The sequence below is a fragment of the Nomascus leucogenys genome, chromosome 25 (genome assembly GCF_006542625.1).
Source record: "Nomascus leucogenys isolate Asia chromosome 25, Asia_NLE_v1, whole genome shotgun sequence".
NCBI classification, from domain to species: Eukaryota; Metazoa; Chordata; class Mammalia; order Primates; family Hylobatidae; genus Nomascus; species Nomascus leucogenys.
Window position 1 is genome coordinate 19,443,058 of NC_044405.1, and position 144,179 is coordinate 19,587,236.

Below are 144,179 nucleotides of genomic sequence, written 5' to 3' on the forward strand. Positions count from 1 at the left end.
AGTGGAACCAGTTATGGTTTGGGGGAGTCAATGGCAGCTGCAAGAGGACCTTGTCATTTTCACCTGCAATAGTGAAACAATGCCCAGGTTGGAAGCTGAAAAAATAAAATCCAAGACAGAATGAGGTGGGAGGAAGGGGCTGAGGCAGGCAGCTTGGAACCAAGAAGGGAGTGGATGCTGGAACTCCCTTTTTATATGGTTTCCTGGGCGAAGTGCAGGGTGGGGTGGCTTTCAGGAACCATTTGGATGAGGCAGTTTCCGCCTTTGAGTAACTTTCCATGCCACCTCCCAGGAGATTAGAGCTTCTTTTTTTTTTGAGACGGAGTCTCGCTCTGTTGCCCAGGCTGGAGGGCAGTGGTGTGATCTCGGCTCACTGCAACCTCCACCTCCCTGGTTCAAACAATTCCCCTGCCTCAGCCTCCCGAGTAGCTGAGATTACAGGTGCATACCACCACGTCCGGCTAGTTTTTTGTATTTTTAATAGAGACTGGGTTTCACCATGTTGGCCAGACTGGTCCTGAACTCCTGACCTCAGGCAATCCACCCACCCAGCCAGAGCTTCTTTTAAAAATATGTCCCTGGGGTCCTGGCCTTCACCTGTACTTTGCCTGCAATTTTCCACCTCTTGGTCTTTGCTGTATAGCACTTGAGCAATCAGCTGTTCAGGGTGGTACAGCTGGAGGCACCATATGCACGTGGGCAATTACATGTCTAGACTCATTACCCACTTTCTTTTGGCACTGATTCCACACGATTCAGGCATTTCCAATCATCCCTAGTTCCTCTTCCTAGATCTTCTGACCTCCTAGCCTAGCCCTGGAGAAATTTTATTGCAGTGTTTCAGGTACTGAGAACACAGGATCCTTGCTGTTCTGGCCTCAGTTTCCCATAGCTCTGATTTTTTTTTTTTTTTTTTTTGAGATGGAGTCTCGCTCTGTTGCCCAAGCTGGACTGCAGTGTGTGATCTCGGCTTACTGCAACCTCCGCCTCCCAGGTTTAAGCAATTCTCCTGACTCAGCCTCCTGAGTAGCTGGGACTACAGGTATGCACCACCATGTCTGGCTAGTTTTTTTGTATTTTTAGTAGAGATGGGGTTTCACCGTATTGGCCAGGCTGGTCTCGAACCCCTGATCTCAGGTGATCCTCCTGCCTAGGCCTCCCAAAGTGCTGGGATTACAGGCGTGAGCCATCGAGCCTGGCCCCCTAGCTCTGATTCTAACCCGAGGTCTGCTCAGCACTGCTGATGCCCTATTTGGAAAAAAAAAAAACATTTGGCAGTGGACCCAAGGAGCCATCAGTTTCGAGAAATTTCGCTTTGGAAGGCCAAGCAAAGGAAGCATTCCTAAATGCAGAAAAAGCCAGAGAACAAAGATGTTCATCTAGGGATTTGCTATACAAATGAAGAGTGAAAAAGTGTTGACTGAAACACTCAAGAGCAGGGGAAAGATTAAATGGACACTGGCATTTCCTGGAGTAGAATATAACACAGCAAGTCTAAATAACAGTTATGAATGCTAGTTAAAAACATGGACAAGCTCATGATTAGATATCAATGAAAAAATGGAATATAAAATTATATGTATGGTCTGATTAAATAACACATATCCGTAAAAGTTTAGAAAGAAACCTCTAAAGTGTCAACAGTGGCTCAGCTTGGATTGTGGGATTATGAGCATTTTTTTGTTTCCCGAATTTTCTGTAATGAGGTTATAGTAATCTTATAATAGCAAAATACAAATAACAATCTTTTAAAACCCTGAAGCCTAATTTGACAGGTACCTCCTCTTCTCGATTGTTCCTCAAGCATGGGCTATCCCTGTCCTGTCCCCAGCCTGGCCTACCCGCTCCCTATGACTCAATTCCTCCTCTTGGCTTATCTATCGATCTGGGGAGGTTTTACAGAGGCTAGCCAGAAGCTTGTGGGCACAGCCTCCTGGGCGGAACCAGACCCCCTCCCTGGGGTAGGGCAGCCAAGGCTCTCTGTTTTTGTTTGTGTGTGTGTGTGTGTGTCTGTGTGTGTGTGTGTGTTTTTGAGACAGAGTCTCACTTTGTGACTCAGGCTGGAGTGCAGTGGCAAGATCTCTGCAACCTCCGCCTCCTGGGTTCAAGCAATTCTCATGCCTCAGCCTCCTGAATAGCTGGGATGACAGATATGTGCCACCACACCTGCCTAATTTTTGTATTTGTAGTAGAGAAGGGGTTTTGCCATGTTGACCAGGCTGGTCTCTAACTCCTTGCCTCAAGTGATCTGTCTGCCTCAGCCTCCCAAAGTGCTGGGATTACAGGTGTGAGCCACTGCACCCCACCTCAGGGGTGTTGACTTTTAAAATGTGGGAAGAAGACAATTAAATGAGGGCTTTAAAGCTTTACATGCAGTGAGCAAGGAAGCTTCTGGAAAGCATTTGAGGCCCATTTCCCACAACTTGTCCCTGACAGTAGCTATGAAAATCCCGGGGTGGGGCTCATGGGAGTGAAGTATGCATCCTCTTGTGGGACGCTCCGGCTGAGCAGGGCAGGCCAAGAGACATCCAGGTCACAAGGAAATAACACCGTCAAGACCAGAGTGATGGCATCACGGGTACCCCTCAGGGAAATTAAGAAGCTGGCACAGAGGGGCACGCTGGCTGAGGTGGGGTAAGCTTCCTGGTATCCGGGAGGTCTGCCAACAAGAGGACAGGAAGGGAGACTGGGATTGGATGGCGTGGTAAGATAGGGACCTGGGCACAGGGATGGGACACCAGTGTGTGCTGTAGCTGTTCTAGGTAGGGTAAATATTTCCCACCTGAGGAGGGAGAAAAACACCAGTGGTGTTGCAACGTTACTGTTTTGCACAGCTGCGGACCCAGAAAAGGAGAAGGACCCCCTTTCCTGCCCTACTCTAGATTAGAAGATTCCTGCTGTCTTCTATTCCTCCCAGCTGTTTGTGTTTCAGGCCCTCTGAGGGGGATCATGCTGAAGGCACCTCCAGGGAGAGAGGATGTGGGGGGAGCAGCAATGGCAGAGACCTGTGTCCCAAATGGAGCCCATGGCTCCAAGGCTGAGGCTCCTCAAGCCTCCAGCTGGACCCCCTTTTCCTCGTCTCCCTCCCTGGGGACTCAACCTAGCCAAAGGCTTCAGGTACCACCCTCAGAGGGGCCGCAGAGGTTGACATCCCCAGCTAAGTGGGGACAGTCCACCATCTAGAGCAGGGGTGTCCAATCTTTTGGCTTCCCTGGGCCATACTGAAAGAAGAATTGTCTTGGGCCACACATAAAAGTATGCTAACACTAACAATAGCTGATGAGCGTTTCAAAAAATTGCAAAATAAACTCATAGATTTTAAGAAAGTTTATGAATTTGTGTTGGACTGCATTCAAAGCCATACTGAGGCATCCTGGGCCACATTCAAAGCTATCCTGGGCCGCATTAGACCCACGGGCCACGGGTTGGACAAGCTTGATCTAGAGGAAATTCCTACCTTATTCTTCCAGCAAATATCTATTCATCACCGTCTGTGTCAGGCATTGTATCAGGGGCCAGGACCTTACCATGATTAGACCAAGGCCCTGTTCTCTGGAGCTTACATTCTACTGAAGCCTCACGGCACTGCAAACCCATTATGTACTGCAGGGAACACTGAGGGAGCCGGGCACTGTGTTAGAGCCAAATTAGAGCTCCTTACATCCCTTCTGCTCATTACGATCTGCTTTTTCTCAGCTCCTGGAGTGCCACTGAGCCTTCAAGTGGAGTCAGGTTTCCCCAGCTGTGGAAAGAGGGGACATCTGGGGAATAAGTGTCAAGCAGAGCTTGGTGATCTGAATCAATTTTTCTTTTAAAGCATTGGGCCTTCATAGCAATAATGGCAAACCGCTGTTAAGCACTTCCCACACTGCAGGCTGCCCTGTACTTTCCGTGTATCGTGTGTGGTATCTTGGATATGACCCTATGCCTTAGGTCTGATTATGTTACAGATGAGGAAACTGAACCACAGAGAAGTTCAGTTACTTGTTCAAGGGCACACAGTCGTTGGACACAGGCAGTCTGGCTTTGGCTCCATTCTCTTGACCACCAAGATGTACTGCTGCCAACTAGCCACCTTTGGTGAGACCTGCTCTGCCTACAATTCTCTTGGATAGTTCTTCTCTGGGAAGCAAGCATTTGTATGCCATCACTGTACTCTCATGGATTCAGACGGATCTGAAGATGGATGTCAAGTGAGATTCCTCCTCCTGATCAGAGATGGTGGTATCTGCTGTCACTTGAACTTGGCATGTGTGTCCCCAGGACACCTGGGCTATGGGTTAGCCATCTTCCATGGTGGGCCTGTAGAGGCAGAGAGTGCTTGTCTCCAGAGAGACAAGATGGCATGGGGAGGGTGCGGTGATGTCAGATACTTCATGAGCAGAGCAGAGACAAGATACATGTAGTCCCAGAGAAACCAAGGATGTCTTGTCTAGTTCCCCAGGAGCCCTGGATGTACGTTCTGTTCCTGGATTCTAGGATGCACTCGAGTCCTTTGATAAATCCTTGTTTTTACTTTTTTAATGTAATAATTACAAAATGATGGCCAATGAGATAGGCAAAAATATAAAGAGTGTTGCAAATAGCACTCATTCAATGAATCCTAATCTTTCAGCAAAGAGATTAGCCTGGTGTGTGTATGTATGGGTGAGAGTGTGCATGTATTTGTAGGATCTGCCCACTCAAATCAGGTGATGAAAAGCTGACAGAGGTTTCAATTAAAATTGACATAAGGTGAAATTTGAAAGCCACCCAGAATATACTGTTATGAAACTAAATCCCAGGGCAAAGATGTGGGCACAGAGGGACTCTCTTGACACAGCAGACAAGTTCCAACTCTACTATTCCAACTCTAGTATTCATGGCTGCTCAGGCAAAATCATTCTGGAAGTACAAAGCACCTGTGTCCAGATCTGGTGTTTACTTCTTTACCAAGAACTTGAATTTGTAACTGAGTCAAGGTCCTGAATCTGCCACCAGTAGACTCAGTTAACTGGAGACAGCAACTCTCTTCCCCTTAGTTGAGTAAGTGACTTTGCAACCCTTGGAAAATGTAGAGACTAGGGTAGAATCAATGAGGAGCAGAATCAAAACCAGAATATTGTCATATTTTATTGATTCTAAGGTGCACAGTGTTTTACATTTTATCATCTTGGGAATGGGAATGCATTTTACAATCAATGGCATCAGGCCATGCACAGTGGCTCACTCCTGTAATCTCAGCAGTTTGGGAGGCTGAAGCAGGTGGATCGCCCGAGGTCAGGAGTTTGAGACCAGCCTGGTCAACATGGTAAAACTCTGTCTCTACTAAAAATACAAAAATTAGATGGGCATGGGGTGGGCGCCCTATAATCCCAGCTACTCAGGAGGCTGAGGCAGAAGAATAGCTTGAATCCGGGGGGTGGGGCATGGAGGTTGCAGTGAACTGAGGCTGTGCCACTTCACTCTGGCCTGGGCAAAAGAGTGAAACTAACTCTGTCTAAAAAAAAAAAAAAAAAAAGAAAAAAAGAAATCAATGGCACCATATGATTATAAATGGTGATCTAAAATAAAAGTTGAAAATTTCCAAAAAATTATAAATGTTTGTGTTTTTTCTACCTTAGTGATATCCTAAAAAAATGTTGAATCTTATATCTTAGATTCAACAAAATATAGCACTCTGCTTTAGTTAGTTTAACTGTCTCTCCCAAAAAACGTGTGTTGGAAACTTAATTCCCAATGCCACAGTGTTGTGAGGTGGGGCCTAATGAGAGGGTGATTCAATATGAGAATCAATAAAATTTGACAATACTCTGGTTTTGATTCTGCCCTCATGAATGGATTAATGCTATTATTGTGGGAGTGGGTTCCTTATAAAAGGATGAGTTTGGCCCTCTCTTGGCCTGTCTCTTGCCCTTCCACTTTTTGCCATGGGATAACACAGCAAGAAGGCCCTTGCCAGGTGCTATCTTCTTGATCTTGGACTTCCCAGTCTCCAGAACTGTGAGAAATAAATTTCTATTCATTATAAATTATCCAGTCTGGGTATTCTGTTACAGCAGCAAAAAATGGAGGAAGACACACTCTTTTTGTGGTAAGGTTAGGAATAAGTTTTTAATCATCACTGTAATCTTTTGGTTATTTAAAGAGATTGGAACATGGAAGAAAATCTAACATAGTAGACAGCCTGGCATATTACACTTGCAATTTTAATTTGAAACATTTAAGAGGATATAACTAACTGAATTTGTGGATAGTCTTTGGAAGTTGTATTATTGGGGTACAATCTAACTGCAAAATATAATGGCTCAAAGATGATGGAAGTTTATTTCATTTTTTGTTAATAGTCAATAGTGAAATGGTCCAGAGCTGGAGGCCAAGCAGCCTTGTGATTTGAGGTCTTCTAAGGAATTGGTTCCTTCTCTCCTTTGGTTCTCCCTTGGCCTAGGGTGTTATCTTCATAAGCACGGTTGATGGTGGCTCACTACTACATCAACGGGAAGTGGGAAAGAAGAAAGTCTGTGGCATGTGTCTTTAAGAAGATGCGCTCATTGTAGCACACATCATATCTGCTCATATTCCATTGGCCCAAACATAGTTACATGGTGACAGCCAGCTGCAAAGAAGCTTGGGAAATGTAGTCTGTGGTTGTGTGGTCATGCATCCAGCTAAAGCTTAAGGGTTTTAGCTAAAAGGAAAAGAGGGGAGAATTAACACTAGAAAACAGTTGATACTTATCCACCATGAAGCTTAAGAGAACCTCATTCCCTAGATTTATTAAATTTCAATAATTGCTTAAAGGCTTAGAAAGATCTTGTCAGGTTTATGAGTTTGCCGTATCAGGTGTTTGAAGTGTTTTAGAGAATCAGATATATTTTAACTTCGAATGCACTAAAAATGTCTTAGGAAGTTTAATAAAGAACAGAAATTTATTGTCTCATAGTTCTGGAGGCTGGGAAGTCCAAGATCAAGATGCTGGAAGGTTCAGTTGTCTGGTGAGGGTTTGGTCTCTGCATTCAAGATGGTGCTTTTGAGTGCTGCATCCTCTGGAAGGAGGAATGCTGTGTCTTCACACGGTGGAAGGCAGAAGGGCAAGCAAGGTGCATTCACTCCATCAAGCCCTTTTAAAAGGGCACCTAATCCCATTCTAGATGGAGGAGCCCTCATGGCCTAATCATCTCTTAAGGGCCCCACCTTTTATCACATTGGCAACACACGAATTTTTCAAAAGACACTTTCAAACCATAGCAGAACCTTTGGATGGGTTTCTATTACTTATGACCAAAAATCCCTGAGGAAGGCATGGTTTCTCCTCCAACCCCCTTATGTTTCTATGTGTCTCTGTGTCACAAAGCTCACAGTTACATTTCTAAAATTACGACAGCTCTCAACACACACATGAATGGAAGAGACACCCAATTGGGTTGCCTGTCTAGTCTCCCCTTTGCTGCAAACTTTCTCCTTACCTATAACCTCCCAAATTTGTAGGGTTCAGAGGTAGTTATTAGCAGCCACAGTGATATGATTTGATCTACTCTTTAGACCTGGCTGATTGGCCCAAGTGTGGACCAATGAACCAGTTTAGGCTAATCGAGTGTCAGTTGAAGGAGAGCCTCGGATTATCCCTTGGTGGTTAGAGGGATTATATGTGGAACAAGGAGCTGAGAACAGCTACCATCTATTGCGCAGATTGGAGAGCAGAGAAAAGGGGCCCTTTCAGAGAGAGAAGAAAGCTGACGGGCAGAGAAACAGAAACAAAATGGGGAGAGCATCTTGGTTCTAGTCAGTTCCTGAGACTGTCGGCTGCATATTGCCTCGAGTCCTGGGAGGCATCTGGTACACTTATAATAATTCATCTAGAGTCAGTTTCTACTATTTGTAACCCAAAGAATTCTACCTAATATGCCTGAAAATATATTAAACTAATTGTGTAAAGCAATCCTGTGAGTTTTGTTTTCAAAAGAGATAGCTACTTAGTTGTCTCAATTAGTGGAAAATTCCAGTGCAGATCTGACCTTTGGGTTTGAGAGTACAGGGACTGATCCAAGGCATGTGCCCTGGTAAGCCCATAAAACCAAACTTACCTAAAACTCAACTCTTTCAGTAACTCTAGCCTGATAATCACTGCAAAATACCCAGCAATGACTGAGTGTTAGAAAGTTATGGGCAGTTAACCATTTGTGACTTGTATAACATCTTATTATACTTAGAATAATTTACAGGGTGATATCCAAATTGCATTATATGGTCTATAGCATAGACTGCTAGTTTACCGTACTCTGCAACGTAAAGCTACATTTCCCAGCCTTTCTTGAAGGCAAGGCAGGTCCACAGGAAGGACTAAGTTCTGATCCATGGAATACGAGTGTAAGTGATGGGTTCAACTTCTGGGCCACTTCTTTAAAGGGAATCACTCAAGTCTTTCTTCTATTTTGCCATACTGCTCCTGGAATGTGGACGTGGTGCTGGGAGTGGAACAGCCATAATGAACCATGAGATTTAAGCTATGTCTTGTAAATAGATGGCAAGCTGGAAAAAGCCTGAGTCCCATGCCCTGGTTACATTCAGATCTTTCCATGAGAGACAAAGTCTCGTTTAAGTCACTGTTGCTTTGACTTTTGTTTCAGTAGCCGAACCAGTACCCAGGCTATAATATAGTCTTTGCATGGGAAAACAAAAAAGGAATGACTTTTATTGAGTCACAAAAGGTCTAAATGTGGGCAGTTGTGCACTCTTGGAAAAAGCACCCAGGCTGCGGAAACAACTTAGCCCATGTGAGATGAGGAGTACCCATCTCACAAGGAGGAGGAACAAGGGAACATTTAGCCCAGAGAAGGTAGGGCTCAGGATAGACCATAAAACTATCTTCAGACATAGGAGTTCATGTGACAGAGGGAGTAGATTTGTGCCATACGGCCCCAGGGATCTGAACTAAGACCAATAGGTTATGCAGGGAACTGAAGTGCCATGACCCAAAGAGTTCTGTCAGTCAGGATTCTTGGCTATAAGCTACAGAAACAGACTCTGTGTAAAGCAAAAATGAAATTTATTGAAATGATATCTGGGGGAATCACAGAACGGACTAGAGACCAGGGGACTGGCCAGGAACCAAAAGCACTCTGGAGGGCTGGTAACCAGGAAGATTGGAAACCACAGGCATGCAGCAGGAAGGGTCTGGCCAACATCATGAGTCACTCTAACTGTTCCTCATGTCACCATGTTGTTCACTCAGGATTCAAAAGCATGGGGGAGGAGTCTGATTGGCTGCAGTTGAATGTCTTCCCTTCCTTGACTAAATGCAGGGTAGGAAAGGGGAAAATTTGGCTCTGTTGACTCCGGCATGAGAGTCAGGCACCACCTCCAAGAGGAACCAAGATGCTATGAGACAAATATCCTGTGCTACCTGCAAAGATGATTTTGAAGCCCATGAATCTGTGACCAGTGGCTCAGAATTGGGAGGGACTTGTCTATTCAAGAGTTAGCTCCTTTCCTACTTCCCTCACATGCGTACACACTCTGCTGAATGATTCTGGTGATGAAAGGCTATCTCCCAACTTCTTCCTCATGTGAAGATGAAGTCAAGGCTGGGAGTCTAGACACTGCCTGGCGCTTAAGTCCCTCCCACTTTGGTCTCACTTTTGTAGAGTTGAGTCCCGTGATTCTCTTACTGAAACCTTTCCTCCTGTCAAACTTATTCACTCCATGTCACCACCCTCTGACCCCACCAAAACATCTTGTGCTCATTCTCTTCCCTCTTATTTGTAAAATGTTATCCATTCTTCACATTCCAGCTTAAGTCCCACATCATACATGAAACATTCCTGAACCATCCCAGTTCAAAGTAATCCCTCTCTGGAAATTTTTGCCCTTAATCTTGATTAGACAGTTAATCACACTCTTTTTTATATGTTTTCTATTTTTTAGAATAGATATTTCAATCTTGTTAAGACAATTTAACTGTAAACACATTTATATCTTCTCTTGCTACCTAGATTTCTTACACATCTTTGCATCTCCTGTAAACTATTTCTTATACTTCTTTGCATCTCCTGTAGAACTTAATGGGACTTTTTGTTTGTTTTGGCTTAATTGACTTGAATACCAGAAGTGGGTGTGATCTTGATCCTTTTATCCAGGAATTTGGGGAAGGGGAAACAGAGGAAGATGAAGACAGATGTACATCAGACAAACCAAAATTACTTTCCTCTGAGCATAATGATGTGAATGACTTATATTTTTACAGTTTTGAGGTATAATTGATGTATAATAAACCATACATATTTAATGTATACAACTTGACGTGTATATATAATCCATGAAACCATTGCCCTATTCGAGATAATAAATATATCCATCATGCCCTCAGTTTCCTTATGCCACTTCATAATCTCTCTGCTTCATTCTGACCCCAAGCAGCCATTGATTCGTTTTATGTCACTATAAGTTTGCATTTTCTAGAATTATATATAAATAGAACCATTTAGTATGTACTCTTTTCTGTCTGGCTTCTTTCACTAAGCATAATTATTTTGAGATTCATCCGTATTGTTGAATATATCAACAGTTCATTCCTTCTATTGCTGAGCAGAATTTCATTGTATAGGTATATCACAATTTGTTTTTCCATTCACCTGCTGATGGTTATTTGAGTTGTTTCAGTTATTGACTATTATAAACAAAGCTGCTGTGCACATTTGTGTACAAGTGTTTGTGCAGGCACATGCTTTCATTCACCTTAGGTAAATACCTAGGAGTACAATGGCTGGTCACAAGGTAGGTCTGTGTATAACATTGTAAGAAATTACTGAAATGATCACACAATGTACATTCCCATAAGCAGTGCGTGTTTCAGTTGCTCCATCTTCCCAACAGCACTTGTCTTTTGAGTCTTTCTAATTTCCGCCATTCTAATAGGTATGCAGTGGTATTTCATTCCAGTTTTAATTTGTATTTTTTTTTTTTTTTTGAGACGGAGTCCCGCTCAGTCGCCCAGGCTGGAGTGCAGTGGCGTGATTTCCGCTCACTGCAGGCTCCACCTCCCGGGTTCACGCCATTCTCCTGCCTCAGCCTCCCAAGTGGCTGGGACTACAGGCGCCCGCCACCACGCCCGGCTAATTTTTTGTATTTTTAGTAGAGACGGGGTTTCACCGTTAGCCAGGATGGTCTTGATCTCCTGACCTCGTGATCCGCCCACCTCAGCCTCCCAAAGTGCTGGGATTACAGGCGTGAGCCACCACGCCAGGCTTTAATTTGTATTTTCTTAATAACTAATGATGTTGAAGATCTTTTCATGTGCTTATTGGCCCATCTTCTTTGATGAAGTGTCTGTTCATTTAAAATGTTTAAAAAATGGGTTGTTTTCTGTTTTCTTTTACTGGGTCTCTGTTCAACCTTGGCTGATGATCACGAGGGCATTCTCCCATGTGGATCAACAGAACCACGTCCAGTCAGTCCCAGCAACAGGGGGTGGCATGAGCCTCACAGAGGGCTGGACTTTGAGATGACATCTGCATGCTGACTGTCTTACCAGGAAGTGTTGCCTGGCGGTGTCATGACACTTAGGTGGGGACCCAGTGAAGGTTTTGGGACTGACCCCCTCCTCTTGGTTAAAGCCCCGAATTAAGAGACTATTAGAGAAATAAGAGTTACTACCTCAGCTCCTCAGAAGATGATCATGTTGCTATGAAGACCGATGAAAATAAAACATCCAAGAAGAAATGCTAATGAATTGAAGTGTAACAGAAGCCTTACATTAGGAGCTGTGGAAATACCAAAGGTGCACGTGGCCAGAACAAAGGCTAGTTGGTCAAGAATGTTTCTGGAGAAGAAACCCAAGACCGCAGTTGACACTGGCCCCGCGAGCTGGCCCTCACACATCTCAACAGTCACCAAGCCCTCTGGTTCTGGTCTCCACCGTTCCTCTCTGCAGCCACCACAACGCCCTTCTCTGCATTCCAAAGCACACATGCTTGCCCCTTTTGAATCCTTTTGGGCCTCATCTCCTTCTGTCCTTTCATCTCCAGCCTTAAAAAACTCCATGCTGAGTGGGCCTGGCTCACCCAGCTCTCCCCGCCTGGCCCTGAGGACTGCCCCCCAGTTGATTTTGCGGGGTCCTCCCGAGGCCCTTTGTTTAGCGCCTGGCCGGGGAGGCCCAGCCCCTGGAGACCCCTGCCCACCGCAGCAGTCTCTGGTGCCTGGCCTTTGTTCCCTTTACTAAATCTAAAATGCTTCCACATGTGTTCTTCTGATTTTGCACTCGTGGAGAAAGAACATAAGGCTGTTTAATACGTCCAACTTTATTGACATTTAACATTAAGAACACTTGCGGGCCTGTTGGGGGACACTTTACAATCTTGTTATTAGAAAAAACTAACTCTTTCAGCAAGCAGTGATGCAAGCAGTATTTTGTCTTTTTAAAGTCATAAGAGTTAAAAAAAAAAAAGTTCTCTCTTTCCTAAAAAAGATATTGTAGTAAGGAGAATATCTCTCAAAAACATCCCATAACTTTTTTTTGGCAGGGTAGGGTGAGATGGGACTGGAAATAACAGAACATGAGATTTAGGCAATCTTTCCTTTACCTTTTTTCTTATAAGTAGAGCCCAAGTTGAACCACACCCCCCACTCAGTTGATGAAAGTTAGAAAAATAATCATGAAATCGGTGGATTAAAAGAAAGAAAATGTTTAAAGAGCTCTCCAAATGTCTGTCCTAAGAAGTTCCACACAGTATTCCATTGTGCAAGGAACACAACCAATAGCATGTACAAGCTGACAGAGTTAGAGAGGTACAAATTAGCCTATGTAGCACCTGGGAGCTTATGGAGAAGAAAAAGAAGAATCGAAGCAAATGGGCATGGCCAAGAAGGTCTGAAAGGGTGGGTGAGGGTGAGTGTAGGGGGATCAGGAAATACCAGCGGTTTCACTGATAAAACAGTTACAAACGAAATACATTTGAAATGTGACTTGCATTTGGGACATTGGCTGAGGAACACAGATACACACAGGGCAGCAAGGCAAATAAATGGGGGTTTTACAAGCCCAGGTCCTAGGAGTTAGTTAGGGAACAATCCCAGGACTTACTGATGCAAAACTGGGGAGTTGGAGTATACTTTACCATGAATGGAGGCTCACTTTTATCTAGGAGAAGATGACAGGCTGATGAGAGTGATGACTGACAGCTTAACAGATGATTTGGTGTTACCGTGGGATCACTGTCTCCATTAACTGGAAACAGTCACATTTTGCCACTTTCTGGGGGCAGTATTTAGAGACACAAGGTTACCTAAGCAGAATGATGATTTGTGTTTATCTTACCTCTTCCCAATGACTGTTAGAACTCACCTTTATGGCCAGGCGCAGTGGCTCATGCCTGTAATCTCAACACTTTGGGAGGCTGAGGCAGGTGGATCACTTGAGGTCAGGAGTTCAAGACCAGCCTGGCCAATATGGCGAAACCCCGTCTCCATTAAAAATAGAAAAATTAGCCAGGCATGGTGGCGGGCGCCTGTAATCCCAGCTACTAGGGAGACTCTGTCTCAAAAAAAAAAAAAAAAGAAAAAAGAAAAAGAACTCACCTTTTAGAATACAGGAGTATCACACTCACGGTGGATTCATCCATTAGCAATAGTAAAACTGGCATCATGGCACGCAGTGCATGCCCAAGAAGAATATGGTAAGCAAAAGTTTTTTCTTTGAATTGTGCCACCCCAGGGCTCTATGGCTTCGGATAAATAATGTACCTTGTTTTTGTATCAGATTCCTTATCTACAGACAAGGAGATCACTCATTTATACACTTTCCACTGCCCACCTGTACTGTTACAGTAAATCGGGATTCTGGCAGGAAAGATCAGTTTAAGGCTGTTCAGAGCCAAACTCCAATACACTTGGATCATGGGAACTCATGTTATGGGCAAGTCTTGCCTTAAATCCTTGCTGCTGAGACATCTCCTTGCTTTGCAGATCAGCCACATTCAGGGACAGGAGGGGATAAAGGAGCCAGACACAGGGACCAAGGAGGCAAAGGAAAACCCCAAAAGTACAGGATCATGGATGGCCAAGAAGAGACCCTCAGGACTGCAGAGAGGTCCCTGACGATGATGCCAGGGAAACTGCTACTTGGTGGGCAAATGGAAGGCCAGTGGTGACAGTGTGAGGGAACACAGAGTGCAAAGGCTGGAAGATGCAGTGGGTCTGGGGATATGTGGCTGTGAGAAGAAGAAAAAAATGACAACTTGAGAGGATAACAGGGTTATGACAAGGCTTTTTTTTCCCCTTAGCTAGAAGAGACCTATATATGCTTCATGGCAGAAGGAAGAAGTCTGTGCAAGGCGAGAATGTGGCCACTCAAGGGAGGGCGTTATATGGGTGCAAGGAGTGGGAGACTGCCATCACCCAGGTGAGAGGACAGAGTAGGACTACAATAAAATTTGGTTGATCAACAGATAGTTGCTCAGTTTGCACTGGCTAGTAAACATAATGCTGTATGGTATTGGGGTTAAGCGTGCAGGCTCTGAGTTCTGCATAATTTGGGGCAAGTTGCTGAAGATGTTTATGAAGTCTCCTTTTCCCTATATGTAAAATGGGGGCAGTTATAATATATATCTTTGTGGTAAGAACTGAGAGTTAATACGTGCAAATAATTTAACATAGGTTCTGGTTCATAGTTAATGTTAATGCTCAAAATGTTGGACTCAGTAATAAAAATAATGGCCATCTTTGAGGATTAACGATTGAAAGCTCAAGGTCAAGTCTCATTATACGGCAATATAAAATAAGAAGGTAAAGGTGATTAAACTGACCCAGGGCATATCTTGAGATTCCTTTATTACAAATAGGGCTGGATTTCAACTTCTGTTCTTATTCTTCTTTCCTATTCTCCCTCAAAAAAACTTACTTAAAAGTTAATCAAACCTCCGGTTAATCAAATCTTAAACATACACCATAATAAATGTTTTGGAGAATCTAAAAGTTAGAGTCATTTTTAAATTAATATATCAAATGCTGCAGTAATATGTTATACTTCTACTATGCTGACTATACATAGTATAAAGTTAAAAATTGTTTTGGTGAATTTAAGTTTGTAGTTATAGTAGGAAGACACTAAATTTGCAACAGCATTCCTCGTGATTTAAAAAAAAATCTTTTTTTTTAAATGAAGCCACAAGCATTCTGCTTCCGTGCTTTTTTATTTTTTATTTATTTTTTTGAGATGTAGTTTTGCTCGTTACCCAGGCTGCAGTGCAATGGCACGATCTTGGCTCACTGCAACCTCTGCCTCCCAGGTTCAAGCGATTCTCCTGTCTCAGCCTCCCGAGTAGCTGGGATTACAGGCATGTGCCATCATGCCCGGCTGATTTTGCATTTTTAGTAGGGACGCGGTTTCTCCATGTTAGTCAGGCTGGTCTCAAACTCCCGACCTCAGGTGATCCGCCCGCCTTGGCCTCCCGAAGTGCTGGGATCATAGGCGTGAGCCACCGCATCCGGCCGCTTCTGTGCTTTTTAAAAAAAGGTCGAAGGGGGAAAATCACAGTAGCTGCCCTCTCTCTACTTTTAAGAAGTGGAATGAGTCCGTGGGTGGCTACCAGACTGGGAGGGCTTGGGTATGCTGACTCTGTGGTGAGGTATTATGCAGTCAGGTTAATTTCCTTGTACCAGTTGTCAAGTTAGAAGGAGGGGTAGAGAAGATGCCAGGTCTTCACTCATCCCTGGGCATTAGGGGAAAACTAGGGAGCTTCCAAGAGGAAATGCTCTGAGTTGAACTCAGCTCATTGCGCCGCCTCAGTGTTTGACTTGGCATGTTACTACAGGGTCTATATTCTCTCATTACTAAACTGAGTCATGTAATTGACAAGACGGGGGACAGTCGACGTGGGACCATTATAGAAAATCTGTAACTGACTTTTTTTTTTTTTTTTTTAAACAGAGTCTCGCTCTGTCGCCCAGGCTGGAGTGCAGTGGCGCGATTTCGGATCACTGCAACCTCCGCCTAGTGGGTTCAAGCGATTCTTCTGCCTCAGCCTCCCGAGTAGACAGGACTACAGGCACGCGCCACCGCACCCAGCTGATTTTTGTATTTTTATTAGAGACGGGGTTTCACGATGTTGCCCAGGCTGGTCTCAAACTCCTGACCTCAGGTGATCCACCGCCTCAGCCTCCCAAAGTGTTGGGATTACAGGCATGGGTCACTGCACCCAGCCTGGAACTCACTTCTGAAGGTCCAGAAATTCCTTGTTTCCTTCTGTTATTTATAGTACGCTACTTGTTTAAACCAAACATGAAGTTAATTGACACTTAGCCAGGCAATTTGGATTACCTGTGTGGCTTCACACAGGTATGGGTTGTAGAATAGAAAATGTTAAAATCCAGCTATCTCAGAAAAACTTGGGTTCATCTCCTACCTCCCGTATGTCACAAATAGACGCATGGGATGTGAAATGGTAACCACTGGGTAAGGTAACAAAGGTACTCTAATCTTGGCTTACGTGGACTACATGGTTAATCCACTGAATAATAACCAGCATCTTCATCTGTGTGGTAGGAGAACCAGAGGTCAGAAGGGTAGAGGTGCGGCTAAAAGTACTTTGTTTCTATTGCTGTATGACCTTGGACTAGTTACAAAACTTTTTGTGCCTCTATTTCCTAATCCCTAAAATGGGGTTAATAGTGCTCGCCTCTGTTTAAAAAAAAATTACTCAATGATGCTTACTAAAGCATGGTAAGGAACACTTTATTCAGGACCAACGCGATGGGTACAGGGATCAGGGAAACCCCGGGGAGACAGAGTGGGCTCAACTCTGAATGCAGCGTGGGCAAGTAGAAATTCCCCCATGTAAAATCACTAAGAGTAACCATCAGGGGGAAGAGGGATTCTGGCTAAACCAATCTAAAGGATTCTTATAGAACTTAGGCCAGGGTGAAAAGACATGACTGGCGGATAGAGGAAGATGAGGAACGTGATCTGCTATAAGGGGATGGGGGTTGTGCTAGAACTGGATTTTACAAGGAAGAGCACAGATGGGCCTAGCATGAGATTCAGAAGCCTGACTAAAGTTTGGCCAAGCAAAGAATCTTTGTCACCTCAGGGCTGTTGTGAGAATTTTAGGAGACACATCCACCAGCCTTGGCATGGGACCTGATGCAAAATAAGTGTTCACTAAACTTTACCTATTAACATTAAAGCACTTTAAGTTGATAAACACTTCACGTACAGAGCTTTTAATTGGGCAAACAAGGGGCTAGGGGCCTCAGGTGCAGGGTACTCAACCTCTAAGGAAGGGCGCTGGAGAAAACTGCATTTGCAGAGCCCCTGGCTGGAGGGCGGAGAACCCTGTGTGTGTAAAGGGATGGGAAGTGCAGAATGCATGCCCCCGCCCACCGCGGACAGTTGTTAAAGGGTCTCCCAGGCACTCAGCCTAGCCTTTAAGTGAAAGCTGAGCAAACATTTAAACAAATGAGATAGAGTTAAGGTGTTCGCCCGCCCTCGGCTACAACACGTGGGGGCAGGTCAGGCGCACACCACAAATGCCCGTATCGCGCCTGTGTGTACCAGGCACCGTCCTCGGAGGTTTACGTGCATCAACTCACTCGGGTCCCCACTTTCGGCACAGGCAGCCGGCCCAAGGTCACGCAGTGCCAAGGGATTGAGTCAGACCCGAGCCCGCGCGCCGCGGCCCACGGCCTGTGCCAGCGCGCTCCTCGCCGGGTAGGGGGCCTGGTCAGCCGCGCCAGACCTGAGGGCTGTGGTTGGGGGCGAGAGCTGCACCCCTCCACCGACCCTGGGCGGGAATGTTCCAGAACCCCTGCGAGCAGCCGTTGGCCGCAGAGCCCCCTGGCCGGCCGCGACCCCGCCTTCCGCCGGGAAGGTCCTTAGCGCCGGGGAGTCGCGGGCGAGGGGCGCGCGCACGGACGAGACCGCACCGCAGCGCACGCGCACTGGCGGGCACTCACTCGCCCGCCGCCCGGGAGGAGAAGGAAGGCATGGAAAGTTCCAGCCGGTTCGAGAGCTAGGTGGCAGGCATGGCGGGAGGCGGGGTAGGGGGAGGCAGGGTCGCGAGGGGGCGTGCGGCCGCCGCGAGCCGCTCTGGGCCGAGTCTGCAGCACCGCCCCTAGCAGCGGCCAGCGGGCTGGGCTGGGGTCGGGGCGGGGGCGGTGCGGCGGGTGCGGGGCTGCGAAGGGGGCGTGGCGGCCGCCCGCGGGCGGAGAGGGGGCGGGGCGGCGGCAAGGCGCGCGGGCGGGGCGGGGCGCGCTGAGGGGGCGTGGCGCGGCGTCTGCGCAGCTGCCAGCGCCTTTAAGCCCGGGCTCGCGCGGCCGGAGCGTGCTTTCGCCGCCTGGGAGCCCTCCGGCGCAGCAGTTACTAGATTCCCCACTGTCCGCGCCGTCCCGCCCCTTCGCGTCCCGGGAACCGGCTGGCTTCCGAACCGCACTCGCCGATCCTCCAGGCATGCCCCGCTACGAGCTGGCTTTAATCCTGAAAGCCATGCAGCGGGTAAGTGACCTTCCCTCAGAGCCGGTCTTCCCGCGCGGGCGCCCCCGCTGCCGCTAGGCCGCCGTCCCCCTCGCGCCCTGGCCGCGGGACCCCGGGCCTTCCTGCACTCCTGGGAGGAGGCCGGGGCGGCGGGCGGGCGGCGGGCGTCCGCGGGGAGGGGGCGCGCGTGGGCCGGCCGGGCCCGGCCGCGTGCGCGCGGGAGGCGGGGGTGTGCCTGCGCGTGTGCGCGGTCCGGGAGGGTGTGCCTCGCAAGCGGCCGGCCGGGCGGGGGGGGCGGGGCGGTCCGAGCGGGCCCCGACCCCGATCCCGGCGCCGGCCCGCGGGAGTCCAGTGGAAGGTCCGCGGGAGGACACGCGCGAGCGCCCAGCCCGGCTCCGGCCCGTCCCCGCCAGTCGTGAAGCTGCCTCGTCGCCGGCCCCGCCGCCGCCGCCGCCTGCTCCGTCCCGCTCCGCCGGCCGCCGGCCGCCGCCGCCCGCCTCCGCTCTAGCGCCCGCCGGCCGCCCGGAACGTCCGCGCCCAATAAAGCGTTCCTTCAAAGCGTGTTTGTGCCGTTGTTTGTATCCCGGTCTCTTGCAATCGCTCTCATGTTAAAAAAATTCTTTGACTTTTCTTTTTCTGACTTCAGCGAAAATCCCGCTCCGGGTGCCCTTAGCCCAGTTTCATTCATCCAAGTTGTGGCCTTTCTTGCGCCTCCAGAAGACACTTTCTTCCCCCTGCTTTTGATTGATTTTGAGGTAGGGGATTTCAGGTTTGGAGGGATGCTAAGCGAACCAGCAGCCCCTTTCAGGTGACGGCGTGGCCAAGGACAGGGGCCCGCGGCCCGGAGGCAGCTCACTTCGTCCTCTGTCCTGGGTCATGTACTCCTCAAGTCGTCGCCGAAATCCCCATTCTCCCGTGAATTCGGAATTCGGTAACGTAGTTTGGTGTATGTTTTTTTTGTCCACCAGGTGTAATAAAACAAAATTCATTGTAGCATGTCCGAACTTTGTAAGCACAGCTTCCTACAGCGCTAGAGGAGTGGACGCATTTTTACGTTTGAAATCAGGCTCCGGGTCAATTGCGAGGAGTATTACCAAGTTTGGTTGAACTAAGCTCAATTGATAAACTAACAATCACGGAGCGTCGGGAGGTTGTTAGGAAGTGTGCTTTGCATACTGTTAACTGGGAAAGGACGCCAGTGCCTCTCTATGAGATCCAGACAGCCTGGCCAGGCATGCCATTGTGTCCCCCAGCTTGTTCTTCATGGATTTGGAAGAAGTTAAGATTGTATCATTCAGCCTCTTGAATATCCCTCTTGGCCCTCCTCCTTCCTTACCAGCATACGTAACTCGGAAAGGATAGGAGCAGTGAAAACAAAGCATTATTAAAAGGGAAGATTTTTAATTAGGTGGAAGTTGTTTAAGCCCTCTCTTTATGTGTTTTAGGAAGTGTAGAACCTGGGAAATCGTTACTGAAATTCCTTTTGTTTCCTTGTCTTGGGGAGGTAGCAGGTGACACTGAAAGAGGCAACCTGTAGGCAATAATATTTGCTCATTCTGTAAACCTTTGAAATGAAGATTTGCCCTCCCCTTTGTTTTTGCCATAGTTGCCAAGTATCTTGGTTAACATAGTTGCAAGTATTAAGTGTATTTCTTTTACCATATTTTTTTATGTCCTGTAATAACATAGCCTTTGGATGTGGAGCACCCATTTTTCACTCTAGTTCAGATCAACCGAGTGTAATTTGGTTAAAATAATAACCTTCCTTGAAATCTTCGCATGAGGAAAGGGGGCAAAAAAAAAAAGCCCTAGAAAGTAGATAATAAAGATGAACTGCCTCTTGGAGAAAGAGGCCCCATGGCAGTAGATAGAAGGTTGTAACAATGGTGACTTATGTACAATGGTGAAGTTATGTTGAGGAGATCCTTGACCTAAATAAAGTAATATTAAACAACAGCTTCTCACTTATTTGTTCAAAAACCTGTCTGTAGCTTGTAAATGTGTCACAAACACAAAGACTTCCAGGTTTTAGACCAGTTTGCTTGCTTTCAGTTTAGGAAAATAGGATTCTAAAATAGGATGAATATTTGGGGGGAAACGAATTTAAAAAGTTAACTCTAGGCTTATGAAATGAAAAATGAGACTGTGAGCTTGCACACCGGTAGCAGGCCCTGGAGAAACCACAGTTCTAACCTGAGGCACTTTGTGCTTCTGTTGCAAGAAGGGTATTATTGAAGCTCTTCAGTTCAAAGTTGCGTTATCTTTCACGTTTTTAGATTAAGTGTATACCTCTTTACCCCTTTAATATGATGTATTTTCCTTTCCTCCCCCAAATCATTTATGCATCTTGGAATTGAGGACAATTCTGTGTTAGGCAACTTTAACAGCGGATGTGGAAGTTAAGAAACTGTAGTTTTTCCAGCCTTTGGACTCCCAGCCTGCTCTCCTGTTTCTTCTCTGTAGTACTCAGCCTGGAGAGCATTCTTAGTCTGTTTGGAGAATATTAACTGCTCCCTGTCCTCATTACTTTGTTTTGACCCTAGCTTGACTCCTTTAAATTGAGCTTACAAAGTTTTAAAATTTAAAATGCAGGCCCTGTGTTGGCTGTCACAGTATCTGGATTGTAGCAAAGTCAGTTGCGGGAACCCCCATTGAAAGATTTCAAGAGTGTATTATGTAGAATAAGTCCTATTGGACTATACAATTGTACAATTAGTCACCCAGAAATTCCAATACTGTGTTTTTCTCAGTTTGCAAGTAGGAGTTGATTATGAGTATCTACTTTTGTACTTCCAAGTTTGGGCATTTATGAATATAGATACTAGTCTTTCTAAGAAGAAATTTATTTTCGGGTACCATTTAGCTTGATATTTTAAAAATGTGTGTATATAAAAAAAGTTATTTCTATTTTCTCCCTACTTTAGCGTGAAAAGTAGGTAAAAGTGTGGTTAAATTCTGAAATATGACAGTAAAGTAATGGATGCTGTGAAACTAGGCCTTTAAAGGTGACAAGCAATTTGAAAAACTAGTTGTTTAGACCAGTCTTAGACCATATTTATAGAAGAGTCTCTGGAATAAAAAGATTTTAAAAGTCCTGTTAACGCCCATATCAGATAGCATCAAGAGAATTTTATTCACTTCTGGAAAACACAGTATTCAAAGGCTGTAATGTGAAAGGACATAGCCACAAAGGAGAGACCAAGGCTGCAGTCCCAGGTAGCCTCATTTCAGTGTGAGGAAGACCTTGTCTGACAATGGAAAAAGAAATGGATTGCCTGTGAGATGGTGAGGTCTGTATCCACCTCCACCCTGCCCCCCTGCAGTGAGAACTTTGAGGTAGATGAGGAAAAAGGGGTCATGTGTTTGGTGAATGAGCTCTCTTGAGAGTGGGAAAATGGTTGAAGCCCTTTGGTTTCACTTGATAATTAGATTTTAAAGGTTGGTATTTCAGTTAGGTAAAAGACAAGTGCCAATACATGAATGGTAAAGCCACATACTGTGTAATGTAGAGGAGCTTAGGAAAAAGATGAAACTTTGTAGACACTTTTTATGCTTTGGGTATACAGGAAGAAGAAATCTGAGGAAAGAAATCTGTGCAATACATAAGTATTTTGTGGTTGGTTACTTTAGGAACGCTAATTACGTCTCATTCCCGTTGCCCAGAAGGTGTTCACAGTTGGCATAGATTATGAAAGCCCTGGGATAATACTTTTCCTGAAATCTTCTCATTGGCGTCCAGGAATTTTTACTTGAAGAATTAAAGGTTAATGGCTTAATAACTAGTTCACTTGCTAAATGATTGCATTGCATGTATAATAAGATAGCATTTATATATATATCTTCATATATTTTTCTAATAGGAATAAAGAAGATAGCTATTTTGGAAATCTTAAATTCTTATTAAACAGTAATTTTTATGTTTAATACTCAACGCAGATTATATTTTCCATTTAGATAACTCATCGAAATAGTACTTTGGTAGGGTAAGGAGTTTTGTGTAATCTGAGTTTAAGTTCTGACTTGGTTTAATTTGAATATAGAAAAGTATAATCAGTTACTAAAATGTAGAAAACAGTTGGTTTTCTGGTAGAGTGATGAAGAGTTTTTCTCTAAACGCAAGCCTTTTTTGATTAGAACATCTGGCAAAAGTTTTGTATTCGTTCTAGAGTTCTATTCAAGTTAGGATGTTCTGAAAGTAATGCCTATGAAGTGCCTGTATTTTAGATACCTTTTGGAGATGGAGGGTGCTAATAAACTCAAGTATGCGTCAGGTCAACCCTAGGTCCTTGTAGTTTGCTTGGCAACCATTTGATAACTAGGAAATAGTGAAGTTTCTGCTGTGTGTTGGTGGGAGACATCAGTTCAAACGGAAACATCTAGCTGTCAAGGGGTCAAGTCTTTTTTTTCTTCCCGTGGGCCCTCCCTAAACAGCTTAGCCTTGTGTCTTTAATAATCTCTCTTTGTGTTTTATCTGCTTGAAACCAGGCAACTTAAAATAGTACCTAGTAATGGAAGACTTGACCCTATGAACAATGTTATACTTTCATTTGGTATTAAATTTTCTTGGGTTACAGCTTATTGCCGCAGCAAGCTATTGAAGAAGGAAGGAGTCCTGTTCCTGCCCCTGAGCTACAGCTAAGGTACAAGGAATGGCTTGGGGGTAAGGAGTCCTTCCTCACCAGATATGGTTTGTATGTGTGAAGACTGCTTGTCAGAAGTTGACATTTTTCACTAATTTTTTTTCTTAATTCATGACTCACACATTCAATACTGATGTTTCTAGATTTAAAAAATCTAGGTTATATCTAGTGTTATATGCAGACTGCTATTGAATCTTCTAAACTTTTAGATTATAAAATCAATTTCAAAAAATTAAGAGTTCAAAAGCAATGACGGGGAAATTCTGAAGTAATATTTTTCATCTAGTGCCTTTGCTGTATTTGTACTACTACATGTTTAACTCATCTAAAAGAAACCTGGAATACCAGAATGGGATTTAACATGAAGGTGGAAGGAAGGGTAGAGAACAGATGGTAAAATACTGTGTGATTACTCATGTTATAAAAAGCTGTTGCAATTTAATTATCAAACTTTTCCTATTTAATGTTCTTAGCTTTGTGTTAGAATTTCCAATATATTCATGAGTTTATCTGTTTTTAGTGGAAGGCAATATTTTTAAGACACGTGTTATCAACACATGTAGTTACCTCTTAGGGGAATCCTTATTTAAGCAATTAGTCAAATGAATGGTAAGTTATCAATTTGTCTAAAGGAAGAACTACCCTTGGGTTTGGAAAGTGACAGTTAATTCAGCCTCTTATCCTTTTTGTTGCTCTGAAATTAGAGCAAGAGTTGGCAGCCTGTGGCTTCCGGGCCACATCTGACCTGTCACCTATATTTTTATGGCTTGTGAAGTAGGAAAAGATTTTACAGTTGAATAGGTGGGAAAAAAAACAGCAATACTTTATGACACTTGAATTTCATAAAACTTTCACGTTTCAGAGTCCGTAAGTAAAGTTACATTGGAACATGAACCTGTTCTTTTGTTTATATTTATTATCTAGTCCTTTACAGAAGAAATGTGCCAGCCCCTGATTTAGAGTATATAGACACAATTTTCTAGGTGCAACATTTTTCTTGGCTTCTTATGGTGCCGTTTTCTGATGTTACTCCCTTGATTTCTCCCTTCCTCTTCTTTCTTTTTTTTTGAGACGGAGTCTTGCTCTGTACCCCGGGCTGGAGTGCAGTGGTGCGAACTTGGCTCACTGCAACCTCTGCCTCCTGGGTTCAAGTGATTCTCATGTCTCAGCCTCCTGAATAGCTGGGATTACAGGCATGCGCCACCAGACCCAGCTAATTTTTTTTTTTTTTTTTTTTTTTTTTTTTTTTTTTTTTTTTTGTAGAGATGGCGTTTCACCATGTTGGCCAGGATGGTCTCAATCTGACCTCATGATCTGCCCGCTTTGGCCTCCCAAAGTGCTGGGATTACAGGCCCTCTTCTCTTTATGTACAATTCCTTTAACCTTCATGTGGATGATTTGCCGCCTTTTTTAACAAGCTGGCAACTCTGGCATTTCCTGTTGTCTTCTGTGCTGGTTATGGCCTCCTGGGTATCCCCTTGGCACTGCAAACTCAGTGTGGTTAAGAACTTAGTGTGTTGCCTATCCCCAAAGTTGCCTCTGTTATTGCTTATTTCTGTTTATCGCTTCTCTGTCTTCTGTCATCTGGGGCTGAACAAATCCAGTTCTTTCTTTTCCTGCAGTCTCAATCCCATATAGTCTTCTCTGCCCTAGTTGAACTGCTCATGTTGTTTATTTCTTCCTTGGACTCTTGCAGTTTCTTAGCTGGTCTCCTGACATACTACTGAGGGGAGGATAGCTAATACCTGTAAATACGCTTGTAGTGCAAATATATGTCCTTGAGATACTTTAAAACACCTAAATAGGTGGACTTATAACGAGGAAATAGTAGAAAGCATTGTTAAGTGATGGCTTTCTGATTCCCATACTAATTGATTGTATCAACACTGTTGCCGAATTACTGCATACTTCTCATTTTCAAATACGTGCAGCCTGAAGTCGCATCCAAGGCTGCCTCAGTATGACTCCCAACTTATTTTTTTAACCTCATCTTTTCAGTTTTTTTCCACTTTATTTTATATGCCCAGTAAACAAAGTTGTGCAGATTCTTAGAAATACCGTTACCTTTTATTTTCTTTGGTGCTGGTATCATGCTGTTTTTCTGTTTGGAACACCCTTCCTTTCCACAATACCCCACCACCTCCATGAAAAGCCAGTATCATGTTCTTCCAAGTTCATCTTAACTCATTTGGTACATTAAACAAATATCAAGGGCCTGCACCATTAGGAGTATAATAGACTAATCTTTCCTTTGGTTGCATGAATGTCATCACATGTCTCCCATCACATGGATCACTTTCTACTTTGTATTACAATTGGCGAATATGTTTTACCTCCTTTGCTAGATTACAAATTCTTGAGAGTTGAGTCTTTCATGTCTGCTCTGCTATGCTTTGCATATATGGTAGATACTTACTAAGCTGCCTTGAGGGGTTACTACTCTCATCTCTACAAAACAGTTATTTGCTATGATACAGCGTGTTGACCTCGTGCTAGTAGTTTGCTTACAAGTCAGTGCACTTCGCTCACACTGGGTGAGTTGTATGTTACCAGAAGTTGTGTTGATTTCCAAGACTATTTTATGACAGGTTATCTTGTTTCTATAAAATAATTTAAATATCATGTGAGCTGATGAAATGAGTGCAAACCTTTGTTTCCTGAAAACCAAGTTGGATTCTTTGAGAAGACTTGATAAAAGGTGAGTCATTAAAATAATGACTGTAGAATTAGATATGGCTGAAATAACTCAAAGTTTGGGAAGAAAAATAACAATAGGAGGATTCTGTATGTGGAGTGTTTTACAAGGATCTTTTAAACTTTCCACTTTAATGAAGCTGAAACTGGAAATTGTAGATAATGCCATTTGTAGATGTCGCTTAGATCAAGCAGAAGGAACTCAAATCATCAGGGAACTCCAGGTCACCGATTCCATTCTCCAAGTGCTTGTCATGACCCCCATATTGAGGTTGGCAAATAAATGTATGTTTATGCGTTGAATAAAATACTTAATAAAATACTTAAGGTACGTATATATGGTTTTATGACTGGATATGGCTTTGGGTATGAAGGTTTCTGCTTTGTAGAAAAGTGCTGATTTTTTTGTTTTCTATTATAAATGAGTAGAAAAACCTTGTAAGATCAGAAATGAAGATACTGAATGTGTTACCATAGAATAAACAAAGACTGGCATTGGGAGACTAGAAGGAGGTTTAGAGGCAGATGGGACTGGGTTTTGGATTCTAGCACCTACTTCCTAAGGACTTTAACCTTTTGGATCCACAGTTCCTTCTTTGTAAAATGGAAGTAATTCATTTGGGAGGGCATTTGAAGATAAAGTGGTTATGTGACCTTGGAGGTAGTTAAGTGTAGTTCTGTCATTAAAGTAGCTTTGTGATCTTAGGCAAGTCACTGTGAACTTCATTGCCTAGTTTTTCATTATTCCCAGTTTATTAATGAAGAAACTCTAAAAGATAAAACTTATTATATCTAAGTTTATTTCATCAGAATCCCAAACTAGATCAAACCTGAAATACAGTTCTTGCTCAGTAAATGTTTGAATTAGTAGTGTTGGTGCTTACCACTCTGCTCCCATCTATTATTGCCATGAGGGGTGTGGGCCTGGTTTTGCCAGCTTTTTTTTCCTGTCTTCCTCCTACCAGCCAGAAATCCAGATTTTATAGGAAATCTGGTTGGTTTTTTTTTTTCTTTTGATGTTGTCAACTAACTGAAGAATGCTTAGGTACCATGGATCAAATGTAATGTATCTGTGGGTTAGGTTGGCTCTCATTTTGTAATCTAGATATTCAGATAATTAGCTGTAGGTAGCCCGTAAATCTCTTAGCATTTATGTTGACAAAGCCCACCTTGTTAATTGGTCACTGGTTTGCAGTAGGACTGATTTCAGTGATGGCAGGCATATTCAATTCTTGAAAGTAGTATCTATAGTTTCGGATTGTTGGGTTGTATATGTGCATTTAGGCTAAAATATGCATGTAGGCTTCAGAGCTGCACTGTGTAAACTGTGAGGGAGTGACATTCACAGTCGGCTTTTTCTTTCAATGTCTGAGTGATTGCTTATTTTAGGCATGTATTAGTAGTATTTGGTTTGTACCCATTGTATTAACCTCTTAGGTATTTGAAATACTACTGGCATGCAAAGATTGCTTTGTCTAGAAAATATTTTTTTTTTTGCTCAGAGTGTATCTGTGGAATTAAAAATAGTTTACCCATGATCCCTGGAAAATAGTATTACCATGAAAAAAATTCAGGTGCTCTCTTAGTAAAGATCATAGAGCAGGGACGTGATGACATTTTTATTTTTGACCAGGCTTTTTGTTTCCATAAAATAGAAGCCAAGTTATTACCTTGACTAACCTTCCTTTTTTGTCTTTTTTTTTTTTCTTTTTTTCCACTCCCACTCCAGATAGATAACATCAAATTGCAAATAAAACGAACTCAGATCCCAGGTTGTTCTTACCTACCTTTTGGCCCGAGGTGTAATTGACTTGTTTTGCTTCCCCTTCCAATCATTTTTACTATGATTACAGTCCCAGGTAAGGTAATTTCTATCAACTTTGGGCATACCTCAGTAGAGGTTGGTGTAGATGAAAGCTTAAAAATGAAATTGCAAGAGAAAGCACAGACTTAGCAAAACTTTCTTTGTTGGAGCCCTCCAACCTCATAAACTGGCATTTTTCTGCTTCTGCCCCAGAATCGAGAATTCCTGGTTTTGTGTTTGTTTAGATTTGAGTTTTTAAAAGTTTCTCTGTAACACCTACCCTGGTGGTTAAGTGCTTTAATTTTGTCAGGTGAAGAAACCAAGTGCAGTTACGGTAGCCGGATTGCTGTGGATATAATCCAGTTTGAGAAAATTCTCATTGTGGTGATCAGCAGTGTAGTGTTGTGCTTGCATTTCAGCTGCTGGGAAGATGCTGCTGCAAATCCATGTGTCGTCTTTGCTTCCGTTAGAAAGGTGCAGAATAAGTTCCAGATATCTGCTCCCTTTTCATTTTGTGCTCAGATGCCCTGTGTATGAATTCTGAATATAAAACATCTGTTCAGTCTGGTTTTGATTCAGATTTAAGGTGAATTTCTGTTGCTCAGTTGAAAAGCTAAATTTGAGAGTAGGCTCTGTCAGGCATGTTGTAGGAAAGGTGTATGGTACTGAAGTGTGTGGTTTTGTTTTTTAACTGCTTGACACTGTTAAGCAAATGACCCAGTCATGGGTTGTTTTGATTGCCATTCTTCTGTTGGTGTACTGCTTGCCTTCTGTTTTGTTAATAGTCATATGAGAAAACAGTTGTATGAAGTATAGTATCTTGAAGCTTGAAGACACCAAGTTTCCATTAGGCAGTCTAAGTCTCGCAGACTTTGGTAGCACTATTGGTCTCATAGGAATGCCATTCTTATGTGTGGACTAAGTAAGGGCCAGGAGGTTTTGCAAATTTTGTGTGTGTAAGAAGATTGAAGAAAACATTTTTCCTAATGTCATTGTCTTGAGTATTTTATCTGATTCGGATGGACTCATTGGAAACTATTGATAATTTCAAGATTTCCTGTCATCTGGCATACAAAGAAAACAGTCGTGACCCTATTTCCCTGGATTTTTCTATCCCTCTACTTGTCATATGTTTGCAATGCAAGAGGAAAATCCAGCTGCCTTTATAATCTAGAATACCATGTTTCTGTTTTGATTTCTTAGGTTAAACATTCAGGGCATAATTTCTACCAGTCCCCCCAAATACTGTTAAAGTTACCCTTTTTGTTGTCTTACTTCTTACTTCTTGAGTGTTACATTCTCCAGATCTTGGAGAAAATTAGGTTTTAAAGTTTTCCAACTAAAAAGTATCTTTCAGAGGAAATACCCAAATTTCTGAATCTTCTATTTATAACTTGGCCTGGTGAATTATAATCTGGTCTACCAGGAAGATGCTTGTGCTTAGGTTTTCTGCCTTAGTCACATGGAAAGATGAGCAGAAACGATTTCCTTCTAGAAGCAGTTTTTTTCTAGATACATAAAATTGGAACCAAGTAGACTGAGAACAGAAAAAAACACAAAGTTGACCTGGTAGGATGTTTTACCTCTATAAACCTTATAGTTGCTAGCCTTTGAGGGAGGCTAGATGAGTTGCTAATAATGCCTAACCTTAGCAATGGATTGAAGTAGGGGTGCAGGGGTTATGTAGGTGTGTATATGTATTTAAGATATATATACACACCTGCATATTATACTCACATACATATATACAATTCTCTTGAATCCTCAGCCGTTTAAGGTTAGGTAGAGTGATTGCCATTTTACAAGTGGAAAACCTGAAGAATTAAAACACAGACTTGGTCATACATATGGTAAATACAGTAGTTTAATGAAATTTTGTATTGTACCACTTAGCTTCAACTGTTAATTTCCAGTCTCCTCACTTCTATTTTCTTTATCTTAAAATTTTTTTCATTAATTTCCCTTGGCTAACATGACTAAACAAATTTCAAACTTAAAGAGCAGTTCGTTTAACACTTGTATGATTTTTGCCTAGATCACTAATTGTTAGAATATGCCTTATTTTATCTTTTTTTAATCTGCATTATTTTGAGAGTTGCAGACATCTTGACATACCTTTCTTAGGGATAAGGGCTTTCTTCCTAACCACAACATAGCCATCACATTCAAAATGGACATTGATACGATACTACCACCAAATATTCAATTCATATAGAAATTTATGCTGTTCTTCCAGTAATAGTTTTTAGTGTTTTAATTCAGTATTCAATCAAGGATCATGTATTTACTTGTTTAGTCTCCTTTAACAGTTCCAAAGCCTTTGTCATTAATAACAGTGGCACTTTGAGGAGTTTTGGAGTCCAGGCCTACTGTTTTGCAGAAACCCTCACTTTGGAGTTGACTGTAGTTGCTTTTTCATGATTAGATTAGTCATTGTTGACAGGAATGAGTATTTCATAGGGATGTCAATGCATCACATCAGGAGGCATACCACTTTGTTAAGCAGTCATTTGATTAGGTGGCATTCACCAGAATGCGCCATTGTGAATGTACCCTATTTCCCTTTTGTATTAAGTGATCTATGGAATAACAAACTTGAGACTGAATATTTTGTTCTCCAACAATCCGCATTGGTTTTAGCATCTGATGGTGACTGAATCATCATTATTACAGGAGTACTTTAAAGCAAACGTAGTATCATTTCACCTGTAAGTAATTAGTATGTAAGAAATAAGGACTTTTTTTTTTTTTTTTTTTGAGACTGAGTCTTGCTCTTTCGCCCAGGCTGGAGTGCAGTGGCACGATCTTGGCTCACTGCAAGCTCTGCCTTCCGGGTTCACACCATTCTCCTGCCTCAGTCCCAGCTGGGACTGGGACTACAGGCGCCCGCCACCACGCCCAGCTGATTTTTTGTAGTTTTAGTAGAGACGGGGTTTCACCGTGTTAGCCAGGATGGTCTCGATCTCCTGACCTCGTGATCCACCCGCCTCGGCTTCCCAAAGTGCTGGGATTACAGGTGTGAGCCACCGCGCCCGGCCAGAAATGACTTTTAAACAACCATAGTGCCTTTATCACACCTAACTACAATTCCTTAACACCTCATGTTCATGTTCAAATTCCCTGAATTGTCAAAAGTCTCTCTCTACAGTTTTGGTTGACTCTGAATCTAAACAAGGTCCACAAGTTATGTTTGCTTAATGACCTTAAGTCTCTTACTCTGTAATAGCTTCTTCCTCCACTCTTTACCTTTCCGGATTTGACTGGTCACTTAATGCTGTTTATATATATTCTTCTATTCCAGGTAATTTCTCTAGACCCATAGGTAGAAATTTGATTAGATTCAGGTTTTGTTTTGTTTTGTAAGAGCACTTAAGTGGTCTTGGGAGGGATAGATCACATCAAGAGGGACACATGTCTGCATTTTAGAGAAAAGGTTAATTCTTGGTGTGGGTACAGATGTTATCAGCCACTTGCGTCCATTTTGAAGTACCCCAGCAGCCTTTCTCCTGAAAATCGTAGCATCCCTGTACTCGTAGCCTGGGTGCATTACTTCAGGGCTCACCGGTGGTGATTTTTCTCATTACATTAGTCCTTTTGCATCAGTTAACTGGATTTTATCTGACTTGTGTTTATTTCTAGTGTGTGTGTGTGTGTGTGTGTGTGTGTGTGTGTTTGTCTTCCTGAAAGGTGTTGTAAAAGGATGCATTCTTCATCTTTATTTCAGAAGGGATGTTCATGAACTCCCTTAGTGATCCTCTCAAATGTCCTCGGTTTTCTCATTTGTAAATTGGGAATCATTATCATGTCTGCCTCTTGGGATTTTTGTTAGGATTAGCTGAGCTCAAACATGTAGTGTAAAATTAGTAGTTGGCACATGGTGTTTGGTAAATGCTAGTTACTAAGGTAACTTCTTTAGTTTTGTGGGAACTCTGAACCCAAGTGTAATGGAGAGGTGGAAGAGGGAGTTCTTCATGAGCTGACATCAGGGTGCTTGGGTTTTTGTTGGGTGAACTGAAGGGAATTGTTGCTTGCTGGTACTGACCTGCTCTTTGAGCTGTGTGGGAACGGTTGCCAGCAGACAGGCACAGGGAAGGTCTGCACATATCACTGCACACTAAGAGGCGGATGTTGACAGTTGCAGCAGTAAAACTCGAAACACATTCCACAGTGGAGTTAGCACAGTGAAGGGAAGTGGGCCAGACTGGTGGTAGGTGGTAGGTTGAGGGAGATGGTGGCTCCAGATACAGGTTTTTACTATGTCATGGGCCACTGAGATTTTTATCTGAATGAACATATTTGTCTAGTCCAGTTTGCCTTGTCATTACACATACCCTCAACTGGAGCTATTTGAGATTGCAGATCACTGGTGGAGGAGGGAGGAGGCTCTTTCTCCCTTTAGGCCTCTTTAATCTGCATCTCTTGTTGCTTAAAAAACCCACTGTTGATGGTAATATAGGATATTGGAAGTTTAGCAGTCTTGATGGCTAAGAACTTAGTTGTTAATATTTGATTTTTTTATTTAACATTTGAGCACCTGTAATATGTAAGATGATGTTCTGGACACTAGGACACATCAAGGAACAACACAGAAAATTCTACCCTCATGGAGTTTACATACATGGTAGTGAGGAGACAGAAGAAATGTTTTAAGTTTTTTATAGCATGTTAGGTGTTGAGTACTATGGATAAATACAAAGTTGGAAGGGAGGCATTGAGGTGGTCAGGGAAGTTACTTTTGTGCAAAGACATAAAAGAAGAGGAGACGGGTCTTGTGGAAATCTGGGGTTACAAAGTGTTGCCTGCATAGGAAATAGCCAGTCCCAGAGGCTAGTTTGGTCCATTGTGATGAAAGGGTTGACTGCTTGCTGTGCTAGTGCCCTGTAGTGGGCCAAGGGCAGAAGCATGGAGACAAGAGGCCGGGACAGTGATCTGGATGAGATGGAATGGTGATTTGAACCAAGGTGCTAGTAGTTGTCTTTGATTCTGGATGTATTTTAAGTAGAGCCAACAGGCTTTGCTGATGGATTGATTGCATGTGGGTTGAGGGAGAAAGTGAGCAGTCAAGGATGACTAAAATTTTTGGACTGAGCAATAGTGAGGATGAAGTTGCTGTTCTGAGATGGGGAGGATTGAGAGTAGAACAGGTTTTTTGGGCAAGAGCAAATTACTCATACCCCTGAACAATAGGCAACTACAGCACTTCATCCATTAAGAGCAGTTGTCCATAAATTTTACTGTGAGAACCCTTGCATCTGTAGATTGTACAGCTAATTATTTTAATGTTTTAAAGTTGTGGGAGTTGATAGATAAAGATTGGCTTAGATAGAATCCTATAGCCTGTGATGACTGGGTCAAGTATAGAATACACCTTAAGACTTACTATTTTTCCCCCTCTGGTGGAATGACTAATTAACACTGATAAAAAGAATGAAGGCAGAAAGCCTTGAACTTGGATGGTGAGAACATAGATAAGTCTGGTCTTACAGCTGACTCGTCAGGGCTTTGCTGTATGTGAAGCCTATGCCTGGGACTTCTTTTTACTTTTAATCTCTTCATTTTCTCCATACACATCCATTCACATGATCACACAAAGATTTCAACTGGTTTTTATCTTATGTGCTGTTTGCAGTCTTACTTTGTTAGCAATTGTTACATATCCATCTTGGGTATTTTCAAGTACAACTTTTTAAACATGCATGATCTTTTATCAATATCGTTAATGTTTCTTCCTGTCAGTAATGTCCTTTTCATTGAAGGTAATATTGCATAGTGATTAAGGGCAAAAGCTATTTAGACATACAGATGTGAGTGCACATCCTGGCTTTAACACAGACAACTGTGGCCTGGGGTGAGTCATACTACCTCATGGCTTCAGTTTTCTCATCTGTAAAATGGTCATAATAATTGTACTTATCTCATGATTGTTATAAGGATTAAAGTAATGCACATAAAACTAGACACAGTACCTAGATGGTGTTAGGACTTAGGTTAGTGTAAGGTTTTTTTTAATTTCCATTATTTATAACTCACTTATCTTTGATAAACAGTCTTTTACAAGCAGATAGTGTTGAGCCTCTTGAATTCTTCTCATTGAGTTACACAAATGTTTGGTCAAGATTACATAGTAATAGGCATTGCTGCTCTGTTATTTCATATTTTCTTTTATTTTTGAGACAGTCTCACTCTGTTGCCCAGGCTGGAGTGCAGAGGCTTGATCTCGGCTCACTGCAACCTCCACCTCTCTGGGTTCAAGTGATCCTCTTGCCATAGCCTCCTGAGTAGCTGGGATTACAGGCGTGTGCTACCACATCTGGCTGATTTTTGTGTTTTTTTTTTTTTAGAGATGAGGTTTGGCCAGGCAGGTCTCGAACTCCTGGCCTCAAGTGATCCACCTGCCTTGGCCTCCCAAGTGCTGGGATTACAGGTGCGAGTCACCACGCCTGGCCTGTTATTTCATGTTTTCATTTATCTTTAACAAAGTGGGTTGTTGGGAGTTTGCTCCTATATGTGATCTAGTATCATTCACATAAAAGTTAAAACCAGTGGTAGTTTCATAGTTGTTCTTCCTCCCTGACTGCCATATCTACAAGGTCTTATTTCTCTGAGATTTCTATAAAAAAATTCATGATGAGCCAAACTCATTGGTAGAATCAGGTTAAAATGAATATATCTTGGGCGGAGTGTATATGGATGAAGTAAATCTGGTGATTTATGAACTTCTCTAGGTGAATAAGATTTGATTTGAGGAAATGATTTACTTTGGAAATTATCCATTCTTAACCCCTCCCCACTCCTGTCCCAGGAGAAACTGATAAAAGTAGAGCTGTTCTGGTGGTAGAGGGTTGGGATGAGGGCCGCAGTCCCTCCCGACTCTGCCTCAACTTCACCCATCAGAATACAGCTTTAGCACCATTTGAGTCCAATCAGGGTTTTGTATAATTAATAACTTTTAAAAACGTGAGGGTGCAAATTTAATAGAAATGTTTTGTCAAAAAGATTTAAGGGCAAATTCTTTATATTTTAGGGATGATTAAAACATTACGGTACAGGTTGAATATCCCTTATCTTAAATGCTTGGGACCAGAAGTGTTTTGTTGGATTGTGGGATATTGCAGATTACTTGGTGGCTGAGCATCCCAAATCTGAACATCCCAAACCCAAAATGCTCCAGTGAGCATTTCCTGTGAGCATCATGTCAGTGCTCAAAAAGTTTTGGATTTGGGAGGAGCATTTCAGATTTTGGATTTTTGCATTAGGGATACTTAATCTGTAGTGTTGTCTTTAGCTCCACTTACAATTTAAAACTGGCTGAAGTTCAGGCCACCTATATTAGGAAAACCTGTTTTGCTCTTCGTGTTACTGATGAACCGCTACAATATCCTTGCTCCACATTTTTAAAGTAAGCGAGGGTTGAGGACGGTCCTGTGTGAATACACATACAGTCTGCATCAAGCGTTGGTAGTCTATTCCACCACTGGAATTTGCTTTCCTAGACCTTGAGTCAAGGTGACAAAAGTGAAAGCATGTATGAAAAGTCTTAAGAATTTTATATACATTTTTTCTTCTTGTATTTTACTTGAAGTGATTTAAGTAGGAGCTAATAGTTGATGAGACAGTTGGGAGTCTAAAATGTTTGAGAGAGCTACGTCTTTAATGCATTATTTTATCTAGTTCTTCTATATATAAATAACTTGGGAAAATCCTAATATGCCTTGCACATAGTTGACAGTTTTATTTGAAAGGAACTAATATCACTTCTAGTATATTAAAGTTGTAGGGAGTAAACTGACATTTACTGAGCCCACCTCCCCATTGCACTGGGCAATACTAGCTTTTTCTGTTACTTATTCCTTATAAATCATAAGGAGCAAGTTGGTTTCATTTTAAAAGCCAGACAGTTGAGACTTGTTGAGGCTCATAGAGATGAAGTTGTTGCCTGAGATCCTACAGTTAGGAAGTGATGGAGCATGGAATCCAGCCCTTAAAACTGTGCTGTTTTCTTCTGTACCATGCCGCCTACATAGATGTAGTACCTACACCCACCTGCCTTCTTACAGAATCATGAAATCTATCTGTTGGGGTGGGGAGAAAACAAGCTTGGGTATGCCCATGTTTTTTGTTTTTGGAAGGTTACACAAAAGTGATTGTAATTCAGGTAATTAGGTTTTCAGAGGTGTCTGTGTGTTCTATAACCCTTAAATTATTAGCTGGCTAAGTGAATATTTTTCATTTGGATCAGAGGATGAGCAGGGCTCATCAAGCTTACCATTGAGAGTGCTGGACTAGGCGTCTCAGATTGTACCTTGAGTGTGTGGTTTGTAAATTGACTCCAAAGCTAAAGAGGTGGTGGTTTGGTCACGTTTAAGATTATTGCGTACTACTCTTTGCAGGCCTGCTTGTGTCACTGAACTTATTATGACTTGGAGCCCTGAGTATAGGAGATAATTTTTCTTGTTCCTTGTTTGGTTTTTATGGCAGGTGGTTTTTTATTTTATTATTTTTTTGATAGAGTGCCCATATATCCTACAGTTTACAGATAGTTCCAGAATAAGTTTTTGGTTTGGAAGATAAATTATATGGTCACCCAGATAGTACAAGAGAGATCTGGTCGTGATAAATAATTACATTTTGGTTAACATGGTTATATCACCTGAAAGAGTGCTGATTTAAATTTGGTCTTACTTTTTTTCTCTATTTGGTCAAATGCAGCAAATATTTATATTTACACTTCTCTATTTGGATTAATTCTTCAGTTGCAATTTAGTTTATCCAGATATGTGGAATAGAACCAAAACTGCATTCTAATTCTGTGCAAAACAATAAAATACTACTTTCTGAGAAGGATGCCTTCTCTTTTGGGAAGAAGGGGAATCTGCTCCGTTTCAAAGCACCTTTGTGTTCGAGGTTTGGCTAAATCTGCTCATCACCACTAGGGGACTGTTTCTTTTTGCATTCTACAAGTATTACTCCCATTACAGAAGCTTTTTAAGAAAAAAATGGACTACCAGGGAACTACATGCTTTTCATAACTATACCTATTTTATTGTCTTATAATTTTTACTTGAGAGGTTTGCCTGAATGGTGAACTGTGACAAAAAGCATATATAAATATAAAAATACAAGTTAAAAAGCCTCATGTTAGCTGAAGATTCTTCCATGTGTATTCTTGTAAAAATAAGGGAACCCTGGACAGTGCTCATTGTATTTTGTTGAAGAAATGTTTACTTCTTTAAAAGGAAGAAAAACATATATATATATATGTATATATATAAAACATACTGTATATTCAGAACCATTTTTAAGGAATGTAGTTTATCTCTTGAAAGACTGAAATTCAAGGCTGTGACTATGACTAGAGTGTAAAATATAGCTGTATTGCATTATGGTATTTTATATATTTCTACAAACTAAATTGACCTGTTTCTGGTTTTGTTTTTCCTTTTCCAGTCTTTACCAGGTGCTGGTCTCTGCATGTATTTTGTTTAAGTTGGAAAAATCTAGAAACCTACCCACAGACTGGTATGGTATCCAGTGAGAAGGGAACTGTCCGCAGTGGCTTTGAAGGATCTGAGGAAGCCTAGGTGGAGAGTTGAGAATTCAGCCTTGAGCCTAGTGTTAGGCTACTCTCTGCTACCTCTCCTGTGGGCAGAGCGACTTTACTAGAGAAGTTAGGAGTTAGGGCTAGCATGAGAACTTCATGCAGTTTGAGCATTCATCAGGCAGCAGAATATAGCTTCTATATCTACCTTGCATAAATCAGATTTGACAATGAAGAACAATGTTACTGATAGTAACAGTGCTTCCCAGTGATTGAGGAAGTGCTTGTTTTCTTTTTCAGCACTTTGTTCTCTGAACAAATAAGCTGCAGCAGCTACTGTGACATATAACCCACCCTATATCCCCCACCCCCCAGATGAAACCAGAAATACCCACTGTGTTTTTCTCTCCCTTCTTTGGAAAGCACGTGGTTGCTACTGCCATTGGGAAGAGCACGTGGTTGCTACTGCCATTGGGAAGAGTGATACCTGATTAGCCTGGTAGCCTTCTGAAAACTGAAACAAGTGGCTGAGGATGACTTGGATGGCTGTTAGGTAACAGAGAGCCCTGGAGGCAGGGTTTCATAACTGCGAACAGCAGTTTTCATTGTAATTGACATAGCAGTTTTCATTGTAATTGACAAGCTTCCCTTATGCAGAAACATTTAACGATACCCTTTTAAATAATGTTTACTAGTCATCTGATTAGATTTTATTAAAAATTTAGATGATTCTTCCTACATAATGTCAAAGAATTTGTTTAAAAACTTGAAAGCTTTTGGGGGCGGGGAAAGGTGGTCATAGAAATTTGATCATCTTCAGGATTTGGCAGGTATGAAGTGATACAAACCTCAACTTTTAAGATTTTTTTTTTTTTTTTTTGCTTTTCTCTGGCAATCTTATTTATGCCAGCCATTGACACTTAGAAAGGATTTAAATCACTTTTCATAGCATAATTATTGTAGTGCTTAATGCTTTAAAAAGGCATGCAGATGGGATTGAGACATTTCTATCCAGGCAGTTTTTTCTGCATTAGACCTAAGAACCTAATTTTGTAGGGCAGTAGTTTCTAGGCATTACGTTTAGCTCCTTTTGTCAGTGAGAAGCGTGTTGTAAAGTTTCTAATACTGTGGTCTGTTTTGAACAGTTTTGAGAAGAGGTAGCTTTAGTATAATTTATAGGACTTAAAAGGAAAATGCCTAGATTCATCAGAAAAAGAATGGAAAAACATTGTACTCTGAGGTTGCCTTATTGGAAAAGGAGAAATCATTTAGAAGTTAATGTGTGGAAGGCATTAGGTTGAATAAAAATGTTTTTCGTATTGATCTGTCAGCTACAATTACAATTAATTGAAAATTTAGTATTTGTCTCTTTTTCAGGAGAAAAGCCATCAAATTTTAATACATTTAATTTTAGGTAAATTTAAATGTCTGTTTTGCAGAGTGATTATCTTAATCCAGAACTGAAAAATTCCTGATGGTCCTACTGAAGATTTATCTAATGGTCAACAAATGTCTGTTTTGTTGAGGTTTGGCGGACATAATAATAAATCATTTTTTAGTCTTCAGAAAACTTTTCTCCTCCTCCCTCTTTTCTCTGCTTCCTATACCCTTCAACACAAAGCATTACAAGGAAAAAATAAAATCACACCTTTAGTCAGTGCCGTTATCCTCTCAGAGGTTCTTTTGGAAATACTGCCTGATGAAAAGGAAGAGAAGGAAATTACCTCTTTTAAAGTTTTCTTTTTATCTTCTTGCAGCATCTTCTAACTAGCAGAAATAATACAATTTTTGAGTTGTTTTGTAAGTTGGATATTTCTAGTTTTGTGTGGAATGTCTTGTTTCCCATTAGGGCAGGGGGCGTCTCACAAGTTCTAAGTTACTGTATGACAACTATATCAGTTTAAGAAGCTTTATAACAATGCATTTCCAGAGACTGAGCAGTACTTGGTTTTCTGTATTTAAATTTTCTGAGGGTAGGTGATAACATCTAGTAAACACTACCTGCCTGTTCCATCCAGGACCCTAACTGGCCATAAAGTTAGCCCCAAACTCTCTTGGGATTCATAGTATTTTAAGATTGCATTTTTGTGCCCTTATTATGAATATAATTAGTGTTTTCTCCCCTTTAGGCTGCTTTAAGATCTTAGTACCTGTTCCAATCTGAGACTACCACAGTGAGACAAGAAAGGGCAATGCTGTGGTAGGCAGTTAGCTGCTGAAGTTAGGCCACTTAGTTATGAGGTTGATGAATTTTTGTCCTTAGGTCAAAATGATAATATTCTCACTGACATAAGTATCAGCTGTGATCATATAGATTGCTCTTCCCTGTGGAACTGAAGTGTATTTAAAATTTTTTTTTTTCTTTTTATAAAGAATGTCTTGTTGCGCCGTGTTTGCTAGACTGAAAGTTTCCTCATCACGTGGTGAGACCCTCCTCTAATTCAATCTTTGTCTTTTGTCTTTGCTGCCTTGCAGGGTTGGTACAGTAGGCTTCACTAGACTTAGCTGCAACTCAGAATTTCTCCTCCAGCACCTGAGTAAATGCTGATGGTCTTGTGGAGAGTGGATTAAGAGTACGAGCTAAGTTCTCAATCCCAATTAAGAAGCGGAAAATTTAAACTGTCTTCTTCAAAGTTTATCACAACCACCACCATCAAGACAGCAAACCAAAGGACAAAGACTTTGACCTGCTGTGTTGCTCTGTGTAGTCCAGTTCACGTATGGTTTACAGACTTGGCTGGGGTTACTAAAAATAAATAAAAAGTTGGACACTTCTGTCATTGGACGCTATTATTCACAAGTTACCAGAATGAGAGCTGTACTGGACACAGCAGACATTGCCATAGTGGCTCTGTATTTTATCCTGGTCATGTGCATTGGTTTTTTTGCCATGTGGAAATCTAATAGAAGCACCGTGAGTGGATACTTCCTGGCGGGGCGCTCTATGACCTGGGTAGCAATTGGTGCCTCTCTGTTTGTGAGCAATATTGGGAGTGAGCACTTCATTGGGCTGGCAGGATCTGGAGCTGCAAGTGGATTTGCAGTGGGCGCATGGGAATTCAATGCCTTACTGCTTTTACAACTTCTGGGATGGGTTTTCATCCCAATTTACATCCGGTCAGGGGTATATACCATGCCTGAATACTTGTCCAAGCGATTTGGTGGCCATAGGATTCAGGTCTATTTTGCAGCCTTGTCTCTGATTCTCTATATTTTCACCAAGCTCTCGGTGGATCTGTATTCGGGTGCCCTCTTTATCCAGGAGTCTTTGGGTTGGAATCTTTATGTGTCTGTCATCCTGCTCATTGGCATGACTGCTTTGCTGACTGTCACTGGAGGCCTTGTTGCAGTGATCTACACAGACACTCTACAGGCTCTGCTCATGATCATTGGGGCACTTACACTTATGATTATTAGCATAATGGAGATTGGCGGGTTTGAGGAAGTTAAGAGAAGGTACATGTTGGCCTCACCCGATGTCACTTCCATCTTATTGACATACAACCTTTCCAACACAAATTCTTGTAATGTCTACCCTAAGAAAGAAGCCCTGAAAATGCTGCGGAATCCAACAGATGAAGATGTTCCTTGGCCTGGATTCATTCTTGGGCAGACCCCAGCTTCAGTATGGTACTGGTGTGCTGACCAAGTCATCGTGCAGAGGGTCCTTGCAGCCAAAAACATTGCTCATGCCAAAGGCTCTACTCTTATGGCTGGCTTCTTAAAGCTCCTGCCAATGTTTATCATAGTTGTCCCAGGAATGATTTCCAGGATACTGTTTACTGATGATATAGCTTGCATCAACCCAGAGCACTGCATGCTAGTGTGTGGAAGCAGAGCTGGTTGCTCCAATATTGCTTACCCACGCCTGGTGATGAAGCTGGTTCCTGTGGGCCTTCGGGGCTTAATGATGGCAGTGATGATTGCAGCTCTGATGAGTGACTTGGACTCTATCTTTAACAGTGCCAGTACCATATTCACCCTCGATGTGTACAAACTTATCCGCAAGAGCGCAAGCTCCCGGGAGTTAATGATTGTGGGGAGGATATTTGTGGCATTTATGGTGGTGATCAGCATAGCATGGGTGCCAATCATCGTGGAGATGCAAGGAGGCCAGATGTACCTTTACATTCAGGAGGTAGCAGATTACCTGACACCCCCAGTGGCAGCCTTGTTCCTGCTGGCAATTTTCTGGAAGCGCTGCAATGAACAAGGGGCTTTCTATGGTGGAATGGCTGGCTTTGTTCTTGGAGCAGTCCGTTTGGTACTGGCCTTTGCCTACCGTGCCCCAGAATGTGACCAACCTGATAATAGGCCAGGCTTCATCAAAGACATCCATTATATGTATGTGGCCACAGGATTGTTTTGGGTCACGGGACTCATTACTGTAATTGTGAGCCTTCTCACGCCACCTCCCACAAAGGAACAGATTCGTACCACCACCTTTTGGTCTAAGAAGAACCTGGTGATGAAGGAGAGCTGCTCCCCAAAAGAGGAACCATACAAAATGCAAGAAAAGAGCATTCTGAGATGCAGTGAGAATAATGAGACCATCAACCACATCATTCCCAACGGTAAATCTGAAGACAGCATTAAGGGCCTTCAGCCTGAAGATGTTAATCTGTTGGTAACCTGCAGAGAGGAGGGCAACCCAGTGGCATCCTTAGGTCATTCGGAGGCAGAAACACCAGTTGACGCTTACTCCAATGGGCAAGCAGCTCTCATGGGTGAGAAAGAAAGAAAGAAAGAAACGGAGGATGGAGGTCGGTACTGGAAGTTCATAGACTGGTTTTGTGGCTTTAAAAGTAAGAGCCTCAGCAAGAGGAGTCTCAGAGACCTGATGGAGGAGGAGGCTGTTTGTTTACAGATGCTAGAAGAGACTCGGCAAGTTAAAATAATACTAAATATTGGACTTTTTGCTGTGTGTTCACTTGGAATTTTCATGTTTGTTTATTTCTCCTTATGAACTTAAGGATATGGTGAGACACTAACTTAAGACAATACTGACTGGTCTTTGGGGAAAAAAAGTTATGTAACTGTTGCATCTCTCAGGCATTGTTTACGCTGTAGGTTTTAGCCAAATTTTACTTAGCAGGAAATCATCTACTTACAAGACTTTATTTTCCCAGAGATGGATGAAAGTAAATCTTCAACTTAAGTGAAGCAAAACTTAACAGACTGAATTGTGCAAATGTGGTTTTAAATTTTGCATACCAAAGTAAGGAGAGACCAATTATTCTCACAGAGCACTTAGAGCAGAATATATGTTAAGTTACCATGAATTAAGGTATACTGTCTGCACTGCCAAGTCTTGGCAGACCTTCTTACCCTGAAGTAGAAGATTTGCTCATTTCTGATTTTTTTTTCTGTCTCTGTAATCCCTCCTACCATTAAGAAAAACTTATTTCTTAGACATTGTACAATCAGTTATGTACTGAAAATCGAATGTGCTTGTGTAATACTTGTTTCAGGACAAGTTCGTTTGCCAGGTTCATTTTGTTAGCATGAGCCTACGGATTCTGATTGCCAAAAGAAAGAATGTTTTCCTGTAGGTATTTTTGTACCACCAGTAGTATATGGAATGTTAGGGAAAAACTTTGTTCCAGTTCCTTTTTTTTTTTTTCTTTCTACTTTCAAGTTTAAGCGAACCATACTGAAATGACCAACAAGTCTGCCTGTAAAGTTACATGTCATGATTGTATTGTTAAATGATTATGGGGGAGAAAATGAAGTAAATGTTGCTGATGATCCCCATATTTATTGATCATATTAAGGTTGTTCATATAGTTTGGAAATGACCAGCCCCCTAAGCAGTGTTTGATTAACTTATGCTAATCAGATGATTACTCATATATTCTGCTAATTTTCTAGCTTTGTTCTTGTTATTTGGAAAAATTATTAGCCACATGCCTTCCTAAGTGGATCCAGTTGGAAGATATGTCCAGAAACCTGAAGAAAAATTGACGCTGCCTTTGTGTGCTGGATTGCTTTATTTGATTAGATGACGATATATCAAGGTTGAATTTTTAGAGGGAAAATTTAATTCTGATATCTCATTGCATCCTTGATAAGTTTTTCCCTGATTTTTTTTTTCCTCAAAAGACTTTCCATCTGTACACAGCCTCTACATTTTTGTTATAGTGACTTAGAGCATGAGGATGTTTCAATGCAAGCTGGGCCATCGGTAACAGAAAACTCAGTGCATACTTTGCTGTTGTTAGGTTGTCAGTATAGTCTTTCTGTAGGATGGATAGCATGTTTGAGAGGTGCCAAACAAGAACTTTTGGGGTTAGTAGTGTGTCTTGTGGAGGGTATTACAGGACTGTGTAATTATAGGTCTCTAACTTGACATGGCTTGGCACCCACTTGCAGCTAGTGGGTACAGGGTACAAAAGATGTTAGAGAAAAGCTCTACAGATTACGTACTTCTGTGTCTTTGTATGCTCAGCACTGTCCTTTGTCCTCCATGAAAGATGAAGGAAGCAAATTATGTATGTACTTTCTTTGACTTTCTTTAATCTCTGGTACTTTTTAGATTGCATGATTTTACTAGGCTTGTATTTAGGGAAATTACTTTCATAAATACTTTTGTAGATTTTGAATCAAAACTCAGTCTTTTTAATTTTTAGTTTTTTGAAACTATAAACTAGTTTCATTATGATGGACTTGATTAGTCCAAAGTTAATTTTAGAAATTGTCAGGTAGCATAGTGTCTTCCCATGATCAGGAGGCTTTCTGATGGACTGAGTCTGTAAATGAAAAAATAATTTATGTATGAATAGCATGTATTTCTGAAGAGCTTAGAGTGCCTTGTAGAATTTTTTTCTCAATTTTATTCTTGAGGTTTATAATTTGGGGGCCAAATAGATAGAGCTCATCCTTTTCTTGTTTGGAAGTTGAGGCTGCAACATGTCCAAGGTTATGAAGTCTTATTTGGGAAGAACAGAAACCAGGTCTCCAAATCTGGACTTATGGTTTGTTCAGATGTGTCTGGACAAATGGTTTGTCCTATTTTTTCAAAGGAACTGTTCTTCCTTTGGGACAACCTTTTGGTGTTTGGGAAAGTAATAAGATCTTGGATTTTTCAAATTAACATTAAGTTGTAAGAACTAAAATTTTCTTTGAACCACACTACTGTGTAATTCAGTGATAATTGACATATTGACTGGGCAGCCTATCTCTTCCATATCCAGCGTAAATGAATAGGAGGTGTTTGTGATTTTTTTTTTCTCCCTTTATTTAACATTGAGTCCTAGTAGTTTGGAGAATTAGGGTCCCTCTACCTTCTTTCTGCTCTTGTCTTAGTAAGATACATAAGCTACGTCATCTTGTGTCTGTGTGTATATAGCAGTAGGTCAAGTTTAGAGTACTAAAGTCTGTAAATAAGGAATGACTATTAGCATATTCATTAGAATTGTTTATTCTTGCCAATATAAACATCATTTTATTTAGACTAACGTCCCTGAAGCTTGTCTTTCTTATTGCTTCCCAGTAATAGATAATGTGCTCGAGTAAGTTTGTGAATTGCTGATTGCAACTTCATTCAGGGACCGGTCTTCAATCTATATTTCATTAGAATGATTGTTCCTGGAATGATACATGGACTGTCTTAAGCTAGCAAAATGTTCATACTTTACACTGACTAAATGGGTCCTAAATGATGACATTGGTCTTTAGACATTAACGTGTATATTTTTATATTAGCTCAAGCTAAGGTTCAGAATTGAAGATTGATATTGACTAGAATAGCTAAAAGTCAAAATGAGGTGAGGACACTGGTCTTGGAAGGTAGAGAAAAATAAATGTCTTACCAGGTGTTAATGGTATCCCCAGTTCTTAAGACTTTTGTCTTCTCAGGCAGTTTTAATCTCAAGATCTGATGAGAAGGGCATATTGGTATGCAGGATGATTATTGCGTATTTTGTGGGACCTCTAATTTCCCTGGTCATCTTTCAGAATATTCTCTTCTGCCACCCCCAGAGAGTAAACACTTGAGCCCGATTTCTTCTTCCCCAGCTGTTCTTTCCTGGGGGTAATTATGCTTTGTCTTTAGATTAGAGAAGCATCAAGCAATAGCAGTGGTGCTGTGTCCTTTGGCCTAAATTCAATAGATCTCATCTCCTAGGGCTTCCTTTTCACTTGGCTCAAAGGATCCATTGTCTTTTGGCACAAAGAGGCTGGCCAGGGTCAGGTAGCCATAGCTCTTAGGGATGATACCTCAAGAAATTAGCTGGGGCCCATCACTCTGTGAAACTTCACATTTTAAGAAGTGAGCTGAGGGGGTTGTTATGCACTTCTGTAACCTGAGGCTAAGCAAGGGGTTAAGTCTTGTGAGAGCCAATTGAGTGTGTCTGTATTCGCAGTCCATGGCTTATTTTCTTTATAGTGGGCATATGGATCTTCCCCCCGACTTTGAATATCATTTGGTGTAGCCTATGGGTTATTTTCATTCTTTACCACCAAATAAAGCGGCTTATTAGCTACTCAGTTACTTGCTACTCAAAGGTTAGGTCTTCCCTGTTCCTGCTTGGCAGTGTTAAAACTTACAGGGTTACGTTATGTTGATTTCTCCTGGCTCATTTTGATCAGAGGCGTGATGACTGGAAAGGGATCACATGGGTCGTTGGTGGTGACACCTCACTATTTCCTAGGTTTGGGTAGAGAGATGTATACAAGACTTTTCCTGTTAAATTATGTGACTACAGAGACTTGCCAGAACAGAATTTTCCTAAGAAATCAGAAAAATGATTAAGTGAGATTAAGTACGTGGGTGACACAGACATTAGTCCGTTGGTAAAAGACAAATATTAGCTTAAAATCTGCATATGTAGAATCATTTTCATGAGATTCTAGAGCTTGAAGCACCTTGGCTCTCAGCTACTTTAAACTCCTCCCCATATAAATTAGGGCACCAGTAAATAAGTTTCAGCTTTCTAAACCCTGGTTTGATGTTAAGCATTATAAAGTACAAAGTTTGTTGACACAGTAGAGATAATTTAATAGAAAAATGCTTTGAGGAATATTTGTAAGATTTTGCATTGGCCAAATGCTAGGTTGTTGAAGGCATTTCAGTGTTGATAATAGCCTGAGCAGACTTCTTTACAAATGGGATATATTTCTATATGTGTATATGCCCACTTACCATTCAGAGACTGGTCTTTCTCTTTGTCTTCCTTCACATTGCTGTGTCAGTTCTACACCTAGTCTTTTCAGCACTTAGCAAATTCAAATTTTGATTTTTTTGTCTGCTTAGTTCACTTTAAGGCATATTGGCATGGTGTGTGAAAGTGACATTTCGCCCCAGTATTGAGGACTTTTAGATTCAAATAATGATTCAATAAATATAAGTATACTGAATTTCTGTTAGCTTAAAATGTTAATTCTCAAGAATGATTTTCTCACTTTGTGTTGGCTAATAATAAAAGCACTATTTTATTCTCAAAACTCCTTTTTCAAAAATTATAGAGAGAGCAGTAGTGATCATTTATGTGAGCCCCTTTGAAATGATGGTGTCAGAGTGCAGAGAAACAATGGAGTTTTGATGCCAAAAAGGTTTTTTTGCAGTAAAAGTAAAAATTTGGAATTAGTTGGCATATAGAGGAACCCTTTTGTACTGGAAGGTATGAGGCTGGATTGTGAAAAAGTAATCTTTCGATTGCTAGACTTGGTTAACTTAGGGCTGCAAATCTTTTTCTTCTATCAAGGTCACTTAATATGGAATGTTTTTGTCAGACTGTCCTCTGTTGGAATACTTTAGCTGTTCAGCTACTTTGACTCCTAGAAGAGAATTTAGTTAAGGTTCAAAGTAATTAACCGGCTTTGCCAGTGGTGAGTCCCACACCGTTATTCACTTAGTAGTCATATAAATGTTTTTATTTAAACTTCTCTCTCTCCAATGCTGAGAATAAGGCTTTAAATTACTGATTCACCTTTAAAGGAGTGTTGTGAGAATTGATGTAATTTGTGTTTCTGTTTCCATCTAAACTTCTTTATAAAAAGAGGGATTAGTTTTTTTGTTTTGGGGTAAGCACCTAATTTACCTGGTAACCAACAACCCTAACCATTGGCATATAGTCTTTCACTCGGAAATAAACAAAACTGTTTGGTATATCTGTATCATTGCTAATCTTGTACACTTTACTTTTTGGGCAGTACCATACATAGTCTGAGGCTGTTGACCTAATAACCTTACTTTATGTAATGACTCTTAAATTCGGTTACCTGGGTTCACAGCTTGCTTGAAGAGAAAGGATGCTAGAATAAAGTAAGCAGCTGAAGAGCGAGCAAATCAAGACAAAACACAGTGGTGTCAGATTTTTCGTAGTGTAGGAACAGTGGTTTTGCTCTATACCACCGAAAAGCACTATAACACAATTGTTGCCCGTGATACTGAAGCTCTTCCCCTCACTTCTAGGTTGTTTACATTCAGAGCTCTATCAATAAGAGGAATACGTATTACAGTGAATTCGACAACAGCACAAGTTGGCAGTAGCTATCCCCCAACCTAATTTATCTTGGTAAATTCACCGTTTCCTAGTGCTGCTGGATAAAAGAGTGTTTACTTTTTATTGCTCTTGGACAGAGTAGTCTAGATAAGTTTTCAATTTATCAACATAGCCTAGACTTCTGTAAGTGGAATGTTCATTAGTAACTCATCTTTTTGTTGTTATAAGTGGAAATAGAAACGAGGCTTACTGCTATTGTAGAAATCCCAAACTGGCACAGGCCAGTATATATGATATTCCATAATATAACCAGCTTTTGAAATTTATGTGTTTGGATTAGTGCCTTCTGGTTACCAGTATTGACTCTGCTAGTTTGCACCTTTCCGTTCTTAACAGAAAATTTGTATTTGTTATTCCTCTTAAATTTTGTCATAACTAGTGAAGGAAGTAAAAAAAAAAAAACATGCATTATATTTACATACTTTATGTGCAGCCTTTATTTAGGTTCAGTGAAACCAGGTAGTTCTGTATTTGTGTTGCAGCCTAAATGTTGTTTCTTTTATATCCATAATTAAAATTTAAAGTTACTTATGTTCTGTGATCTTAATTTTGTTGTTTTTCCATTGTAGGTTGATAGGTATATCTGAGAACAGGTATGTGACAACAGTTTATATTCCATGATAGAAAGCTAAAGTCCATAGAAAGCACAAAATCGTGTTCACACATTGGTGTATCCACACATAGAAAGCACAAGACTAATAGTATTCTCTGTACCCCACAAGTGCCAGTCATAAAGGCCACCAGGTATTTGTCTCAGAGTTGCTATGAGGACTACAGTATTGATAAGCCCAAGACAATGCGGTATCTAAACTGGTCCTAATGGTAAGGGATCCAAAGGAATAATCTCATTAAGTTTGTACCACATTGATGGAGGGAGAGAATATGAATGTCAAGAATGCCAAAATTATATTTGAGGGTTACTAGCTAAAATGGGGTTTGAGGGCTTTTTACTGCAACTTGAAACTAGAGAAACAGGGACGGATGTCTAGGTTTTTGGTGGGTGGAACAGGTGACACATTTCTGCTTTAAGCTGTAGTGTCATTGGGGTTTTTTGTAAAAAATCTTAAATCTTTTAAGAAATATTACCTCTTAACAGTGCCCCCCTAAACATGCAGAAAGTCATACTTTAACAGGGCAAATACTACTTGTCTTTGATTTTTTTGTGTATGTTTGTATGTGAGGGATGAAGTTACCTTTATTTTTTTCCTATACTTGACTGTGCCTCATTTTAATAAAGGATAATTTGATCTGAGTGTTCTGAGCATCAGATTAATTCTGAAGCATATTTGCTAGAGGAGCTACTTTTCTTTTCACAATGGGATGGAGAGGATTCTTTCACTTGTCCCATTAACCCTCTCCTAGTCTAGATGAGATGAAATCTGTTAATGTGTGTGCAGAAGAAAACGTATGCTCTTCTACTCAGCATTGCCCTTTTCCACCTCCTCACTTCACCTCCGAGTAGCTTGTTTATCAAGAATGAATGAATGTCTTTGTCTTAAATTTTGCCCGTGTTTTTAAAAGATGTAATTCTCAGAATGGGAGAGAAATGACTACCTTTGTTCCTACTCTTTTATATAATTACCTTTTTAGGGAAAGACTTGGTCAACTCTAATATATCTAGAAGGAAGACTATATCTGGTGTAGACTAATTTGAGATGTTTTAGAAGAGTTAACCTGAACGCTTTGAGGGAGAGATTATTCTTGCCAGCAAAAAGCTAGCCAGGAATGAGCCTACCACATTATTTGAGAATATCAAACCTCAGGCCTGGGGGGGATGATGGGAAGAAGAGTACCAGAAGTGCAGGAAAGAGAAGTTTGAGGAACATCCTTGGTTCAGCAACGTGTGATAATGCAAAGCTGTTATAACCTGTTAATCCTACATACTATGTGTTCTGTACCTTTACATGTTTTTAAATTTAAGATAGTTTGTAAGAACTGTACAAAAAAATGCTTCTGGAGATTTCTTTGGCAGAAATGCCTTTCATTTATAATTTCATGGAGAACTGCTTTAATTAGCCTAGGTGAAAAGTAGTCCTAGCAGTGTAAATATGTATAATTAGAGTTTTCTAATTTCACTGTGAGATCTCTAACTTTTGAGTGGCAAACAGATCAAGTCTTTTGCTCATAGAGTTTTCTGTGGGGTTATTAAAATGCAAAAGCTTTATTTTTTTTAATAATGCCATACTCCATTAGTGTCAGATGATGGTATGGAATTTGTTCCCTTGCTTTCCCCCACTGTTACTGCTTCAGTTTATAGATTGCCAGCAGAGTTCAGAAATAGAGCAGGGATTTACCTGTTCTTTGCTTGGACATCCCATTTTCTTTTGTCCAGACCCATGTTGGCAATCATGTATGAACTGTGTTATACTTCTCAGTGCTTTTTTTTTCTTTTTGATAAGATGGATATCAAAAATAGTTGCTGTGCAAAAGTTAGTAGTCTTCTTCAAGAAGAAAACCAATTCTTTTTCTAATAATATCCTGTGAAATTGCTTCATTCATTCATTTATTTTTAAGCCAAATGTCAGCAGAGTGCTGCTGCTTTTATCTAGTAATTTTGATATGTAAGTATTAATGCATTTTTAAAAGATGTCTACATTGAAAAATGTTCTTCCCAGTGTCCTGCTTATGATGCTTTGTTCAGATTTTTTGTAAGAGACCTGTTAGTACACTGGGGGTGTGTATTGTGTACATGTGTCATTTTAGTTAGGCATTGTAGACCAAATGTGATTATAAATGAAGTTGATGAACATTAATTTTGTTATTAGTGAGTTTTTTGAATTGTAAATGGATTTCCAGTTTACCCTCTGTTGTCCACAGCTTTTTTAATTTTAAGGTTTGACTAATTGGATCCATCTCATTGTACAGTGTTTTAGTTGCAAGCAGAAAGTAGAATTTGGTATAAAGCAGGTTATTTCTATATTGAAAGGAGTACAGTTGAAATTGTAGATTTAAGATTGTTAAAATCATGACAATTCTAACATGTCTGTTCTAACCTACTGTGTACAATCTGATTTTTTAAAATTGTAAACATGTATTGATCTTGGTTTCATGTGTTTTTGAAAGTGTTATTGTTTAAAAAATGAAAAAAAACATATCTGCTAAAGAGCTGTCAGTTTTCATTACTGACTCTGTAAAATACACTGTTCTTTGTGTACTGTGTGTTATTTTGCCAGCTGCTGCATTAGCCTTCAAAAGTATTTGGAAACTTAAGATGAACTACATTTCTTGCAAAGTACATTCCTTTCTGTGGTATTTTGTCCTGTAACTGAAGTATAGTAATTATTTTATGGAAATATTAGTAATTCTGTACCAACTTTGAATAAAATGAAAAATTTATATTTCTGTGACTAAGTATTTTCAGTATGAACACCGCCACAATGTAGTGTTCTGGGTCTCAGAGTTGAAGAAGTTTGTACCTCAGTTTCTTTTGCCCTTGGTCCATGAATGGTTTCCAGTGAATTTCCCCCTACCAATTTTTGTCATTTTTAATTTTTGTAAACACTGACTCACAGGTATTGATGGAGAATAGGATTATATGTAAAACAGAGAGTAAAGTAAAATATTCTTAATTTTTTCACTTCTAATTTTGAAATTTCAAGTTATAGGAAAGTTGTTAAGAATGGAATGAGGAATTTAGGACTTGACTGCATCCAGGCTCACCAGGGGTTAACATACTGCCTGCCACATTGGTTTTGCCATTCTTCTGAAGCATAAATATTTTTTCTGAAGCATTTGAGATACTATTTGCAGACATTGTTCCCCTTTACTCCCTGAGTACTTTGTGTGTATATTTCTTAAGAACAGTCACTCATCAAACTGGACAGAAACAGTGATTTTGAATCAAAAGACTATTCAAATATTCCTGGGTCCAGTAATGTCTTTATAGCAGCTTTTCCGCCCCTTTCAGAAGCCAGTTCATTGCATTTAGCTTTTATGTCTTTTGCCCCCTTAAATCTGGCTCACTTCTTGGATTTTGTCTTTCACAGTATTGACTTTTTTTTTTTGGCAGTGGGGGGGAAATGTGACTTGCTCTGTCGCCCAGGCTGGAATGCAGTGGTGCGATCTTGGCTCACTGCAGCCTCTGTCTCCCGAGTTCAAGCAATTCTCGTGCCTCAACCTCTTGAGTAGCTGTGATTACAGGCATGCGCCACCACACCTGGCTAATTTTTGTACTTTTAGTAGAGATGTGGTTTTGCCGTGTTGGCCAGGCTGGTCTTGAGCTCCTGACCTCAGGTGATCCACCTGCCTCGGCTTCCCAAAGTGCTGGGATTACAGGTGTGAGCCACTCTGCCCAGCTGGTATTGACATTTTTAAAGTAATACAGGCCAATCATTTTGTGACTGTCCCTTTTCAGTTTGGGTTTGTCTGTTCCCTCATGATTAGATTCACACTATGCATTTTTGGCAGAAATGCAAAAGTGATGCTATCTCCCTAAAGCTTCACATTAGGAGGCATTGGATGTGTTGTCCCATTATCGATGATATTAACTTTGATCTTGGTTAAGGTGGTGTCCACCAGGTTTCTCCAATGTTACTATTTTTTCCCTTTGGTAATATGTAATTAGTGGGGGGGATACTTAAAAACCATGTGAATAACCTATTTCTCATCAAACTTGAACCCCTAGTTTTAGCATTCATTTGTCTATGATTCTTGCCTGAGTTGTTACTGTAATGGCTATTTTCTGGCCTTTTTTTGATGGGGAGGACACTGTACTCAAGAGCTTCCCCTTTTCCCATTCATTTGTCAGTATGAACTCCTGGATTATTTTGTTCAGTGAGTTATTATTCATTACTGTCATTATTTTGCTCAGATGTTTCCAGATTTAGCTGGTTTCTTTTATCAATAGTTTCTTTGTCCTTTGTGACGTTTCCATCAATTCTTGAGTGCTTTGCATTTTCCAGCACAGTAAGATGTTCTGGGTGCACCGTGTCATTTCCCTGCCTCAGTCTGGGGACTGGGCATTTAGTAGAGTGGCTTGGAGTACTCACTGCTGTAGGGGTATCATGACTTCTGGGCCCTTTCAGTGTACAGAACTAGGAAATACACATAGAGTCACATATCTTATAATGGTGTTTCAGTGAACAATGGATGACATATATGATGGTGGTCCTATAAAATAATGGAACTGAAAAGTTTCTATAGCCTAGTGACCTTGTAACGTACCATAACACATTACTTCTGTTGATGGTGGTGCTGGTGTAAACAAACTGCTGCCAGGGATATAAAAGTGGACAGTAATGTCTTAAGCTTTCACATTCACTAACCACTCACCCAAAGCAACTTCAGTCTTGCCAGCTCCATTCATGGTAAGTGCACTTTATGGGTATACCATGTTTTATCTTTTATACCATATTTTGACTGGACCTTTTCTATGTTTAGATGCTCAAGTACTTACCATTGTTGTGCAGTTACCTACAGTATTCCCTGCAGTAACTGCGTGGGTTTGTAGTCTAAGAACAGTAGGCTACACCACATAGCCTAGGTGTGTGGTAGGGCATGCCTTCTAGGTGTGTGGAAGTACACTTTATGATTGTACAAAACAAAACTGCCTAATGACACATTTCTTAGAACATGTTCCTGTTCCTAACTGTGCACATCTACAGATGCCTCTGGTTCTAAACCAACACCAGTGGTTTCTTTTTAGCCTTCCCTCGGTGTTTGTATTTCTCTTCTCCAGCAGTGAGAAATCTGATAATACTGATGCAACTCATTTTGTTGAATCCTGTAACACCTTAGAATTAATTTTTGCATGGATAGAGTCTTTATTCTACCTCGTATTTGCTTGCAAGTTTGGCTGAATGTAGAATTCTAGGTTAGAAAGCACTTTCCTTCAGAAATTTGAAATCATAAGACCATAGGAATTTTCTAGCCTCTGGCCTCTGTGCTCTAAAATTTCAGTTAGGTGCCTTGACAAAGGTTTTTCTTGGACAGTACTGGCCCTTGGTGGGTTCTTTCAGTACGGCAGCTCTGCGCTGGGACTGTGATTCTCCCTGCTCTCTCCTGCTTAGAGCCCCCTTTGTTTAGCTCTTGGACCTCCTGGACTGATACACTTGGTTTCATGCCTTTGCTCTTAATTTTCATCTCTTTTTGCTCTTTCTAGAGCAGTTTCTAAACTTTATCTTCCAACCCTTCTGTTGAAAAAGAATAAAATTTCTGTCAAGTTTTTCAATTTTAAGAGCTCTTTTGTTCCTAAAATCTTTTTTTATAGTCTCTTATTCTTGTCTTATATCTTCTCATCTCTGAAGGTACTGTCATCTTCCACTCCCTATTTACTTCAAGATAGTTTTTTTCTGTGTTAATCTTCCATGTTAAAGGCTTTTCTCTGATATATGCTGGTCTGCTTATTTTTAATAGGGTGGAGCATGCTGGCATCACGATTGGGCCTGCAATGGCCTGGCTGTGTGTTGGGTTAAGTCCTGCGATATCTTTAGAATAAGTCAGGCCTTCCAAAGAAAGTTTTGAGTTTTAAACTGAAGGATAAAAGGCCTTTTGCCATGACGGTGAGAGCCAAGTGGGGAAAGAACACAGGGGCCCCATCATTCACAGCCTGCATTTTTTCCTTCATCTCTTTGGTACAGTACTACCATTTAGAGCTGTGCCTGTGCCCTCCAATGCAGAGCCCTCTTTTATCTGCCACAGAGTATAAACCTTCAAATATGCATCTCAGGATCCAACTAGTCCTTAAACTTTTGACCAAATGTATTTATTTTAGTGTCACTTCACCCCCACTTCCCAGAGGTGCCCAGTGTTGGTATGGTTGATTCTTAGTTTTTCCCATTGTTGATTTTCTACTTCTACTTCCTTTCTTCCAAAATGTTATTGCTAATGTTTCTTCTCGTATTCTTGTGAGGTTGTACCTGAAAAAAAATCCTGCACAATATGTGCATCAAAACATTACATTGTTTACCTTGAATATATATCATTTTTATTTGACAATCATACCTCCGTAAAGCTGAAAAAAATCTCTTTACAGTAGTTCTAGTAGGTTTTCAGGTGGGAGCATAATTAGGTGCTTGTGTTGAACCCTCTGGCTTGCCTGGAAATTCTGGTACTTACCCTTTAACCTTTGAAGGTTGAAATTTCAGAGCCTATTGCCCATTTCTGCCCTTCCCTGAGATAACATGTTGCCTACCAGAAGCACAGTTGGAGTTTTAAAATTCTGCTTATTTCTAAGTGCTAAATGATGAAAATTGTTCACATTTCAAAGGGGCCTTAAAAGCTGTGTAGTTGGCTGGGCATAGTGGCTCATGCCTGTAATTCCAGCACTTTTGGGAGGCTGAGGCTGGTGGATCACTTGAGCCCAGGAGTTCGAGACCAGCTTGGGCAACATAGCAAAACCCCACATCTACAAAATACACAAAAGTTAGCCACGTGTGCTGATGCACACCTGTAGTCCCAGCTACTCAAGAGGCCAGCTACTCAAGAGGCCGAGGCAGAAGGATTGCTTGAGCCTGGGAGGTCGAGGCTACAGTGAGCTACTATTGTGCCACTGTACTCCAGCCTAGGCAACAAAGTGAGATCCTGTCTCATTAAAAAAAAAAAAAAAAAAAAAAAAGGCTGTATAGGTGATTCTTTTATACAATGTGTATTGAATACCACCCATCAAAGCTATTTTATTGTGAGTTTTAACATATTCCATAAAATGACACATGTACAGTGTAGTAAACACAGTTGTTTGTGGTAGTTATGTTTTGTAAATTTACCTCAAACGCTGCATGAGTGAATTCTGAATCATTGCCCCTTGCGTTAGATTCCTTCCAGTGTATGGTCATGTCATTTTTGTCAATACATGTTTGTCAATCAATACGTGACCTTGCTTCATGTGTGTTTCTGTTTAAAGACACCATAGTTACTAATTGTTGATAACATTGCTAACAGTGATAACATTGTGCTCAAGACCGATAGCACTAGAACTCATGCCTGCATGAAGCTTATCTAGCACAAATTTTCTCCCTAAGGCACACCACATCCTTACGCTTAGGAACACCAGACAGCCCTTCAGCATTGCACTTGGGAGCCATTTTAAACAACGAAATGACCCCCAGAAAGCACACATGCAAAAAAACATGGTACTAAATAGACGGCCAAAGGACCCTTGTTTATGATATGTGAGCTGAAACGAGGGCAGAACATTGCCTTTGTCTACCTCAGCTGGGAATGTGTGCAATAGGTGACTGCAGTTTTCCACCACACTGTGCACATATGCATATCTACAGATGACTGCAGTATTGCTGGGAGTATTGATTTGGGGGCTACAAATAAATTTTAGCAAGCAGGCAAATTGGCATATATGGATTCCATGAGTAATGAGAATCACTTGGAATTGTGAAGCAAATACGTATGTAACCACCACCCATAAGAAATAGAACATTACCAGCACCAGCACCCCCTTCCTGCCAAGGAGGCTCAGTCCACATTCAGAAAGTTCTAAACTTTAAAGGATTTTCTGATTGACCTTAAATCTGTCTCTGGCTTTTACTCCCAAGTTCTGCCTCTGAAGTGTTATCCCCTCCCCCACTTTTATTTGAAGAGAAATGTTGAAGATAAATGTACTCTGAAGTCTCGAAATTAGACATCATGTTCTTCACTCTCTGGGTGTATAGCACAGGGCATAGATTTCAGACCCTTCACCATCTTGCTCTTCTGTTTTTTCCTCTGGATAACTTCTAGGTAGTTGAGGTTCCTTTTCATATGTGGCCTCCATGTTTCAGTAACTGAGGAGAGACACTGCTAATAATGCAACAAAATGAGAGCCACCATTCCCTAGGGCTTGCCCCCTTCCAAGTCTAATTTGGAATCTCAGTGGCACACCCTAAGGTAGGCCCCCTGTAAAGTCCTGTTGTCTCTTCATAGGAGTTTCTGACTCTCCAGCTTTCCATGGCTTTTCAGAGTTGAGGTTTTTTGTTCTGTATTGTTCCCCATATGCTTCAGGAGTTGAATACCCATTGGGTTTTATATTTTAATCCCAAGAATTTTTAGAAGTTTGGATGCACTGCTAAGTGTTTCTGCCTGTGCCTTAGCCGTTGTTTCTGTCTTTTGTCTTATTTCTAGTTCTTTTACTCTGCATCTCTCCTTTTGACTAGTGGGGTGTGCATTAACTTCATTATGCATCTCTGTCTTTCAAAAAATATTCTGTTTGCCTCTTTGCAGTGAAGATCTTTTAAATTTTATGACTCAATATAATCTTTTCTTTCTAGTTATATTAAGTACAGTTAACAACTTTTATTTCTCAATTCTCCATTTATTCTTTGATTAGTCATCAAACATTTATTGAACGTGTATTGTAAGCCAAGTTCTTTGGACCTCCAGCATCTAATAACCATGAGTAAGAAGCAACTTGAAGAGGTTTAAGGATAGGTACAGACTCCTAAATAATTACGCTTGCAAGATGTATGTGGAATGCGAGCGATACCTATGGGGTTACAGAAGAAAGGCACGTTTATAGAAAGTAGCTGGATCTTTTCGAAAAAACAGTTTCATTGAGATAAACTTCATATATCTTACAATTCACCCATTTGAAGTGTACATACAGTCCAGTGGTTTTTAAAGTTGTGCAACCATCACCACAGTCAGTTTTAGAACATTCATAATCATTTGTCGTCCCTCCCCAATTCTCCCTCCCCACACCTATTCTCTCCCCACTATCCTCTGGCCCAGAGAATTACTTACCTACTTTCTGTCTGTATTTGTCTATTCTGGACACTTTAAAAAATATTCCTCTGTCTATGATTATACATCATTTGACTGGCAGCTCCCAATCCCCGCCCCCCCCCCCCCATAACCACCTAAGCCTCTGGTAACCACCATTGTACTCTCTACTTCTGTGAGATCAACTTTTTAAAATGTCATGAGTGAGATTATACAGTATGTGTCTTTCTTTGCCTGTCTTATTTCATTTAACATAATTCAGAGAAACACAAAACCACTGAGGCTAGGCATGGTGGCTCATGCCTATAATCCCAGCACTTTGGGAGGCTGAGGTGGGTGGATCACTTGACATCAAGAGTTTGAGACCAGGCTGCCAACGTGATGAAACCCTGTCTTTATCAAAAACAAACAAGTCAACAACAACAACAACAAACCACATTGAGATATCACCTCATATCTGTCAGGATGGCTATTACAAAAAAGACAAAATACAAATGTTGACAAGGTTATGGAGAAAAGGAACTGTTGCACACTGTTGGTGGGAATAAATCTGTACAGCCATTGTGGCAAACAGTATGGAGATTTCTCAAAATATTAAAAATAGGACGACCATATGATCCAGCAGTCTTACTACTGGATAAATGGAATAAAATCAGCATCGAAGAGGTATCTGTATTCCTGTGTTCGTTGCAACACTATTCACAATAGCTGAGATGTGGATCAACCTAAGTGACCATCAGTGGATGAATGGATAAAGAAAGTATGGTATACATACACAGTAGAATACTCTTCAGCCATAAAAAAGGAAATCCTGTTCAACAACATGGATGAGCCTAGAGGACATTATGTGAAGTGAAATAAGCTAGACACAGAAAGACAACACATAATCTCCCTCATATGTGGCATCTGAAAAAGTAGCTGAATCTTGATGGATGTTTTTATTCCTATAATTCCTTTGTGTTTGTGTCCTTTCTCTTCCCTGCTCTGCAGAGTAGAGCAGTCCATTAGGTGCCTTCCTCCCACCACTTGAATTTAAGCATCACTGCAGTTGGCCTAGTTGGTGGACATGCTTTTGTCTGTTGTTTAGCAAATTATGCAAATCTGACTTTCTTGTCAAAGTCCATGTTTGTCATTCTAGGAATGTATGATTTTAAGAACTTCTCTTAACCCAGTCCACCAGGTGATATTTTTGCTAAACCTTACATGGGTATGTAGAAGATTCATTTTCTTATAAACCTTTTGTCTCTACCATCTAAATCTTTGGTTGACTGTTCCCTCCCCTGGTTTTCTTGTCACTCCAGTGCTGTCTCCCTTCTACCCTGTGAAGAGGTTGAAATATAAGGTGAAGGCAGGGAACTGAATTGTGCATGAAGGCATGCAATCAACAAGGCAGGTGGCTCAGTAATGCCTACCTGATTCCTGCTCCCACTATCCATTTCACAAGCTTAGGCATTTCCTTTACTTGCTGTCATAGTAACCAGGACTCCTGCCAGTCTTCCCGTTTATCTTTTATCTGTGAGTGCATCTGAAGGGGGATGGGGAGTATAGAAACCTCTCAGCAAGAGGATCATGGACTTTAAAATGTCCTCAGAATAGCAAGCAGGGTACCTTCATTTTGGCATTGTTTCTAGCTGATGCAGTAGTATTTACCACAAATAGTCACCCACTGCGGTTGTCATTTTTCCATTTCACATTCAGACAAGACTCCAATATTATTGGTGAGAAAGAGTGAAACTTTTATGTTCCTTAAATTAGTGTTGGAGAAGATCATTGCTTAAAATCTTTTACTAACTGCAATTCAGCCAGAGTCATTCATCTTTGGGAGGATGCGAAGCCAGCTAGCTTCCTACTAGAGTGCGGTTCTCACTTTTGTTTGCACCTGGGGAGCTTTAAAAAAATCTTAGTGTCCAAGATTTTTGAATCCCTAAGCCAATTGAATTGAAATATCTGAGGGTAAGATGCAGGCACCTTTATTTTTAAAGCTCCCAGGTGGTGATTCCAGTGCTGAGGAATTCCTTGGTGATTTCTGCCCTTTTTCTTTTGACTTACCCAAATCATGAAAGGAATGATTGATTATATGCAAGTGAGCCCCCAAATTTGTCCTTAAATGAATGACATCTGAATGATATTCTTTGATTTGAAACCTCGGAAATTAGTTGATTAAGGAACAAAGGTACATTATTATTTGAACTACAGAGATTAATGTTAACCAAGGCACGTGACTAACTAATATATAGCTGACAACTAGTAAGTTCACACAAGGTTGGATCTCCTATAATTATGTCTTCCCTCCTGCTCAGTGGGTTCGTTTTTTAAATTTATTCGCTCATAGCCTTTTGATTCCAGTGCTGGTATTGATGGCTTAGCAGGCACTTGGTGCAGGGGCCCCTTGGATGGGTAAGTGTAGTTTAAGACCTAAAGGCATTTTGCCTACCTTGCAGCTCAGGTTGCTTTACTCCTCAGTCATCTGCTTTTTACGTTTGCAAATTCAGCCATGCATTATCTCACTGAGAAGATAACGATGCCTCTGCCTTGTTCTTGGGTCCTTCGTTTTGGCCGAGGATTAATCTGTGCTAAACTCAGATCAGTTACTGGACCAGTTATTGGCTTCTTGCTCCTGTTTTCTTTTTAACCTCCATTCTTCCCTGAGTTCTTTTTGTTTTCATCACATAGCCCAAAGAATACTTCTTAATGTTGGATTTCCCGGGTCTCAAGAGTCTTATTCCTGGCTGCATGGCCATAGAATGGGCAGGCTCCTGTTTCCACATCCCTTGGCTTCATTGGCCACTGTGGTGTCAGGGCCAGACTTAGTCTTGTCCTGTCACGTCTTTCTGGTGCACTCTGATTCTGGGACCAGTACTTCTAGATTCCAGTTTTTCCTCTCATTCCCTGAGAGACAGAGTAACCAGTTGTAATAATTAATGATGCTGGAAGTACCAGCTTGCAAGACTCTTTCAGTAACCTCTGGAAGCCACCTGTTTATACCTCTCTGATTATTACTATATTGTTAAAAGCCTGGATGGACATGGAGTCAGCGAATGAGTTTTCAGTGTCCAAGTGTAGATCTGGGACTCGAAGACAGAATTTACAAATTATGGCATCTGTGGCAAGATAGCGGTTGGGATAGATTTAGGAGAAGAAATTCTTTTAAGGAAAAATTGAATTTGTTGCAAAAGAAGTTTGTCTCTGAAACACCTTTTAATTGCTCATCGTAAAAGAAATCAGAGTGTAAAAGAAAAAAAAAAACGGAATACTCCACTTGTTTTACTACCTAGGGAAGACTAATACCTTGCATAGTCATCCATACTTTTTTCCATGTTTGTCTACATAGTCCTTTTTTTTCTTTTCGAAGATATATGGATGTACTCTCCATGCTGATTTTATTTTATTATTAAAATGTTTTTATGCCAGTATGTAAGGATCATTCTCCACCCCAACCCCGACAGGGTTTCACTCTGTTACCCAGGATGGCGTGTGGTGCCACTGTCATGGCTCACTGCAGCCTCATCTTCCCTGGCCTCAAGCAATCCTCCTATCTTAGCTTCCTGAGTAGCTGGGACTACAGGTGTGTCCCACCATGCCCAGCTAATTATTATTGTTATTTTTTTTTTGTATTTTGTAGAGACGGGATTTAACCATGTTGCTCAGGCTGGTCTCGAACTCCTGGGCTCAAGCGATCTGCCTGCTTCAGCCTCCCAATTATCCATGGTTTTTTGTTTTTTTTTTTTAAATTTCTATAGGTGTTTTTGGGAACAGGTGGTGTTTGGTTACATTAATAAGTTCTTTAGTGGTGATTTCTGAGATCTTGGTGGATTTTTAAATGGTTGTATAGTACTTAATCAGTGGAAATCATTTATTGAACCAGTCTCCATTGGGCAATTAGATTTGCATTCGTTCACTATCCTAATAACTTTATGATGAGCATTTTCATAGCTAAGTCTGGTACATGGGTATGGTAGTTTGCTTAAATTCCTAGAATGCTGGGTGTGTCCCGCAGACCCTGGCCTACGGATGAAATGAGTACTCAGACACAGGTATGCAGTGTAAGAGCAGCTAGCTGACTGCCTGGCTCTAATGGCCAGAGCAGCCCTAAGAAGCTGGAGCTGCTTGGTTTTATTCAGTGCGGGCACAATGCTGAAAACCTGGAGCAAACACAACCTGTAGGTAATTAACATTTATTGCTCCCCTTTCAGAGAACCTCATGCGGGAGGATGATCAAAGGTCAGTTCCTGGTCAACATAAGTAAACAAGCCTCTTTAAGATAAATTCCCCTACACTCCCTTGTACCTACTCCTTGGCCTCTGCCTCAGGGTTATAGAACAGCTGCCTTCAGCTATTCTCCCCTGGGGCTCTGCAGAACATTCCAACCTTTCAGAAGGTTTGGGTCCTTTCCCTGTAGTTTTTCCCACCACTCTGACTGATCCCCCACACTAGAAGTAGCTGTGGAGTTAAAGGTATACACATTTTAAATTAATATACGTTGCCAAATTGTCTTCCAGAAAGTTTACATTTTTACCAACAGTGTAGGTGAGTGTTTGAAGAAACTGAAATCTTAATGTTCTAGGCAAGATAGTGCCATAGGTGGAAGAAAACAAAGGCTTCTACCTATACTAAATTCAGTACCCATGCTGATTCTACCCCAAATATAAATTTCATCAGAATTTTCTCCATTCCTTTCTTTTGTCTGCTGTTAGTTCAGACCCACTCTGAGAGCACCCAAAGTGGCCCTCTTTCCCTCCTGGCAGGGTATTCATTTTTCAGGGTCTGGCTGAAATCTGCTTTCTTTAACCAACCAGTTAGTAGTAGTAATTCCTTCTTTTGAGTTCTTGTGGCATCATTGCTTTTCATGTCAGTATTGCCTGTGTTTGAATCTGCCTTTCATTAATAACTTACAAGTGTCTGTCTTCCTATCTGTATCACAGACTTTTTAGGGACAGGGACTTGGTGTTCCATTTCCCTGCATCTTCCCTTTTGGAGATGGGCTTCCTAGCGAGCAGCTTGGACATACTTGTCTTGAGGAAGACACTTTGAGAGGAATGTTTCTAGATAAATGTTAAGTTGAACCAAAATGGCAGTTTCCTAAGTTTCAACCTACATTTCTGATACCTGCAGAATTTGGTTTGCCCATAAGAGATCGTTCACTTTGCCCTTTCACTCCACATGCAGGTGTCAGGATATATGAATCTCCTGTGTACACCCAACTTGTGCCATTTAAGTTATTTTAAAATGGCTTCCCCATAAAGATGTGTGATGTTTTCCCGCATGTAACTGTTTCTCAGAAAGATAATTATATAAATACCATGTTCACGAGTGCTTTTTAGTTAATATATTAACTTAAGCAATTCTTAAGATTCTATACTATAGCCTAACAATTAAATGACCACTTGAAAAGCCTGACCTGTGAATCTGCAGTATTTTTTTTTCAACATTATTTACAAATTTTTAAAATTTGGGGTATTTTTGTTTTTGTAGAGCACACAGCATTGGTTTATTAAAAGAGTTTTTCTCTGCATTATACTATTTGTTATTTTCTTATTATACTTTATGTACAGGTAGACCCTTGAACAGTGTAGTAGGGGTGTGCATAGTTGAAAATCTGTGTGTAAACTTTTGACTCCCCAGAAACTTCACCAATAGCCTACTGTTGACCTGGAAGCCTTACCAATGTTATTTTGCATGTTATGTGTATTATATACTGTATTACAATAAAGTAAGCTAGAGAAAAAGCAAGTTTTTTTTTCCAAAATGTTGTGACTCTTCAAAAATTTTTCCAATATATTTATCGAATAAAATTCGCTTGTAAGTGGACCTACACAGTTTCAACCTGTATTGCTCCAGGGTCACTGTATTTTGGTTCCTGTCTCTTCTTTCCCCTCCCATTTACCTACTTTTTAAAAGCCTGTTAAGTCTTTATTCATTAGTTACTCCATATTTCTTTTTCTTTTCTTTCTTTTTTTTTTTTTTGAGACAGAGTCTCAGCTCACTGCAACCTCCTTCTGGCTCAAGTAATTTTTGAGCCTCAGCCACCCGAGTAGCTGGGACTACAGGCACGCACCACCATGCCTGGCTAATTTTTATATTTTCAGTAGAGATGAGGTTTCGCCATGTTGGCCAGGCTGGTCTCAAACTCCTGGCCTCAAGTGATCTGCCGGCCTTGGTATCCCAAAGTGCTGGGATTACAGGAAAGAATCACTGTGCCCAGCCTACTCCATGTTTCTTAAAAATGGCCTATTTAATATGATTCATAAGCAAAAGAGTATAGCATTTAAATTTTAATAAGTGTTTTCTATCTTTGACCTTTACAAAGCCTATAAAGGTTACTTTTCTAGTCACTTCAAGTTATAACTTCAGGTTCAGGCCTGTAGAGGTAAGTAATCACAATTGAACTTGTACTTAGGCATCTTTATGTTTCTTAGTGTTCTAGACTTGTCCTTATTGAATTTTATTCTAATTTAAATAGTAGTTTCTGTGTTCGATAATTTTTATTCCTTAATTACTTAGAGGACTGAAGCTCCTGATTCAATAAATTGTTGGGCAAAAGAGGTTCTGTACAATGAAGAATATTTCATCAAACAGTTCCTATGGAATCAATTTCATAGTTGGGCTTTGCTTATGTCATTAGGCAAGGCTGGCACTTCACATATTTTTATGTAGATGGTTCTCCCAAGGTCTGCTAGAACTTCAGCCACTTTCCATGACACCCATCTGACTGTTGAAAAGTTAGGGCTCACAAATTTTCAGATTGCTGTGAGAATGTCAATGCAGAATTCACAGGGACATCCTTTCTATTTGAAAATTTAAATTGCAAGGAAATTTTTTAAAGGAAGTAAGATTTGGAATTAAGATTAGCAAAGAATGGGAAAGACTTTTACATGTACATTTTCACAGGTTTTGACAGTTCTCTGTCTTGGCTCTGCCTTCCCTGAGTCCTGCCTGCTCTTGAGTGTTGTATAACTCTTTGTAACGTGAGGCGGGCAAGGTGTAGGTAGATGCTGCATGCTGTTGAATGTTGTGGATTCTATGTGTGCTTTATTTTCTGGGGAACTAGGGTGTGGTAGTGCTAGCTGGGTACATTGGAGGCCACTGGCTTAAAACTGTCTTTCCCGTAGAGTCTAATTTCCAAGATAATTTTGTTGACAAGTTTCTCTTCTGGGATGGAAATACGTTTAATTAGGTTAAACGTTGGTCATTGACCAGTGGTGGTGGTTATGATACTTCCATGAATTCTTAGCTTCAGTAACCTTCCTGAGTGGGGATTTTATTTGGGGGACAAGGAGAGATTCGTTTCTTCCTTTCATTCTTCCCACCTTTTTGCTCTCATCTTTTACTACAGCAACTTTTCCCATTAGCATCTCTAGAACTGTGGTTTTCAAAATATGGTTTGAGGACTCTTGGGCTTTACGGGGGACCCTTTTAAGAGATCATTGTGAAAACAGTAGTGAGTAGAAGAGCTGGTACATTAGCATGAATCTAGTCAGCAGCATTAACTTTTCCTAGCAGTACATGTGTTCTTCATCGCTATGCAGTTGCACTTTTCAAAACTGGCTTCACTGCAGAATGTCCTTCAGAATAATGAGTGGTACTAGAGTAGTATTCAGTCTTGGTCGGGGCTTTAAGAAGTTGTTGAGTTCAACCTCCCATCCATGCAGTTATTAATCCGACAGCCATCCTGTATCTATTTATGTACTTCAAGTGATGGGAAGGTCACTACTTCACAAGGCAGCCCACTTCATTTTCATACAGCTGTATATTTTTGGAAATGTGTCCTTGTTTACAAAATACGGCTTGATTTCTCTAATTTTTACCCTTTGATTCTAGTCCACTCTTGGAATCCAATCAAAATAAAATAAATCTACCTTTTGCATAATAGCCCTGCAGATATTTGAAGTTAGCTCTTGGGTTTTCCCTAAGTCTTCTTTTGTAGGCTAAACATTAGTTTTAGTAATTAATATCAAAAATTAGCTTTAATTTTTTTCTAGGATTACCTTTTTTTAAGTATTATACTATTTAGTTAAATTTTTGGATAGTACTTTATCTTACCTAATCAGCAAATAATTATAATGTAATTTTAACATTTATATTTGTATGTGTATTGGAATTTAATATTTGAAATGTATAAAATATTTAATATTTAATTTCACTTCTAGATGAATTGTAGATATTTTTGAAATACAGTATTGGTGTGAACAGCATTTTGGTACTGCGTGAAGTAAATGGGAAAACATTAGTATTGTAATTTTGCCTCAGTGTTAAAGTTACCATCTTGATAGTGAGCTTTGTTGTATATGAAAAGTGGCTTCAAGTTATGTTAGAGATAGAAGGAAACTTAGAGTTCCTTGAGGAAAGATAGGAGTAAGTAAGCAAGAGACCCTCTTAAGGAGGTATAATTGGCACTGCTATTTCTAGCACCTGTTCGATGATGTGTGGACCATTTTAGACGTTGGGAATACAGTCATATACAAGACAGACAAAGGTCCTTGCTCTTCTGTAGCTTACATTCTAGTTAGTGAAAGAATATTTTTAGATTGCTGTAGTGCTGTTAGAAGTAAAAAAGAATGGAATCAGGAGAACTGGGGGATGGGGATGCATTTTGGGTGATGAAGATATCAGAATGGGGGGGCATAAAAAGAAAGACTTTCATCAAACTTTGTATGCCTCCAGCAGATGTTGAGAATTGCAGTATGAATGTCGTTTATTCATGTGAAGCTTGTAGCAACAGGAAAATTGAGAACTACTAATTTAGCAGATGAGGAAACTGAGGTACAAGTTTAAAATTGATAAATTTTAATAACATATCCAGGTTTGTATAACTCACTAGTGAATGAGCTAGGACTAGAATCACAGTCCTAGTTTTCCTAGTTCCCATTCCCATTCATTCATTCTTTTCTGTATTTTTTTTTTTTTTTCAAATGAATGTTTTCAGCCCTCAGTCTGTGCCTTGCCAAAAATGTGTTTCACTGATGCATTTGGTAGGTTGAAGGAAAGAGTTGAAGGAGTTGCTTTCAGATGGGGTGAGAGAAGCCTCTCAGAAGCCTGCACAACTTCTCTTAGAATAGTTGGAATTGAGTGGTTCAGAGACCTTATAAATGAGAATTATGGCAGCAAGATCATTCACTTCCTGTAAACTATATGCTTTTGTAAGTTGAACATTGTCCTGGATTGGCAGAACTTTTTCCCCTCTAAGCGTAAGAATTTTATTTTAATAGATCTATAGGTTTCACCAAATGAGGAACATTGAAGTTGGCAACCTGGGTTGATAAAGACATTATTAGGAGCTTGGCAGATGGAATAGTGGATTAGTGGAATCAGTTTTGAGCCCTGCAGTGAGTTCAACAGCCAAACTGATGGTGTTCGTTAGGTGGAACCCAATGTGTCTACCTGATGACATATCCCATGAGGAATACACCCTCTATACCTCAGTCAGTGGCCCAGGCTCATGGTTTTATTTGTGGTGCATTTTAGGGTACATGGATTAAGGACCTGCCAGCTTCCCTCACCCCATCACAATGTAGAACAGAGGTTGGCCAGATAGTAAATAGTTTAGGCTCTGGGGCCATATGGTCTCTTGTAATTACAGATCTACCTTTAGCACAGAAGTAGCCATTGACTATGCAGATGTGTGAGTTGGCTGTGTTCCAGTCAGACTTTATTTGCAAATACAGGTAGCAAGCCAGATTTGGCCCAAGAGCTCTGGTTTGCCAACCCTGCTTTATGGTGAGGTAAGGTCTATGGGGCATTATTTTTGCTCCTCCTTCCACCTTTCTTTTTATACTTCTGGGTGTTTTGAAATTAAAGTGAGATGAATGTGGCCATTCCAGTAGTCTACAGTTTGACCTTGACATACCGAAGTCAAACAATTTTTTTTTATATATTTTCCTAAGTTACATTCTTGTTAGGTAGCCTTTCCCCTTTTTGAGACAGATGTAAGAAGAAAATGTTTTTTACTTTATGAGCTCTTACTTCAGAAGAGGGTAATGAGTTTTATACTGTAAACACTTCAGTTGGAACTTAAAAGATATTGAGATATATTCCTTTTTAATCAGGCAAAACTGGAATTGAAATTTATTTGGGTAGCTAATCAGAAAACTAATCAAAGGTTTTTTTCCTTTTTTTTTTGAGTGCAGGTAACAAAGCTGAGACCCGACTCTTTATGTGGATAGACTGTTCCTTTACCTTATCATAAGTTAATTGATGTAATGCCAGGTCAAGAAACAGCATTTTCAGTTAAATGAAATACTGTGCTGCTGTTAATAATGAGTCCTCTGCAGATGTATGGCGATGTCTTTGTGAGCTATAATGAAATGTGAGAAGAATGTAGTCTTCATATGATTAGAACTGTCTAGGAATGTGTTCGATACAATCATAAGGATAAATTGCCTTAGACTTTTTACCTAGTGTTAATGGGAAGAGATTTTGGCCTGAATTTTTATTGTCTTCAGGAAATTTCTGTTTTATCTTAAGGTTGGTTAAATATATAAACATCATGATTCAGTAGGAATTTTTAAAATCCCTAATGGACTTCAATATGAAAAGAAAGTAAAGAATGTTTTTTTCTAAGCCTTAAGCCAATACTTAGCACATTTCATACCATTTTAGCAGCACTTGTCAGAAAGAAAATTTTAAAAACATAGTGGATTTTGTTTGGTTGCCAGAATGCACACTTAAACTTGTTCTGCAGTTTTCTCTTCATTTGATCCCCAAATGAACCTCTGGAAGGTAGCCTTTTCTTAAGTTTCCTCCTGCGCTTTAAAATCACCCTGCTTGCACCTCTTCATGTAGGTCTTTGAGGAGACGTGCACCTTGTCGTTGCCAAGGTGTGCCTCTGCCTTCCTCCCCGACGGTTTCCACAGCTTTCCTTCTCCTTGCAGCAGGCGTTTCCACTTAATAGCTGCCCTGTCAGCATCTCTCTAGAGATCCAATCCCAAATCTGTAAACCTTCTTGGCTTTTTTTTTTTATGAAGATGAAATACGTAACAATAAGACACTAGACCATATAGTAGTTATCCAGTAAATCATAGCTGTCATCGTTGTTATTTTAGAAATCCTACGTTTTATCCTCTTGCGTGGTCCTCCGCTTCTTTTCGACTACCAGCTTGCCCATGTGTTTTCTCCTAAAACACGTTGCTCAAGTTGCTTGTCCCTGGAGCCTGGGCATTTTCTCCTCCTCACCATTGTTCTCACACCTCTACCATGGGAACCTTGGCAGCCTGCTTTCTGGCCCCATCTCGCTAAATGCCCATGCAGCTACCACACTGCGGCTTTTTCTTGATCTCTGTCCTCTACCCCATTGTCATTCTGGGCAAGGCAGTCTCCCGATTTTCCTTGTCCTATTTGACGATACGTTTTATATTTGCTTCTCTGACTTTGAGTAGTCCTCTTGTTAGCCCCTAAATGTTTGTGCTACCCAAGGTTCCGCTGGTGATCTCCTTTCCTCTCCCTCTCCACCCTTTCTATTGATCTCACCTCCTTCTCAGGCTTCAGAGAGCCATCTGTGCAGGTGACTGTGAAATGTGTATTTCTCATCCACCTGCTTTGAGCTTAAGATTTACATCCGGAGAGGTCAACCTAGGGGAGCCATGGCATCTGAGACTCAGCGTGTCTTAAACCAGATTCATCTCTTACTGTCCTCACCAGCTTCTCCAGCTCTCTTTTTAGCTGTAGTGTCAGTTCCACTCTCCCAGCCACCAGATTGTGGTGCCCTTCTTCACCACGTCTTGCCTTCATTCTCCACATTGCGTTCATTGCAGTTTTCAGGCTTATCCTTATAAAGTATCCTTTCTTCCAAAAATTGCTTGTGTATACATATGCATAGAGAGATATCTGGAAAGAAATTCACCAGGAAGTTTAATTCACCATCCAGTCATCTCTGGGTGATGGGATGCTATATTGTTCAAGCTTTTTTTTTTTTTTTTTTTAATAACAGGCCTTAATTACTCATAGACTTGTGCCCAGCATATATCCAGTCTGTCTTCTCAGCACTCCCTTGCCCTGAACCCCATCACTGGGGCTCAGTTGCTGGTTCATTCATTCTTTGTACCTCTGGTCATCATTTTCCAGGCGCCTTTCAAGTAAACTTTCCTTAGTGAAACCCTTCTCCCAGCTGAATGTTTCTTCCTTCTGTGAACCCTCTGATCTCTATGCTATTTCCTGTATTCTGCCCTCTGCTCTCCATACATGTGTATTTTGTGTTCTGTCCTTTATTAGATTGTAAGCTCTATGAGGGCAGAGTTTGGGTCTGATTACCCATCCTTTCCCCCTTTCGGTTACAGTCTCCCAGTTTTTCTTTGAGAGACAACCCCTTTCCCCCTTGGCTACAGTTTTGGTGGGATGGGCAGTTCAGGTGTCCTGCCAACAAGATGCTCTTCTCCTGGAATTTGAATTTTGAGTCATGGGATACAAGGACTGACAGTGATTGGCACTGATTCAGCCTGGCCGAGGTGCCCTGAAGAAGCCACTCATTAGTTCCTGCCTCCCAGATCCCTGGAGCTGCCCTGGTCCCTGAACTCTCCGAAGCCTGGTTCTTCAGATATTCCTTCATATCTGTGAGCTATCTCATATCCTTACAATAAATTCTCTCTCTCTTTTAAGTTAACCGAAACCAGCTTCTGTTGCTTTTACCCAACGATTCCTACCAGTAGAGCTGTTATGATTGGAACTGAGCAGACTTAATCATTCTAGCTCTTATATTAATTCTGATGCGTTTTTTTCTTTTCTTTAAAAACACAAACAAAAACAGCCAGAGACTGCTGCTACTTTGAAACGTACGATAGAGGCCCTGATGGACAGAGGAGCAATAGTGAGGGACTTGGAAAACCTGGGTGAACGAGCGCTTCCTTACAGGATCTCTGCCCACAGTCAGCAGCACAACAGAGGCGGGTAAGTTTCTTCATGAAGAGCTTGGAAAACGTTTTTGATAGTCTCAGTAAAGAGTACTGTTCAATTACTATTAGAAGTTCTTAAAATTTCACATTCAGACCCCCGTTGCGCCTAGGTGTCCTTTGGGTACACACTCTGGCAGTCTTGTGTTGCAGATGGGATGTGATATGCTGGCCCTTCGTGGACTATGATCTGAGTTCAAAACTAGGCCATCCTAGGAGCAGAGGGCTTACCAAGTCTAGCTTGTGGAACCCTTTCCTGTCAACCTTAGCACTGTTTTCCCTGACATTTCTTTAACTTTTGCCTTTAAAATACCTTAGTGATGAACAGTGCTGTCCACATACATAGTGTATCCGTTTTAAACATATGCAGATAACAGAATGTGCTGTTTTTGACTAATGTTGTAACCCAAGCCTAATCCACAAAAGAAAAATGGTAATACCTACTCCAAGTAATGATCACAGTTTGGAATTTTGTCTCCTACTATGTACAGCAGCTTCCTCAAATACATGTCACAGATTTGATTCTGTAGTAATAACTATCTTTGTAGAAGTTCTTTGAGAACAATTTGTGGAATAGATTTGAATCTTCTCATGTTGTAGGATTTCCTAGGAGTGGGTGTTAGAGAAGATGGGAATCAGGTTTTAGCGCGGTGGGAAAAGTCCAAGAGTAGAAGAGTCAGCTCCCTCTGGCACTCAGCAACTCTGTGGCCTCCCCTTCTGTTTCCGGCTTCTTTGGGTACAGAACTCAGGTAATGGGTCTCCCATCTGCATTGCCACAAGGACCCAGCAAGACAGTCTCTGCAGATGTGCTCTGCGGCGAGAATGCTGCTTTTAGTTAGGTGAGTCTAGCTGTCTTGTGCAGGTACAGTACGTGTGTAGGGCCTGAGTGGAGTCGCGTCTCACATCGAGGCTTTGTTACTGCATTTAAACCTTCTGCTGTGCTGCAAATTTCATCTTTTGATTGCTTCACCTTGTTTTGTGCTAGTGTTCAGCTTCTTGAGAACACCTCTGAAGAGAACGCCTGAGGCGTTGCTAGGCAACAGGAAATGCACAGTGGCTAGGCTTCTTCCACAGTCATAACAACAATGAGGGATGGAGAGCATGTGTGTCTGTTTCTTTTAAGCTTAATCACAAATGGGTGTGGTTTTAACAGTGCAGTTATGGATCCTTTTGCCTTTTTTGTTTAAAGTGGAGCATATAAAAACTGTCCAAGAGTTATTAGTGCAGTTCTTGGATGGAAGGCAGTGAAGGGAGAGAGAAGTCAGTTTCTTCACTCATGTAGTACTTCCAGGGGTTTCTGCCCTTTTTTCAAGTAGAGGATTTGACTTTGTTGAGAGCTGGCATTACAAGCATCCTAGGATCTGCACTAACACGTAGTCTGAGTAATGCTGACGTCACTTGTCTGAGGACCAGGCTCAAGAACTGCTGTGTTCACTCAGTTCATTTTCAGACCTCTGTGTGCAGTGGTGGGGGTTGGGGGTCGGTAGCCGTTTCTCTTTATGGGTGGAATAAATTCAGGTCCTGGAGGAGCCCACTGGGACCAAGCCAGAACTGCTGAGAACACTGGCCCTACTTCTGGGTTCCCCCCTGGCAAAGGTGCATGTGCCTCGCCGAGGAATATATTGCAGTCACTTAGTTCATTGACATTTAAAGATTTTATTGCTGGTTCTTTTACTTTCAGACTCCTCAACAAAGGAGAAGCAGTGTTCTGTATTATATATGTGTATTATATATAGACACAGAAAGGTGGTGCCCAGCTGCAGTGGGGGAGGTTCATGCTTTAAGCCTATTTTCTGGGATAAATCAAAGTCTGGTATTTATTTGTTTAAGGTAATGTTTTTTAAAGTGTGGTCTCTGAAACGCTAATTCTGTAGAGATGCTCCATCAAAAAAAGAGAAGTAGGGTGTGTGTGATCAATTAGATGTGGGAAGCCTTACATGATCGAATTCCTTCTAGAGGTTCACAGTGCACATTGGCACATAAATGATGAGAAGCCCTTCAGTAAGATCCATTCATTAATTCACTGTATTTGATTATGCTACCTTTTATTTCTATAATACTCATGAACATTCTCCACAGTGACTTTTGGGAAATGAGGATGTGAGAGGCGAGTGTAGTTTGAAGTTACTTGAATAAAGATTTGGAATTGGGTGGTACGTTTACATGTCTGCAGTGTGGAGCTTAAGGTTAGTCTGATATTCTCTTGGCTTCAGGCAGTGGCCCCATAATCACTAACCCTAACCATGTCAGTACCAGGTATTTTGTTCATTTGGCAGATTCTTTGTGTGCATTAATCCATAGCCACAGAAAGTGTTAGAAACATGTAATAAGTGGATTATGTACTGGGAGGCTCGCTTTTCTGAAGTGGTTGAGAAGAAACAGTGGTCTTATTGGTTACGTGTTTAGCATTCAAAGTTTGGCTCTTTTTGAACAGCCCTGCATGACACGTATCTGAAATTACGGCAAGGCACCGATTTGAATCCTGACAGTGGTGTGCAAGAGCCAACTTTTGGCTGGCTAATGGAGTGAGCCTAGATGTTTCTGAGAGTCCACATTCTATCATGGTACTGTTGGTATCATGTGTTTGTTGCTTTTACGTTTTGTGGGGAGAAATGGTATGTCCTAGTGGTGTCCACAGGTCTCAGGTTGATTCTCACGATTGTCGTGGTTCCTGGTCTCAAGGAGTTTTCAGTCTAATCAGAGAGTTGGCTGCATAATGCTAACCTAGGCACCAGCTGAGGGAGTGTGTGTGAAAGTGCCCAGCACAGCAGGACTAAAGCTAGGCCTGGGGCTGACAGGTAGGTATCTCTGTTCCAATGACTTCACTGTGGATTGGGCAATTGCCTCTACTGTTCTCCCATGCCCAGCCCCCCTGCCCCCCAAATCAACCGCCTTACCACGTACATGCCCAGTAGGCTGGAAGAAAAGAGTAGGTAAGGGAGAGCCTGTTTTTTTAGGATTATCTGGGAAATTTGCCCAGAGGAGGAGGAGGGTATACTTTGGAAATGGTACCTGATGTTTATTATTATATCAAGACTATTTCCAGTTTATGCCAAAAATAAAAATATAGTCATTATATTTCAAATATTAGTTTGGTCAGACTCCACTTTAGAAACAGGTTGTGTTCCAGAAATTTGTCTGTAAGTCTGTTGTTTATAGCTGAGAACTTATTTTCCCAGTGGAACAACTTGATGGTTAAGTTCCCAGACTAGTCCACAGAAATTTTCTTAATTCATAATCTCTGAAGGTCAGTAGAACTGGGGGAGTCATTTGTGTTCAGCTGAGGACCATTTTAAACTTGTTTTTGAAAATGCAATTCAGTGTTCCCCTTGGCAGCAGAATGGGACCTGGATTGGGCCACCCTTATCAGGGATTGGGACAATATCTCAGCCCTCTAACTTGTTAACACTAAATAAATCATTGGCGCACGACCTGGAGCTGGGTGGCTCAGAGGCCTGGGAGTCACTCCCAGCTCTGGATTTGCTGGGGTCTGTTTCAGGCCCCCGAGATTACCTCCACTTTGTGTCTGCACGTGCTCACCCTGACACCCTCATCTGCTCTGCGGGACAGACAGGGTGTTGGTGTGGAAAATTCTTACTGTATTCCTGGGCGTTTGAAAGGGGAAGATGTCATTTATGCTAGAGGGAGCAGTGACAGGAGAGGCTCATTTAGACCCATGCTAAAAGGGGCAGGCATCTTACTGAATCATAGTAACAGTCACCCTTTGCCAGAACCACGTCACTCACTCCAGGGCTGCACGGAGCTTACGGTTCTCTTTCCACTAGATGGGGCTGAGCTGAGACCGAGAGGAAACTATACAAGAAAGTGCGGTCCGTATTTCAGCGTTGGGCTAGTGCTGCTTTGTAAAAGGATGCCTCTGCTCTGTTTCTACTGGGTCTGATTTTATGGCAGTGAGATTGGGCTGGCTTCCAAATGCCTGTGTATAAGAACTCTTAAGTAGAAGGTGTTTTTCTTGCCTGTTTTGCCCGTTCTTTGCCTGTTCTCATCTGCTTTAAAATTTGGATAGGTGCTTATAGCAGAGATCTGCTGGCCTACATATAAGATGCCCTTCTATTTACGGGTAAGCAGAATGATAAAAATAACCAGCTCCATGGTGAATCAGTGGAATTTTACTGACTTGCTTCCCAAATGTGTCTGCAGCGTACTCCAAGAGTGCTGGCACCCTCTCTAGAGGAGATTGATTCTCCTCTGTAGTTTTCCCGTTAGCTAACATTTCCATGTTCTCGTGCCTTTCTGCCAGCGTTCTGACCCCGTTCTTGTGTGTAGGTACTCCACACCAGGTTTTCAGACAGGGCTGCTGTGGCCTTGGAGGTTTCTTTTTAGTGGCAGTGCCCCAAGATTTGTAAGGATTCTGCAGCAGGTTTAGTGTTAGTGGTTTTGAAAATGTATGAGACCCAACAGATATAAAAAGAAATGGGGCTTTTCCATGCAGAGGGTACCTCAGTTTGAAGGTGAATAATTCACTGCCTCGGTGAAGCCTGAATCCAACAAGGTTTAACTGAGACGGTCTAGGAACTGGCATTTAGACAGATCTGTTTCCTATCTTCAAAAAGGCTCAAGGATGCTTCAGGGCTGCAAAGCCCTCCCATCCCCCTCCCCCATCCCCCCACCCACTGTGAGCCACTGAGTGCTTCAGTGGAAATTTCCACTTGTCTGCTAGGGAGAAGGGGAGGGTGAGAGAGAGACAAAGAATGTAACTCAAATTCAAGCAAGCTCTTTTTATGGAAAACTTGTAAATACAGGGTTAAGACAAAAGTGAATAAAGAAAATACAACCTTCACATTTAAGGGCACTATCAGAAAACACATTTTTCCCCCTGGACAACTAGGGGAGTGGGGGAAGGGCTGGCAACACCGGGCAGTCTGCATAGTGACCGAATGGTGGAGGGGCTAGGCCTCTCCAGGGGAGGGGCAGAAGGGACATGAGAGCTGCTGGCTCTCTTACAACCATGCTGCTGTGAATGGAGTGTTTTTGGTGGCATTGTTTTCCAGTACTGGGCACAGTCTGTCTTGGGGAAGCCATTTCTCTGAGTGTTTTCAGATCTCTAGAGGGTTTGGGCCATGTAGTAGAGAGTTTTGTAGCATGTGAGTGTCTTACGAAATATAAAGGAGGGCACATTATCACCTTGAAGATCGTGTTGGCAAGTTCTACCTAGGAAGAAGTTCACTGTTGCTCCAGCTTTCGAACACTGTTATCTGCAGTGAGAAATGCATTAGTGTACTGAATCTTTCTTGGTTCCTTCTTGCCTGGCATCAGTCATCACCTCACTTCCACTTCTGCAGAGTTAGTGTGGGTCAAAGTTACGTGCTTTTCTATAGAAAAGAGAGATGGTTTTGTGAAGCTGATAGCAACTTCATAGAAGAAGTGATTCTATAATTAGCACCACACATGGGAAAACAAACCTTTAAAATGTAAACGCTGCTTGGCTTTGTGTTCAAGGCGATGTTGGTGCTTGCATGGACCCTGGCTACCTGGTATGCGGAACCGTGTCACTTGTGCCATGTAGCACATGGTCGAAGGTGCTGGGAATGTGTACCGTAATTAGATTTTAGACTATTTTCCCAAAATGATCTATGTACTTATTGATTCAATCACCAAGAGCAGAAGTGGAAAATGGAAAACTAGCTATTTGGAGAGCTTTTGTTCAGTAAGAACATCAGCTTTGGGGCATGTCTAGGCAGTTGCAATGTAGTCAAATCCAAATGTTTGTACCTTGAGTGAGGAGTTGATCGTGAGTCCACGTGCGTTAGGACTCCTGGTCTTGTGTTTTGATTCTGCCTAGTTTGGCTGGGGAAGAAGCAGACACTGATAGCTCATTGTGGTTGTGGAGTCCTCTTGAGTCTCTCTTTTCCCAGGGTCAGGAGGAAGTTGGGGCAGAGGGCTCTAACTCCCCTGGAGACACTGAGCCCCTTTTCTGGTCACCTTCCCTTGAACAGCAGCTCCTCTGATTGTTAGAATGGTTTCTCCATGGCAACCTTCATGAGGATGCAGGGAGCGGGTATCAAGGGAGTTAGTTCCAAGGCCATTTTTTCAGCCTAAGTCCCATTTTTGTAGGTCTCTTGTGGACCTGTGCTGTCATGAGAAAGGGATCCTTGGCAGGCATCAAAAGCCACCCAGCCCCACTACCCCACACAGGTTGTTTCTAGGCCTTGCTTTATTCATGTGTAAAAATAGAAATGCGGGACTGTACTTGGTGTTGTCATAGCTGTAAAAAGTCTCATTCTCAGTCCTTAGGTCATCTGTAGTTAGCAAAGCCCAGCAGTGAGTCAGGGGTCCTTGACCGCCATGGACAGTCTCCCACAGGACTGCGGTGGAAGCCTGGGTTTCTGCTCACACAGCAGCTCGTACAGCCTCTCTGCCCAGCTGGGCTGCATATTCCAGGAGGATGAGACCATGTGTGCCTCATCCATTTAGCCTCCTGAGGTTTGTCTATAGTAGATGCTCATTAACAAGTTAAGTTTGCCCAGATAAATAGGTAAGAAGAAAAGGATATATACCGGAAGCAACCAGGAATTGGTCAAGGTCCTTCCTGTGTGGGAAAACCATAATGGACCATTTATCTGTGTACTTGGGTCACTGAAGCAGGCAGAGATTGACTTTATCCTGGACTTCTGGTCAGTTCTCTTGTGGCCTGGGAGAGACACCTTGGTTCCCTGGGAGAAGAAGTCGGGAGAGTTGGTAAGAGGTTCGGCTTCGGAGAGTGGCGAATATAGTAAAGTCTGCCTGTCTCGGAGTCACTTCTCACCTTTGCTGTTTTGGTGGCGTTTTCTTTCTGTGGAAACTTCCACGGTGTAATAGGGAGCCATGGGAGTGGAAGCAGTCTTTGCCCCCATCAGCCCCGGGAGCATATCAGCAGGATGACAAGCATGAGATGCCAGTCACCAGCTGTGCATGCCGGCTTGTGCTCGTTTGGTTGGTTGCTGAAGGAGCATTGTCATGCCTGGTGGCAGGAAGTCAGAGCAGTTAGGAGGGTGAAGGCAAGAGAGGGGTTTTGGTAGCAACAGGGAGCCTCCCGAAGCTAGGAAAGCCCAGTGTTAGGATTTCCAGGTCTTTATCTAGGTTTTCTCTCTATCCTTGAGAATCCTCCAACATGTGGGTACTAGGTAGCAAGAGATACAGTATACAGAGTGGGGAGCTGTGGGATCTGGAGTCGGGAGCTTGACTCTCACTTTGTGATCTGGGGCCTATCAGTTCCCCTCTGGGCTTCAGTTTGCTCATGTGAAAGGTTTGGGCTGCGTTGTCTTTATGGTCCTTTCCAGCACTTCCATTCTATGATTCTGTAACCCATTTGGTCCCAAAGCTATCTGTGGTTTCTTGTGTCCTAGAGTCAAAAGACCTGTTCTGTTTGAATCCTGGCAGTGACCACTTCATAGCTGAGTGACCTTGGGCTAATGACTTAACCTTTTTGAGTCTGTCTTCTTAATTACATTAAATTGTATGACTCAAAGGAGGCAACGTGTAGGAAACCACTTTGAAGACTCCTAGAGGAGTATTGTTGCTGGGGAGAGGGCTGCTGGACCCCAACCAACACTCGGCACCACTTTCTCTCCTCCCTTTCCTCAGTTGCCACACGGAGTTGAGCTGCCACTTCTCTTTCGTCCTCTTGCTCAAAAGTTGTCTGAAAGCTGTGAAAGCACTTTGAAAATTAGAGTCTTATGAAAGACACTTCTTTTTTAAGTTCAGAAATATGAGGTTTCTGATATATCTGGCTTCCAATTTCCATCCTTGGGTATTCTTTTTACCCTTATCACAAAATAGTGTCCAAAAGCTTTGGGTGTATTTCTTACGATTATTGAGTGACTGCTGAGTATATGGAGAACACTTTCAGGAGTCCTGGATGAGAATTGATTAGTGGGCAGTTGAGTTGGTTGTTGGCATCTGTAAACACACTTTCTCTTAGAACATGTTGAGACTCCTAGGCTAGCTCACAAGCCTCTAACCCTGTGAAAGCAGTTGAATGGAAAATGGAAGAAAGCAGTGCTTGCTATGAACAATGTTATAAGTGAGACCAAGACAGCCCCAGAGGTGCTGTTTGAGTAAGTTGAATACTTGACTGTAAGGAAGGGCAGGCTTGGACTTCCTGTGGACTTTTTGGAGGCAGGGGCATGGAGCACTCAGCAGTGGTGGTGTCTGGGTTGCTTGATGGCCAGAGCATGTCAGGTTGTTGCTAGAGCCTCCCTCCTGATGTATGGCATTTCAGCAGCACATTACTCTAAGCACAGGGCTTCAAATGGAATGAAGCAAGAGAGGAAGGCTTCTAGGGAAACTGGACAAGGCCAAGGAAGAGGAGGGAGCTCAGAGAAAAACTACCTGCTATAGACTTAAGTGTGGTGGGAATGTTGGCAGACAGGGTGAGGTTATAACTTGTCTGTGGTAGATTGGAAGGACATTTTGGTGAATAGTGAGTGAAAGAGCAAATGGATAAATGGGAAGGAAAAAAGCGTTGGGCCTCTGTTGGGTGAGAGTTCCCTGTACTGCCCACCAGGTGGCCAAATGGAATTATTGTGGGGCAGGGGGAGTGACTGGGTAAAAGGCTGAGGGTTGCAAGGAGGAGGTGATTTGAGGTTGATCGCAGTATTTTAAGCTCTATTCCAGAGCCTAACTCAAAGTAAGTAATCAATAATTAAATCTGGAATAAATGAGTAATTCATAAGTTGGGTCATTGCAACCCTATTACCTGCTATATGGAGTAGAAATAAGCAAGTGGAATTAAACCTTGGAAAATGTGGCCAGGATTATGTGTAGTTTTCAGAGTGAGCCCAAGTGGCAGTCTTGTCAGTGAGCAAATGTGCAAGTCATTGCTTCAAGAAGTTTGTGGGATAGTGGATTCGTTTGTACCATTTTTATTTCGTTGCTTAAGGAACCCTGGGAGTCTTCATCAGCTGTAATTGCTCCCTGTTGCCTCCATCCCACATCAGCTCATTGACCAAGTCCTGCCCATTCAGCTTCTTAACTGCCATTTTTAAATCATGAGCTTTATAGAGATGATTAGCATATAATAAACTGCATATATTTAAAGTGTATAATAAGGTTTGACATATGTATACACCCACAAAATCACCACGGTCAAGATAATAAACATATTTGTCACCCCTAAAATTTCCTCCTCCTCCTTTGATTCCTCCCTCTACTTGTCCTTCATCCCAAGCAACCACCGATCTTTCTTCTTTCACTGTCGATTTTTCTTGACTTTATGATGGTGCAGAAGTGACTGCAGATGCAGTAGAAGCCGTACTCGAATACCCAAACAACCATTCTGTTTCTCACTCTCAGTAAAGTATTCCATAAAATTACATGAGCTATTCAACACTTAATGTAAAATAGGGTTTGTGTTAGATGATTTTACACAACTGTAGGCTAATGTAAGTGTTCTGGGCATTTGGCTAAGTGATGTTAGGTTAGATGTATTAAATGCATTTTCAACATAAAATATTTTCAACTTACGGGTTTATCGAAATGCGTATATTGTAAGTTGAGGAACATCTTTTTTTTTAGACTTACATAGACTTGGATGGTATGGACCCCTTTTACTCTAGTGTCTTTCACTCAGCATAATTATTTTGAGATCAGTAGTGTGTATCAATAGTTTACTCCTTTTCATTGCTGAGTAATATGGCATTGTATGTGGTGAATATTTGTTTTTTTCCAGTTTGGGGTTGTTATAGGTACAGCTGCTGTGAACATTTGTGTACAAGTTGTTGTGTGGACACCTGCTTTAATTTCTTTGGGGTAAATACCTAGGAGTGGAATGGCTAGATCATAATGGTAGGTGTATGTTTAGGAAAATGCCAAACTATTTTTTCAAAATCGTTGTCATTTGCATTCCCACCAGCAATGTATATGAAAGCTGTTTCTTTTTTTTTGTGGTGGGGTGGGGCTACCCCAAAGCGCAGACTGGTTTATTGGGCATTAGCTGGGAAAATCCGTAGTTGGACTTGGCCACACGTTCCAGCTCATCCTTCTTCTTGATGGCAAAGGAGTTGGAGGAGCCCTTGGTGGCAGTGATGAGCTCATCTGCCAGGCACTCAGCAATTGTCTTGATCTCCCGGAGGGCACCCTCAAGAGTGCCTGTGCACAGCAACCAGGTGGTCTGATGCACACGGTGCAGTGGGGACACGTCCACAGCCTGTCATCTCTCAGTCCCTGCTCACCCAAAGCCTGTGGAGTCCTCCTGGGGACCACCATTAATGATGGCGTTCACCAGGACCTGGAGAGGGTTCTCGCCTGTGAGCAGGTGGATGAAATGGAAGGCATACTTGATAATGCACAGTCATGAGCTTCTTGCTGTTGTTGTGGCCATGCATTATCATGGAGTTAGTGAGGGACTCCACAATGGGGCACTGAGCTTTGCAGAAGCGTCTGGCAGCATAAGGCCCTGCATTGTGAGGCAGGTACTTGGCATACTTCTCCTTCACTGCAGTGGAATCCTGCAGGGAAATGTCACTGATCTGCACATCATCATTTGTGCTGCATCATTGATCTGCACATCGTCCACTTCCCAAAGAGCTTGGTATCGGGGGTCTCTGCCACTGCTGGTGCTGCTGTCTCCCCCTCAGTCATCCTGAGGGCACAGCCTGAGTGTCTCTGTTGCTTGGCATGGACCTTGTGCCACCCTGCAGTGCCAGTTTTTCTTTTCTTTTCTTTTTTCTTTTTTTTTTTTTTTTTTTTTTGAGACGGAGTCTTGCTCTGCCACCCAGGCTGGAGTGCAATGGCGCGATCTTGGCTCATGGCAACCTCTGCCTCCCAGGTTCCAGCAATTCCCCTGCTTCAGCCTCCCGAGTAGTTGGGATTACAGGCACGTGCCACCATGCCCGGCTAATATTTGTGTTTTTAGTAGAGATGGGGTTTCACCATGTTGGCCAGGCTGGTCTCAAACTCCTGACCTCAGGTGATCTGCCTGCCTCGGCCTCCCAAAGTGCTGGGATTACAGGCGTGAGCCACCACACCCATGGAATGCCAGTTTTTCTACATCCCTGCCAACACTTGGTGTGGTCAGCCTTTTTAATTGTATGGCACTTTAGTAGGTATCTCTTTGTGGTTTTAATTTGCATTTCTCTCATGACTAATGGCTTTAGGCATCTTTTCATGTGCTGCTTTGCCATCGTATGTCTTCTGTGAATTGTCTGTTCAAATCTTATGACCATTGTTTAAAAGTTTTTTTAAATTAAGTTTTGAGAGTTATTTATATTCTAGATACAAGTCCTTTATCAGACTTGTAACTCACAAATCTTAGTGGCTTATCTTTTTATTCAAAGAGCAGTTTTTAATTTTGATGAAATCTAATTTATCAATTTTTTCTATTATGGATTTTGGTTTTGGTGTTGTGGAAACACCAAAACCAAAGGAAGCAAAGGAAACTTTGCTTAATCCAAATTTACAAAAGCTTCCAAGTTTTATAGCTTTATATTTTACATTTCAATCTGTGTTCCATTTTGAGTTAATTTTTTAAATGGTACAAATAGGGAATAAAGTTTCCTTTTTTGCATATGGATACTGGATTATTTTAGCACCATTTGTTGTAAATCTCTATTTCTGTACTCTGTTCTAGTCTTTTGATCTGTCTGTGTATTTGTACATGAATATCATACTGTCTTGATGGCCATAGCTTTATAATAAGTCTTGAAATCAGGTGGTGTTAGTCCTTCAACTTACATTCTCTATCAGAGTTGTTTTGGCTGTTTTAGATCCATTATGAACTTTCTAATCAATATTCTAGGGTTTTGATTGAGGTTCTACTGAATGTCAATAGATTTTATTTCAGTAAAATAAATAATAGATCTCAATTTTTAACTTGGAGAGGGTTGACATCTAAATTTTGAGTCTTCTTACACATGAACAAGATATACCTGATAGGTTTTGTTTCCTTCAGCAACGTTTCGTAGTTTTGCATACCTTTTGTCTGATTTCTCTGTAAGTATTGAATGTTTAATTCAAGATCTGATTATTTGTTGCTAGTATATAGAAATAACATTGATTTTTGTATCTTGCAATCCTGCTAAACTCATTAGTTCTAATTTTTTTATAGATTTCTCAGTACTTTCTCGAAACACAATCATGTCATATGCAAATAAGGCAGTCTCACTTTTTCCTTATCAGTCTAGATACCTATTCTTTTTCTTGCCTTATTGCACTGGCTAGAACCTCCATTTCAGTGTTGAATAGAAGTGACAGTGGACTGTCTGGTTTGTTCCCAGTCTTAGGGGAAGAGCATTTAGATGTTTACCAGTTGGTGAAATGTCAGCTGTAGATTTTTCAAAGATGCTGTTTGTAAGTTTGAGGGAGGTCACTTCTATCCCTAGTTTGCTGAGATTTTTTTTTTTATCAGGAATGGCTATGGATTTTGTTAAATGCTTTCGTTTGCGTTTGTTGAAATGATCATATGGTGTTTCTTTTTTAGTTTGTTAATACGTTTTAATTTAAATTACATTTTTTTTCCAATGTTAAAGCCAATCTTGCATTCTTGGGATAAAGCCTGCTTGGTCATGGTATATTGTGTTTTTTAATATATGATAGTAGTCAATTTGCTAAAATTTTGTTTAGAATTTTAAAATGTGTATTCTTGAGGGACATTCATCTGATTTCTTGTAATGTCTTTGGTTTGGGTATAGGGTAATGCTGGCTTCACAGAACAAATTGAGATGTGTCTTCCTTTTTTCTTGATGAATTTGTATCAGAATTGGTGTTTTTGCCTTAAATATTTGGTGTGATTCACCAGTGAAGTCATTTGGGCCTGTAGTATTCTTTGTGGGAAGCTTTTAAACTTCTTTAATAAGATATAGGGCTTAAGGGTTTAAACTACACATATTTCTTTAATAAGATATGGGGCCATTCAGGTTATCTGTACTTCTTGAGTGAGGTTTGGTAATCAGTGTTTTTCAAGGAATATGATCATTTCATCTGAGTTGTTAAATGTAATGCTTTTTTTTGAGACAGGGTCTCGCTCTGTCACCCAGGCTGGAATGCAGTAATACAATCACGGCTTACTGCAGCCTGGACCTCCTGGGTTCAAGTCATCCTCACACTTCAGCCTCCCCAGTAGCTGGGACTACAGGCACACACCACCATGCCTGGCTAATTTTTGTAGTTTTTGTGGAGATGAGGTTTCACCATGTTGCCCAGGCTTTTCTCAGACTCCTGGTGTCAACTGATCTGCCTGTCTAGGCCTTCCAAAGTGCTGGGATTACAGGTGTGAGCCCTGGCGCCCGACCTTGCAAAAATTTTTTATAATATTTCCTGTTATTTTAATATTTATGAAATCTGTAGTCGTTTTCACCTTTCTCATTCCCAATGCCGATAATTTATACCTTACCTCTTTTTACTCAACAGTCTGGCTATAGGGGCATATCAATTTTCCGAATCTTCTCCATGAACTAGTGTTTGGTTTCATTGATGTTCTGTGTTTTTCTTTTTTCTGCTTTAGGGATTTCTCTCTCTCTCTCTCTCTCTCTTCTGTCATCTTACCGGATTTAATTTGCTCTTTTCCCAGTTTCTTAAAGTAGAAGCTGAGACTATTGATTTGAGGCCTTTTTTCTTTTCTTACCTAGGTGTTCAGTAGATACGAATTTCCTGACAACTATTGCTTTCATGGCATCCCCCAAATTTTGATTTGTGGCATTTTCTTTTTCATTCAATTCAAAGTACTTTGTAATTTCCCTTTTGATTTCTCCTTCTACCTGTTTGTCCAGCTTATTTAGATATCTGTTTAGTTTCCAAGTGTTGAGGCATTTTTCCAAGATTTTTGTGTATAACTTGAATCCCTTTATGTTATATGGCCCAGAATATGGTTGGCCTTGGTAAATGTTCTGTATCTACTTAGGAGGCATGTCTATCCTGTGATTGTTGGGTAAAGGGTTCTATAAATGTCAGTTAACTCCACTTGGTTAATGTTCGTGTTCACTTTTTCTATATCCTTGGCGATTTTCCGTATAAGTAGTTCTATCGATTACTGAAAGAGGAATGTTAAAAGGCTTCAGCTGTGATTCTGGATGTGTCCATTTCTCTGTTCAGTTCTGCTGTTCTTATATGTTGAAGCTCGGTTATCTGGTGCATGTATATTTAAGATTGTTATATCTTCTTGGTGAGTCCATTATTATGTATGTGGCAATGTCGGGGAGGCATTACTCAGTACCCACTGAGGTCCGGAGCCAGGGTGGGGCAGGGGAGGAGGGGTGTGTCTGTCTGTTCCTTACTGGGCACATCACAAAATCAGTGACTTTTCCTTGCACACCTCACTTGTCATTGTGGTTTGTGCTGCTCTTTGTGGTGGGACGTGTGTTCTGGCGCAGTTAAGCTCTCATGCTGCTCCCCGTCATGAGAGCACTCCTATCCCTAGCACTCTGTTTGGAGTGCTAGGGATAACACCAGAGTCTTTCTTCCTATGGCAATTGTGCTGTAGTGGAGTGAGGCAGACAGTAAGCAAATGCACACTGTGCCAGTGGTGAGAACGTACTCTGTGGAACAAAACAAAGCCTTGAGTGAGGGCAATGGAGAGTGAGGGGCATTGGTGGAGCTAGGAGGATGCTGCTTTAGGAGAGTGGGCACAGAAGGCCTCTCTGAGAGGATGACATTTGGACAGAGACATGATAGAAGCAAGAGATGAGCTATGTGGAAGTTGGGCGGAGAACGTTTCCAACAGAAGGACCAGCGAGTGCAAAGGCCTGGGAGGGGAATGTGCTTGGGAGTCCTGAGAACCGCATGTATGGCTAGAACAAGGCAAGCGATGACAAAAAGATCATAGTTTTAACCAGCTAGAACACTGCAGGATTTTGAAATACTGCGCTGAAAACTGACCTTTAGTCACATAATGGTCCAAATCAAACAGTACAAGGGAGGCTTAACCTTTTAGGTCTGAGAGGAGCAGGGAGTGGGTAGGGATGGGCTCTTTCCTTGCACTATCATCCAGCAGGCTGCTGAGGACCTTGTCAATCTTTGAAGACTGGTGAGCCGCGCGGGATGCCCGTCGACATTAGTCTGGTTTGGGTGATGAGTGGTAAATTCTTTTTCTTACTTAAGGTTCCAGTAATTTTCTTTTTGTTCCCTGTCCGTATTGAACATAGTTGTAGACCAGTCCCATGCCTTTCTTAATCTTTTCCTGTGTTTGTGGGCTCTTAGGTGTGTTAGTTCACAGGGAAAATCCTTTGAAAAGTTAGAAGAGTATCTAATAGATGTTTTCACACACACACACACACACACACACACACACACACACACACAACATTAATTAATAGTTTGGAAAATTCAGTCTTGTCAATGGATTAGAAGTTTTTCCCCATGCTTTCTAGTACTTCACACTATCTGTAATGTAACAATGTGATTTTGCTGCCATAAAGCTGGTTTGGATTCATATTTTCACAAGAGTGTAATGGGAAAGGCCATAGAAAAAGGGAGATTGGGCATAACACTGCAATTCTGTTTAGCTGGTCAGCTGGTAGTTTCTATTTTGACAAGGTTGTATGTGTGTATGTGTGTGTTTGTGTGTAGTTGATGTCTGTCTAGGAAGAGTAAAATGGAAACACTGACCAAAATAATAGAATTGTTACAATTCAAATGCAGACACTCACAAGTTTTTATTTTATTGCAGGTATTTCTTGGTGGATTTTTATGCACCCACCACAACTGTTGAAAGCATGGTGGAGCACTTGTCTCGAGACATAGATGTGATTAGAGGGAATATCGTCAAACACCCTCTGACCCAGGAACTAAAAGAATGTGAAGGGATTGTCCCAGTCCCACTCGAAGAAAAATTATATTTCACAAAGAAGAAGAAGTGAGAAGATTTGCCAGATTTTAGCCTTATATGTAATCCCTTCACATTTGAGCAGCATGGACGAGAAGGAAGAGTTTGCAAGTTTGGCCTTTATATAAGCATGTGCTGCAGGTGCTGTTTGATTTTTCTAAGGTATTTTTAGCCCTTGATCCCCTTTGCTTGCGAGAGGTGGGGAACTGCTCACTGACAGCTTCTCTGTAACCTGCAGTACCAGTGGATCATTCTTGATTTTGTTTTCATTAGTTTCATTTCTTTGTCAGTGAGGACTTTTCCCCTTACAACAGTAACACCATTTTTTGAAGAGCAAAACTTATAATACCTCCTGGGATTGTGAGCTAGTCATTCAGCCTGTATAACCATGCGGAAATAAAAATTGATGACCAATGTATTATATGGACAACTTTTGCTTTGAGTAATAAACTTGATTGTAGGAATGCGGGAGGTGTTTTTTCCCTTTACTTACCCTGCAGCTCCAGTCTAGCTGGCAGTGCCTGGCAATGTCGGGGAGGCATTACCCAGTACCCACTGAGGTCCGGAGCCAGGGTGGGGCAGGGGAGGAGGGGTGTGTCTGTCTGTTCCTTACTGGGCACATCACAAAATCTGACTTTTCCTTGCACACCTCACTTGTCATTGTGGTTTGTGCTGCTCTTTGTGGTGGGACGTGTGTTCTGGCGCAGTTAAGCTCTCATGCTGCTCCCCGTCATTCCTTTGCCACTAGCACCTGCCTCCTCCACTGTCCCTCATCCCAGGGCAGGCCTCTTGTAGGAAGTAGCCTCCTAGCAGTGGCATGGCTTCCAGGATGGGTGAGGATGAGGCTGTTCCCCAAAACAGTCACCTGCATCTCTTCCTCGGTCTCCTCGGGGCTGATTGGAAAGACGACTAGCCCTTCCCCCTTCCCAGGGGGTGCCCTGCACAAGGTGTCTGTCACCATCACAGATGACAGAACTTCTGCACATAAAATGTTGGGGGAAGTGCCGGTTCTAGGAATCTCTGAAAAGCAGGAAGGAGCCGAGAGTTCTGGCCTCTGCCTTATTTTTAACCATGGCAAGACCGGAGGATGGAGAGATGTGCAAGAGATGCCCAAAGCACCAGGAGGGCCCGGTCTCCCCGCTGTGGCCCAGCGCCTCCTCCCTGTGTAGCAGCTGCCTGTGTCTGCACTGGGTCATCAGTGTTGTCACCTTGCTTATTAAGAACTCAGGCAGTATCCAGCTTAACTTCCTCCAGAGGCAAAAAGCTATAAAAAGTCTCTTTGAAGAGCAATAATTCAGTGTAGAGGCTCATTAAGAACTGTAGACTGGAAATAAAAGGGGTAAAGATTATCTGGGAAAATACGCTACTTCCTGTTTTATTCGGAATTTCCTGAAAGCACAGGCCCTCGGTCAGGGCTTGCGAGAGCACCAATTCTGTAGCAGACACTTTGCGTCCTGATGTTCTTTGACCCGGTGCAATCTGAGGTCCATTTTGCTTGGAGTTTATTAAACGCACACCGTGTGCCATGCTGCACACTTTTGTCCGTTCCCTCAGTTACTCCTGTCAGCAGCCCCAGGAAAGGCAGCATTGCTATACCTGTTGCTTGGACGACGAAACCCCCACTCAGATTTGCCCTTGTCCCCACAACTGCCAGTGATAGCTGGAATCTTGAACTAGGGACCCTGATGCCATCTGTTTTTTCCTTTTGGTAACAGTAAGGTTGTCTTTGCCCTCTCAGGCAAGGCACTTGGGTGTCTGGAGTGAATTGTCACCACGCCGTTAGTGGCGTTTGGCCTCATGGCCTGAGTATAGCACTGGCGCTTTCTTTTCCTGCACTTGCCGGTCCCTGACAAGATGACGCCATTGGGTATTCCAGGTCATGCAATCCCGTGGCACAATTTAGCATTAGGAAGGAGGCTGGCAAAGTAGGGCAGCCGTGCAGTATGCCAGTTCCCCTCCTTGAAAGCTCCAAAACGAAGCCACTGTCTTTCCCCTGTGAGCGGTTGGTGCATAGCTAGATCCTCAGCAACGGAGGGGTCCTCACCCCCTGGCAGCCGCTGGCCTGTCGGGATGCCTAGTGTTGGAGCAGGGCGTGCAGGTGGGTGGTTTCCAGGCCACTTATTTGTCACAGCAGAGCATCCGGTCTCCCTGCCCAAGCTGGCAGTGGTCCGAGGCTGTGGTCTGCTCCTTCAGGGGATGATGATAGGCAAAGTGCTGGCAGTAGAGCAGTAGACAAAGACAGGCCCTGGCCTCGTGGAACTGAGAATTGGCATGGAGGTAGACAAAGCATGTACGGTGTAGTTAGCTGCACAGGAGCTGCTGGAGGGAGTACAGAGGATGGAGTGGGGAGGGCATGTGCAAGCTGAGCTCCAAAGGGTGAGGAGCCAGTCGTGTGATGTGACAAGGAACTGAGGGGCCAGATCTGGGAGACTGGAGACCTGTGAGGAGTTAAGTGCAAAGGGATAGGAGGTTGCCAATGGGAAATGACGCACCGAAGGCGAAAGGCTGGCATCGGGTGAAGCACCAGCTCCAGGATGCTCCCTGGGGGGCTTGTGTCCTTGGAAAGGACATCTTCCTGGGATTTGCAGCTCTGACTATTTGTGGGCCTCTTTGGACAGGCTCAGTCTTCAAGAAGTACTTGGTTTGATCTCACCAATACTCCGCTTGACTGGCTGCATTTTAGGACATGAAACTTGGACTTCTGAAAGGAATTTAAGAGGAACATCAGCATTTAAGATATGGTGCTCAGGGTTGATGACATAGGTGATATTTATCCTCATGATCCTGTCAGCACTCAGAGTCACCCCTTTCCTCTTCCAGCATTTCCGGAAGGGCTTATTTTTGCCAGTGGGCCCTGCCCCCTGGCTGGAGGAAAGTATGCTGGCTGCAGCCTACGAGAGTGGAGGTCCTGAGAGTCTGCAGTCCCAAGTCCAAAGATAGTGGCCACAGTTCAGGCCTGTGACAAGCCAGGGGATTGTTTTTTGAAGGTGGCCCAGGGAGGTCGAAAATGAGAGCCTGGGGGCCCAAGAAGCTAGTCTCTGAGGTGTATCTTAGAAGCTATCGAGACCAGCTTGGTAGGGGAGACCCTAACCCAGCGGTGCTAGAGGAGACCCTAACCCAGCGGTGCTAGAGGAATTAAAGACATGCACAGAAATATAGAGGTGTGAAGTGGGAAATCAGGGGGTCTCACAGCCTTCAGAGCTGACAGCCCCAAACAGAGATTTACCCACATATTTATTAACAGCAAGCTAGTCATTAGCATTGTTTCTATAGATATACGATTAACTAAAAGTATCCCTTACGGGAAACGAAGGGATGGGCCGAATTAAAGGAATAGGTTGGGCTAGTTAACTGCAGCAGGAGCATGTCCTTAAGGCACATAAGGCACAGATCACTCATGCTATTGTTTGTGGCTTAAGAATGCCTTTAAGCGATTTTCCGCCCTGGGCAGGCCAGGTGTTCCTTGCCCTCATTCCCGTAAACCCACAACTTTCCAGCTTGGGCATTAGGGCCATTATGAACATGTTACAGTGCTGCAGATATTTTGTTTATGGCCAGTTTTGGGGCCAGTTTATGGCCAGATTTTTTTTTGGGGGGGGGCTGCTCCCAACAGAAGCTGCTCCATGACATTCACAATGGTGGATCCATTCACATGGATCGTTCTCGAAGCGTCTGAATGGAGACAGGCGCTGTACCATGGAGTGTCAACAAAGGACCATGGAGCCCAGTAGATTTTTGCTGAAAGACCGAATGTATGTTGATTGAGATGAAGTATTTGGTTAAAAGATTAGAGAGCATGGAAAACATAAGCCGCTCTTCCAGGCTTTTAGTTGAGTCTGGAAGAGCCCTGGTGTACCCCCACCCACCTGAGGGATCCCTCCTGCTTTCAGCAGGAGTTCAATGTGGATATTCCTTTACCCTCCCGACAGCCCCCTAAGCCAAATATTCTTCTGTTTTATGACTTAAGACACCTGAGGCTTACAGGATAATAGATAACATCCCCAAGGCCGCCAGAGGAGGAGGAGTTGGAGTTGGGAGTCATGTCTGTCTTTGCAGAGCCCATTTTGGCCTGCTTACAGGCTCCTGGAGGTAGACGTTGCCAATCCCTGCAGTCCTGATTACGCCGCGAGGGGCTGGCTCTGGATGACCTGCTCCTCTGGGCCCTTCTGACCCTGCACCTAGAGCCAGACCCCAGGCTTCCTCGCTGCCAGAGAAGAGGAGCGCGGGGAGCTGGGGCTCCTTGGGAGTGTTTTAAATCTCAGGTCTTCAAATGGAAATCCTGAGAACATCAGAAAATGTTGGTGTCTCCTGGAGACCAGGCATTCTTTTCTCATGATTCTCCCTGCTCTGTAATTCCCACTGGCTCGTTTCTCTCCACATTGCTCCAGGGGTGTCTTTCAAGAGTACACACATGGCAGGTGCTGCTCTGTGCAGGATACAAAGATCAGAGGGGCAGTGTTCTGGCCTCAGGGCTCTCACACATGTGGGGGTTGGACTGTTCAGCTGTCTAAAACACAGCCAATAGTAAATATAATAACAAATGTTTAAACCAAGTGCTAGGAAACTGGGGTGGGGAGCGGGGAGAACTAGATCGACTAGTGCCTGGAATGGAGAGTGGGGCCAGGTGGGCAGGTGGCGAGACTGCATGGTGGGCTTTGGGAGCCCCTGGGAGTGGGGCAAGTACGGTGTGATGGTGGGAAGGATGGTAGAAATATCAGAGCTGCAGGGCTTGTGGCTGGAGGTAAGACTGGGAAGTCAGGTTGCTCAGGGTTTCTTGAAAGAGCTTCACAAAGAGCCAAGAATGAGTCTTGTGCATGTTAACTTGCTGTAAACCGTGCTTCCTAATTGAGTAACCCCATGCTGCCTGCATATTTGTGAGGAAGGAAATAATTCTACTGATTGGCCATGGAGAAGTACAAAGAGAGCTGAGGCAAGGGGTGCAGATGTCTACAAGAAGGTGGGCAGTGTGGACTAGAGAGGGCGAGTGCTCGCCAGGCGACTCCTTCCTGAACAGCGTGTGCTTTGAAATGTGCGTAGGAGCGTGTGAAAAGTACAAATTATTCTCTCTCTGCTGTGGTCTGGGCTACTGCCATTTGCATTAGGAGGTCTCTGCAGAGAGATGACGGCACCTGTAATGGCCTTGTGATGCTACCTGCCAGTCCCTGGCCTGTTTTCTGCACCTGGGAACAGACAAGTATGGTGTTGATGGTGGGAAGTTTCCAAGGCAATTTGTGGGATTCTTGGTCACCTTGAAAAAATTCGGTAGTGGAATGATCATAGGACTTTGGGTTGGAGACCTGCTCAGAGAACTCTCCACCCACCATCCTTGACCATGTTCAGTTTCTTCTCCCGGTCTAAGTGTCCTCACGTGGAAAATGTGGCCAGTGAAGCAGATGGTCTCAAAGAGCCTGTCCTAGTCTCTAATGCCCTGGACCGAGTTACGGCCTGGTTTGCTGAGAAGTTATTCCATCAATGATTAAGGAACTTGGTAGTTGGTAGGATATGGAGGTGGGGAAGGGTTAAAATAATTTCTTAGAGGCTTATTCTTTGCACACTTCTTTTCATGTTCTGATAAGCATAGCTGTTGTTTTCATAACCTGCCAGTGGATTCTGTGGGGCCGACTATTACTCTCATTCTAAACAAAATAGGCCTGTCTTTAATCACAAGAAAACAGCAAAGGAGTCCCAGAGGTCAGCACAGTCATTTGCTGGGCTCAAATTGCCAGCATTCTTTTTGTTCTCTGAAAATGAAGCTTTAAGGGACATGGGCTTACAGCCAAATACAGGCAAGACACATTCTGTTAGTCGCAGGAGGAAAACCATGTTGAAACTAAAAGTCCATATTGGTGGTAGTTTTTTGAGAGCTACACCACAACCCCCAAAATTCACCTCTAAATTTACAGTGACAACAGTAAGACCTGGATAGTCCTGCACATTCCTAGTGCCACCACAACCCAGTGAGATTAACAAAAGACTCGTGGAACCAAACTTCATCCCCAAAGTATTCAGGTCTGCTGGGCTGCTGAAGGGGAGCAGCACTGGTGTCTGGGTGTGGCATCTGAACCTTTGCTTCCAGAACACCAGCATCGTCACATTTCTCAGAGAAAGCAATTTGCCTTGAGACAATTCCATTGTGAGTGGAAGAGACAGGGGTGCATTGTTCACCAGACAATGCCTGAAGTAAGGATTATGCAAAATGGACTCTTGACCTCTCTATTCCAAATAAGTGGGAGACTCTATAGTTTCCATAAAGCTTGTATTGAGCTAAATGATGTGACTTGGATGTGGCATCCTTTGTCTAATCGGATCCCAAAATGTTAAGCACCTATTTGTGAAAGACCGGATATTACACTTTGACAGAGGTGTCAGGCTCTGTTAATCGGTATCGTGGATGCTCATTATTGGCAGATTCCATATTTGCGAGTCTGCTTACTTGCTAAAATTTATGTCCTCAAAATGAATACCCAAGGTACTTTTGCAGTCATTCAACGGATATGTGTAGAGTAGCAAAGAATTGGAGTTGCTTGACGAGTCTGTTCCCTGTCGAACAAAGCAACACTCTGCCTTCTTGTTCCAGCTCTCATACTGTAAACAAGCGTCTTTTTCACTATTTAGTGCCATGTCGTTTTGCATTTGTGTGCTTTTTCATGGTGCTTCTGCTGTTTAAAATGGCCCCCAAGTGTAGTGCTGCAGGACTGTGTTCTAAGCGCAAGAAGGCTGTGATGTGCCTTTTGGAGAAGACACCTGTTAGATAAGTTTGTTCAGCCATGAGTTCTAGTGCCATTGGCCTTGAGTTCAGTGTTAATCAACAGTATGTAGTAAACGTCTTTAAAACGAAACACACATAAAACAAGCTCACGTATTGATGGGTGGACATAAGCGTTGTGACCAGAGGCTAACCTAACCCTGTATTTCCCCTAGGAGCGATGATTCGGGGTTCTCTGAGTCCGTGTTGATGGCAACTGTAAAGAACATAACTACTGCAGATAACAAGAATAGGCTGTATTTGATGCTGGAATTTTGCTTAGTTTTCTGCTGAGGGTCTCTTTGACATCTTTCTGTAAATCTCCAACTTTTACCTGCAATAAAGGGGAGTTTGATTCCCACCATTTTTCTTATTCTGCTTGTCTTGTCTCCCACCATCCTGCCTCCTCTTCTCATGCACACAAACTTTCATTCTCCACCATCTCCCGTCCACTAGGCAACTATGACACCTGCATGAGCAAGGGGACTTCTCTTTGAAAGGAGCCCTTAGAAAAGTACCTTGGCAGAGAGTTTGGTGATGTGGCCAGAAAGAGCCAGACTGTACTAGGAGAGCCTGGATGCAGTACTCCTGTTACCTTCCAGCCTCAAGAGCAGGCAGATTGGATGGGGTTTAGTGAGGCCATGGAAAGGGATAATTAGTAAGTATAGCAACTCCCCTCTGCAGGCACCATAACAGCTCAGGAGTTTTCAAATACTCTCCAAATAAATACATTTTAATTACTTTTAAGACACCAGCAAAGGGTCATTCACAAAGCAAAATCACAAGGGATTTTAAAGGCGCCGATTTTATAAAGTTAGCAGTTAAATATTTTAAAAGCTTGTTCCTCTTCCATATACCTTACCAGATCTAAAAATAATATGAAGAAGTTATTTATAAATGTGGCTAAGTAAAATACTAAAGAAATCTCTGTTAACCGCTCTGTTAACCCAAATGGTTTTGGGGTTAAATCTCTGTTCTGTAAAGCATGACGCTGTAACAGCGAGTGTCCCCACCTTGTAGCGCTATTCGCACTCCCTTTCCTAAAACTGGCACATGGATTGAGAAACTAGAAACCTATGTTTGTAAAAATATCCAAACATACCTAAAAATAACAAGTTAATGTAACAAATTTGAGGAACTTACCACTCAGATTTAATAGATACTGTATTTTTGCTGTATATCTTTCAGAGCTTTTATTTTAAAGAAAATATTAGGTATAGTTGAAATTCTTTGTACCCCCTCTTATCCTATTCCTTCCCTCAAGAGGTAGCCATGTCTAAAGTCAGTGTAATAGTCTGTTCTTGCACTGCCATGAAGAAATACCCAAGACTGGGTAATTTATAAAGAAAAGAGGTTTAATTGGCTTATGGTTCTGCAGGCTGTATGGGAAGTGTGGTGCCGGCATTTGCTCGGCTTTTGAGGGAGGCCTCAGGAAACTTACAATCATGGCAGAAGGTGAAGTGGAAGGAGGTATGTCTTACATGGCTGGAGCAGAAGGAAGAGAGAAAGCGGAGAGGGGCTATACACTTTTAAACAACCAGATCTCACAGTAACACTCACTATTGCCATGACAACAATTAGGGGGATGGTGTCAAACCACCAGAAACTGCCCCCATGATCCAATCACCTCCCACCAGGCCCCTTCTCCAACACTGGAGATTACAGTTCAGCACGAGATTTGGGCAGGGACACAGACCCAAACCATTATCAGTCAGTGTGTATCATTTATATCCATATTTTATATTTTTGATACATATATATGCAGCTACAACTCATTGTTTTGTGGATTTTTATTCGTGGTATGCAAGCTTCAGTGATAGGCTTTTGTTTTTCATTCCTTCAGCACTCATTTTGAGATTTATCAGGTGGATGCTTGTTGACCTAGTTCACTGATTTCTCCTGTCATACAGTATGCCATGTGTGACTGTATCCCAGTTTGTCCACTTGCCCACTCGTGGGCATTTCCAATTTGACAGTTTAAAGCAATGCTGCCATGGACTTACTGCTAGTTAGCTATCTCCTGGCGCATGTATATGAGCGTGTGAACTGAGAAGAACTGCTGGCTAGAGAAGGGAAGAACTGGTTTGTTGGGTATTTTTGTTTTCATCTCCGTTATTAACAAATTTCTCTCCAAAGTCATTGCATCAATTTACACACCCATCAGCAAGATTTAAGATTTCTGTTTTCAAGTACCTCCCACTATGTGGTATTACGTTTTTTAAAGCCTTGCCAGTCTAATAAGTGTCAACAAGTGTCTCTTTAAAGTTATATTGTCTCTATTATTAATAAGCATGAACTTTCATGGCAACGGTCATTCTGAATTTTTCTCCCTGTTAATTGCCTGTTTATAATATTTTATAAACATAATAGTTTGCTGATTTCCTTCCTGGATTGTTTGTCATTTTTCTGACCTAAGAAAACAGAAAAGCAATGCTTACTATACAAAGTGCAGTTCGGAGAGAGTTTAAGACCACCACCGTGAGGCCGGGCGTGGTGGCTCACGCCTGTAATCCCAGCACTTTGGGAGGCTGAGGCGGGCTGATCACCTGAGGTCAGGAGTTCTAGACCAGCCTGGCCAATGTGGTGAAACCCTGTCTCTACTAAAAAATACAAAAATTAGCCAGTTGTGGTGGCAGGCACCTGTAATCCCAGCTACTCGGGATGCTGAGGCAGGAGAATTGCTTGTACCTGGGAGGCAGAGGTTGCAGTGAGCTGGGATTGTGCCACGGCACTCCAGCCTGGGTGACAAGAGCAAGACTCTGTCCCCCCCCAAAAAAAAAACACCACCACCACCACCATGAATTCTCCATACTTCCCCTTGCACTTCTGCTTCCCCCAATAGACCCCTGCTTCCCACCTCCTGACCCCCGGAGCCTGGCTCTACTATCTACCTTGAGAACTTTGGGACTAATATTACGATGCCCTTTATTCTTGTTGATGACAGTCACCATGAGAATCCCAGGCCCTCCAGAAGATCCCTCACCCTTGGCGACCCAATCTCCACTCAGCTTCATACATTCCTTCCTTTGACTCAACTTCCTATCCAGTCCTGAAACCTGTTCTCAGGGCCCCTGGAACTCACAGTCATCAGTGGTCTCTGATCACCTCCACCTCTTCTGTAAACATTTCCTGCTTGTTGCTCCAGTGGAAACTGGGGCCCCTTGAAGCCCCTGCTTCCCCTGTAGCCCTCTCAGGAGTGGCTCTTTTCTCTACCATGAGGCCTAGAGGTAGAGCAGGCGTCTTCGATCCTCTTTGTCCCATCCAGACCATTGCCCCCTTGCCCTTCTAAACCCCTAGACATGAATCTCATGCCATTGGGCTAAACCATCGGGGGTTCAGTCATCTGTGGTTCCCCAGGCTACCGCCTGTGTTCCTTGAAGGCTTCAGCTCCCAGCCACTGTTACTGTCTCCAATCTCACGTGACCCTAGGTGACTTAGGTGATCCTTTCCAAAAGCCTGGCCTCCTGGCTACCCAGTCTCCTCCCCACCACCCTGCCATCCATCCAACATTAGTCACCCACTCCCAGGTTGCACCTCAGGCCCTGTCATTGCCGAAAACAACATTATCCAGAGTCGTAATTGCAAACATCTCGCTCTTCCCTCCTAGCTCACTCCCTCTTATACCCTGGCTCCAACCCCATTCCCTCAACCCTACAGGGCCCCACTCACCCTACTGGCTATCCACTGTCTCTCCTCATGCCCTCACTGCCCTCCCCACCCTCCTTAAATTTCAAGTCTACTGCTGCAATCAACTCTCCGGGCCTCTCTTGATGATACTCAGACTCTACCACAGCCTGCACCTATGGGCTGGATGTGCCTGGGGAAAAGCACATCTTTGCTGACTGGTCTCATGACCACAACCACACAGGAGCCTGTGGTGCTCCTGGGGGCAGCACAGCTCCCCAGACCTCTACCTTCCCAGGAAACTAGGTCCTTCTTTCCCTTCTCAACCTTCCAGTACCTTTGGGCCCTCATTTTACCTCTGCCGATTGGCCTTGTTCCATATTTTACTGAAAAAATGGAGGAATCAGAAGAAATATTCCACAAATGTTTGAACAACTTCCGCTGTTCTGTGTCTGTGACTGCACCCTCCAGCCCCGCTCCGGGGAATGTTCCTGATGCTGCGTCTCATTGAGGTGGGGGTCAGGGGAGGGGTGCTCCCATCTCCTGTGCCCAAGGTCCGGTCCCCTCAGACCTGCTGGGGGCTTCGCTCTGCAAACTTCCCCTCACCCTGCTGCATCATCAAAATGGTCATGCAGTTTGATGGTCATTCCCACCAGCAAAAAAGTGTTAATTTTTCCTGGAAAAAACTCAAAAGAGGCCAGGCGTCCTGGCTCACACCTGTAACTTTGGGAGGCTAAGCCAGGTGGATTACTTGAGGTCAGGAGTTCGAAACCAGCCTGGGCAACATGTTGAAACTCCTCTCTACTAAAAATGCAAAAATTAGCCGGGCGTGGTGGCATGCGCCTGCAATGCCAGCTACTCGGGAGGCTGAGGCAGGAGAATCACTTGAACCCGGAAGATGGAGGAGGTTGCAGTGAGCCGAGATGGCGCCATTGCACTCCAGCCTGGGTGACAGAGTGAAACTCCGTCTCAAACAAACAAAACAAAAAAACGCAAAAGAGTTAGCTGCAATTATTGTCATTTCCTCTCAGTCTCTTTAATGAAATAGTGGTTTAATGAAGAGAAGCCAAGCTTTGTCCCGAAAGCGCCCCCACGTCCCCGGGACTCACCTGCCTCGTGACTTGCCCCGCAAAGGGACCTTCCTTGGGGTGCTGTGTGCCCCACAGTGGGTTGACCAAGCTGCCTACGGCAGGGCCCTAATGTGAGCACCAGTGTCGTAACTGAAGGAGCAGTTTGGTGGCCCGGAATGGCGTGCTTAGGGCCAACCCAGTCCTTCCTTGCAGATGACCCTCACGCTGGCTGGTTTTCTTCCAAATTGGTGCCAATCTAATGTTTCCATGCTCAAAATTATGTCAATGGGGAGAATGGGGAGATATTGGTCAAAGTACCCAAAACTTTAGTTAGAAGGAGGAAGCTCAAGAGACCTGTCATACAGCATGGTGACTAGAGTCAATATATTGTATATTGAAAATTGCTAAGAGAGTAGATGTTAAGTGTTCTCACCATAAAAGGTATGGGGAGTTATATTTGTGTTAAATAGCTTGATTTAGCCATTCCACGATATACACGTGTATCAGAACATCAGGTTGTACACCATACATATATACAATTTGTGCTTGTCAATTGAGAAATTAAAATGTGTATATACATCTCAACCCAAGCCTTCCTGTCTGAGCACTCTTGCGTGCTTGTGGCTGTGTTGTTCTCCCACTTCCTGAGCTGATTCTCTTTGGGTAAATGAATCAGTGTGGGTAGATCCATTTCATTTTGCCTCCTAGGCCTATCTGAACTGCTACGAGGACTGGTTCTGACGTAGGAGCTGCTTCTGTGTTGAATTGGGTTTGTGGCAATGGTGACAGTTGGATGCTGTGGGGGGTGAGGCCACCCTGAGCTGGGGGAGGGTGTGAGGCACTAGTTGTCCACCCGTGTTCCATGTTACCATGTGAAAAAAGTAGCTTACAGAGCATGTCAGCACAGCCTGTTCTCTTCTTAAAAGAAAACTGGCAGGGCACGTTGGCTCACGCCTCTAATTCCAGCACTTTGGGAGGCTGAGGCGGGTGGATCACCTGAGATCAGGAGTTTGTGACCAGCCTGGCCAACATGGTGAAGCCCTGTCTCTACTAAAAATACAAAAATTAGCCGGGCGTGGTGGCGCGTGCCTGTAATCCCAGCTACTCAGGAGGCTGAGGCATGAGAATTGCTTGAACCCAGAGAGGCGGAGGTTGCAGTGAGCCGAGATCACGCCACTGCACTCCAGCCTGGGCAGCAAGAGCAAAACTCTATCTCAAAAGAAAAGAAAATTATCTGGGAAAAAAAGACTTAAATGCTGAGCACCAACATATGAGCTGTTGTTATCTCTGAGTGTGATGATAAAGACTTTATTTTCTTCTTTTTAACTCCAATTCCTAATTTTTAAAACCAAGGACCCTGTGTTAAAAAGCCCATTAGAAAAATTTCCAGTAACAATCAAGAAATACAGGACTAGCAAAATAATATAAGAAACAACCTAAAGGGTGATCACAGCAAACTTCCCTGGGTTGTAAACATGAGAGAAATGCCAGGCTTTTATTTAGAGAAAGCCAATTTGATTTGGAAGATCGTCAACCTGGTTTGCGAAGTCATCGTCCCTGGGGCCTTATTATGTTCTTTCTGTTCTTAGAAGAGACCTGACCTGAGAGATTCTCAGCAAAGCACAACTAATAATAGAATTAAGATGATAACAGTTTGGATTATTTAGCCTAACAGAAAATGATGGCTTAAAAATGGTCTTTAAGTTAGTCAAGAGGTTTTAGGTGAAGACACTGATCAATTGTTAGCCATTTTCATAGACGACAGAACAAGAAGAAATGGCCCTAAATTCATAAAGGGAGAGCTTAAGAGCGATCCCTGCCAGGGAGGCTGAAACACTGGCTATTGATGAACACTGGGCTCCCTCAGTCTAGGAGGACTCAAAAGAGGAAACACCATCTGTCATAGAAGATCTAGGGGATGTTTTCCTGAGGCAGGCTGGCCAGAAGGTTCCTTCAAGTTCCAGTCCTATGATATCTTCATGAAGGTGTAAACATACCTAATCCATTCCTGAATGACCTGTCCTGGAACTCAGTGTCTGTTTTTGGCCAGGCCCAGTCCTGGGAGAGCTGGTGGCCATCTGTGTAATTGGAGGGCTGCCAAAATACCATTCCTACTGCCGGGCCATGTCTGAGATCCTACCGGGCAACAGTCACTTTTTGGTCATCAAGAACCCGATGGGGGCTGGGCACGGTGGCTCACGCCTGTAATCCCAGCACTTTGGGAGGCCAAGGTGGGCGGATCACAAGGTCAGGAGATCGAGACCATCTTTGCTAACACGGTGAAACCCCATCTCTACTAAAAGTACAAAAAAAAAAAAAAAAACATTAGCCAGGCATGGTGGTGGGTGCCTGTAGTTCTAGCTACTCGGGAGGCTGAGGCAGGAGAATGGCGTGAACCCGGGAGGTGGAGGTTGCAGTGAGCCGAGATGGTGCCACTGCACTCCAGCCTGGGTGACAGAGTGAGACTCCGTCTCAAAAAAAAAAAAAAAAATCCCAATGAGGTGTGAGTAATGCACTTATGGTTTTCTTCTTCTTCTTCTTCTTTTTTTTTTATGTTCAGAAAGGAATGTTTGGGGATTTTGAGATAACTAGTTTAGAATTTTGTCTCCTGAGGAATTACTAAGAAAAATTATCCAAAACTTAGAACTAAGGCAAAGCGGAAAGGGGCATGTCCTCTCAGTGTTGTGCTGGGACAGTTTGACAGGCTGACCCAGGAGTTATTTTATTTCGAGGGAGAATATACCTGTGTTTAACTTTACTGTTTACTAGGTGATAAGCCCAAACACAGTGAAGTCACACGTTAACTTGTTAATTTCTGTTTCCAAGAAAAGATAACCAGAAAAGTTGTGGTCTTATTCCTGTGTAGGACATTAACCAGTTTGTGTGTGTGTGTGCGTGCGTGCGTGTTTGAGTCATGGCTTTGCTCTGTCACCCAGGCTGGAGTGCAGTGGTGCAATCATAGTTCATTCCAGCCTTGACCTCCCAGGCTCAAGTGATCATCCCCACTCAGCATCCCAAGTAGCTAGGGCCCAAGGCTGCTCGCCACCTACACCCAGCTAATTTGTTGTTGTTGTTGTTGTTGTTTTGGTAGAGATGGGGTTTTGCCATGCTTCCCAGGCTGGTCTTGAACTTCCAGGCTCAAGTGATCCACCCACCTCAGCCTCCCAAAGTGCTGGGATTACAGGTGTAAGCCACCGTGCCTGGCCTGGTTTTGTGTCTAACCTAGCAGTCCTCGCATTCTGTTTTGTTCTTAAATGCTGATGAATTCCACAGATCCTCTTTGATTCCTCTTTACTATCCTATTGGCTTGCTCATTAACGAGTTCAATGTTCATTTTATATTTGTGTGAGAGTCATGTGTTTAGATTTTGAAACTTAATACTTTGACAGGGAGGAGAGGAGACATTAGGGCAATAACTTTAAGAGTGTGACATTGATTCTCCTCTGCCTAAGATGAATCTATGGTCATTCCTTGAAGCAGGAAGATGCATCAGTTCTCAGATGACCCGTGAATAGTTAACCCCTTGGTGAGCAAGAGCTAATTGGATTTTTTTCCCAACCTTAACAGCTAACTAAGCAAGGTCTGCCTGGTGAGTTGTGGGTGAAGCCACCCTGGGAAAGAGGGAATTCTTTTTTTTTTTTTTTTTTTTTTTTGAGACAGAATCTCGCTCTGCTGCCCAGGCTGAAGTGCAGTGGCGTGATAGCTCACTGCAACTTCCACCTCCTGAGTTCAAGTGATTCTTATGTCTCAGCCTCCTGAGTAGCTGGGATTACAGGCACGTGTCACCATGCCTGGCTAATGTTTGTATTTTTAGTAGAGATAGGGTTTTGCCATGTTGGCCAGGCTGGTCTCAAACTCCTGACCTCAGGTGATCCATCCACCTTGGCCTCCCAAAGTGCTGGGATTACAGGTGTGAGCCACCGCGCCCGGCCTGGAAGGAGGGAATTCTGGCTGCTGTCGTGACTGGGGTTCTGAAACAAGAGCCCTGGTGGATGCCAGGGTCGAACTGGAGAATCAGATTTCAGAGGGAAAGGAATTCAGGGAGAGACAAGTTCTGGTGCGATTGCAGGAGAAGGTGGCTGAAGTGGGGTGGGAAGCTCATTGGAGCAGAGGAGTTAAGGCAGAGAGTGGCTGGGAGCCAAAGGAGGCGCCTGTGGGGGTGCTGAGCTCCTCCCTGATGGTGACAGGCCCTGGGGTGGCAACAATAGCACCTGCTCTGGGCTGCTTGGAGGGAAGTGGAGTGCCTGCGGGAGACCCAGGCCCCAGCCATGGCCAGAGGGTGGAGGGGCCCTGGGAGGGAAAAGGGTGGCAACGAAAGTCTCTTTTAAATGGAATAGGGGGAAGGAGTGCAGGGTAGCGGGGGTGCATATTGCAGATCTATACAGGGAATGAGGGTCTAGGAGAGAGTTTTTGTTTTGTTTTGTTTTGTTTTTTGTTTTTTTGAGACAAGGACTCTGTTGCCCAGCCTGGAGTGCAGTGGCACGTTCACAGCTTACTGCAGCCTCAACCTCCTGGGTTCAACTGATCCTCCCACCTCAGCCTCCCAAGCAGCTGGGACTACAGGCACCCGCCATCACGCCTGGCTGATTTTAAAATTTTTTTGTAGAAACGGGGTTTCACCACGTTGCCCAGGTTGGTCTTGAACTCCTGGGATCAAGCCATCCCACCCACCTCGGCCATCCAAAGTGCTGGGAGTACAGGCGTGTGGCACTGCGCCAGGCCAGGGTCAACATTTTGGACCAAGCCAAACGATTTCTAGGATGAGAGGCATGAATGGAGGAGGCAATGAGAGACCCATCCATCCACCATGAAAATTATCTGGTGACATCACCAGAGGGTCTGAGTGCCTGAGTGAGGTCGCAGCCTACGCCGCCCAAGCCCAAAGGCACAGGGAGGGCAACCTCAGACACCCGCTTGCAGGGCAGGGACGTCTCCTGTTAGGCTTTTCTCGGGAAGAAAAAAGGGAGGTAGTGGCCTACCCTGCCTCACCCGCCCGCCGCTGGTGAAAGCTGGGGGCCGCTGACCCACCTGCCCAAGCCATAGAACGCAACAGCGGTGCCTGCAGCCTCTGTGCCTGCGGGGCTTATTTTGCTGGTGGTCGATGATCTGCAGATGGTTTAACTCCACTCCTGTCTCCTGCCCTGGGGCTGCTAATCTGTCCAAAACTCTGCTGCCTGCTGGTCTCCACTGCGGAGGGCCTGGGGCCCCCACTCAAGGGGCCTGAGCTTCTCAGAGGCGTCTCCTGAATAAAACAAAATGCCGTGTGCTGCGCTCTTTGTGTGGGGGCTGCTTCACTCTGTGTCTCTGGATCACAGCTGCAAATTCCAGTTTTATCTGTTGTGTTTTTGAGCCTATTTGCTTTTGATTACAGTTTGGTTTTGAAAGAGAAGAGGCACACACTATCCAGCTCCCTTTCTTCTCTCTCAGATGGAGCAATAAAGCTTTTTTATAGTGGAATTGGTTTTTTCCATTATGGCGCATTTAATTTTATTATTCTACCGCCTTGCATTTTGAATTGCATAGGGGAAGAAACACATAAAAGAATACTCCCCTGCCCTGCCCCCCTAGTTAGTTGTGGAAAAGAAAAGATGTAGCATGATGATTTTTTGCCTGTGACCAACAGAATTACATTTTACGTTTGAAAGAACTCTCTGTGTGAACGCTGTCAGTGCAACAGAAATGGATACAAGATTCAAAGTACGGTCAACCCTTCGCATCACACGCGAAGTCCATTTCCTCCATTGCTGATGGTTCTCTCCAAGGCCGCAATGTGCCGCAGAGCACTGTCGCTTGGGCTTCCGAAAAGAAGCTGAGTACAGTATTCATTTTGCGCGTCCGCCTTTCTAGTCAAACTAGCTGAAAACATCGTTTAATTCTAGGTGCTCTGGTCTAGCTTTGGTTACAGCCACTGTGGCTCCCAGTTACTTCTTCATCACCCTGGTCTTTGTTTTCTTGCTCTGGAAAGAGGACAAGGAAAACCTCCGTCTTTGGAATCAAGTGTGTTCCTTACTTGCTCAAACAGGCTTGCAAAAGATCTGGTTGCATTTTACATGAAGCCTTGTTACATGTTGTAAAGTTTTCATTCTTAGGTCTGAATCCACATTTCTTACCATTTTCTTTTTCTTTATTTTTATTTTTATTTATTTTTTTTTGAGATGGAGTCTCGCTCTGTCGCCCAGGCTGGAGTGCAGTGGCGGGATCTCGGCTCACTGCAACCTCTGCCTCCTGGGTTCAAGCAATCCTCCTGCTTCAGCCTCCTGAGTAGTGGGGACTACAGGCGCCCACCACCACGCCTGGCTAATTTTTATATTTTTAGTAGAGACGGGATTTCGCCATGTTGGTCAGGATGGTCTCGAACTCCTGACCTCAGGTGATCCACCCACCTCGACCTCCCAAAGTGCTGGGATTACAGGCATGAGCCACCACAACTGACCACCATTTTCTACTGTGTTTTCTTACCACAGAGCTGGGCTGAGTAGGTATTTAAATAAGGGGCTGATGCCTCTATTGTTATTTCTAGTAAAGAAAATGGAATCCCAGGGGAGGGCACGTGCCTTGCCCGAAATCCCCACAATTTAGGGAAAGGGCTTTGATCACATCCTGTTGCTTCTGTTTCAATTTGTACAAATAAAAGAGAAGCAACCATATCTAATCCGTAAGATAGTTTTTTTTTTTTTTTTTTTTTAAAGGGAAGCAGATGACCAGGCGTGGTGGTTCACACCTGTAATCCCAGCACTTTGGGAGGCCAAGGCAGGTGGATCACGAGGTCAAAAGATCAAGACCATCCTGGCCAACATGGTGAAACCCCGTCTCTACTAAACATACAAAAATTAGCTGGGCATTGTGGCACGTGCCTGTAATCCCAGCTACTTGGGTGGCTGAGGCAGGAGAATTGCTTGAACCCGGGAGGCGGAGGTTGCAGTGAGCTAAGACTGTGCCACTGCACTCTAGCCTGGGCGACAGAGCGACACTCCATCTCAAAAAAAGACAGAAGTACATCTAATTGCTGTTAGATTTAGGATAAGAACGAAGACTGACCTGCTTCCTGCTGACAGGGGGTGCCATTTTGGGGAAATGGCAATCAGAGCTCCCTCAGAGGCCTATGTAAGGGTCCCTGGCAGAAGGGGCTATTGTCAGAGGCTCCGGTTGCATGACTGCTTGGAGTTTGATGGCCTGAAGGCAAGAACAGACAAATGGGGTTATTAGAAAACATGTATCAATATGAAACAAGTGCAGGGGTAAGGACAACTCAGAAATTCCGAGGCGTTTTATCAGTTTGCACAGGGAGAGAGAGGCCAAAAGCCTAACTAACTGGTTAAAAAAACTTTACCCTTTTGCCAGCATGTTGGGCTTCTGGATTTCCTTCCCCTTAACCCAGTCCTAAGCCAACCAGTTTAAGGTTTGGGAAATTAACTCTTTCCAGTTTGGAGGATGCATCTGAGGGGAGTGTCCCATAGTACAGAGACACAATTACCTATCAGTGAAGAGAGGACAGAGGAAAAGAAAGGAAAAGAAGAAGGCATTTTTTCAAAGGAGTCCCAGGGGTTCAGGATGCATTCTAAAGGGGCACAGACTGAAGATGAAGGGCTACTCATCTAGAAAGAGAGGAGCAGGTATCCCTGGTTCCTTTCTCTTCCTAACAGATACCCGGGGTACTTGAGGGAGAAGTGGAAGAGCATCCTCTTTCCCTCTACCATCCTTGCATTCCAAGTCCCGGTGACCTTGGCAGGTCCCGCCATGAGTGACAAAGCGACTTGCATCCATGAAGCAGGGAGGACCTAGAGAATAGAAACTATCTGCTCTCACCTATGTCTCTTTCCGACCTACTGTCAGTAGCCTTGGAGTTCCCTGGACCTCTTTTATGCCACGGATATTAATGTGGCCTTTATCCATGAAACAGGAAGCTTGGGCTTGACTTAATCAGCAGGAATCAGCCACCCTCACCTGCGTGGTGCCTTTTAACTTAACTTCTGTTTTTATCTGCATCTGGATCTCTTAGATCCAGTTTTCTTTCATAGAGCTTTGACCCAAAGCTTGGAATTGAGTTTGGGATAAAAATATGTCTCTGGGGGGTTGCATGGACTCCTTATCATAAGCTGAATGCTAAGGTGAAGATGTGGAACTGAGTCCTCCAACAAGAGAGAGGAAAGGATGTCTTGTGACACACCCAGATAACTGGTAGCTATAGTTATGCTTTCTGGGATTTGGCTGCATGCCACTTGGCTTTGGTTAGCTCCCTTGGTTTTACTTTTCCCCCCAAAAGCCTCTGGGTGATGGGCATCCTATTTATTCCCATCACCTGGCAGGATTTGTACAATAACTGCTCAGAACTAGAATATTGATCCAGATTTTTACATTTCCCATCCCTCTTGTTCTTTCTGAGCTGCAGCTGGAGATTGCTGGTTGGTTCACAGGAAGAAGCAGGGTTAGTCTAAAACGTAGGCAAAAACTTAAAAACAACTAGTGAGTTTAGAATTTAATGACAACTATAAGCTTGGAAATATGATTTCTCTCTCTCCAGTCCTCATGTTTGTTAAAAAAAAAATGATCATAGGACTGAATGGTTTGCAAAATAAACTTTAGTCTTATTCTTGGCTTGATTATTTGGATAAAGTACAGCAAGAATAATTATTTCTACATGGCCTTTTGGATTGGCTTTGATGGAAGTTCGTTCCACAAGAAGCCTCAGATAAGACCTTCTAAAGCTGAGCCCAACCATGGGTTTGTATCCTCAAACACCTGGATGATTCTCTCCTCTTAAGGTCCCAAGATAAACTTGGAGCTCCTAGACCTGTTAGAAAGTGACATTCTTTACTGACCACAGGTCAGGAACCCTGTACAGGGACTGCATAGATGAGCGTATGAGGCCAGTTTCCCCCATGGGGCTTTTATCAGCTCTGCAAGTCGAGATTGACTCCTTAAAGGGAAGCATACGCTTCCAGTCAAAGCCTTGGTAGAATAATCACTTTCTCCAATTGTGTCCTGTTGCAAAAGAAAAATGGATTCCTATTGCACTGATGCAAACAACTATGTTGCCATAAGAATACTCACAGATAGTTTCCAAATTCTAGAGGAACCAGGCAGAGAGAAACAAACATGCTCCACATTTTTTTTTGTTCATAGGCGTATACCTTACTCAATTACTAAAGGCCATAATAGTTCAAAACACGTTCCCTTGACTATGAAAAGCGAAACAAGGATCAGCAATATTCCAAGAAAAAGTCAAAAGGTTTACTTCCGCTTCGTGAGCGCAGCTTCTTTAGTTAACTCCAGTTTTGTTTGATGTTTGTGAACATTTCTGCTTTTTATGAGTCCTGTACATTTTCCTTTATTCCAATGTCACAATCTCCAAAGTTATCAAAACCTGATTGTCTCAAATACAATCAGAAATTGTATCTGAAAGCACCTGTCAGAGTCTTATAGCCTGTTATAAACCATCTTTTGAAAAGGATTAAAACAAGACAACAATTGTCTATGAACAGCAAAATGTCCAGAGTAGTTACAGTTGGAAACACAATTGACGAAGAAGTTTGGTTATCTCTGTGGTTTACAATAACTTAACATAAAAACCTTAATTATAGTTGATAGCATATACTCAGACATTAGAATTTTAGAAATCCCATACAATTTTGGAACATATATTAGCATTATTCACCAAGATATAACCTAAAGAAGATTGAGCATCATTTTGGCAATCCCATGTACCTAAACATGTCAAATAATCCTGTTTACCTTTCTTTTCTGGACGCTCCAGGGGCCCTCTGAAGTATTCAAAAAGCAAAATGTCAGGAAAGACAATTTTGAAACTGAAGTTTGATTTTGGGAAGGCTAGTAAATGTTCGAGATTTAAAACATTTGCTATTATGAAATAGAGTTCCAGATTACTATAAGTTATTTATTTTGCCAAAGTGATGACTTAGAAATTTAAAGAAACAAAAAGCTTTTATAAACCTTTATAAATTTTGCCAAATAGCAGATTAGTATTTTAAGAATTCCTTGTTGTGTTTTTATTTCAATACTCAATTTACAGAAAAACCATATGTTTGAAATGTTTGTTCCCCGGTGCCATAAAGAAATAGCACTTGAACATAAATTTAATTTTCTCAGCAAGGCCATTTTTATATTTTTTGCAGAAAAGGTACACTTGCCAGCAGTTTTGCCATGAGAGTATATCGAACAAAGGAGACAGGGTCATTTATAACCTGACTCATCCACCCTACTGCTGTGTCTGGTTTTCATTGGCAGGAGTGGGACCTTACGTTTTGTACTTGTCCTGATTGGCTAGCAACTTAGAACTTTTTAAAAGAGGCAAAGGCAGAGGAGAATAAAGGAAGGAGGAAGTAACTTGTGGAATGCTGAGAAAGGTAAAAACACGTCTAAATAAAGAAGAGGAACAGGCTATGACCTAATGCTTGCTTGGACCAGTATAAGCATGCTGAGGCAAATATTTAGGCTAAACTGTGGGACCTAAGAACATGAAGTATATTGACTTTTTTATTATGGCTAGCAGCTATTTAAGAATGTTAGCACAGGTCTTTGAATAAATTTTGCTTTTTTTTTTTTTTTTCTTTTTGAGATGGAGTCTCGCTCTGTCACCCGGCCTGGAGTGCAGTGGCGCAATCTTGGCCCACTGCAAGCTCTGCCTCCCAGGTTCACGCCATTCTCCTGCCTCAGCCTCCCGAGTAGCTGGGACTACAGCTACCCGCCACCATGCCCAGCTAATTTTTTGTATGTTTTTAGTAGAGACAGGGTTTCACCATGTTAGCCAGGATGGTCTTGATCTCCTGATCTCATGATCCATCTGCTTCAGCCTCCCAAAGTGCTGGGATTACAGGTGTGAGCCACCATGCCTGGCCTAAATTTTGGTTTTAAGAGAAGTTACTATTTGTTCCTAATTAGATGGGGAGGAAAGTTTTTGAAGAGGAATCTTTACTTTTTACAGGTATAATACTGTTTTGAATTTAGCTAATATGTTTGCATAGAGACCCTCTTCTACAAGATTAACTATTCTTCCACCTCTTCTTTGAACCTTCAGTTTCTTCCTAATTTAACTCAAAACAGTCTTTAAACCCTAGGTAAAGGTTTACATTTCCATGTCTTCTTATAACTTTTCACCAATAAAACACATTTTACTGTTCTTACACACCTTGCATGTAAATCTATTTCTAGTAGTTTCAGTTAACTCCTAGCAATTTTTAACTTTAAGGTAAAACTTGGTAAGTTGCTTTAATTGTGTGCTAAGTGCAGCCAAGGTTTGACTCTTGCATAATTAAGGGCGTAGCTAGTTCCATATGTCCCCAGTCCCTACCAGTTGTGAAGCTGAGAAGTCAAATAGTTCTCAAAACCCCAAAAGCAGTTTGTAACCTCAAAATAGTTAGCAAACCTTGCATCTGACCCGCATTTTACCAAAAGTCTTTAGGGCTGTTTTTATTTCTTAATGATTAAAGTCATGTGAACTGAAAGGTACCACAGCTTTTAACTTCCTTTAAAAAATATTATATCCAAGTGCTTGTCTTTCTTTGGACTAGATTAGTTAGAACTCTTTTTCCAGGCATCACACACAGTACACACACAAACAGGCTGAAGAGAACCCAGTCGCTGAGTGGGAACCTTTAAGAGACAGGGCTAAGAAAACATGCAGGTATCAAATCTGAGAGGGCTGTTCCCCTCAGGCAGGGTTGCTAAACAGAGCTTTGCCAAGCCATTACCAGCCATGCCCCCAGGGCATGCAAGATGGAAGCTTCCAACATAAACCATACAGACATTCAAAGCACACCAGATTGACCACAGCCCAAGACTAGCCCTACAAATCCTTTTTCACAATTAAAACTTTACAGAAAATACAAACAGTTGTAGTTGCAGGGAGCCTGGACTAGTAAAGTGTCCCCTAAAAGAAAATGAAACTTTAAAGGTTAACTTGTTGACCAGGTAGATAAGGGGAAAGAAAAAAAAAACAGTTTAAAAATGCCTGGGGAAGAACTTCTTATTCTTAGGCAAGTGGTTCCTCCACCAGGAAGACAAGTTTAAGCTCAATTACTGTCCAATAGAGTTAAACCCCTTGAACATGGATGGGGAAGGCTATGGCAGCAGCATGTGGCTGGGAACCAGCCAGCCGGCTATGCGGGACTCTTGGGCCATACTTCCCAGCCCTGGCAGGACAGGGAGCTGCTGCTCAGTGGTGGGTCTTGAAAAAGGAAGGAAAAGGCCATGAAAAGGCCCAGGAGCGATGGGGAAGAGGGGATGGAGGCGTGGAAAAGGCTTAGAAGCAACAATGAGAGGTTTTGAGTCCCCGTTTCACTCACTGCTTCTCAAGCCCCACGTTGGGCACCAAAAATGTTGCAGGACTTTTCTTTAGTTCAGCTAAAGGTGGGGTTCTTTGAAAATTCAGGCTCACAGACAATTTGAATGGTGAGTGAGACAGGATTTTATTGAGTGAAAAGGAAGCAAAGGGGGAAACAGGGACTCTTACTAGGCCAGGGTCCCTGCTAGAGTGCTTCCCCCCAACAGCTCAAATTCCAGGCTCCATGCAGGAAGAGGAGGGGCCAGGCTCAGGCTCTCCCTGCTGCAAATGTCTTGAATTTCCTGAGGCTGCGCCTGAGTGGGGAGGCTAGTTGGAGTTTCTCCAGGGACCCCCTTCCCATCTGGCTGTCTCATCATCAGGTGACCCCTCTTCTCATCCCAAAGCACTGAGCTTTTGTCTATAAATTACAAATTTTATCAGGAATTCCAGCAACATATTGAAACTAAAAATAAAAAAAACAAACCACTGGGGGTATTTTTAAAACTTCAAATCAAGTAATCTATTTATACCAAAAATGTCATCATCATTATAATACTCATTCGTTTGTTATAGTTATTATTGTATCTACTGCATGATAACCTTAAAAAGTAGTTGCGGTCATTCCCATTTTCAGATGAGGAAACTGGGGTTTGAAGAAGCACAATCCTTTTTGAAAATCCCCCCAGCTCTTGTGTCTCCAAAGCCTGGCTTTCCTCACTATCTTACAGTCTGCCTTCTGACAGTTTCTGAAATCTGCAAGGCCCACAATGTAGCTGGTGCCACAGTGGCATTTTCAGAAGGGTGCTGCTTCCTGCAGAATGCACTTGACCTTGGGCAGCACAGCAGGGTGCGGTAATGGTGACAAGAATCAGCTGCAGTGTGGTTTCGATGTTTTCAACAAACATTCCTCCAAGTGTAGGAGTGGGGAGCACAGGCCATGCCACCATCTCCAGTGGGTGCAGTTCTACTTGGTCATTAGGTAAAAGATTTGGGCAGACACGGTTTTGCATCTGCACCCCACAATGAATGTGGGGGCGGTTCTGAATTCAGGGACAGGAGGAAACCATAATATATTCATTCAGTGTAATTACTTGGGGGTAGTTCTTGCAGGTAGTTCTTTTGCTGTCCCCCACGGTTCAGGCTGGGTCTGAGGCAAGCTTCCTGGGCCTGTGGGTAGAGTTCTAGTTCGGTTTCAGGAGCCAAGTCACTCTGGGTAACTCCTATCTTTATGCTGCTGGCTCCTTCCAGTTCCCAGTCTGGCCTGCTCTTCTTGTGTGGACCCAGAACCCCAGCTCAGGTGGCTAAACCTATATTTGACTTCGCTGGGCCTTGGACTGTTTATGAGACTTTAGTTATGGCTCACTGATCTGTGTTATCCCTTTATTTCTGGGCTTTCTCTTTGGTTTTGAGCTCAGTTAGGTAATAGAATTCCTTTTTTTTTTTTTTTTTTTTTTGACAAGGTCTTGCTCTGTTGCTTAGGGTGAAGTGCAGTGGCACAATCATGGCTTACTGCAGCCTTGACCTCCTGGACTTAGGTGATCCTCCCACCTCAGCCTCCTGAGTAGCTAGGACTACAGACACCGGCTACCATGCCTGACTAATTTGTTTTTATTTTTTGGTACAGACGAGGTCTCACTATATTGCCCAGGCTGGTCTCAAACTCCTGGACTCAGGTGATCCTCTGCCTCCTGAAATGCTGGGATTACAGTCATAAGCCATTGCACCTGGCCTGTAACAGAATTCTTGTGTTTCATTCTCTTTCTCTGGTGGCTGGATTTGGGGAATTTCACCAGATTATGTCCAAGTGGGATTCTCTTTTTTGCTTTTCAAATTATTATTATTACACTTGCTTTGTACTTATAGTTTACATTCTGGTCCCCAAATTGGTTTTTATTCAATTAAGGAGCATTTTTTTCTATTTGTTTGTTAAGTTTGTTTCTCCATATCTTCCTCTGCCTTTTTTTTCAGGAATGCCTGCTATTCACTACTCAATAGTCAATATTCTCCCAGTAGCTGATATTCTTGAAGCTGTATTCCTGTCTCTTATATTTTTATTTATGATTTTCACTTCACTGAATTTTTGCTCCATATTCTGAGACAGTTTCTCTCTGATCATTCAGATTAGATTGTTTATGGGTACCATCAGGAGATGGGTTAAGGCTGAAGGATGGATGGAACTCTGCATTTTTCATGCTCATTGCTCAGGGATGGTTTACATCTGGATGGCAACAGGATCCCAAATCCCTTGTTGGGGATGCTACTTTGATAAGGGTGCAGCTTCATACTCTGAGTCTGACCCCAGATGGCATTTCCAATCTGATGGATCCCAGGATGAATTTAGCTTCTAGAGGCAGTAGCAGTACAGACAGTTTTGAAGTTAAGTTTATCCTTTGACCCTCTTGGTTATTTGTTGGACTCAGTTCTCTCTGCTGCTTAAAGGACCCCCACTTGCTCATCACCCTGCCGCCTGTTCTGGTTATTGTCACTGTTTGTCTCCGGGTCAACTTCCTCACAAGCCTGTGAGTTCCATCCACCTTTGCACCTGTTTTGGTCCGCTCAGGCTGCTGTAACAGGATACCACACACAGACTGGGGGGCTTAAACAACAGACATTTATTTTCTCACAGTCCTGGGCACTGACAGTCCAGATCAAGGTATTGGCAGGTTTGGTTTCTCCTGAGGCCTCTCTCCCTGGCTTGCAGATGGCTGCTTTCTTATTTATTTATTTATTTATTTATTTATTTATTTATTTATCTTTGGGATGGAGTCTCGTTATGTCTCCAGGCTGGAGTGCAGTGTGCAGTGGTGTGATCTTGGCTCACTGCAAACTCCGCCTCCTGGGTTCAAGCGATTCCCCTGCCTCAGCCTCCCGAGTAGCTGGGACTACAGATGTGCGCCACCATGCCCAGCTAATTGTTTTATTTTTGTTTTTTTTGAGATGGAGTCTTGCTCTGTCGCTTAGGCTAGAGTGCAGTGGTGCAATCTCAGCTCACTGTCAGCTCTGCCTCCCGGGTTCATGCCATTCTCCTGCCTCAGCCTCCCGAGTAGCTAGGACCACAGGTGCCCACCACCATGCCCAGCTAATTTTTTGTATGTTTAGTAGAGACGGGGTTTCACCGTGTTAGCTAGGATCTCCTGACCTTGTGATCTGCCCGCCTCAGCCTCCCAAAGTGCTGGGATTACAGGCTTGAGCCATCACGCCCAGCCTAATTTTCTTCGTATTTTAGTAGAGACCGGGTTTTGCCATGTTGGCCAGGATGGTCTTGATCTCCTGACCTCATGAGGTGCCTGCCTCGGCCTCCCAAAGTGCTGTAATAACAGACGTGAGCCACTGCACCTGGCCATGTCTTCTTGCTGAGTCCTCATGTGGTCTTTCCTCTGAGTGCTGCACTCCTGATGTCTCTTTCTGCTGTGTCCAAGTTTCCTCTTCTTCTTCTTCTTTTTTTTTTTTTTTGAGACAGACTGTTGCTCTGTTGCCCAGGCTGGAGTGCAGTGGTGTAATCTTGGCTCACTGCAACCTCTGCCTCCCAGGTTCAAGCGATTCCCCTGCCTCAGCTTCCCGAGTAGCTGGGACTACAGGTGCATGCCACCATGCCTGGTTAATTTTTTTGTATTTTTTGTAGAGACGAGGTTTCACTGTGTTGACCAGGCTGGCCTCAAACTCCTGACTTCAGTGGTCCACCCACTTGGGCCTCTGAAAGTGCTGGGACTACAGGTGTGAGCCACCGTGCCCAGCCAAGTTTCTTCTTACAAAACACCAATCAGATTGGATTAGGGCCCACCATAACGACCTCATTTAATCATAATTGCCTTTTTAGAGACATTGTCCCCAAATATAGTCACATTCTTAGGTACCAGGGGTAAGGGCTTCAACATAATGAATTTTCGGGAGACAAAATTCAGTCTATAACACACTCCTAGAGCTTAGTTTAGGCTTGGCTTATAGTAGGTGCCCAGTAAACGTTGAGTGCCTGATTGAAGCTTTCCCAAATGTATTCTCTTTCCCCATTTTGATTTTCAAGCAAATTGTGATGCCTAGGATGGCATCACATTTTTTCTTTTATTTATTTTTACATAGGGTTTCACTCTGTTGCCCAGGCTGTAGTGCAGTAGTATAATCTCAGCTTACTGCAACCTCTGTCTCTCAGGCTCAAGCAATTCTTCCACCTCGGCTTCCTGAGTAGCTGAGACTACAAGAGCACACCCTCCACACCCAGCTAATTTTTAAACTTTTTGTAGAAACAGGGTTTCACTATGTTGCCCGGCCTGGTCTTGAACACCGCTCAAGATATCCATCTACCTTGGCCTCCCAAAATGTTGAGATTACAGGCGTGAGCCACTGTGCCCAGCCCAAATTTTTTCTTATGCTAAATTAAGAACTATTACTATCTCTTGTTCCCTATTTTCAGTTTATCCTTAGTCAGTCATTTTTTGTAAGCAATTCTGTAGTGGTGTGGATACATGGTCTCTATTTTTTCTTCTATTTCATGGTGAAGAGATGAGCTCTATGCCTGTGGTCAGTTTCAGCTCATAGTCTCTGTGGCAAGGCCACTGAATTTTTCACAACGGGTCTGTGTGTGTTTCTCTCTGGGGATTTGAATTGTATTATAGCATGCTGGATTTACCTTCTTGGGAATTTAGTTTCTTTTTTATTTCTAAACACGTTTTCTCCATTTCATTGTATTTATTCTTGTGCTCTGCCTTAAGCTCTGACAAATTTGAATTTTTTCAAAAGCACAGAGAAATGCATTATGTCAGTTATTTGCAGGTGTTCGTCTAGCTTATAATAATAACAAAAAGATGGAATTAAACATCTTTTCCTTTGGCCATTCCATTCTTTTGCATTCTTCATTTTTGTATTTTGCTTTGTCTCCTCATTGAATTTTTGATCTCTGAAATGCAATTTAAAATAACTATCCAATGGTATACGTACCCACAACAGTTTGTTGCCAAGCATGCAAAATGAATGGATTCTTTATTCACATGTTAAATGCCTACATAGCAGAGTCTATGTATAGAACTGAGACGGAAGTCTGGAACTGGGTCCTATGAAGGATATCATCAAGATGACAGCTTCCAGTGCTTTAGAATTTCATTGAATGTAATAGTTCACCAATGGTATCTAATAAAACAATGTGATTTTCTTCTTTACATGGCCTCAAGAGCCCATAGAAATTCATGTTCTGGCTATTCTGAACTTCTTGCAATGACCCACACTTTCTTTTTTCTTTTTTTTTTTTTTTTTTTTGAGATGGAGTCTCACTCTCCCACCCAGGCTAGAGTACAGTGGTTTGATCTTGGCTCACTGCAACCTCTGCCTCCTGGGTTCAAGCGATTCTTGTACCTCAGCCTCCCAAGTAGCTGGGATTACAGGCATGTACCACCATGCCTGGCTAATTTTTTTTTATTTTTAGTAGGAATGGGGTTTCACCATGTTGGCCAGGCTGGTCTTGAACTCCTGACCTCAGGTGTTCCACCTGCTTCAACCTCCCAAAGTGCTGGGATTACAGGGGTGAGCCACCGTGCCCAGACCATGACTCACATTTTCTATGCTCTGGTTGTTTTCTGGCTTGTGAACATGGCTTTCTGCCTGCTGAGAACACTTTTCCTCCCCTGCTCACTGGGAAGCCTTCCTGAACCCAAACTAGCCTAGGTCTTCTTCAAGCTGTCTTCAAGAGCTTCCAAAGATCGTTGCTCCTTCACCTGAGCATGTACTGGTTTGCAAGTGATTGTTGATATGTCTCTTCCTTACTTTTGGCTAAGGGTTCTTTCTGTGCCATGGACCATCCTAGGCAGCTGATGAAGTCTATGGATCTTTTGCCAGAGTTATGTTTTAAATGCATAAAATAAAACACATTGGGTTCTAGTTCAGGGCAAGATGGAGTAAGCACACTCCACCCTGACTCCCGGTGAATGTTGCTATAAAACCCATACAAGAATGTATGGAATAGCTACTTAAAGATTCTGAAAAGCAAAAGGTAGCCAGCAAATTGGTAAAGAATACAGAACTCAAGTACCGCTGAACTGGTGGTGAGTTACCATTTTTCCCCCTCCAGAATCACCTGGTCTGGATTCAGTGCAGTCTGAAAACCCAGAAGTGGGCACTGGTGCAGACAGAGAGCCCTGGAGGAGCGCTGTAGTCTGGCTTGAAGGAGCAGAAAGGAAGTCTCCTAATACTTAGAAGGAGTGAAGAAATCCCTGTTTTGTTTTGCTTTTTCTTCTTCATTCTCTTGTATCCCAGTGCCCAGGCAATCCTGTGGTAGTAGGGGCACAAGAGCTCACAGGAGCCCAAAACTCTGAGGCAGGAGAATCTTTCCTGGATCAGAGGAGCTGCTGTCCCAAGAGAGTGAAGAAAATCCCTAATGCTTTTTTTTTCCCACTCTGTTATCCTACTGCTTTTCCCTGGACACAGATACAGTTGTGGGAAGTATACAGCAGAACAGCCTAAGTAAAGCCCCGGCTTTCTGGCCAGATGACCAAAAAATTGAGCTCCTGGGAACAGGAAAGTACTAGGAAGTGGGAAGAGCTGGGAAAAGCAACCCTATAAAGTTGTTTATGAACTTCTAGACTTACCCCTGGGATATACAAGAATAGAACTTACCCTAAATAACATAGATAGACTAAGAGAACTGAACTACAAAATAAACCATTGCCCAGGTCTCAGACTGGTCACTGGATAGTGTACATATACAAAGGGATAGATCTGAAGTATTGGAAAACAGAACTGATATGGGAACCATAATCCATAGAAGACCAGTGGGACTTGTGACCTGAACTCAGCCAGATTGATTTCCTACTTTAAAAACAAGCGAAACAAAACAATATTCTCTATAGGATTTAGGTAAGATCTAGAGTCTTATAATCATCAAAATATCCAAGATACAATCAATAATTACTCAACACATATGAAGAATTGGTAACATTTCAACTAGTATGGAAAATGACAATCAACACGTCAATGCTGAGATGACACAGAATTTAAAGCAGCTGTTATAAAATACTTCAACATATAAGGGCAGACATTCTTGAAATAAATGAAAAAAGTCTTAGAAAAGAGATAGAAGATATAAAGAAGAACCAAAAGGGAATTTCAGAAATGAAAAATACTATAACTGAAATAAAAATCTCACTGGATGGACTCAATGGCAGAATGAAGACAACAAAGAAGAGTGAGTGTATTTCAATATAGATCAATAGAAATTATGAAACCTGAAGAACACAGAGAAAACAGATAGAAAAATAAAGGAGAACCAAGTTTTATGAACCCGTGTGGCAATACCAAAAGTCTAACACTCTTGTAATAGGATTCGTAGAAAGAAATGAGAAAAAATGTGGTACCTTAAAAAATTCAAAGAAATAATGGCTGAGGCCAGGCACAGTGGTTCACACCTGTAATCCCAGCACTTTGGGAGGCTGAGATGGGTGGATCACCTGAGGTCAGGAGTTCAAGACCAGCCTGGCCAACATGGCAAAACCCCGTCTCTACTAAAAAATACAAAAATTAGCCAGACGTCATGGTGGCCGCCTGTAATCCCAGCTACTCGGGAGGCTGAGGCAGGGAGAATTGCTTGAACCTGGGAGGTAGTGGTTACAGTGGGCAAAGATCATGCCATTACACTCCAGCCTGGGCAACACAGTGAGACTCCATCTCAAAAACAACAACAACAACAACAAAAAACAAAAAAACAGCTGAAAGTTTCTCAAATTTGGAGAAAAACAGAAACCTACCGATTCAAGAATCCCAGGAAATCTCAAATAGAATAAACTCAAAGAAATCCATGCCCAAACACATTCTTATTAACTGCTGCAAACTAAAGAAAAATATATTTACAGTAGCCAGAGAAAAACAGCACATTACTTAGAGGGCAACATAATTTAAATAGCTACAGATTTTACAGAAGGAAATGGAGCATTTTTTAAGTGCTAGAAGAAAAGAACTGTCAAACTACAATTCTATATTCAATAAAAATATCCTTCAGGAATGACGATAAAATAAAGACATTCCCAGGTGAAGAAAAACGAAGGCTTCATTGTCACCAGCACTATTGTTACAGAAGTTCTTCAGGCAGATGGGAAATGACACCAGAAAGAAAGTTGGAATATCAAAAAGATATGAAGAGCAACAAAAATGGTAGACACCTAGGCAAACATAATAGACTGTTCTTCTTCTCTTGAGCTCTTTAAAATATATTTGATGGTAGAAAGCAAAAATTATAACATCATCTAGTGGGGTTTTCAATGTATGTTGATATAACAAAAAAGACAACCACAACATAAAGGAGGGTGGATAAAGAAACCCATATATCACGGTAATATATCACTTGAATTGGCAAAATATACACTGACTGTGAACAGTTAAGAATATATATTTTAATCCCTAGAGCAACTACTTAAAAATTACACAAAGGGATAGTCAACAAAAATGCAATAGGTAAAATAGATAACTAAGAAATATTTAAGTAACCAAAAAGAAAGCAAACAAAAAGAAAACATAGAAACTGAAAATACAAACAGAAAACAAACAATAAAGTGATAGGCTTAAATAAAAACATCAGTAATTACATTAAATGTAAATGGATCAAACATACTAATTAAAAGATAGATTTTTAAGATGGATTTTAAAAAATGACTCAATTATGTACTATCTATAAGTATATAAGTAATACAAGTGTGTCAATTGTACTCACTTCAAGTATAATGACATAAGTGGGCTAAAAGTAAAGAAAGATATATTCAAAAGATGTACATTATTAATGAGAATGAAGGTAGAGTGGCTATAGTAATATCAGACAAAGTGGACTTCAGAGCAAAGAAAATTACCAGGGATAAAAAGGGGCAATACCTAATACATTTCATCAAGAGGACACAACAATCCTAAATCTGTATGTATCAAACAGCAAAGCTTGAAAATACATGAAGCAAAAACTCACAGAACTGAGATAAGAAATACAAAAATTCATAATTATAGTTGGAAACTTCAACATTCCTCTCTCTGTGATCAGTAGAACTTAGTAAACAGAAAGTCAGCAAGTGTATAGTATAGAAAATGGAACTAAATGATAAACAATTGTTTCTAATTGACATTTATAGAATACTGCACTCAGTAACAGCAGAATACACATTTTTCTCAATTTCACATGGAACTTTCACTAAGATAGACCATATCTGGGGACATAAAACAAATTTGTCACACATTTAAAGAATTGAAATCATACAAAGTACAAAAAACAGAATGATAAGAAAATTTACAAACCCTTAGAAATTAAACAACACACTTGTACATAATCTGTAGGTCAAAGAGGAAGTCTCAGGGAAGTTAGAAAATATTTTGAACTGAATGAATATAAAAATATATCAAAATTTGTGGGATGCAGTTAAAGCAGTGGTTAGATGGAAATTTCATCCTTACGATGCATTTGTATTAGAAAAGAGAAGGGTATCAAACCAATAATCTAAGCTGCTTCCACAAGAAATTAGAAAAAGAAGAGCAAAATAAACTCAAAATAAGCAAAAGAAAGGAAGTAATAAAAATAAGTACATAAATTAAAAAAATGAAAACAGACTGGGCGCGGTGGCTCACGCTTGTAATCCCAGCACTTTGGGAGGCCGAGGCGGGCGGATCACGAGGTCAGGAGATCGAGACCACGGTGAAACCCCGTCTCTACTAAAAATACAAAAAAATTAGCCGGGCGTGGTGGCGGGCGCCTGTAGTCCCAGCTGCTCGGGAGGCTGAGGCAGGAGAATGGCGTGAACCCGGGAGGCGGAGCTTGCAGTGAGCCGAGATTGCGCCACTGCACTCCAGCCTGGGCGACAGAGCGAGACTCCGTCTCAAAAAAAAAAAAAAAAAAGAAGAAAACAATTTCAAAAACAATAGAGAAAAATAATGAGGAGTTCAATAAACCTCTGGTGAGACTGGCAGAGGAAAAGATAGAACATGAATTACTGATATCAGGAATGAAAAAAAGGTTATCACTACACACCCTGCTCATAAATTTGACCATTTAGATAACATGGATGTATTCTGCAAAAGACACAAATTACCAAAATTCACCCAAGATAACATGTAGGTAACTTAAATAGCACTATTAGTATTTTAAAAATTGAGCCTGTATTTTAAAACCTTCTATAAAAGGATTCTTCAGGCCAAGATTCTAGCACACACCATATAGCATATGCTACCAAATATTTAAACAAGAAATATGATAAATTCTACCAAATATTTTCTAGAAATAAAATAAATTGTACACAATCTCTTCCAGAAAATAGAAGAGGAGGGAACACTTCTCAACTCATTTTATAAAGCTAACGTTACCCTGGTACTGGAACCAGACAGATGGTACAAAAAGTACAAAACAATATCCTTCATGAACATATATGCAAAAATTCTCAAGAAAATATTAGCAAATATCCATTAATACATAAGTATACAAAGAGATAGTCAATAATATTGACTATTAGGGAAATGCCAGCTAAAACTCTGATGAGATATTATAACCTATGGAATGAGACACACCTATTGAATGGCAAAAATAAAAACTACTGACAATACTAAGTGCTCACAATAATGCAAAGCAACTGGATCTCTCATACACTGCCAATGGGAATGCAAAATTGCACAGCCACTCTAGGATCGTCCTGCTTCAGCCTCCTGAGTAGCTAGGACTACAGGTGGGCACCACTATGCTTGGCTAATTTTTAGTATTTTTTAGAGAGACAGGGTCCAGGTTGCCTGGGCTGGTCTTGAACTCCTGGCCTCAAGCTGTCCTCCCGCCTCAGTCTTTCAAAGTGCTGGGATTACAGGTGTGAGCTATTGTGGCTGGCCCTACTTTGCAGTTTCTTACAAAGCTACACACACAATTAACATATGACCCAGCAATCCCAAGTGAACTGAAAACTCGTATTCACACAAAGACCTATGCATGAATGTTTATAGCAGCTGTATTCATTATCACTAATAACAGAAAACAACCCAATGTCTTTCAGTGGGTCAGTGGGTAAATAAACTGTGGTGTGTTTCTACAATGGAATACTACCCTATTTAGCAATAAAAAGGAATGAAGTATTGACATACCCAACAACTTGGATGAATCTCAGAGGTTTTATGCTGAGTAAAAGGAGCCAATCTCAAAAGGTCTACATACTGAATGATACACTTTATTCTCAAAAAGGTGAAACACGTGACAGAGAAGAAATCAATGATTTCTAGGAGTGAGAGTTTAGTGAAGACAATGTCGTAATTTCTTCCCATCTAAATTCCTTAGACCTCTGCATTCTAATTATGAACCACCTGGAGGGAGGGTCTATGTGCCCCAAGTAAAAAGCCTGCTCTGTGCTATATGCTGTGTAGGAATTGTATGTTTTTTGTTCATTCTTCTATGTCCCATACCTAGCAGAGTAAACTGGCATAGAGTGGGCACTCAGTTATTTGGTGAACAAAAATATAAATGAATGAACAAACTATGAAATGATTTCAACATCCAACAATGCATTGAGAGGCTTTAAAAACTTTAAGAAAAATGGACACATTTTGTTTAACCCAACACGTGATCATCGTTGATAATTGTGGGCTGCACTCTCTCTAATGACCCTCCTAACTGTACCCTTCTGTTTGGGCTACTGACCAGGTTTTGTCTTGTGTGGGTCTACCTGCACCATTTCTGAGCATTTCTCCTGCTTCTGTCCTGTAGAAGCAAAACAATTAGATACACGAATCCCTTCTCCAGAATTATGCAGCTACTGTCACCAAAGATGGTAGATAACTGCCAGTGATGTACACATTGGAATTAGTGTTAGAGATTTATCAGACACTAACATATGACAGGACTTGGTGGGCGATGCTGAGATAATGAGGCCTTGCAAATGGGCATCATTCAGCATTGCAGGGAGTCCAGGGTGAGGGGCAGGACTGGACTAGCTCAACAGAGTACTTGGCATGAGGGGGCAACATGGGAAATGTATAGGGACTCGAAAACTATAGTTGGTATTAGAGCCAGAGGCCCTTTGTCTCATCCCTCACCAGGAGTAGGGGCCCTTAGAGAACTCAGTCACCAGAAGGTTCTGGGAAAGTTGTAGAGACCGAATGAGTTGCTGCTACACTGCTGACCCTGCCATGTGCCAGCAATCTCTCTGATGGTCTCTGTGCAGTCTGTTTCACAGATCTGAATAAAAGATTGAGAAAGCCTGTAATATCTTATTTCATCAAGTCCGGTCTACAGTGGTTTGATGGTAAGACCAGCCATTATTTTCTATACCAATAGGAGAGGAAAAACACTGCCAACACACTGTGACAGATGCCTTTAATGACAGTCCTGAATGACATATGAGTCAATGATATCAGATTCCTTTTAAATTAATCTTCATCTCTTCTAGAGATTTGGCAATGAAACAAGTATCTCGGCAATAGAAAGTAACACAGCTTGTCCAACTGGTGGGTATCTTCTTTTGCAAGGTTTCTGGTGCACTTGATTGTTTCTTTGCAAGAAAATATGAACTCATGATCATTCCTTCTGTGATTAGTGTTGTTCACTAATACCACCTTTGCATCTGCTTGGTTTCTGTACCTTTCTGACTACAAAATAGCTTGTTATTTCAGTGCTGAATCGTAGTGAAATTTCTTTGGGGAGATTCCTACACAGCAGTTAAACTCTGAGGTTAAACTAACAAATGCACAGATCTCAATCAAAGTGATGGCAATGTGAACAGCTACAGCTGGGTGGATGCACATGGCCGATGGCTTTTGAAAGATACTACTGATTAAGATGCATCTGGATCTCAGCAATGTTAGCCTGTGAAAAACTGTGCCTCTTCAAATCCGTAGAATACAGTAATTCTGCCCAATTCAGTAATTTGGGAGGGAGAGTTCTGCACTTATGACATGTTTCTTGGACATCTTTGTCTGCTGGGGAATGTTCTAGGGCTTCAGTGGGAAACAGGCTGACTCCCCTGCCCACATGGAGCTCACACTGAGTAAGGAGAACAGACAATAAAGGAATAAACAGAACAATGTTCATGTTATTTTAAGTGCAAGGAAGGAAATAAACAGGAGGCTGAGATGGAGCCTCACAGTGGGGCGGGTACAGGATGTACATGAGCATTTGTGACAAGCCTTCTGATTTCCAACTAAGTCAACACTCGGATTTTCGTCTCTAAGAGTCACTGGCAGCCTGCAGGGCGATCACCTGTCCCTAGGTTTGCCCAGGACTGAGGGGCTTCATGGGATATGAGCCTTAAAGTCCTATAATGGGCAGATCCAAGCACACTAGTACAGTTTGTCCCCTGTGGGGATTCTAACTCAAGTTTCCTTGTAGTTTAATATTTTTATTACTATTTCCATGTCTAATGAAGTTTGATACTTAACCATCCACTGTGGCTTTTATTATCTTTCACTCCCATCTCTCTTATTTTCATAAAAAGAGATTAATTCTATAGTACAACTAAAGTCTTGTAATTCTGAAATGCAGTCACTCAACACCACCAGTTAAACACCTACTTAAAGTCCTTCAGGGGCCTCAATGATAGGTCAGGGTAGCTATCAGGGGTAAGAAGTGTCTATTGACAGCTAGAAGATCAGGTAGTGGCACATCCAAGTGTCCACCAAAGGCTCCAGCTGGGAGAAGGTGGGTGGTTGCTAAGCAGGGATGAGGGCAGGGCGAGCTGCTTTGTTTTTCTAATTTTATTTTGTTTTGGATGAACAATTCCAACCAAAGGCTTTGAAGAAGAGCAATTTTCTTTGCCTTTGAAATGAGTTAAAGGCAAAAACTCCATCCTTTCATGTTAGGAATCATTTTGGTAAAACAGTGCGGCTTTCTGTTTTTTTAACTAAAAGACAAGCTGAACTCTGGATTGCAAATGCTTTCATGGCTATTAGAAGTATAGTTTGTTTGTTTTTTCTCTTTAAAACAATGAAATGCAAATTCTTGGCTTTCTCTTCAAGCAAGGAGCAGCGAGGGGAAGCCACTCTGGAGGCTGGATGCAGATGTGTTGTTGTCAGTGACGCTACAATACTTACTAGTTTTTTGCAAAGTCCCAGTGAACTTCATGTTCGTTCCCTGCCTTTTTAGTCTCAAGGTTAATGTGTAACGACGCCTGTGCCCACTGTAATATTCCAAAACTACCATGTCCTTTCCGTTCTTTCCCCCTGACCCCATTGTGTTTCATTTTCTTTTCCTTTTTTTAAAATTTAATTTAACTGAATTTTAAGTTCAGGGATACATGTACAGGGCGTGCAGATTTGTTACACAGGTAAACGTGTGTCATGGTGGTTTGTTGCACCTGCCAAGCCATCACCTAAGTATTAAGCCCCACATGCATTAGCTATTTATCCTAATGCTCTCCCTCCCCCCACCCCACTGTGTTTCATTTTCCTCTCATATCTCATGACCACATAATTCCTTCTTTAATGACAAATTGTATTGAATGCGGTGGCCAGTCTTAGAAGTGCTGTAATCTGAATGAAAAAATGAAACTTTCCACTTGATCACTCTGGTATATTATTATTTTTAAAAAGATGGAAGTTGTCATATCAAAGTGGAGGCATTAATTCCTTAACCTATTCCAAAACTTTAGCTCATATTTGCCAAGAAAACAGAATGCGAATGTGAAGCCGTGTTTGTGCTTGAGGCAGTAAGAAGCAGAAGGAGACCAAAAAGTCATCTTACTATTAAGCAAAACTTTGAATCAGCATTTAAATTAGATATGCTTTAACGGCTGATGTTATTTGAAAGCTAAATAGCCAATGTCAAAAATAGAGTTCCCTTTCTTTCCAAAGTGCAGACGGGGTCCAGAAAGGGGCAAAAATAACCACATGCCTTTCTTGGACTCCTGACTCTCACCACCCAAAGGGTTTTCTTGTGTAGGAACCAACAATTCCTTGGATGGAAACACTGGATAGGCTAGTCATTATTTTGAGATTGAAGGGACTGCAGATTCTTGGCAGACTTCTGTTGTTTTTCTAGAGTTGTAGGCAAGTAGTTGGACAAAAAGCAAGAAGCTGATCGATGTTGCTGGCTTTGGATTCTTTGTGAACAAATGAGACAAGGTGAGTAGCTGCCCTGCTCAACTCCCTCTTCGTTTTGGTGTGGGGGGCTGGGGAGGGAAAGGTTCTGATGACTGCAATCCTGGTGTCGGATCTTGGTCTGTTGGAAAACAACGGGCTCGCCGGCCCCTGTAGGAAGGCCTAGGCAATGTCTGCATGCTGCCTGTGCAGCCCATGGAGGGGTTAGAAATAGTAGGATTGCTTGTAGAGAGAGAACAATCACTCAATTGTCAGATTTTTTTTCACTTTTCATCCACACGCTGGGTGGCTTTGCAGCACAGTCGGAGATACTGTGTTGAGGAGCCTTTGCTCATGGCAATGTTTCTCTGTTCACTTTCTGCTGCTTCTGCATTGGAAAATTCCATCCTTTAACACTGGGATTATATGTCACCGTTGCTGAAATCATAGACAGAGTCCACTTAATTTGCTGCGAGCATGAGAAATAGCCACAGAATGGGAGAAGCATAGCATTCCCTTGTATAAAGAGAGGATTGAATAAGGTCAGTGAACCAGAGACAGCAGGTCACAAACCCTCAGAGGGTCATGAAAATGTTCCCGGGTTTCCTGTCTTTAGGAGCAAAACGGATGCCTGTTTAAATTTTTTAAAAAAGTATTGAAGATTAGCCATGATAGTTGTTTGAGCTGGGTGAGATATCTGAGGGCTCATTATACTAGTTTCTGTACTTTTGTACATTTTTGAAAATTTCAAATGATAAAACATTTTTTAGGAAATATTTAAATACCTCCCTGCTTCATCTCAGAACGATTCCAGAGCCCCTGAGTGGGTCCCATGTATGCATGCGTGGCAGTAGGGGCTGCTCAACTGAGCGTGCTCGTGATTTGGCCTCAGTCAATTTCACTGTGTGCTGAGCCCCCAAAGATGCTAACCCCGATGCGGTTTCAAATGGCCTTTATTCTTAGCCATATGTTCTTTGGCCCATATCCTGAATGGATCATTTGTTAAAGGCTAGAAGCATTAGCAACACAGATGTTGAAATTCATGTTAATAATTCAGTAAATTGCCTCATGATAATCTTCACTTTATCTGAAGATGGCCTTTGTCTCGTCAAAGTCTGCCCCTGGACCTCAGAAACCCAGTGTTACAGAAAGAAAAGACAGGGACAGTTATGTCTAATTTTGGTTTTCATTTATAGAGAACAAATGGTTGTAAAGAAGTGATTACAAATAGCAGCTAGCTGATATTTTAAGCACAAAATATAAGAATTTCAGACATGAGGTCATGAAAGCAATTTTTGATGCCCCAATTCCTGGTTAATTTCAATTTTTATTTTAGTCTGAGCACCCAACAGCTGACACAAAATAACTCTTTTATTGACTTCCTCCTTGTATCTGGTGGCCCCGAAACGGTTATCATAAAATTTATTGTGTAGTCACTGTTTTCTAGCTCTTGTGGACACAGAAATGGTAGAAGGTTCTAGAAATGAGGCATGTAGGTACATTGTAAGGTTTATGGGTTTTAACCACACACTCCTGAAACTTGATGTTAATCTTCACATTTGATTAAAATTTTAAATATATTGATATTAAAGATTATAGCTAACATGAAATTTATGTTGATGAAATAGAAAATATTTTGACTATGAGTTTCTACTTTTGCATACACACTATATTGGACATCTTCTGTGTGTATCTCTCACCTTCTGACCCATCTTCCACACCAGCCATTGCTGGAGCAGCCAGCTGTGCGCAGGTGTAACCAGAAGGTGCCTTGTTTCAGCTGCACTGTGTGTCTCTGTTTCTGCCCTGGGCCTCTCTGATACAGTGTCCTGGTATTGAGGCTTGTGCAACCTAGAAATGTAAGGGAGTCAACACTACTTGGCCAAAAGGGGGTGGGAGTCTATAAATTAGTACTCCCTTTTTTCTTCCCCTAGGCTGCAAATTCAGAGGATCCTCCCAGAAGATAAGATGGATCAGGTCACCACCTTCTTTCTCTTCTTCCCTGCTTCACACCCTCAGACCCCGACTCTTGTCCGCTGAGATCACTCTCCAAACCAATCTTCCTTTACAAAGCCCTTGTTGCAGGCTATGCCTTCTGAGGGGAACCCAGGCCAAGACACTAAAATGACACACCAACATGAAGACATGAACACAAACGGCAAAGGGATTTGTTGGATTGCATATCTCTGTGAATGGGACTCAAGAGAAGTTTGGGAAATGCTGGACCAGATGACCCTTGCAATCATGGTGCACAGAATTAAAACCGTCAAGGTCCCCATCCATCTCTGCGATGGATGGGAATCTGAGGCTTCCACAAGATGCCCAAGGCTTGTTAAACCCGTGGAATGTCTTTGGATATGTGTGACATCAACAAAAAGCAGCAAACAAAACAAGATCTTTTCACAAACATTCAGAAATCCCTAAATCTTGTGAGTTGTCATACCATTTGTAGATTTAATTATAAAATGGCACATGATGCTGACCTATTCCAAGGCAATTGTTCATCTCATGCTAGGGTGTAATCTCTGCCTACAGCTTAAGGCAGAAGAGACCAAGGAGGGCTGTTTACTCCGTCATGATCTATCCCAGGGGAGGGTGGGTTTTGGACCAGTTAGGTTATGTGGCTGGCTGCTGAGGATTCTGAACATCTAGTTACCTCCCTGTACCTCTGTCCCATATACTCTAGGCCAGTGGCTCTTCCCTGGATTGGGCCATCTTTTTCTGAAGGCAAATTTTCCACTAGGAGGAAGGTTAGAAATGCCAGTTCTTGAGTTGCGCCCCAGATCTTTGGCAATCTGTTGCGATGTATCTTCCAGGCGACTCTGATGCTGGCTGAAGTTGGAGAACCATTGCCCTTGGCCTGTTCCTGCTCATCCTGGCTTGCAGGCTTTGGAGCCCTTCGCTGTTGATTGATTTACACTCCTGTCCACAGAATGGGCTCAGGAAACAAAAGATTACTTGATTAGCTGAGAGGTGAGAAAAAAGGGGCTGGAACTGTGTAGGCAGCCACGCAGCTTACAAATAGATTATGTTCTGGACTTTGGAAGTCAGCTGTTTGGAATAGAAGCTGTTTTCTTAGGAATGGTAGATAGCTTTTTATGCCAGCACATAAAGGCGTATTTAATTCCAAACTTGGCTGAAATACTGCTGCGTCACAATGAAAATGAGCAGATCCCAGTGCTCCTGGAGTATTAGGACCTAATCAAAGCAGAACAGAACAATAAATGAAACACGGAGATGGTATTTTATGTATGTTAATATTGCTGGTCAAAGGAAAAGATTGATTTGGAGACGAATTAAGAGGTAAATTGGGATATGTCAAGATTCATAAGGAGTTTCTGGCCTTTCTCTAGAATATGATGATACTCATTCATTTAGGCAGACTTTCCTTAACTGTGGTTCTGGACTGTTACCTTTCTTTTTTCTGAAGGCAAATTTCCCACTAGGAGGGAGGTAAAGAATTCTGAGACCAACTGAAAAGGGCTGAAAAGGAGAACAGAAGGAGTAGTGGAATTAGAGAGAATGCAGTTGTATTTATTAATTAATACGAGCATCAGCGGAGACAAAACTAACATGAGTTGTGAGCCATGAGAGGTGGATGGGCACAGACCGACGTTAGGATTCTCCTCTGTACTTGGCAAGACAGGAAAGACAGCAGACCTGTGTGGAGCGTGTGGGCTGGGAGCTGCTGTTTGGAAACCTTCCCTCCCACTGTATTTGCCTGCCCTTGTCCCTTACACAGTTCCATTTCATGTCACCCGACTCCTTTCCTTTCCCTGGTTACTGATAGGGCACAAGAAGATGAGCTGGACCAACTCTCTTTTTCTTCCTAGAGATTTGAACTAAGAAACAACCAGATACATTTCAGTCCGTGATGGGAAGAGGTTTGCGGCTGGCCGTGAGCACTTCACACATTCACAGATCACGCACTTCTAGTTAGCTTTCTTGTGATGGCAAAAATACTTTCTTTTTGTTTTCATGATGCATTTATTAACCATTCTATTTCTGTATCATACAAATGATCAGAGCTGACAGTTGAATGGCTGGGTTTGGAGAAGTGTGGTAGCCCTAATGGAATTAATTAATTGAATAATATTGCCTGACAAATGGCTCCATTACACCAAAGACGGCTTGAGACTTAATTACTGATGTCATTTATCTCTCTATTTGCACCCCAACAATAAGTGACTCATTTCTCATTAATATTGGGTCATCTTCCAAAAGGAAGAAAAGAGGCCAAAATATCAGGCGGGTGGGTGGGGGGTGAAGCAATGTCTTTGTTCCCTATCTCATTATTTTGATAAATCATAACAGACTCCGTTAATTAGGTGGGCAGGCTTAACTGGCTGACTCCTGTCCAACAATTACCTCAGAAAGGAGCACCACTGGGAACACGTCCTTCCCTTGGGACGACATGAAAGGAAGTCTCTAACAAAAAAGGGGATCGTTCCCTTGGCCACGCTGGGGGCATCACAGTTGTCAAGACACATTTCTAGACACAAGGGCTGGAGCTGTCTCAGGGACGTCGCCTGTGCATGATGGTGATGTCTGTGGGTCTGATGCTGCCTTCCTAATCCAGGGTTGAGCTAATGGTTCTCAGTGCCTTTGAGTCCCCCTGGGAAATGAGAACCTAATTAAGCAGGGGAACAGGTGTAAAGAGAACCTGATTTGATCTGGCCACATTAATTGCTGAGATTGGGCTTGCATTTAGCTGGAGACAGTGAATTAACTACAGCCGGAATACAGCTAATCCCTTGGTTTCGCTGCGACTGTGTATAAAACACACTGGACCTGCTGGGGAACACAAACAAAGAGGGATTTGCAGTGAAGGTAAAACCGCATCCTTGCATGGGAAGGGCTGAGAAATGAGCTTAGCCACAGAGGGTGGCCATGTGGCCCAGACTGGGCGGCTCATTTTCCCTACAAAATTATCAATAGCACTCTCTTTTATTCTCAAAAAATGTTCCAGTTTAGGCAATAAATTAAATGGTTACTTTATTTCAATGAGAATTTTAAGTTGGTTTAAAATATTTTTTTCTTTACTGGAGGAGTGGTATTATAGGTTGAGGAGTTACAGGTTGAATTTTGTCCCCCTCAACAAAAATGTTGAAGTCTTGAACCCCAGTATCTCTGAATGTGACGTTATTTGGAACTGGGGTCTTTGCAGATGATCCAGTTAAGATGAGGCCATTAGGGTGATCCCTAATCCAGGATGACTGGTGGCTTTTAAAAGGGGGGAATTTTGGACACAGTCGCAGGGAGAGCCCCATATGAAGGTGAAGGCAGAGTCTGGGGCAATGTTTCTATAAGCCTGAGGATTGCCAGCGACCCCCAGAAGTTAAGGGAGGGGCCTGGAACAGATTCTCCCCCAGAGCCCTCAGAACAAACCCTGCCAACATCTTGATCTCAGACTTCTGGCCTCCAGAACTGTTCAGCAATAAACGTCTGTTGTTTAAGCCACCCTGCCTTTGGCACTTTGTCACAGCGGCCCTAGCAAACTAACTCACGTGAGCACTAGTCTCGAAGCATCTGATAAGACTCTAATGACTCATGGTTTGTACAGTTCACAGAACTGAGCCGTCTTGATGGCGAGGGCTGGTTGCAGGGTTAGGGAGCAGAGCTGCTTAGAGGGCCAGTACCAATTTCCCACCTCCTCAGTGCCAAGCTCTGGGAAGAGGGTGACAGAGATGGCCCTGGTTCCTGGCCTCAAGGGGCCAGCAGTCCGGTGGGCAGGCAGCCTGTGCAGGTGACCTTGTACTTCATTAGCTAAACATGAGTATGTATCTATGTACACACACCTGGAAGGGAGGGAAGCTCAATATGGGTTGGGGGCAGGCCTCCCAAGCTGGGCTGAAAAGAAGCAGCCTTCCCAGGATAGGACATCTCAGCTGAGACCTGAGAAGAAAGGGCTACCTGGATTTTCTTTTATTTTATTGTCTTAGTTTTGAGACAGGATCTCATTCTGTTGCCCAGAGGCTAGAGTGCAATGATGCGGTCACGACTCACTGTAGCCTTGACCTCCATAGGCTCAAGCGATCCTCCTATCTCAGCCTCCCAGGTAGCTGGAACCACAGGCACACACCACTGTGCCCAGCTAGTTTTTGTATTTTTTGTAGAGACGGGGTTTCGCCATGTTGCCCAGGCTGGTCTCAAACTCCTGGGCTCGAGGGATCCACCCACCTCCGCCTCCCAAAAGTGCTGAGATTATAGGTGTGAGGCACGATGCTGGGCTGCTACCTGGATTTTAAAAAGGCAGGAGAAACGGAGAACAAATGCGAAGTTCTGAGGACCAGGAGAGCAGGAGCTTGAAAATTCCAGCCCGGGAGCGGAGAGACTGGAGAAGGTTGTTTTCCAATTCATTTTCTCAGCCTTCATTGCTCGTTTATCGAGCGTGTAGAGCAGCACACTGCCATGCACCAGGACAAAGCCACCTCTTCTGTCAGGAGAACTCATTCATAGCAGGAGAGGAGGCCCCTTGAAGTGAATGGAAAAGCCTTAAATGGGAGAGGGATAGGAGGAATGAACAATGTTCACTCCTGGGTCAGAAGACAGGAGCTCTTTGGTCCCTGACCTCTCTGGTCAGTTGTTTGCATGTGGCTGGGCTTGGAGGGGTCACAGGTCACATCCAAAAGTGCTAAATTATTTCTAAGTGTATAATGAGATTCTCTGTCCCTGAAGCCAAATTTTGGTTGCAGCTTGTCAGAGTTTCATTCACAGATATGGCTGGTCATTTGAGAACATTCTAGAGAACACTTTTGTGATGGTTCCTTTCTCTTGAGGTTCTGAGCTCCATATCCTTGCACCTCAGACCCCACATCCAGGACCTACCATCTTGAATTTAGGTTTTTGCCCCTTAGCCCAGAGTCTAAGGAAATTACGAGATCCATAGACCCAATCCATGCAGTGCTTTTGCTTTTGAATGCCAGCGATGGCATTTCTTAGGTGCTATTTTCAAGGCGGATTTCTAGGCTGGATGTTAAAGTCATCGTTTCTCTTCTCTAGTTGACTTCAATGACCTGTCGCCGGTGGGCCCAGGACAAAAAGTTTTGGTAAGGCAAAACTGGGGTCTGATTTTGTAGGCATGGCATGGATTATGTAAGTGTACAGGTCTGCATTTCAAAATGAAAAATAACAATAATAATTAGGGTTTCTTTGGGCTCCTTGTGTCCAAACCACTCTTGCAAAACCACCTTTGGATGAGCCTGAAGTGTCAGCAAATCAGAAACATGTGGATTTAATTTCCTTTGAAATACACCAGGGGGAGAGGGAGCTGTGGGACTTGGCAGCCTGCTTCTTCAGGTTTGCCAAACCCCAAATATCTCACACTCTGTGAGAGCTCTATGCTGGCCCCCAGCAGTCTCGTCTGGCCAGCCCAGCCTCTGCATTTCTTGCTGTACCATCTAGGTCTCCTGTAACCATGACTCCCTTCTCTGGGTCCATTTCAGCTTCCAGAGGGATGCTAAACACCGCCCACGTGCTGCAGCAGGACTTTGGAAGGGGAACCAGCACTGTAATGAAGTGTTGGGTTGGCTCAAGTTTTGTCTGGACCACAAACCATTTTTCAACCATTGGTGTGCCTTTAAAACCCAAACCAACTGTGAGAGTGGTTTTCTACTTTGATTCTAGATGGGAAAATATTTTGCTTTTTTGGTGGATGACAGTGTCAGGTCCCAAATGGATTCGGTTTCACTATCCTCCAGCACGCATGCATACAATGTGAAACATGCCCACGCTCTGCAAGGGCCACAGCCACCCCACCGTTAGGTTCCAGGGCAAATATGTGTCCACGGGAAAGTAAAGGAGGAGTTTCACATTGAGGAGCTGAGCCACACAGTCTAGCAGTTCTGATGTCTCTCCAAGGCCCACAGATCCCGGTCTACTAACTTAAGGGTAAGGTTGTGTAAATGAGGTCTACATCACTTGCTGGTTCATTATTGTTCTTTGTTGATAGTAAGGCCTCCTTTTTTCTTCCTATATATTTTCCGTGTCTGACAGCCCCTTTTGTCTAAAATAATGATGCACATTAAATGCAAAGGGCAAATGGAACCATTGAAAAGTACTTTTTGCATCCAAAACAGCCAATGCTTGGGTGCCTGCTGTGTGTCAGACACTGATTCTTCTGTCATCCTTATTCTACTGATGAGGCAACTGAGGCAGCTTCAGAGAGTTTGAGTAACCTGCAGATCACACAACTAGGAAGCAAGAGAGCTGGAACTTGACCTTGTGCTGTTGACCTCCAGAAATGGTGTTTTTTCCAGTACTCGGTGCTGCCTCTGACTCCATTGTGATGGTTGATTTTATGTGTCAACTTGACTGGGCCCAGGGGTACCCAGATATTAGGTCAAACATTATTCTGGGTGTTTCTGTGAGGGTGTTTTGGGTGAGATTAACATTTAAATTGGTAGACTGAGTAAAGCAGATGGCCCTCCCTGATGTGGCCAGGCCTCATCCAATCCACTGAAAGCCCGAATGGAACAAAAAGGCCAACCCTCCCTCAGTAGGAGGAAATTTCATCTGCTTGACTGCATTCAAACTAGGACGTCAACTTTTTCCTGCCTTTGGATTTGAATAGAAACATCAGCTCTTCCTAGGTTTTCAACCTGCCAGGCTTCAGATTGAAGCTCATACCATCAGCTCTATTGGTTCTCAGGCCTTTGGACCCAGACTGTAAGTGCACCATCCGTTCTCTTGGGTCTTGCTTGCTGACTCACCCTGCAGATTTGGGGACTTATCAGCTTCTGTAATTCTGTGAGCCAATTCCTTCTAATAGATCTCTCTGTATGCATCCTGTCTCACTGGAAGAACCCTGATACGGTTCGGCTTTGTGTCCTCATTCAGATCTCATCTTGAATTGCAAATCCCATAATCCCCATAATCCCCATGTGTCAGGGGAGGGATCAGGTGGAGGTAATTGCATCATGGGAGCGGTTTCCCCTGTGCTCTTCTCATGATAGTGAGTGAGTTCTCACAAGATCTGATGGTTTTATAAGGGGCTCTTCCCCCTTTGCTCTGCACTTCTCCTTCCTGCTGCCTTGTGGCCTCGTGAAGAAGGTGTCTTGCTTCCCCTTTGCCTTCCTCCATGATTGTAAGTTTCCTGAGGCCTCCCCAGTCATGCAGAACTGTGAGTCAATTAAACCTCTGTCCTTTATAAATTACCCAGTCTCAGGCGGTTCTTTATAGCAGTGTGAGAATGGACTAATACAAACCCTAATACATCAATTTCTTTTTGATCTACCAGGCAATCCTGTGAAGTAGATGGGTCGGGTAATATCATTGCTATTTGACAGATGAGGGAGAACCAGACCTAGAAAATGAGCACGCATGTGTGTACATGCTCACATAGTCACACACATGCTCGCACGCACGTGCACAAACACACACCCACACACACACCCACACACCCACATACAGACCACACACTTCAGGACGAAGGTCAGAATCCAGGTCTAATCATTTCTTAGTAAGTGCTTCTTCCCCAGGGTGTCCACAGAGCAGCCAGCCGTGGAGGGCACTGCTAACTTACTTTTAAAGTGTCCTTAATGTCCAGGATCATGATAGCAGTCCTCCTTCATGCAGAAAAATCTGCCTCTGAGTATCTGGGTGTGCAGAGGAGCTACTACTATTATTCTGTTCTTCAAATTCCATACTGTAAGTTCCAGCTACAGAGAATATTGTAGCAAAGTGCTAGCAAACCTAGCACGTTCCCACCTGGAGACAGCGAATCCAGAGAGTGGATCCTCGAGGGTAAAATTATCCCACAAACAATTGCATGTTGAGTGGGACAAGGATATCTGGCCAGTAGAATGTCTGTATAAGAGAAGGCAGAAATCTCATTATCTTTGTTGGCTGATGTAAAATCTAAGGCCATGCAGTGTGTTAAGACGGCTGTCACTTATCCTAGGTGATGACTCAGTCTGCTTACTTGCAAGGCTTTCTGTTTTGCAAAGCCACCCCCGCTTCAGGGTTCAGAAGAAATAGTGTTCTCCCCCACCTGCTCTGGTCTTCACAGTATCCACTCTGGCAGGCCAGGGCCATAGTCGAGCTGTTGAAGATGTGTCATCTTGATTGTATTTAAGTAGTATTTCACTGAAAGTGAGTGGAAGATGGGAGAAGCAATGTTTATACATCTTCAACTGCTCTTATCAAGCAGACAGAAGTTCAGACGGAGGTGGCTGTGACCTTCTACTGCTGTTTATAAGCAGCAGGGAAATATATTTTGGGTTTTGGCAGCCACAAGATCCCTGCATAATCCACCAGTCCTCCCCCGTGCTCCCACCTCCCACCTCAATCATTTTTGTATTGAAATGTCTGCAGAAAATGGATGTGGAATGGCACTTTTGTCTTGGGTAAGTAAGTTTTTCACTCAAGGCACAAAGCCCCTGTCATACACCTACCTCTGGTTCTACAGGAGCCCATAAACTGGTGCCAGAAGAGGAAAGGCTGAGCTGATACTGCAAAGATGTGGCAGCAGATGGGAACTTGTGCCTGCAAGCGGGAGCCTTGGTTTTAATGAATGAAATCTAGCAAGTTCCCATCTGGAGACAGTGAATCCAGGAAGAGGATCTTGGATTGGACAAGTGGATGGGATTCAGTTTGGCCAAAGGGCCAGAAAAAACTCTCATTCTTCAAATGAAAACCTTCTCGTCTCTTCCAACCTCCCAGTCTTAGGACAATATCATTTTTTAAAGGTCTCGTTTTGTGGCTTCACACTATGAACTAGCTGTTGTGAGTCCCAAAGAAGAAAAGAGCATTACTCTTTTCATTTTAAAAGTGAGCTTCAAACTCCCTAGTTCTGCCTGAAGCCAGAAGCTTCCGACTTCCACCGGCATTTCTGTAACCGGCATCTCTCTAATGGGATAATGGGTAGTTTTCATACTTTGAAAAGCACTGCTTTTTGTCTCTGCTGGTTGAGTAAGCTTTTGCAAGCAGGGTTGAACAAGAAACACTGTTTCAGATGGCAATGGTTTTATTTACATTATACCCACACAGGAGCTTGTTTTCATAGAGGGGCTCAAATGTGCTGGACAATGGACTCTGAATTGAGGAGGAGTGTAGAGATCATTGAAACATTTGCTCTGGGGGAAGAAATCAAGCAAAGAGACCTATTCATTCACATTGACCTTGGAGATAGGTATCAAGTAATGAGGCAATTCCGGGCTAATTATTTCCCATGGGGCAAGCAGGGCTCCCATTGGGTGTTCTGTGGCTGTGGGTCTCTCCCTCCTGCAGTCTCAGGACCAGGAGTGTCAGAAGCCATTCCCCAGTGGGCTGGTGCCTTTGATGGGTGCTGACATTGCCTGGTCACATTCCACTCCGTGAGTTGTCCTCAGCAGCCAGCCAGCCCAGGTGTCATTGGCCATGCCACAGAATAACATAGACCTGACTGTTTAAAACAGGTGGCTTTCTACTTGGGTCCCCTCTGGGATATTCTCAGCATGCAAAAGGGGTTTGTTTGCACATTCAGTATACTTATGCAGGCTTTAGAAATATTGACTTAAGTGGAAATTGCCTCAAAAAATACAGATACTGGCTGGGCATGGTGGCTCATGCCTGTAATCCCAGGACTTTGTGAGGCCGAGGTGGGAGGATCACCTGAGATCAGGAGTTCGAGACCAACCTGGCCAACATGGTGAAACCCTACCTCCACAAAAATACCAAAATTAGCCAGGCATGATGGCAGGTGCCTGTAATCCCAGCTACTCAGGAGGCTGAGGTGGGAGAATTGCTTGAACCCAGGAGGTGGGGGTTGCAGTGAGCCAAGACTGTGCCATTGCACTCCAGCCTGGGTGACAGAGTGAGAGTCAGTCTCAAAAAAATACAGAGTGAGAGTCAGTCTCAAAAAAATAAAAATAAATAAATAAAACACAGATACCTCACCCCACCATCAGATCAAAGAAGCAGAGTCACCTGGGGATGTGACCCAGGCATTGGCACTTAAAAAATCTTCCCAGGTAGGTGCAGCTGGTTTGAAAATGACTGAACTCAGGAAATGAAAGCTATTTCTTAGCTACGTTTGCGGGGCTTTCTTGGTCTCTGTTTCTCACTGTGGGTGGTGCATGACATTTGTTGGTGTGGACTAAAGGCCACAGGAGAGTGTTCACGCCCCTGGGAGGGGTTTCATGGTTGGTGGCCCTGTTGTTAGGGAAATGGGTAGTGCATGGGCTAAGCCCACCTGGCAGGTGGACACAAACACACACACACACTCTCAAACCCTCTTCCTGGTTGAAAAGCTCTCACGTGAGTCCTGTGGTTGGGCACGCAGGGTATCCAGGAGCCACAGAAGCTGCTGTCCCCATGACCTCAACTTCGAATCGGCGCTCTAATTCTTTCTCACCTGTATCCTGGTTTCTCACTGATTAAGAAGATACTTAGTTGATGCCAGTGATGTTAATGACTCATCTTATGACTCTTGGGGACGTTCTCTGCCCTGTAAATACCACATCCCTCTTCTACCAAATAAATGTTATTATTATTATTATTTTTTTGTAGCCCATGGCCCCAGTCTAATTATGACAAAAAGGTTTACAAAGAGACACACTTTAAAGATAAGGACATGGATGGGCTCAGACGGTAAAGGATGTGCGGTATTCTGCAAACCCTAAGCACAGAAGCATAGAAGACTGGAATGGCTATCTTAAGATCAGACAAATCGGACTTCCAGGTATACAGTGTGAACCGAAACAATCCCCGCAGACATCCCCTCCCTGTCTCTCACCCCTACACCGCCTAGGTCCTTCAGACCCTGTGGCTGGGCTGTGTCTATGTGATATGGTCTGCGTCTAGTGATATGGTTTGGCTGTGTCCCCACCCAAATATCTTGAATTGCAGCTCCCATAATTCCCACTTCTTGTGGGAGGGACCTGGTGGGAGATAACTGAATCAGGGGACAGGTTCCCCCACACTATTCTTGTAGTAGTGAATAAGTCTCACGAGATCTGACGGTTTTATAAGGCGTTTTCCCTTTTGTTTGGCTCTTGTTCTGTCTTGTCTGCCGCCATGGAAGACATGCCTGTCACTTTCCGCCATGATTGTGAGGCCTCACCAGCCACGTGGAACTGCGAGTCCATTAAACCTCTTTTTCTTTATAAATTACCCAGGCTCTAGTATGTCTGTGTCAGCAGTGTGAAAATGGACTAATACAGACAGGCATCTTGGGCAGGTTGCCTGGGTTGGGTGCCTTGGTTCCCACTTTGGGTGTTCCCCAGACCCTCTGAGTCTCCACAGCTGCTCCTTATGTTGCCTGGCTCCGGATTCTTCCTCCCTTCCTTCCCCTTCTCCTCTCATCTCCCAGGCCTTTGGCATAATCTCATCCAGGAATTTAGTTTTTGCCAAAGCCAGGAAGAATCTTTTCAGCCAGCTCAAATCCCTAAGGTCAGGAAGTGTGTGAAGCTCGGCCACCGGCCAGGATTTGATGTGGGTGAGAATAAAGAGAACTGAACGCAGATTAGTATTGTAACAGAGGGTCCTGCAAGGCCTTGACAGCGTGACACTTTCCCCAGGTGCCCACCATCAGGGATCATTGTTTCTGCCTTCTGGGCTCCTCCAGGCTCTCACCTCTGTCTAGGTCATTGCTTTGGAGGAACTTGGCTTTCTTGGCCCCTCCCCAAACTTTAACCTGTTTAAGGCAGCTGTCAGTTTTTGCAGGGCCTCCAAGCTCACAGAGAAATCTTGTGTTGAATGGTGCAGAGCTAAGTTGTTCACTGCAGTATCATATGAGAAGACATTTGGTTTACCCTGAATCCACTCTGACGATGTTTGTTGGTTTGACCCTCAGGTGTGCAAGTTGGTTGTCTTCAGGGAAGAGAGCGTTCTCACTCAACAATCAGACGTAACTCTGTCTTATAACAAAATTGCATCCGTGGAGCGTCTAGGAACTCCCTCCCCAAAGTGTGGTCTGTGGGCCAGCAGCACCTGCGTCATCTGGGAACTTGTAAGAAATGGGATTCTTAGCAGACCCCGGACCCTGCTGCATCAGAACCTGCATTTTAATGAGATCCCAGGTGATTTGTGTAGCTGTGAAAATTTAAGAAGCCCCACTCCAGGGCATACACATCCCACTGACAGGAATGGAATCAGGACTATTACATATTTTGGAAATATTTTTAAAAATTACGAAAAAAGTTATAAAAAATTTCCTTATTAAATTAGCAAAGAACCAAAATGAGAAGATTATCCCAGTGTTTTTGTTAAATAGATTTTTTTTTGTTAGACACTGCTGGTGGGAATATAAATACAATGTTTCTTAGTATAATGTTTCTAAAGGGCAAATTGTTAGAGAAGTCTGAGAACAAATGCGCTGCCTTTTTAAAAAAATTGGCAGATAAAATGGTATGTATTTTTCATGTACAACGTGATGTTTTGAAGTAGTTGTACATTGTGGAATGGTTAAATTTAGCTAATTACCTCACAGAGGTTGTTTTGTGTGTGTGAAAACACTTAATATCCATTTTCTTTGCATTTTTCAAGAATACAATATATTGTCACGAACTGTAATCCCCATGCTGCAGGACAGAGCTCTTGAACTTATTCCTCCTATGTAATTGCAATTACATATCCTTTGCCTAACAGCTCTTTAAAGGAGCAATTTCCTTTCTGTGACTTGTTCTTAAGGAAAAAATTAACTTGTGATGTAGCTCCAAGGATATGGGGAAAAGGATTTTCATGACAAAGGTTTGTTTTTCTAATCTTTTCTTCTTCCTTACTAACAGAACCCCAGTTTTGTGGCGGGATGGGGGCAATGCAATCCACATGCTCTGGACGCTTTGCAGGTAAGGGTGGCCAATGAGATGTAAGCAGAAGTCACTGGGAGATACCAGGCAGGAAAATGCTTTATCAGGGGAATCCACTCAGTCACCAGCATCCTCTGACCTGTAATTCTGCACCCCTCTCCCCCTTTGTCCTGCTCTGGAGTCCCACTGGCTTGTTGGAGATGACCATTACCCAATAACCAATGTCAGTGCAGCCTCTTTCTGACTTTTTATTTTGTATATATAAAAAAATCTAATTTGTCCAAGTCAGTCTTTCAGGAGATTGATATTTGCAGGTGAACACAACTCCTCACTTGCACACAACCTATATATCCAGAAATAGGGGCTTGATGAATAAATTATCATTTATCCACACAATGAAATGCTATACAGCATTAAAAAATCATGCAGAACTGTGGTTTCAAATTATTTCTAGTAAAGGACACCTCCACTTTTTCATAATCAGTCTTTCTAGAATCCCAGTGTGTAGAACTGTTTAAAAGTAGAGCTCTTCTACTTTGGGAGGCCGAGGCGGGCAGATCACTTGAGGTTGGGAGTTCGAGACCAGCCTGGCCAACATGGTGAAACCCAGTCTCTACTAAAAATGCAAAAATGAGCTGGGCATGGTGGCACGCACCTGTGGTCCCAGCTGCTCTGGAGGCTGAGGCATAAGAGAAGCTTGAACCCGAGAGGCAGAGGTTGCAGAGAGCAGGGATCGCAGCACTGCACTACAGCCGGGTGACAGAGTGAGACTCTGTCTCAAAAAAAAAAAAAAAAAGATATTAAAGTCATTAAGGTCCCTGAAAATGGCTATAACAACAACAACAAAAATGTGACTTACAAAAAGAAACCTACAGACTTGTCAACCAAATGTAACGTGTGAACTCTGGATCCTACTCTGAATATTGACCAAATATCTGACGATTTGAAGAACTCTTTGGGAATTTTATCTTATTTTCTAAATTTGTTTGTTACTGTGGCTTGTTTCTCCAATAATTTTTTTTTGTAACTTAAATAAAAAATACAAAAAAGTAATGCTCTTCTAGGTTGACTTGGGAGTAGGGACTCATCATCTCTTCCTTCCATCTGCAAAATGTCTTCTCCCCTCTGTAGGGGACCTGAAATACCTTCACAGGGCTCCAGAATTTGGTAAAACTATAGAACACAGTTTGAAACGCATTATTATATAATTATCTATTAATCTACAGGGAGAAAAAAAGCTTATGAGATCTTAAGCAAACAGCTTACTAATTGATTTATGGTAGGATCCGATTTTATATTTAAGAATATATATATATAGAAATATTAATTTTCCCAGGCTTCAACACTCTTTGAAAAAAATGAAGTCACATTCATCGTCATTACTCAAATTCCCCTGGTTGGTGGACTTCATTTGCGGAACAGCAGCACTTTCTTCCTCTGTCTCTCTAGTTATTCCTGAAGGGCCTTAGGGGTGTTTCCCATGTGTCAGGAGCGTGAACCCTCAAATTCTCTCCCCGGCTTCATTGTTCCTATGGCCTACTGAGGTGTCAGAGGACAATCCAGTCCCTGCTGGTGCCCTGGAAGGAGACACCATCTGGCCAGCATTCCCACCTGTCCCGCATATGCCTTGATCCTGCAAGGGGTCAGGCTGTGCCACTTTCTGCAAAGAACCAAGAGGATAAACAACCTTTCATGGGGCTGAGCTGTGGCTCAGGGACAGCCTGGGTCTCAGAGGCCATGCCAGTAGTCATGCTTTCTTCCTTGTTGCTAGTCTTATCTGGCTCCATGCATCCACGCACCTAGCTTCAACCTCCCAGACTTTCTCCACCTTCACCTTCAAATGAGCTGGGGTGGGAGGCGGGGCTCCCCTCCCCAATCCTCTGTGTGTGTGTGTGCGTGTGTGTATGTGTGTGTGTGCGTGTGCGTGTGTGTGTGTGATGTGTGTGTATGTGTATGTGTGTGTATGTGTGTGTGTGTGTGTGTATGTAAATTGGAACTTAAAAATTTAATAGTAGTTTCTGAATGGCAAGATTGGGATGCTTAAATTTTTCCTATTTTTTCCTGCATAATTGTAATTTTAAAAATTTCTACAATAAACATGTATCACTTGTATTTAAAAAAAAATAGAGGCTGAGATGGGATAATTGCTTGAAGCCAGGAGTTCAGCAAGACCAGCCTAAGCAACATAGTGAGACCCTCCCCCCAACTTCTCTAAAAATTTTAAAAAATTAGTCAAGCATGGTGGTACGTGTCTGTAGTTCCAGCTATTCAAGAGGTTCAGGTGGGAGGATCACTTGAGCTCAGGGGTGGGCGCAATGACTGTTATGACTGTGCTACTGCACTTCAGCCTGGGTAACAGAAAAAATGAAGTCACCCCATCTCTGGAATAAAAATTTCGGATGCACCTGAAATCAGTTCTGACTCTGATCTCTGAATCTTAATCCATTTAACTGCGAGTTTCCTGCCATCCAACTTAAAGTCTTTTCCCTGTGTCAATGTTGGAGGGGTGGAGGTGGGAGTGGGCAGAGGACAGTGTGTGTGTGTTTGTTGAGAGGGGGAGGAAATACTATAGACATGAAAAAAGCCTGTAGAACTGTAGCTTCAAGTTATTTCTAGTAGAGGACACCTTTCCTTTTTCGTATTGTCCTTCACAGGATACCAGTATTGACCTACTGTGAACAGCTAATAAAATGTGTGTATGGAAGACTGAAGACAGTCCGAAGACGCATTTCAACAAGGCCCAAAGCCCCCTTCCTCTGGGACTGTCCAGAGCGCTAGTTCACTGGGCTCCTTGCTCAGAGGCTGGTGGGAACTGGATTTCAGGACACAGGCGGACCACACGGGGAGCTGTATTGCAGCCCTTCCAGCTGGGGCTCCCCTCGGTCCCCACACTGTAGCAGTAGTGGGTTGGGAGGCTCCAGGCACGGGGAGGGTAGTAGGATGATGAGGACGGTGGTTGATATTACAAAGGACGAGTATGGTTTTCACCACAGAAAACCACATAATGTCCTAATTCCTATTAACTTCTGCAGCTTGCAGGCCTCTCTTCGGCTGCTAAAGGCTGTCGGTCTTTGCTGATTCGCAGAACACTTCATGCTCATGATGAGGTTTTCAATTCAGGTGGGAACTAGACGAGCAGGTCAGGGCCGCCTGCATGGAGGGTCCCTGTCTGTGGAGTTTACGGTATTCGTGGTTTTCCTCGGAAGGAGCTGCTTGTGTGGTGAATTCTGCTTTGAGAGCTGGACTTTCCAAGTGCTCTCATGGCAGGGGACAACATTTCAGAGCTCCCTTTTCACTGTTACAACAAAAGAAGGCTCTTCCTGTGTCTGGTGAGACCCCTGAAATACAAGTCATCCCCACTCCTGACCCGCCCCCAGTACCTACCAGCTGCTCCTTGCTTTAGTTTCAGAATATCCCTTTTGACCTTCTCTCTCCCTTTTTGTCACTGTCCTTTGACCCAGAGTTTCCCCTGCCCACATCCTGCCTACAGTGCTTCATGTTGCTTTAAATGACGTCACAGCCCCTTGCTCCTTTAAGTGATCTAAGCTGAGCTGGGTTAGCAGGGCCACTTTCTGTGTAGCAAAGGGCTGGCTAAAGGCTGCAACCCAGCTGGGTTAGCTGCTCTAAGGGGACTCCAGTCTTCCTCACCCCACCAGGTCCCCCAAAGAGCAAAACCAATGTTTCTTTTCATCCATCACCTTTTCCTCGACAACACCAGCTAACATTTGTTAAGCACTTACTCTCTTTCTGGCGCATGTGTTTATTGGCCTAATCCTGACTGCAGCCCTGTGCGGTAGGTGCTTCAATAAGCCCCATTTGTTAGATAAGATAATTGGCTCCTGGCCGAGGTGCCCCATATAGAAGGTGGTAGAGCTGGGGCAGATTCCAGCCCAGGCGCCTTGCTTGTGGCATGAGCAGCCTACCATAGCACCAGTTCTGTGGTTCTTCCCTCTGAGAAGCCTGTATTGAATTGTTTTTCTTTAAGTTGTATTTTGTGTTTAGTTGAAGTGCCCAATCCTCCCATTCAGGGTTTTCAGGGGAGCCAGGTGTGGTGATGGTGCACAGCTGTAGTCCCAGCTACTCGGGAGGCTGACGTGGGAGGATTGCTTGAGCCCAGTGAGCCGTGATTGCAGCTCTGCACTGCGCTGCGCTCGCTGGGTCGCAGCAAGATCCTGTCTCCAAAAAAAAAAAAAGTTTTAAGTGGTTTTCATGGTGCCTCAAGGCTCTTCTGCCTGCAGGACTGACTGCTGTGCGGGGTTCTGGCCCTGGAGTTTAGATTAACAGCAGGAAGCCTCTTGTTTACATGGATCCACATGGCTGCAGCTTCCTAGCCAAGGGACCTCAGGACAGTACAAGGTTCTGTTCCTGGTTGACGCCCCAGTTGGTGCTGGGTGGGCCTCAGGTTGCCTGAGTTTTCACTGTATGTTTGAAAAAGTGATGCCCTAATGATCCACTCTAGAAATAAGGTAGAGAGAATCAGGAAATAGGGTTTTTAAGTTGCTCAAACATCGCTCCATAGATTATCACATTTACTCCTTGGGCAGGTTTTTTCTTTATTTTATTTATTTATTTATTTTGAGACAGAGTGTTATTCTGTCTCCCGGGCTGGAGTGCAGTGGCGCGATCTCGGCTCACTGCAACCTCCGCCTCCCGGGTTCAAGTGATTCTCCTGCCTCAGCCTCCCCAGTAGCTAGGATTACAGGCGCCCACCACCACACCAGGCTGGGCAGGTGTTTTTATTATTAGCCCCATTAAAAAGTATTTTATTGAGATGAAATTCACATAACATAAAAGTAGCGATTTTAAAGATGCACAATCCAGTGGCACTTAGTAC

The 144,179-nt window shown here is 42.7% G+C and overlaps 2 protein-coding genes, 1 long non-coding RNA gene and 1 pseudogene across 3 annotated transcripts; 3 read left to right on the forward strand and 1 right to left on the reverse strand.

Annotated features, from left to right (window-relative positions):
• The first annotated feature begins 18,245 nt into the window (after positions 1-18,245).
• Positions 18,246-86,372, forward strand: MRPS6 (mitochondrial ribosomal protein S6). Its single transcript, XM_030806010.1, has 3 exons — positions 18,246-18,463; positions 70,008-70,147; positions 85,751-86,372. The coding sequence occupies exons 1-3, from the start codon at positions 18,419-18,421 to the stop codon at positions 85,938-85,940; spliced, it is 375 nt and encodes a 124-aa protein (XP_030661870.1). The 5' UTR covers positions 18,246-18,418; the 3' UTR covers positions 85,941-86,372.
• On the forward strand, positions 39,407-50,959 carry SLC5A3 (solute carrier family 5 member 3). The gene has a single exon (XM_030806009.1). The coding sequence runs from the start codon at positions 39,928-39,930 to the stop codon at positions 42,082-42,084; it is 2,157 nt and encodes a 718-aa protein (XP_030661869.1). The 5' UTR covers positions 39,407-39,927; the 3' UTR covers positions 42,085-50,959.
• Positions 80,048-80,778, reverse strand: LOC100601151 (annotated as a pseudogene).
• Positions 86,373-124,544: 38,172 nt separating the features above from the next.
• On the forward strand, positions 124,545-127,098 carry LOC100589159. The gene is made up of 2 exons (XR_001114597.1): positions 124,545-124,661; positions 126,551-127,098. It is a non-coding gene; the product is annotated as an uncharacterized LOC100589159 (long non-coding RNA).
• Positions 127,099-144,179: the final 17,081 nt, after the last annotated feature.

What these genes read in the sequence shown, in the direction of transcription:
- SLC5A3 (XM_030806009.1), top strand. Translation starts at nt 39,928, where the DNA reads ATGAGAGCTGTACTGGACACAGCAGACATTGCCATAGTGGCTCTGTAT.
- MRPS6 (XM_030806010.1), top strand. Translation starts at nt 18,419, where the DNA reads ATGCCCCGCTACGAGCTGGCTTTAATCCTGAAAGCCATGCAGCGG. An exon ending in TCCTGAAAGCCATGCAGCGG is followed by an intron (nt 18,464 to 70,007) that starts GTAAGTGACCTT and finishes AAACAAAAACAG; the next exon opens with CCAGAGACTGCTGCTACTTT. An exon ending in CAGCAGCACAACAGAGGCGG is followed by an intron (nt 70,148 to 85,750) that starts GTAAGTTTCTTC and finishes ATTTTATTGCAG; the next exon opens with GTATTTCTTGGTGGATTTTT.